The sequence below is a fragment of the Schistocerca americana genome, chromosome 10 (genome assembly GCF_021461395.2).
Source record: "Schistocerca americana isolate TAMUIC-IGC-003095 chromosome 10, iqSchAmer2.1, whole genome shotgun sequence".
NCBI classification, from domain to species: domain Eukaryota; kingdom Metazoa; phylum Arthropoda; class Insecta; order Orthoptera; family Acrididae; genus Schistocerca; species Schistocerca americana.
The window spans coordinates 202186509-202330687 of record NC_060128.1 but is presented as its reverse complement, the minus strand read 5'-3'; the positions used below and the strand labels follow the sequence as shown (position 1 = coordinate 202330687).

Sequence of the window (144179 nt, the reverse complement as noted above, 5' to 3'; positions counted from 1 at the left end):
TGCAGCGGCCTGCGGGGTATTTACGCAGATGTGGATGCTGATCTATCCCGGGGTAGTCGATGCTGGTAGGTGTAGCGCGTGCCCCCGCGGCCAGCCTGGGCTCCCGTGCTGCGCTGCGCTGCCGACCTACTCCGTGCCTGGCACACACCGGCCGTCAGCCTGCGCTGCTAAAAGCGCGACCACGTGCTGGCAGCCGACGCCCTGGCTCCTGCCTCGAATCTGGTGCAACAGACAGCTCACACACCGTAGAAAAGCCGCGGCACCTCCACACGAGCTGGATACTGGGACAAGTCCGCCAGCAACTTTACCGACTGAGGGGACATCGGACTCGTATTCTGCAGGAAGCCACTCCGAATCTCGGCCCGGCCATCGAGACTTCAGTTTTCCATTATTTCATTACACTTCTTAAGCTGACTGGTGGGACGATTGCTTTGTAAGGGCACGGAGACGCCTCCCCCGTCACTTCCTAATGTGGTGTTGCCGAGTCTCTAACGACCTAGTCGTCGACGGGACGTTAAACCCTGAACCTGCTTTTCTGCAGCAAATGGTAAACATCCCAGCCTTGATTCTTTAAAGCGCGTGACGCGCATGTATAAAACTGTGTGTCGTACGATCACACAGTTTTGTAGGTCCATTCGGTGGTATACGTGGACACTGTCCGCAAAATTTGTTGTGTGCAGAGTGTCAGCAGTGAGGAAATAACATATCAAAACGTCGTCCCTGAAGCTACAGTCTTACACGGTACAAACAGCCAAAATGTGGTAAGCGGTAAACTTCTTTCCTTTGCTCGCTTTCTGGGAAGTTGTAAGCGAGAAAAAGTTTGAAATTATGTGTAAACTTTGCGGAAAGTCGTCCTCACTCCCAAATACTGCACACTATGTACAGTCCGCGTAAGTTGTGCGCCGTGACGCGGGCCGTTCCAGGAGTCACGCACGTGACATTGTAACTGTAGTACGTGACTTACCGTGTTAAACCTGGAACAAAAGATCCTCACTCTTCGTGAGTAAATTACGACAGCATTTCACATTTTTGTGTTCGGCCAATAGCTGTGACAAATACTGAAAATCAGTTCTCGGTGCCCCCTGGACGCTGTTGGATAAGCAACTTGCGACTGCGACCGTACCCCGGGTTAGCCACTTAAGTAATACGGACTCCTGGTGGCACACATCGTACCGAGTCCTAACGAGAACGAAGAACGCTGCTACAGCGCAGCACGAGTCCCGCAGTTGACACCATCTGCAAAACCCAAACGCGAGTCATAAAACTCGAAGGTAAAAATGTGACGTTAATGCCACATCCCCGCGAACGTTTATTACGATCTTTTGTCGCTATGTTGTAACGCGCAGTGTAGGAAGATTTCGGTATGGGAGACTAGCGAGCAGGTAGGATCACAAGGCAAACTCATCGAACGGCGCCCCAAATGCTCACATGGCATGGAGAACGGCTCGGCGAGTTAAGAGCCATATCGTATCGGGGAGTCACCTACAACAGTGGGTGCCAACAAGCAAATATTTCATTACTTATATTTACTGTTTAAATATTAATGTATAGCTCCAACAGTGCCCCAACGTTACTTGCACTGAGAACTTATTAATAATAATTTCAAAATTACTCAATTCACCAGGAAGTGCTAATTATGCATTTAAGTGCTTTTTGATGGAAAGGATCGACCAACCACAAGTGTGCCCTGAGAGGAAAGGGCCAAACTGGTTACACAGCTCACTGCTAGCCTACCATCGATTTCCGAAGAAGTAATACATGAATCTGTGTACAAAATTCATATCTCATGTAAAGCCCGAAGAGATTACTGAAAAAATAGCTTCGAATGACGTACTTGTGCGATGTTGTATTAATGCACGGCACTCAGTGATCGGTTTTCGCGGTCGCAACACGCATACTACTCTGTGAAACGTACCTCCAGGTTAAGATGAAATTAATTATTAAAGTTGCTTCGGAAAGCATATTTGTGCAATATATGGATTCTAAGAAAGTGTGAATCATTTTTGTGAGTTTTGCGGTGCTCGGGAACTAATGATTAATTAGCAGGTATCGTAAGATGAAGATGGACAATAGAATGAGTAGTAGGGAGGTTGCGACCTCGGTGCAATTTTGGCATCAAATTGATATGCATGTTAATTAATTTGATCAATTACTCACCACCATCCCCACCCGCCCGCTACCATGTCCACAACCACCCCTGGATGACGTCATGTGTTTTTCTCAGCCTGCTCGTGGGTGCCAGCCCTGTCCCCCAACCTGCGCTATTCGCGGCAGTTTCGAATTTTGGTGAGAATTTCACTGTCCCACTCCACCCCCCACCCAGGAACTGGTACAAAATTAAAATTGACAGTGCCCTTTCTGGTACTTTAACCCTGGTCCTCCTGAGCAGAAAACCCAAGTGCACCCCTCTAACACAATTAAACCAACAGAGGCACTTGGCAATAGTGGGAAATTAAAAATGGCGGTGCCCTTTCAGGGACTCGAACCTTGATTCTACTGAATGGAAAACCCAAGTCCACCCACTCCCCCATCACATGGATATTGTCCAGATCAGCGAGAGGAAGTTTACGTTAGTGTACTTTATGTATATTGGTCAGGGAAATAAAATAAAGATCGGTCCAAATTACGTAATAAATCATAAAAATCAGGCCCAATTACACAACTATAAAGATAGCGCTACACAAGGACGGATAAAGGCGCAAACATCACAAAAATTGACGATCCCATAGAACTGGTGTTATGCTGCTGGGAAAAAATTTCGCAATATCACTCGAAACTAGCGACAGACACACTCAAACTCTGCCCTACACCTACAAGCTGGTGGGAAAAAGCGGGGGTGGGTGTAAGGTGCTATCTTTATTCTTTTTGGTGGGAAATGCACTAATCTGACGAGATGCCGGTGTTGGACAGAGAGAAATTTAAAAAGTGTATTACCTGTAAGCATACAGTATCTATCGCTGTTTGACGTCAGACGCCTGCTCCAAAACCATCCTGCAGCCCAGGTAATCGAGGCCAGTACATGCTGTAACAACTGATGGAGAAAAATGCGTGGCAGTTCTAATTACACTTCGAAATTGTCATGCAAAAAAAACAGCACTCATAATGAACGTATCATAATGCAGCACATGTACTGGGGAAAATCGTCCTCCTAAAAGACTGCAAAGGAGAAGGTAGTTGAACGTGCATTCTCCTTGAAAGATGTCCACAAACTGCCGAAAATCGAGGCCCTCTTCCTCCCTCCCTCCCTCCCTCCCACCCACCAAGCACCTACAGGGGGCGCAGGCATTTTCAAATAGCCAGCTACTCCACCTCGTGACACGTGTTGCCCACTGTCCACCTTGAGGTGATGGCCCTTCGCTGATAGAAAAGCAGGTACAGTTAGCTAAGCAATTAGGATATAAAAGGATGGCTGTCCCGCGTGCAACCTGTTCGTCTGTGGTTAGGGGGAGGGGACGCACCTGCGGCGGCTACCTGACACAGACTAGACAGGCCCGCAACGCCTCCAATAGGCCTCTTTTTCTGCGTTGGAAAACACTTTCATTTAATGTCAACAACTCTTTCCTGCAATCTGTTAAGAGTATTTCTCTAATTCCAAAGAACAGTCCAGTTGGTCCGAAGCACTCGGCTTTCCACCATCTGGACGCCACCTTAAGGCGACGCTCGTACGCCAACACAATAGCGAGTATAGTCAACTAAACAATAGGAGATAAAAGGAATTCCACCTCAAGTGCAACTTGTTCTTCCAAAATACAGCGACAGAGCCCCCACGCTCCGCCCCCTCGGCAGAGAGCGGCTGTGTCCGGCGACCGCCCACAGCAGATGCGGACCCGCTGCCGCCTGCTTTGCGGCCGCTGGGCGCACTCGGCCCTACACGGTATGCCTTGGGGCATGCCTAGACAACATAAAAGGGAAATTTAGTACCGTAACCCAGCCTATCCGGAGAACGCTCCAGATGGCTACTTCAAAAGTTGACTGCACGCGAAACAGAAAGTCCCTTCTGCCTAAAGCGAGTGCAGCCTCACGCCGCCATCCCTCAGAACCGTGATAAATGACTGCAGTCCCGACCGAGGGAGAGCCTCAGTCTGTTAGGGAACTCGCCCGCCGTCCTGTGCTGCACTATTTAACATGACTCCTATAATAAATCAGCTATTTAAAAAAAAAAAAAACACAATAGCGCCAATAATAAGGGAAAAAAAAAGGTTCGACTATTTTGCACCGAAAATTACAGATCACCGCAGAATGCCCTCGTTATCTCGAAACAGTCATCAGGGTAAAGAAAAGCGATAATTTAAACTCCAAAGAAAAAAACTTCTATATTATTCAAATTCTTTCAGCATGTTCAACAAACTACACAACCTGAGAACATCTCTCACATTCAGTGTCTGTAAATAAACCATCATGTATGCGTGTATTACAAACATTTCAATCTTCCACACCATTGGCTCACATGTCACAACAAAACACATTCATTTTACGTTTGACTACAACAAGCTATAGTTCAAGAGAACATAGCTGTTTTGTACACTGTGGAAGGCCCTCTTTTACCAATGGGATGCTATATCATACTAGCGTTTACGAAAAAAATCGTGAGAGCCTGTCTTGTCCTGTGAGGGCGGGACATTGAAATTTCGTTAAAAGATATCGCAACAACGAAAAGAAAAGAAACGCCTGTCAAGAATCATTCTGTGGTGCGCTAGCCATCTCCTCCACCCACCAGATGGCATGTCATTGATATCAATTTGATAGGATAAGTAATTAAATTGATCATGAGAGTCAGTTTGCAAGACGAGTAATTTTTTTTCACTAGTCGGATTACACTGACCACGTAGGTCAAATGGGAATCTATGGAGGCAAGACAACGTTCTTTTCGAGGAACACTACTGAGAACCGACATTTGAAGCTGACTGCAGAAGGATTCTACAGCCCACACTATACATTTCGCGTAAGAACTGCACTACTAAAACACAGTTGTAGCCACTACGTTACGGTCACTCTGCATGAAAAAGCGGTCTTGAGTCTACCAGGCACACACACACGAGTAGCTGATAGTGGTACGATTTTGGGTAGAAACGCTGTCTGCGATTTGGAATCAAGTCTATCCATTGTACCACGTACTTGGGTTGGATCCTCTAGAGACGTCTTTTAATGATTACAGCCACTGGTGAATCATATTCGTGGCACTCTCATATCTCGAAACGAGTCACCTTTTTTTGAACCTCTGCTAAAGATCCTATACAGCAAAACGTCCAGCGCTATCTTTTAGACAGTCCCTCTGCATCTTGGTCGTGACCGAAGTCACTTCCGCAGACCGGTGTAAAGTTTCATCACCTGTACTGTAGTATGACCATATCTAACAGACTATCAATCACACGAGAGATTTCCTGGATTGTTCCTCCATAAGCAGTTTAATACATTGTTTTTTCGGTTGTAACACACCCAATCAGTGTACACCACCATACACTTTGTTTTTCTGCCGTGACTTAGAGATTAATGTCAGCTGCTGCTAAACTGACATTAACACATTTCGAGCCTCTGGCTCTCACAGAAACCTAAACACCGCTACCGCTATCACAACACAGGCTCGTAGAAATAAAACACAGAGGCGATGTTTCTCATTGACAAAAATGTGGGAGACACCGCAACATATGGAAACTGGAAGAGTCTGCGGTATTGTAGAGCGCTTCCAACCGCTATTCGAAGGTGGTGACCTGTACAGTTAATCTCACCTTCCCATCGACAGGGTAGCGGATCTCCCGGTGTTCCACTTCGAAAAGCATCGTTCCTTCACTTTGCAGTCATGTACATCATTACTGTTGCGATGTTGACCATCGCCGGAAGGTGCCGTTCACAACACACGGCGTGAAGTTTCATTGCCTATACTGTACGGGAAGCTTATCCCACAGTCGCAGGAGAGGGCCCCTGTTTCGTTGCTTGATACACCACTTTTTCTGCTGTAACGCGCTTTGCACACTGCCATACTTTTTTTTTCAACCACGATTTCCACATCTGTGTCAGATTCTAAGCTGACATTAACAGGTTTTGGTCCACTGGAGCCACCAGAAAACTAGACATCGCACGGTGCAAATCATGTTGGTGCTGCTAATCCCACAACACACCCACACGCTGGGTGATTTAAATACAAGACAGTCACTACATAAGGAAACTGGAAGAGTTCTGAGGTATTGTGGAGCATTTCCAAACTGCTGTCCAAAGGTGACTGACGACTACATTTCAATACCTGATGTCGTTGTGTTCCGTTTGATTGATTCCTCACATTGCAGCGATGCTCGCAATCGCTGTCCCCAGAAGGTGTTGCCTCCTGCACCAAGACTCTTTCTCCATCTCAAACAAGCGATGTCAGTCAATCATTGTGTGGTAATCAACAGCGTACCAGTGGACTGTTGGGAGAAAGCTCACCATCGATGTACTGTAATAATAAGGATCATAGTTGATAGTGCCATCAATTTTAGCAACTTTATCGTAATTTCAACACCGACCAATGACGCGGCAGCATGCGTCCCAGTTTCTGTATCGTCGTTAAACAGCCCCTCCACTACCTTGTGAGTACTATCGCGAATGTAAATAGACGACTGTCCGGTACATTCATTCATTGTTAATTCTCGAACATATACACCAAAGTATACCAGACAGTGACCAAAATGTCTCTAGCACTTCGGTCACAGTGCATAATTTATGATCTTTCTCTGTGTGGTTGCGAGTCACGGGGTATTCTCGCGTACTCAGGGTAAAGTTAGAGACCGAAAGATCTCCTCGCATTGTCTCTGACCAACGCTCCCTGCACCACTGGCACCGATTTAACCTGCAGCTGACCAGAAGCATACCGCCACTACATTCCACGTTTCGTGTAGCAACAGTGCGAACTCAGACTGTAACTGCTGTCCCACACCCACCCAAGAGCACAAAAGCACTCCAGGTGCGCGAATGTCGACGAGATTAGCACCCGTTATCAGTGTATACTAGGTATGAATCTGTTGTGACGATGGAACAGACGGTTGAGAACAAGAAACGGGTGGTTTTCATGCATGATGGAGCTCCAGATGGATGGAGTTTGCTGCATTTTACATAAATCAACTGCGGTATCAATTCTAAAGTATTGTTCTGTGCCTGGAATCATTGCCAAGAAGGTATTGGTAAGAGAGAACATAAATACATGCAGTCCTTAGGTTACAAGGTTCTGCGCTTAAAACACGCTATAATGTTAGATCGTTGCGGTTTCGACCTATTAGTCGTATGGAATACAACGCTGTTACTATCCCAACGTAAGAAATATATTTTCAGTGCATGACATACATTCTCTTTGCAGGTTTCTCCACGATAAACTATGGTGATAAACTGTAAGATGAAAAACTACTTCCTTAAAACATCGATTCTTTGTGATACATGTGCAATATAGCTTTCCAAGAGGTGTATAGCTCCCACTATTCACATCCGACCACGGTTCAGAAATTATACAATGGTTGCATCAGTCCTATATAAAATGATCTTTAATAACGGAGAATGCCTCTTACAAAGAAAGAGGCAAATGCATAGCGGATCGACAATATGCCTCGTCTGGAATATGATTTGAAGACGGATCCGCCGAGCGTTATATCCGGAGCGATTTGGGATCTGGGCCCACAATATACCACGCCCCGAACAGGCTTTTAAGGTGGATATGCCGAGCGTTATATCCGGAGCGATTTGGGATCTGAACCCACAATATACCACGCCCCGAATAGGATTTGAAGGTGGATCCGCCGAGCGTTATATCCGGGGCGATGTTGGGATCCGGGTCCACAATATACCACCTCTGGAATAGGATTTGAAGGTGAATCCGCTGCGCGTTATATCCGGAGCGATGTTGGGATGAGGATCCACAACGCATCACACAGGAGGACCAATGACGCGTTACATACGGAAGTAGGATCCACCAGCGGGAAGAGCACGTCATGGGAGCCATCTGCGACACATGCACAGACACAGACATACATAAAACAGAGCAAACGTGCTGCAACTGTAGAATATGCGGTTGGAGTCGACGGGTTGCATTCGAGTACAGTGCTCTACTTTGCCGTCCGACCAGATAAATAGTGCATTTGCGCTAGGTGTTGGCAGCTGTACTACATTTACAAGCAATTTTGGAACACGGAACGATAAGTGATGTCGTGATCGCATGGATAGAAGTGATATAAAATCGGTAAAACGACGGAAAATAAATAAATTGAGGGAAATATATAATTTGAGACAAAATACGCGGAAATACGGGGAAATTGAGGGAAGTAGATGTCCTCGGTGTAGCAAAGCAGCTTAAATCACTTAATAAAGGCACGACCTCCGGTTCAGATTGTATACCAGTCAGGTTCCTTTCAGATTATGCTGCAAGGTGGCGTTATTTTACAATTTACATACCGCGTTTACATCCAGTACGACATAAGTAAGCCCCTTCATTGATAGAAAAGACAGGTTTGTGGTCGTTCATTAAAAACATGTATGTGACTGACATCGTCTAGTACACGTAATTTCTTGTATAATGTCTGCATGTTGGGTAACTGGGGAATAAGCAGCGCTGTGAAATTAGTGGTAAAACGGAAGGACACAGGAAGCTGACACATTCCTTCGGACAATAGGGCGGCACTGCCGCTTCCGTCGCTAATCGTGGGACCCGCCTGTGAGCTAGGCCACCTGCAAAACCGGAGCGCGTGTCCGGCGGGCCAGCGCGAGAAGGCGGCGTGGTCGGCCAAGAACACGTGGCAGCGGGTTTTCGCGTACTTCCCTGCAGACGCAGAAAGAACTTCCAGAAACTTCGATCTGGACTCTAAACTGCGATTGGTCGGCCTTGAGAAACGAGCGCCTTTCGGAAAGATGATTCGCCACCCAAATTTAAGGGGGAGAAAAGATTTTGAGCAGGGAAAGAGGAGAGAAAAACAAGCGGAGTCGTTGCGACGTTGTGGAGCAGAAGAGTCGTCTTGGAGGTCCACGGAAGTCGACGGACGTCTTCGGCTGTAATTTTGGTGAAGTACAATTTTGCTATTATCTCGCTGAGGCGAGAAATCCTACGGTTATAGCTTCTGATCTTTACGGTGATGTTGCTTATGCACCGGCGTATGGGGAAGTGAATTTACATTGGTGACTCACGTGTTCCACTCCGTTCTGCACTGAGGTTTCACACTGCTCATTGAGATAGTGGTTCCTTCCTGCTATTTAGTACACGGGGGATGTCCGTTACTCCGCACCTAATCACAGATCGCGAGTACATCAGAGGGCAGAGCCAGACAGTTTAAGGGCCAGTATTAATACATGGAGAGCCTGAGATTTGTACTATTTACTTGGTTTCTTTAAATTGTTTTTATGGTGAATAATTATTGTGGCCAAGATAGACACGAAGCCCACGCCTACCACAGTAGTACAAGTTTATATGAAAACTAGCTCTGCAGATGACGAAGAAATTGAAGAAATGTATGATGAAATAAAAGAAATTATTCAGATAGTGAAGGGAGACGAAAATTTAATAGTCATGGGTGACTGGAATTCGGTAGTAGGAAAAGGAAGAGAAGGAAACATAGTAGGTGAATATGGATTGGGGGGAAGAAATGAAAGAGGAAGCCGCCTGGTAGAATTTTGCACAGAGCACAACTTAATCATAGCTAACACTTGGTTCAAGAATCATAAAAGAAGGTTGTATACATGGAGGAACCCTGGAGATACTAAAAGGCATCAGATAGATTATATAATGGTAAGACAGAGATTTAGGAACCAGGTTTTAAATTGTAAGACATTTCCAGGGGCAGATGTAGATTCTGACCACAATCTATTGGTTATGACCTGTAGATTAAAACTGAAGGAACTGCAAAAAACTGGGAATTTAAGGAGATGGGACCTGGATAAACTGAAAGAACCAGAGGTTGTACAGAGTTTCAAGGAGAGCATAAGGGAACAATTGACAGGAATGTGGGAAAGAAATACAGTAGAAGAAGAATGGGTAGCTTTGAGGGATGAAGTAGTGAAAGCAGCAGAGGATCAAGTAGGTAAAAAGACAAGGGCTAGTAGAAATCCTTGGGTAACAGAAGAAATATTGAACTTAATTGATCAAAGGAGAAAATATAAAAACGCAGTAAATGAAGCAGGCAAAAAAGAATACAAACGTCTCAAAAATGAGATCGACAGGAAGTGCAAAATGGCTAAGCAGGGATGGCTAGAGGACAAATGTAAGGATGTAGAGGCTTGTCTCACCAGGGGTAAGATACATACTGCCTACAGGAAAATTAAAGAGACCTTTGGAGAAAAGAGAACGACTTGTATGAATAACAAGAGCTCAGATGGAAACCCAGTTCTAAGCAAAGAAGGGAAAGTAGAGAGGTGGAAGGAGTATATAGAGGGTCTATACAAGGGCGATGTACTTGAGGACAATATTATGGAAATGGAAGAGGATGTAGATGAAGATGAAATGGGAGATATGATACTGCGTGAAGAGTTTGATAGAGCACTGAGAGACTTGAGTCGAAACAAGGCCCCAGGAGTAGACAACATTCCATTAGAACTACTGACGGCCTTGGGAGAGCCAGTCCTGACAAAACTCTACCATCTGGTGAGCAAGATATATGAGACAGGCGAAATACCCTCAGACTTCAAGAAGAATATAATAATTCCAATCCCAAAGAAAGCAGGTGTTGACAGATGTGAAAATTACCGAACTATCAGTTTAATAAGTCACGGCTGCAAAATACTAATACGAATTCTTTACAGACGAATGGAAAAACTAGTAGAAGCCTACCTCGGGTAAGATCAGTTTGGATTCCATAGAAATATAGGAACACGTGAGGCAATATTGACCCTACGACTTATCTTAGAAGCTAGATTAAGGAAAGGCAAACCTACGTTTCTAGCATTTGTAGACTTAGAGAAAGCTTTTGACAATGTTGACTGGAATACTCTGTTTCAGATTCTGAAGGTGGCAGGGGTAAAATACAGGGAGCGAAAGGCTATTTACAACTTGTACAGAAACCAGATGACAGTTATAAGAGTCGAAGGACATGAAAGGGAAGCAGTCGTTGGGAAGGGAGTGGGACAGGGTTGTAGCCTCTCCCCGATGTTATTCAATCTGTATATTGAGCAAGCAGTGAAGGAAACAAAAGAAAAATTCGGAGTAGGTATTAAAATCCATGGAGAAGAAATACAAACATTGAGGTTCGCCGATGACATTGTAATTCTGTCAGAGACAGCAAAGGACCTGGAAGATCAGTTGAACGGAATGGACAGTGTCTTGAAAGGTGGATATAAGATGAACATCAACAAAAGCAAAACGAGGATAATGGAATGTAGTCGGATTAAATCGGGTGATGCTGAGGGAATTAGATTAGGAAATGAGACACTTAAAGTAGTAAAGGAGTTTTGCTATTTGGGGAGCAAAATAACTGATGATGGTCGAAGTAGAGAGGATATAAAATGTAGACTGGCAATGGCAAGGAAAGCGTTTCTGAAGAGGAGAAATTTGTTAACGTCGAGTATAGATTTAAATGTCAGGAAGTCGTTTCTGAAAGTATTTGTATGGAGTGTAGCCATGTATGGAAGTGAAACATGGACGATAAATAGTATGGACAAGAAGAGAATGGAAGCTTTTGAAATGTGGTGCTACAGAAGAATGCTGAAGATTAGATGGGTAGATCACGTAACTAATGAGGAGGTATTGAATAGGATTGGGGAGAAGAGAAATTTGTGACACAACTTGACTAGTAGAAGGGATCGGTTGGTAGGACATGTTCTGAGGCATCAAGCGATTACCAATTTAGTATTGGAGGGCAGAGTGGAGGGTAAAAATCGTAGAGGGAGACCAAGAGATGAATACACTAAGCAGATTCAGAAGGATGTAGGTTGCAGTAGTTACTGGGAGATGAAGCAGCTTGCACAGGATAGAGTAGCATGGAGAGCTGCATCAAACCAGTCTCAGGACTGAAGACCACAACAACAACAACAAATGTATTAAAATCGCGGCATTTATCCTTTAGTAGTATTTTCCTGTACCACTTAATCTTGTCTCTTGTGTACATTTTATAACTTATTCATTAAGATCGGGACTGGATTTTGTCGGCTTATCTGACATTCTATCGTATCCACAGGATAAGATTAGGAAACGGGTAGGTTATCACATGCTAATTTACATAATTAATTAGAATAACGTACTCCTACTGGGGGACGTATCAGCGTCTGAGCGACTAGCGTTAAAATATCCATTGCGCAAATTATCACTTGTACGTGGCAAATCTCCGCCATCAATAACCAGTAGAAGTTGTAATATACAGCCGCTTGCTCACAGAAAGTTCCACACCTGAAGACTGGAAAATTGCTCAAGTCACGCCAATACCCAAAAAGGGAAATAGGAGCACTGCTCTGAATTACAGGCCCATATCCCTAACGTCGATTTGCAGTAGGGTTTTGGAACGTATACTTTGTTCGAACATTATGAATTACCTCGATGAAAACAATTTGTTGACACGTAGTCAGCACGGCGTCAGGAAACATCGTTCTTGTGAAACACAGCTAACTCTTTATACTCATGAAGTAATGAGTGTAATCGACAGGGGATGTCAAATTGATTCCATATTTTTAGATTTCCAGAAGGCTTTCGACACCATTCCCCAAAGCGTCTTCTAACCAAACCGCGCGCCTATGGAATATCGCCTCAGTTGTGCGACTGCATTCGTGATTTCCGATAAGAAAGGTCACAGTTCGTAGTAATAGACGGAAAGTCATCGAGTAAAACAGAAGTAATATCAGGCGTTCCCCAAGAAAGTGTTATAGGCCCTCTATTGTTCCTGATCTACATTAGCGACATAGGAGACAATCTGAGTAACCCTCTTACATTATTTGCACATGATGCTGTCATTTACCGTCTTGTTATGTCATCAGATGACCGAAAGGAATTGCAAAATGATTTAGATAAGATATCTGTGTGGTACAAAAGGTGGGAATTGACCCTGAATAAAGAAAAGTGTGAAGTTATTCACATGAGTACTTAAAGAAATCCGCTAAATTTCGATTACGCGATAAGTCACACAAATCTGAAGGCTGTAAATTCAACTAAATACTTAGGGATTACAGCTGCTGAGAATTCTTCCGGGTTGTATGGCCGCGGTCCGTGCAACTCTTCTGTCCCTGACCGCTCTTTTCAGACACTGTCTTACCTCTAGTCAGTTCCAGTGGGAAGATGAGTTTTATGAGCAGGTCGATGGTGTGGCCATGGGTAACCCATTGATTCCTACGATCGCTAATTTTTACATGGCAAAATTCGAACAATTAGCTCTGGAAAAAGCGAATAAGAAACCATGTCGATGGTATCGATACGTGGATGATACATTTGTGGTTTGGTCACATGGCAAAAAAGCTTCAAAGGAATTCTTTTGTTATTTAAATAGTATAAATCCTAAAATCCAGTTCATCATGGAAATGGAGAAAGACAATGCAATATCCTTCTTGGATGTCTTCGTTATGAGACAGACTGATGGCAGCTTGAAACATAAAGTCTTTCGGAAAATTAGACATATGGACAGATATTTGCATAAGGATTCCAATCATCATCCACAACAGAAAAGAGGTGTAATTTCTAGTGGATAGAGCTAAAAGGATTTGTACGCCGAAATGCCTGGACGCCAAGCTAAAACATCTAAAGCAGGCTTTTGAGAAGAATGGGTACGCTAGTAAGGAAATAAATAGAGTTTTGCGACCGAATAAGAGGAGGCCTAAGGACAACGTTAGGACACAGCAATTGAAAAGCGCGGCTTCTCTGCCCTTCATCAAAAAAGTAAACGATGAAATCGACAAGATTTTAAGGAATCATAACGTTCGACCGATTTTCAGACCAACTGAGAAAGTAGGCCAAGCACTTCGTTCCGTTAAGAATAAACGTCCCCCTCAGTCTGCAAGTGGTGTATACAAGATTCCGTGTACGTGTGGTAAGGTCTACATTGGAACTACAAAGAGAAGATGAATACACGGTTGAAGGAACATAAAAGTCTTTGCCGAGTAGGGAAAACAGACAAGTCAGCCGTGGCGAAACATGCTCTCGAGTCAGGTGATCACGTGGTGAAATTTTCGGAAACTGAAATTTTATGTACTATAACGAACTATAATGCACGGCTATATAGAGAAGCCATCCAAATATATAAACATGGGGATAATTTTAACACAAAAGAAGAAGCCATGCCGGCCGGAGTGGCCGAGCGGTTAAAGGCGCTACAGTCTGGAACCCAACGACCGCTACGGTCGCAGGTTCGAATCCTGCCTCGGGCATGGATGTGTGTGATGTCCTTAGGTTAGTTAGGTTTAAGTAGTTCTAAGTTCTAGGGGACTTATGACCACAGCAGTTGAGTCCCATAGTGCTCAGAGCCATTTGAACCATTTGAAGAAGCCATGAAACTCAGCGATACATGGACCGTGGCGCTACAGAATCGATGAGAAGTTTTTATCTTTGACCTACTATGATCGATAGTTATATTTAATCTTTGACAAGGTTTATCTCTGCTATGACGTGAAATCCAGACCACGCCCACTTTCCATGGTATTTAGGCCGTTCTTCGACGACCAACTCGTCAGTCGGCAAGACTCAGCGCAACCAGGAGCACCTCCGAAGATGTCCAACGTAGCCTTGGACGAAATTTCAGGGATAGAAATGTTCCATGGACCCCGGCCATACAACCTGGAAGAATTCTCAGCAAATGAAACATCCGGTCGTGAAAGCCTTCACTGTATGATTAGGGATTACAATTACAAATAACCTAATTTCGAAAGATCACATAGACAATGTTGTGGGTAGAGCAAATCAAAGATTGCGATTCATTGGCAGAACACTTAGAAGCTGCAACAATTTAAGTCCTCGTTCTTCCCGCGCGCCATTCGAGAGTGGAAGGGTAGAGAGACAGCTTGAAGGTGGTTCACTGAACCTTCTGCCGGGCACTTTATTGCGAATATCAGATTAATCACGTAGATATAGATGTAGATGTCTTCTGATTGGTGCAGAACAGTTGTTGTACATGGGAATGGGTATTCGACACCAAAAGGAACACGGGAAAATGGCGAGATGGAAGCACCGTGAACCTGGGAGGCAACATTCTACTGTAAGGTCTACTGACGTAATAGTGACATGCGCGAATTGACTGCTGTCTTCGATGCTTTCCTGCAAAAGGATGACCGAGAGTGGATGGAGTGATCAGCTGAGATGGCGTTGTAAGGAGGTAGGGTTTAATAGTGGACTGATGATGCATTCTAGAGAGAGAGAGAGAGAGACATGTCGGTGTATGTCACTTGACCATTTCTTCCGTTGTTCTGTCAGGATGCACCAGTTGTGTGACACAACCTGCGTTCGACTCGACAGCTGAGTGTTCTATGTGTGGCTTAGACCACCGTCTACTTGCGATCGTTAACAGCAAACCTCTCCGACATCAGAGGACTTCCCTCCTGTTTCGACACATTCCTCTAGACGAACGAAAGTTTATGCGACGCACTCCATCTCCCTGAAGCATCTTGGGTATAAAAATGAGTCTTCAGTTTCATAACTGCGGTGGATCTAAGTTAGCGACAGCTGTTTGTAAGGTACTATAATCCCCGTGTATACATCTGCTCGACAGATGTCCTGTTTACGGACTTAGTGACGGTATGACGTGTAATTTCACATGTCAAATACCGCTGCTATGCATTTGCCTCTTTCTTTGTAAGAGGCATTCTCCGTTATTAAAGATCATTTTATATAGGACTGATGCAACCATTGTATAATTTCTGAACCGTGGTCGGATGTGAATAGTGGGAGCTATACACCTCTTGGAAAGCTATATTGCACATGTATCACAAAGAATCGATGTTTTAAGGAAGTAGTTTTTCATCTTACAGTTTATCACCATAGTTTATCGTGGAGAAACCTGCAAAGAGAATGTATGTCATGCACTGAAAATATATTTCTTACGTTGGGATAGTAACAGCGTTGTATTCCATACGACTAATAGGTCGAAACCGCAACGATCTAACATTATAGCGTGTTTTAAGCGCAGAACCTTGTAACCTAAGGACTGCATGTATTTATGTTCTCTCTTACCAATACCTTCTTGGCAATGATTCCAGGCACAGAACAATACTTTAGAATTGATACCGCAGTTGATTTATGTAAAATGCAGCAAACTCCATCCATCTGGAGCTCCATCATGCATGAAAACCACCCGTTTCTTGTTCTCAACCGTCTGTTCCATCGTCACAACAGATTCATACCTAGTATACACTGATAACGGGTGCTAATCTCGTCGACATTCGCGCACCTGGAGTGCTTTTGTGCTCTTGGGTGGGTGTGGGACAGCAGTTACAGTCTGAGTTCGCACTGTTGCTACACGAAACGTGGAATGTAGTGGCGGTATGCTTCTGGTCAGCTGCAGGTTAAATCGGTGCCAGTGGTGCAGGGAGCGTTGGTCAGAGACAATGCGAGGAGATCTTTCGGTCTCTAACTTTACCCTGAGTACGCGAGAATACCCCGTGACTCGCAACCACACAGAGAAAGATCATAAATTATGCACTGTGACCGAAGTGCTAGAGACATTTTGGTCACTGTCTGGTATACTTTGGTGTATATGTTCGAGAATTAACAATGAATGAATGTACCGGACAGTCGTCTATTTACATTCGCGATAGTACTCACAAGGTAGTGGAGGGGCTGTTTAACGACGATACAGAAACTGGGACGCATGCTGCCGCGTCATTGGTCGGTGTTGAAATTACGATAAAGTTGCTAAAATTGATGGCACTATCAACTATGATCCTTATTATTACAGTACATCGATGGTGAGCTTTCTCCCAACAGTCCACTGGTACGCTGTTGATTACCACACAATGATTGACTGACATCGCTTGTTTGAGATGGAGAAAGAGTCTTGGTGCAGGAGGCAACACCTTCTGGGGACAGCGATTGCGAGCATCGCTGCAATGTGAGGAATCAATCAAACGGAACACAACGACATCAGGTATTGAAATGTAGTCGTCAGTCACCTTTGGACAGCAGTTTGGAAATGCTCCACAATACCTCAGAACTCTTCCAGTTTCCTTATGTAGTGACTGTCTTGTATTTAAATCACCCAGCGTGTGGGTGTGTTGTGGGATTAGCAGCACCAACATGATTTGCACCGTGCGATGTCTAGTTTTCTGGTGGCTCCAGTGGACCAAAACCTGTTAATGTCAGCTTAGAATCTGACACAGATGTGGAAATCGTGGTTGAAAAAAAAAGTATGGCAGTGTGCAAAGCGCGTTACAGCAGAAAAAGTGGTGTATCAAGCAACGAAACAGGGGCCCTCTCCTGCGACTGTGGGATAAGCTTCCCGTACAGTATAGGCAATGAAACTTCACGCCGTGTGTTGTGAACGGCACCTTCCGGCGATGGTCAACATCGCAACAGTAATGATGTACATGACTGCAAAGTGAAGGAACGATGCTTTTCGAAGTGGAACACCGGGAGATCCGCTACCCTGTCGATGGGAAGGTGAGATTAACTGTACAGGTCACCACCTTCGAATAGCGGTTGGAAGCGCTCTACAATACCGCAGACTCTTCCAGTTTCCATATGTTGCGGTGTCTCCCACATTTTTGTCAATGAGAAACATCGCCTCTGTGTTTTATTTCTACGAGCCTGTGTTGTGATAGCGGTAGCGGTGTTTAGGTTTCTGTGAGAGCCAGAGGCTCGAAATGTGTTAATGTCAGTTTAGCAGCAGCTGACATTAATCTCTAAGTCACGGCAGAAAAACAAAGTGTATGGTGGTGTACACTGATTGGGTGTGTTACAACCGAAAAAACAATGTATTAAACTGCTTATGGAGGAACAATCCAGGAAATCTCTCGTGTGATTGATAGTCTGTTAGATATGGTCATACTACAGTACAGGTGATGAAACTTTACACCGGTCTGCGGAAGTGACTTCGGTCACGACCAAGATGCAGAGGGACTGTCTAAAAGATAGCGCTGGACGTTTTGCTGTATAGGATCTTTAGCAGAGGTTCAAAAAAAGGTGACTCGTTTCGAGATATGAGAGTGCCACGAATATGATTCACCAGTGGCTGTAATCATTAAAAGACGTCTCTAGAGGATCCAACCCAAGTACGTGGTACAATGGATAGACTTGATTCCAAATCGCAGACAGCGTTTCTACCCAAAATCGTACCACTATCAGCTACTCGTGTGTGTGTGCCTGGTAGACTCAAGACCGCTTTTTCATGCAGAGTGACCGTAACGTAGTGGCTACAACTGTGTTTTAGTAGTGCAGTTCTTACGCGAAATGTATAGTGTGGGCTGTAGAATCCTTCTGCAGTCAGCTTCAAATGTCGGTTCTCAGTAGTGTTCCTCGAAAAGAACGTTGTCTTGCCTCCATAGATTCCCATTTGACCTACGTGGTCAGTGTAATCCGACTAGTGAAAAAAAATTACTCGTCTTGCAAACTGACTCTCATGATCAATTTAATTACTTATCCTATCAAATTGATATCAATGACATGCCATCTGGTGGGTGGAGGAGATGGCTAGCGCACCACAGAATGATTCTTGACAGGCGTTTCTTTTCTTTTCGTTGTTGCGATATCTTTTAACGAAATTTCAATGTCCCGCCCTCACAGGACAAGACAGGCTCTCACGATTTTTTTCGTAAACGCTAGTATGATATAGCATCCCATTGGTAAAAGAGGGCCTTCCACAGTGTACAAAACAGCTATGTTCTCTTGAACTATAGCTTGTTGTAGTCAAACGTAAAATGAATGTGTTTTGTTGTGACATGTGAGCCAATGGTGTGGAAGATTGAAATGTTTGTAATACACGCATACATGATGGTTTATTTACAGACACTGAATGTGAGAGATGTTCTCAGGTTGTGTAGTTTGTTGAACATGCTGAAAGAATTTGAATAATATAGAAGTTTTTTTCTTTGGAGTTTAAATTATCGCTTTTCTTTACCCTGATGACTGTTTCGAGATAACGAGGGCATTCTGCGGTGATCTGTAATTTTCGGTGCAAAATAGTCGAACCTTTTTTTTTCCCTTATTATTGGCGCTATTGTGTTTTTTTTTTTTTAAATAGCTGATTTATTATAGGAGTCATGTTAAATAGTGCAGCACAGGACGGCGGGCGAGTTCCCTAACAGACTGAGGCTCTCCCTCGGTCGGGACTGCAGTCATTTATCACGGTTCTGAGGGATGGCGGCGTGAGGCTGCACTCGCTTTAGGCAGAAGGGACTTTCTGTTTCGCGTGCAGTCAACTTTTGAAGTAGCCATCTGGAGCGTTCTCCGGATAGGCTGGGTTACGGTACTAAATTTCCCTTTTATGTTGTCTAGGCATGCCCCAAGGCATACCGTGTAGGGCCGAGTGCGCCCAGCGGCCGCAAAGCAGGCGGCAGCGGGTCCGCATCTGCTGTGGGCGGTCGCCGGACACAGCCGCTCTCTGCCGAGGGGGCGGAGCGTGGGGGCTCTGTCGCTGTATTTTGGAAGAACAAGTTGCACTTGAGGCGGCCGTCCTTTGATTTCCTGTTGTTTACTTGACTATACTCGCTATTGTGTTGGTGTACGAGCGTCGCCTTAAGGTGGTGTCCAGATGGTGGAAAGCCGAGTGCTCCGGACCTACTGGACTGTTCTCTGGAATTAGAAAAATACTTTTAAGAGATTGTAGGAAAGAGTTGTTGACCTTAAATAAAGTGTTTTCCATCGCGAAGCGAGTGGCCTATTGGAGGCGTTGCGGGCCTGTCTAGTCTACCGAGCGAGGTGGCGCAGTGGTTAGACACTGGACTCGCATTCGGGAGGCCGACGGTTCAATCCCGCGTCCGGCCATCCTGATTTAGGTTTTCCGTGATTTCCCTAAATCGCTCCAGGCAAATGCCGGGATGGTTCGTTTCAAAGTGCACGGCCGACTTCCTTCCCCGTCCTTCCCTAATCCGATGAGACCGATGACCTCGCTGTCTGGTCTCCTTCCCCGAAACCAACCAACCAACCAACCTGCCTAGTCTGTCAGGTACGTCCCCCTAACCACAGACGAACAGGTTGCACGCGGGACAGCCATCCGTTTATATCCTAATTGCTTAGCTAACTGTACCTGGTTTTGTATCAGCGAAGGGCCATCACCTCAAGGTGGACAGTGGGCAACACGTGTCACGAGGTGGAGTAGCTGGCTATTTGAAAATGCCTGGGCCCCCTGTAGGTGCATGGAGGGAGGGAGGAAGAGGGCCTCCATTTTCGGCAGTTTGTGGACATCTTTCAAGGAGAATGCACGTTCAACTACATCCCCCTTTGCAGTCTTTTGAGAGGACGATTTTCCCCAATACATGTGCTGTATTGTGACCCATTAATTACGAGTGCTGGTTTTTTCATGACAATTTCGAAGTGTAATTAGAACTGCCACACATTTTTCTCTATCAGTTGTGATAGCATGTACTGGCTTCGATTACCTGGGCTGCAGGGTGGTTTTGGAGCAGGCGTCTGACGTCAAACAGCAATAGATACTGTATGTTTACAGGTAATATACTTTTTAAACTCCTCTCTGTCCAACATCTCGTCAGATGAGTGTATTTCCCGCAAAAAAGAATAAAGTACTTTACACCCCCGCCTTTTCCCACCAGCTTGTAGGTGTAGGGCAGAGTTTGAGTGGGTCTGTCACTACTTTCTAGTGGTAATGCGAAATTTTTTCCCAGCAGGATAACACCCCTTGTATGGGATTGTCAATTTTTGTGATGTATTGCGCCTTTAAACCGTCCTTGTGTACCGCTATCTTTATAGTTTTGTAATTGGATCCCATCCTCTTCGCCATTTCTATTGTGTTATGTCCGCACTATAATACAACAATTATTCCGTGATAACCAAATTTATTTGACCTTCTGTCACTCAAAACAAAACTTAAGTTCGACTACACAACACTTCGCTGGCTGTAGCGCCAAGGAGAAATCAGAGTCACTAGTAGAGAATGCAAGTCCAAACCACTGCCAACCAGTCGGTACCGACGCGTCGCAAGTTTCCGGCCGGGGAGGCCACAGTACGGTTCGGTCGTCGTGAATCCAGCAGCCGGCTAGTAACACAGTCATCGGCGAGGATTGAACTGGTTAGACGGGCTTTTTTTTTTTTCCTTTATTGTGATTTTAACACCTTATACAAAGGCGGGCTGGCAGCAGCACAATACGCCGCTCTTCAGCCTTGAGTGTTACAACAAGGAGTACAGAAAGGTGGCACAGAGTAGACAGTAAAAACGGTGGGCAAAAAATGTAGACACTAAAAATCGATAAAATATGTAGCCGTTCACGCTAGACGAGAAACATCACTATCACTGGGCGACACGATGCACAGAACATGGATGATGGCGACGGCACGTGAACGGTGGGGGCGTGACGGCGAACAACACTACACACAAACGAAGGCACACACACGAAACACTGACGGCGATGATCCCCGGCGCGCGAATGTTCACTGAGCGTGTACGAGTCCGGGGACCTGCCAAGAGAGGAGGTGGAGTTAGACGGGCTCAGGGAGCTCGCTTAAATCCGCAGGTCCGGCCAATCAGTGTGTCGGTAGATGGCGCCCTTATACGGTCGCTCACTCTGGTGGCAAGGGCAGCGCCGCCAGCGTAATCCGTATCGATAGTGGTGTGTCCGCTGCCGCTAACCCCGCGACGACGCGTTCACTGGCGCCAGTTGTGGACATCGTGTGCGGCGCCAGCGGTACTCGCTGTGTGCCGCGCGTGTTGTAGCACGCCGCGCCGAGTTGACGGCTGCTGTGCGGCGGCCGATACGACACTAACCTTCCTCTCCCGCATCTGGCCAGTTTCCATGTGTTGGGGGGGCTTTCCATCCAGTCGAATCTGGGTTCGAGTCCCGGAAAGGCACCTCCATTTTTAATTTTCCGTCAGTTCCAAGCGTCTCTGGTGGTACAATTGTGCTGGAGGGTGCATTTGGGCATTCCGTCCTGGAGAACCAGGGTTCGAGTCCCAAAAAGGAAACCGCCAATTTTAATTTCCCGCCAATTCTTGGGTGGGGTGGGACGTCAGCACACCCCTGGGAAATTCAAACGAAAATTCGAAATCCCCACCAAAATTCGAAATTTTCACCAATAGAGTAGGTTGGGGGAGGAGGAAGGTGGAGGAGGGGCCTGGGGCCCACATGTAGGCTGATAAAAGCACGTGATGTCAGCAGGGAGTGGGGCTGGGCTGGGGCAGGGGTGATTAATTGATCAATGTAATTCATTTGCATATCAATTTGATATCAAAACTGCAATGACAGCGCCATCTCCCTACTACAAGAATGACCCTAGAAATCGCCTTTTACTTGATTTTGCGATTGAAAAATGAAACTAAATTACTTGACACCCGGATATTTTACGATTCTCATTGTGCTCATCATTTGAACCTACGCACTTGCCACATTATTTTGCACTTTTTACTGCAGAAGCGTTAGAGCTGGCGACCGATGCAGAAGAAACCAGTTGCAGCAACGTCTATGAGGTGCGAGGTAAGCAAGTTGTCTACAATTCAAAACCTAGAACTGGAGGCGGACGTACTGGACCTTCATACGTAAATCACACGTAGTATCCCCATGTACATAATGTGACAGACGATGTTTTGAACATTCATTCCTCTGTCTGCTGCGAGAGTGTTACACTTGGGTGTGGTAGTGTTACATGTGGCATCTGTGTGCGTGGAAGTGGCAGATACATTGTTAACAATTTCTTTGTAGCCCTCGTGTGACACTGGTGCACTTTGTGTGGGGAAAAATACCTTTAAACAGCCGTTAATTTAAATATGATGCATTAAACCCTCATTATAATATCAAAAAGAGTGAAGCGTTTGTGTGTGGGACACCGTGTTAAGAAGTCTATCGAATGAAGGATGGCGCAAAAACCTAACAAACCAGGACTAAGCCTCCAATTAAAGTGAGGCCTGTTATCCAAAACTAAACCTGCCAAGATGTCGCCGTCACGCTGGCTGTGCGGGTCATGTCACGACCATCGCTTTAGAGGAGCGAACAACAGTGAACGCTGAATGGTATACAACAATCCGTTTGCCAAGTCATTTGTTGCTATCAGGGAAAAAAACCTGAAACGTAGCATTATTCTTCTTAGTAACATTAGCAATTGTTACACAGCATATTGAAGAACCAATTACTCGACGAAAAAAAAACACTGAAAAACGTCCAACAGTTTTGTGAAATGATAAGTCCAAAAGTAAGAAATAAAATAGATTAGCGAAAAATTTGACGCGCTTTTCAATATTGCTCGAAATCATGCACGACAAATAAGGTGCCAACTGAGAATATAAAGTTCGATATTTAACTTCTCATTTCAAAGAGTGCTAGAGGATACTTGTATTGAGATATTAACACCATGTGAGATCAGCAGCGGCGCAACCGCAGTGTCACGCCACACTACAGGTTGCATACATTCAGTGACAAGCATACAAACAGGGGTAAACTTGATTAATTTATGACCTTAACCTATTGTTCAGCTAAGAGGTTTATGACCCCCTGAAGATTGATTTATGACCCTCTAGGAATAATCCCCCCTTCCGAGAAACACCCCACCTCTCCACCTCCCCCAACCCTTTCAGAACTACCCTCCCAATACAAGCACTTTTGATAACAAATTAATTGAGTAATAAATAAAATCGATAAATTAATTACCCCCTCACTCTCCTGAGAAATCCCCCCAGCCCACCTACCCCGCTGCCCCATCCCCCTCTCCTCCCCGTATGGTAATTGGTGGGAAAAAGACCCACTCTGTGCTGGAAACGAAGGATCTCACAAGAGAAATTCAATTACACAGCATATATTTATACAATTAAGTTTTCAAGATTTGAATCTCTTTATTTGGTGGTAAAAGCTCACATCCAGCAACTGCATGTTGTAATTACATCCTTACACTGCTGTAGACTGGAGGCATTGTCTTGTTGGGAAATTTTATGTGTGCAGTCACCTTGACATGGAGGGATTGACTGAGGTAGTTCACAGAGGACATTCCTCCTCCCACCCATCGCCCCCTCACTACACCTCCCAGAAAAATTGTCTGGAAAAAGACTCACGCTGTGCTGGAGAGGGAGGATCTAATGCCACGAAATTCAAATTAATGTCGGTAAAGCACTGATGCGTATCCTTTACTTAATCAGTCTGTGGAAGACAGGGATCTCCAACTGGGATAAAGCTCACACCCGAAGCCCCCATCCCCACTTCCCATGACACAGTAACTGTAAGCACCGCGAATTAAATGAAGTGCGGTGTAGTAGCCACCATTGGGGATCTCTTGCATGTGTGTGTATCGTCCTGGCGCTGCCAAAAACATCAAAATCTGCCTATTCCCTAATTACAGACAATTCCACTGAATACCACCGATCATGGAGCTGATATCACCCTCCTTCGATCTCACGACCCCTAAACAGAGCATCAAGTGGCGCCATTCTGTTAATTGAGAAACTCCAGACTCACTTTCTGTCTCTCTCAAGAGGCCACTTCCTGTTTGTCTTTGTGAACCAACGTCTCCAAACACACAGACAGAGGTTTTCATCTTTCCAAAGAGTGCTGTGTCACTATCATCAAACAACACGTGGGTATGTCAACAATATGACCATATACTGTACGTATAGAAAACTATCGAAAGAAGTGAAAAACGGCATCAAATCGGTAAAATTCGAGGAAAACCTGTTGTAATCACGAGAAATTGATGTGAAGTACATAAAATTTAGGGAAATAGGATGAAATATATAAAATCGCGAAAACCTAGCAAAATTACTGAAGTTGACTGAGAATACATAAAATTAGAGACAAAATACCATGAAATGAATACTGACCAAAATCAATAAAATTGTGTGTTCTGGAAGGATGCAACATGTACACATCTTAATAGTGACAATAGAAGGCATTCTAGAGACGTAGTGTCAAGGCAAAATGGCCACATTATCCCGCACATGAGCAATACAACCGAACATCAGGCCATGAGCTCTGTGTGTAAGAGGAAGATGACCGGAGGCTGTGGTAAACTGCAATAAGACTGTTACATCTCCTCTGGCTACTGATTGTGGTGTTTATTTCTACGTATCCGTTTTCTGGTGCCGACGATCCTTTTACAGGACGGTTGTGAACATATCAGAATTTCTGAACCATAATTGGGCCTGAACTTCGTAAACAGCAGGCGCCATACACCTCCAGAAACCTATCTACTGCTTCTGTGGTGTGCAAGGTGGGTGTTTTATCACCTTACAGTTTGTCACCATAGTTTATTGGAGAGAAAGTTGCAGTGAAAATCATGTCATGCGCTGGAAATATAGAGTTCCGTCCACCTTCTAAGATTAGGGCTCTGCTCGGCTCTGTGAAGGATGATTTGGGACTTAAGAAACCCGGGGTGTACAAACTCCCGTGTCAATGTGGGAAAGCTTACGTTGGCCGTTCTATTCGCACAGTGGAACATGGCCGTCACACGTGGCTACAACAGCCGGAAAAAACCGGCCGTAGCAGAACACTACCTAAATGAGGGACACAAAATGAAATTTGAGGAAACTGTTGTGATTGCCAACATTTCCGGTTTTTGGAATAGTGTCTATAAAGAGGCGATTGAAATTAGGTTGGCTGATAATTTAATCAACAGAGACAATGGGTTTCCTCTTAGCAAAACGTGGAATCCTGTATTATCTCGCATCAAAACTGAACGTTCTTCGGTGCGGCCCTGAGTGCGATATATCGTTGCCAGCAGTGTTTCACTAAGGGCGGCGCCACCTCCCTGTTTTGGAAGGTAGAAACCGTGATGGGCGGCGCATGCGCCGTGTACTGAACGGTGGCCTATATAGGACGTCGAATTGCAATCTTGCGTCAGTTATCAGCGGCACTCATCAGCAGAAGCAGCATTTCCTGAAGATGGCGAACAGTTGGATCGCCGAAATATCAAATTGATTTTAGGATCCGGCAGCAAACCCGAAGAGACTTTCAAAAAATATATTCCTTATGTTGGAATATTAACAGCATGGATTCCACACGACTAATAGTTTATAAATCACACAGCTCTAGCATTATAGCATGTTTAAGTGCAGAACCATCTAGTCCTTGGAATATGTGTATATTCTACAATCATTTTTCTCTTTCCGATACCTTCCTGATATGGACACAAGTCACTGGAACAATACTTCAGAATTATTAGCTTCAAATTCTGTCCATCTGGAGTTTCATCATGCGTAAATCTCACCTTTCTTTTCAACCATCTGCTACATCACAACATTCTCATATCTACTATACACTGATAAGGTTTGCTAATCTCCTTAACATTGAAAGGATACAGTACCGCCCGACATTGAAAATAGGTACAACATTCTTCGTTATTCTTGTCAGAACAACATAGTTTTTGTAATAATAACTCAATTTCACTTAATACACCGAAGCCGGATACCAGTGTAGGAAAGAATGACAATTTATTTAATTGATCACATGTGCACTCCCACAAAATAAATCCCTACATCCAATTTGGTGAGATCTGCGAAATGAATGAATGTATGGTCGTCTGCTAACGGCAGATAGTGAATGTTCAATATATGATCATCTTTGAGACGGTCCTTTGGTCACCTTTGGTCTTTAGTGGAACCAAAGAGATGAAATTTACCCGAGCTTGGAGCGCCTGAAATGTGGCTGACCAATGGGTAGCATGGTCTTCCCCCACCTCGACAGACGTGCGAGATGACCTGAAGAACGGTCATGTTTCAGCATTCTGGCGCTGGATCTTGTGTTGGTAAGACCTGTCTTAGGTGTGCTCCGTCAAGACAAAAGAGTGGATAGAATGGTATCCATGTGGAATACTTAAGAGTAGTTTGGAATAATAATTTCACTATTTCAGGAACTTTTGTGGGGAGAATTAAATGTCAGGCAGGTAATATTAAGGGGATTGTAATAATCTTCGGAAGTGACCAATGGTCACAGTGGAACCACGTGTAGCAATAAGTTGAAATACTTCCGAGTGCTTAAGTTAAGCTGAATTACTGGCGTGTGTACTATAAGTTGGAAATATTTAAGAAATGGCGTGTGCAGGACTTGAAATTAGAGACGAGTACTTCCACGTGGTGAGTACTGTGTGAGTCTCAATCTGTGTGTGAGACAAAAGATAAAGAGAAGTACTCGTCCATGGTATCAGTTGGGGACTCGCGTGTGTGACGAATATGTTCTTAATATTACTTTGCGTGTTATGATTCCGTGTGACGCTTGATTCAAACTATAATACTCTGAGAGTGAAGCGAGGTGAGTCAGCCGTCTATCCAGAAACGCCACTCGGCTTGCATTGCACAGGAAGACTTGCATATATCCTCCATAGTTCATGGTAGGAAAGAAAAGTTACGAAGTGGGGCAGTGTCGTGTGAAACTGGGATGAATACTAATTGAAGTGGGAAAGCCGAAAGTGATGTGATTATAACGTTGTGACTATTCCTTGTGTTGTATTCCATGTTGCCACAGATAGGTTCAGAGGTAGTGGGTTATGCGTGTTCCTTTTGTACCGCTCGGTCTGGAGGAAATTTTCGTGATGATGGGTGTAAGAGTCGAAGTGTGAGATATAGCAAAAGATCCACCATCCTATCCAGAAAGTGCACTGTAGTGTTAGATAATTACGAGACCATAAGATAGAGAATCACCAATGTAAAGCCATGCCCACTGGGCGGAGTTCCTCGTGTGTAATTGTTGTAGAAAATGTAATGGTGTGTTTAGGTTATAGAATTTAACGGAATAAAAAAGACACTGAAAAGAAACAGATTGGTGGCCTTTTCCTTCGAATAGTATGTTGTCATGATACCCAGAATTTACAATGTGTGCGCCATTCATATTCAGTGCGATGGCCACGTGTTGATCAACGCCGTTGGGTAAGAAAGAAAATGTGGTATTGTCAGTGCGTAGTGAACAGTCAGAGTTGTGTAAATTACTAATAGACAGATGTGCGTTAGCCGTTTCCGTTGCGTAATATTCAAACAGGAGAATAATTTGTAACTTAATTGTGAGTACTAGAGCTCATGTTACGCGATAAATAAGAATGAGTCCACTCGCATGGCAGACCACTCATCTTGCAGGCCTGACTGCTTGATGCCACAGTATGAGCAAAGCATGTGGGTGCCTCTCAACATGCATGCATCTGGAGAGATCTCGCGCACTTAGATGAGCGCTGTGAGTAAGACTGGTGCAGAGCAGTGTTAGTTGAACAACAGTTTCAGACTCAACTCACTGTGTTGCTTCACGAGATGTGGAATGTGGTAGGTATAGCACCCTCATACATAGGGGCAGTTCCAAATAATATCGGCTACACTGTCGCAGGGAGGGATGGTCAAAGACAATGCTGGTTGAATTTTCAATCTCCAACTTTAAGCTAAGAATGTAAGAATGCTCTGTGACTCCCATCCACATAGCGACAGATGGCCAACCATAATCGTAACTTCTGTATTATGATCGAAGCGTTAGAGATAGGTAGGTAACCTAACTCCATCAGTACAGGACGCTGTCTGCTATACTACGGTGTACATGTCCAAGAATTAACCATGAATGGACATACTGCGTAGTCATCTATCAACATTTGCAATCTAGTACATGGTTGAACGAAGAACGAGAAAATGGGAAGCGTGTTGCTGTGTCACTGACGGAAAAACTGGTAAATTGCTAAAACTGATCCCACAATCAACTGTGGTGCATGTTACAGCACGTGGTACCATAATGAAGGTGTCATTCATCCACAGGTGCACTGCTGATTACCACATAATGATCGACCAACACCAGTTGTTTGAGATGGAGAGAGTCTTGGAGCAACACCATACATGTGATCGCATACATGACCGCAATAAGAAGAATCAATGCTCAAGGTCACTTCAAAAACGAAACACTGAGGCATCTTCTACCGGATCAATGTGGAACATGAGTTTCGTCAACCACCTTCGGATAACTGTTTTGAAATGCTCCACAATGCCACAAACTCTTCCAGTTTCCATTGTCACACTGTCCTCCACATTTTTTCTACATCTGCATCTACATCCATACTCCGCAAGCCACCTGACGGTGTGTGGCGGAGGGTACCTTGAGTACCTCTATCGGTTCTCCCTTCTATTCCAGTCTCGTATTGTTGGTGGAAAGAAGGATTGTCGGTATGCTTCTGTGTGGGCTCTAATCTCTCTGATTTTATCCTCATGGTCTCTTCGCGTGATATACGTAGGAGGGAGCAATATACTGCTTGACTCTTCGGTGACCGAGCGAGGTGGCGCAGTGGTTAAACACTGGACTCGCATTCGAGAGGACGACGGTTCAATCCCGCGTCCGGCCACCCTGATTTAGGTTTTCCGTGATTTCCCTAAATCGCTCCAGGCAAATGCCGGGATGTTTCCTTTCAAAGGGCACGGCCGACTTCCTTCCCCGTCCTTCCCTAATCCGATGAGACCGATGACCTCGCTGTCTGGTCTCCTTCCCCAAAGCAAGCCAACCCAACTCTTCGGCGAAGGTATGTTCTCGAAACTTCAACAACAGCCCGTACCGAGCTACCGAGCGTCTCTCCTGCAGAGTCTTCCACTGGAGTTTATCTATCATCTCCATAAGAAACACCGCCTCTATCTTTTATTTCAGCCATTCTGTGTGTTGTGAGATCAGGATAGTTTACACTATGCAATGTCCATAGTTAACACCATGCAATGTCCAGCTTTCTGTGAGAAACGTGTTAATTTCGGTTTGGCGCCTGTCACAGACCTCGAAGTCCTGGTGGAAAAACAAAATGGATGGCAGCGTACAAAGTTTTAGTCATACACAGCTTGGATGTGTTACAGCAGAAAAAACAATGTATCAAACTGTTTATGAAAGAACAACACAGGAAACGTCTCTTGCGATCGGTGGTCTGTGGGATGTGGTTCTCCTCCAGTAGAGGTGACGTCGATCACTGGCCACCTGCTCCAGTGGACCAGTACCTGTATGTTTAGTACGGTCGACATCAGCATGCAGGCAGTATTTGTTTTCGACATATCAGAAGAGAGGGGTTCATAATACCTTATCGAGTTCTCTACTGGCTGCCATTAGCAACGTTTCTATAATTCGTAGTTCTCCTCTGTAGGATGGTACAGAATAACAAGGAGGGAGGGAATATTTGGGTGACAAACATGAATGCTTACTGAGAGACATAAATCTTCTTTGGGCTGCACTACCTGTACGTAGTTGGGAAGCGCATAGCAATGCAGTAGCAAAATCGTCTGCCATCTTCCAGTTCCCATATGACGTGAAGTATTCCTAATTTTCTCGATAAGAAACACCACCATAACTGCTCATACTGTCTTTTCTGCTACGTCATGTTGTAGGAGAGAGCTTTGCTTGACGCTGGCCTTACACATTGTACATGGTTGGTGGAGCTACAACAACGTATTCCCTTTTCCACTGGGCTGTCAAAACACGGTCCTGTCGCATCAACTCAGCTCACCCTGTTTCTCTACAGGACGCAGAGGGCGACAGATATAGCACTCTCTGACTTCCGCTCAGTTCCGACCTAACTGGAACGATCACATGGAGAAAGCTGCAGGGAGGGTGGGTTACAGACTGAGGAACTGTTATAAGATGCAGAGAGACTGTCTGGAGTTATGGCTGGAGTTATGCTGTCTGGGGTCCTTAGCAGATAGAATCGACAAAGGTGACTCGTTTCGAGATATGAGCGTGCCACGAATATAATTCACCAGTGGCTGTAATCATTAAAAGACATCTCCACAGGATCCAAACAAGCGTGTGGTTGAATACAAATCGCTGACAGAATTTCTACCAGAGAGCATAACACTATAGATCTGAAGAGCCAGAATTTAGGATTTTGTACATTTCTTACAACTTCAATCCAGCATTGCATTTTTAAGCGATTCCTCACATAGTACTCCATCTTCTGCATGTGACCATTCCCAATAAACCACCATTCTCCCTCGCCTATAACCCTGTGGATGTATTGCAGTACCTCTGTTACACTGTCTACATGGCATCAGGAGAGAATGCACTACAAATATAGTTTTTTATCATGAAAAATATCTAGCAGCAGAGTGAGGGAGTTGCAAATATCGGCTTAATACCACGTTCCTTAGCCGAATCACTTCCTAAATTCGGTAATAAGGATGATTTTATTACGAGCTTACACAGCTGGTGACATGCGCCTGCCCTTTCCGTCTGTAAATACACACCCCTGTCTGTATCAATGTCGCACTATTTGTGTGGAAGACTTCCTCATTCTAAAGCAATATCACACCTTGATTTAAAAAGAATGTATAGTTTTTAAGATGCATATCATCAGCGACTATTGTGTGTGCCTGCACAAGCAAGACGGCTTTTTGTGCAGAGTGAAAGTAATATAATCGTTGTGATTGTGTTTTTAATAGCGTGGTCCTTACGCATGTATGTTGTTGGTGTAGAATTTTTATGCAGTCATCTTCAAATGTCGGTTCTCAATGGCGTTCCTCAAAACGAAAATCGTCTTCCCTCCAAGGATTCCAATTTGAGCTACCTGGAGAGTGTAATCCGACAGCTGAAAAAAAAATTACTCGCCTTACAAAGTAACTCTCATGATCAGCTTAAATTATTAGCTTACCAATTTGATGTTAATGATGTGCCACCTGGTGGGTGGAATCGATGGCTACGATACGACGGATATGATTCTTGGGTTGGAGCGCTAACCAAGGCAGTTTTTTCGTTGCAGCGAGATCTTTTTATGGAAATTTCAGTCTCCCATACACACAGGGAGAGATGACCATCGTAATGAAATCGGATGCAATTACTGAATGTATAAAGTGATACATAGAATAAATCTGATATTCAGAACTTCTCCGTGCTGTTCCCTTAAGGGACTTCGTATGTGCCGAAGCATTTGGTTACTTTAAGAGAGAGTTCGAAAGTGAGTGGGCATCCTGTGACAGAGGTAGATCTTAGCACTGTGTCTTGAGCCAAATGTGAGTTTAATATTTTAGTCCTGTGATGTAGGGCATAACAGACATTAAGCTTATTAGAAAATGTGTTTTTACCTGACGAGAGAATACTTCGAAGAAACATGGTCTATGTCATACTGTTACAGAATTTTCACAACAAGATACGATACTTATGCGATGTGAAAATGGGTGTATGCTCCGATTTGATCTGTCTTCGAAAATAACTGGTATAAAAGGGGGAAATCTATATTTTGCGTGAGAAATTCTAGGTGTATGATCAACAACATCGAGGTCTCAGATTGGGTAAAGTGGATTTTTAAAATTACGGGAGGGCCGCTGGTCTATAGATCTTATAATTTACTTCTCCTCAATGGAAATTAAACTATAAGATCTATAGATCACCGACACCTGAGGTACACGATTTTCCCGTTACGTCCAATGCTGGGGTGCTATTCCAATGCCGGGGAGCCTCAGCAACAGTGACGATTTAAGAAGGGAAAATAAGCTGAAGATATGGTGTTGCGGGAGGGCTTTGGACTTGGGTAGATCGTGCAGCAATGTTAGTCATAGTGCTGTCGTGGTGTAATGGCTAGCATTCCTGAAGGACACCTGGGTTCAAATCCCAGCTGTGCACAAATTTTAATCCATTTCTTCGACTTCCGCCAGTATGGCGGGTCTGTGCTGGGGTAAAATTGTTTAGAACTACTGTAAACATCCAAGCCGCTGTTGTTTGACTCGCAGTGTGCTGCGGCTGCCATGAGAAGTCAGTGGCCGGAAGTCACGGATTAGCTCGCCTGTGATGGACGGTTAGGTACAAAGAATGAGGAGACCGGTCTGCAGAGTACCAGGTGAGCGCCGACAGAGGTGGATGTGTGTGTTGCTCGAGGAGATTCAAGATGATGGTTGTTTGCACCTGTGTGAATTGATCGGTTGACTGCTTGGTGAGAGTCTCTCTGACCTCAGAGCATTCGGCACAGCAGGCGTGTGGATGCCGGAGGACGGCCTGTGTGTGGGTCTCTCGTAACAGGCACCCACGACATGATGCGATGTCCCTGCACGACCGTGGTTTCCGGCAGTTGGTGGATGGTGCAGTTTTTGCAATCGTGCGTGCGATGAGTTGGAATTCTTCACCTGATTTATTTTAGTGGAAACGCTGCGATGGAGGAGGGTACTTGTGTTCTCAAACTTTGACGCATATAAGACCGCAGCTATATTTAGCACTACGATCTATTTAAGTCGGGTGATGGCTCCGGGAATTAGATTAGGAAATGAGACACTTAAAGTAGTAAAGGAGTTTTGCTATTTGGGGAACAAAAAAACTGATGATGGTCGAAGTAGAAAGGATATAAAATGTAGACTGGCAATGGCAAGGAAAGCGTTTCTGAAGAAGAAAAATTTGTTAACATCGAGTATAGATTTAAATGTCAGGACGTTTCTGGAAGTATTTGTTTGGAGTGTTGCCATGTATAGAAGTGAAACGTGGACGATAAATAGTTTAGACAAGAAGAGAATAGAAGCTTTCGAAATGTGGTGCTACAGAAGAATGCTGAAGATTATATGGGTAGATCACGTAAGTAATGAGGAGGTATTGAATAGAATTGGGGAGAAGAGGAGTTTGTGGCACAACTTGACTAGAAGAAGGGATCGGTTGATAGGACATGTTCTGAGACATCAACGGATCACCAATTTAGTATTGGAGGGCTGCGTGGAGGGTAAAAATCGTAGAGGGAGACAAAGAGATGAATACACTAAGCAGATTCAGAAGGATGTAGGTTGCAGTAGGTACTGGGAGATGAAGAAGGTTGCACAGGATAGAGTAGCATGGAGAGCTGCATCAAACCAGTCTCAGGACTGAAGACCACAACAATAACATCAACGATCTATTTTTGAGGTAAATTTATTTATTCGATTTGCACAATGTTTGCATATGATACTCAAATGCTCAAAATGTTTTTATTACGAAGAAGGATCATCTTAAGGTGGTGGTAAGTATTTTAAGCGATCTGTTTGACCCCTGTAAATTGTTAAACAATTAGTTTGATAGGGTAGTGCAAGCGGACTCTTTCCCTCTGTTTTTGATATCGAAAATGCGTCGGCTCCTCGTTTGCCCCCATCATTAGCCAATGGTAACACAGTATTCTGAGGAGAGATGAAAACCTATGTCTGTGTGTTTGGAAATGTTGGTTCACACAGACAAACAGGAACTGGCCTCTTGAGAGAGACACAAACAGGAAAGGAAGCCTGGAATTTCCCTGTCAACAGAATATCGCCACTTTGTCCTTCGTTCGTTTGGGAGTTGTGAGATCAAAGGAGGCCACTATCCAGTCCGTGGTTGGTGATATTTAGTATTGTGAGCTGTAATTAGGACGTAGGGCAGTTTTAAAACTTGATGGCGGCGCACAGACGATAGACACACATGCGAGAGACCCCAAACGGTGGCTGCTGTAATGCACTTGCAGTAATTTCATCACGGGAATCGGGGGTGGGTGGGTGGGTGCAGACGTGGCTCTACCCAAGTGGGGGCGCCCTGTCCTCCACAGACTGATTAGATAAAGAATATGCACCATCATAATATTGACACTGATTTGAATTTCGTGTCGTGGGATCCTTCCTCTCCAGCACACTTTTTCCTGCCAGCATTTTTGGAAGGGGGGTGACATGGGGGGAGGGGGAGGGGGAGTGGGATGTCTTCTGGTGATGGCACTGAGCACACACATGAAAATTTCCCAACAAGACAAGACAACACCTCCAATCTACAGCAGTGTAATTATATAATTAGGACATGCAGTTGCTGGATGTGGACTTTTCCCACCACATAAAGAGAGCCAACCCTTGAAAATTGAAATTTATAAGCAAACAGTACATCCTTTGGTGTGTAATTGAATTTCCTGTCATGACCAGCGCAGACTGGGTCCTTTTCCAGCCAATTTCCAGATGGGGGAGCGGAGGGGGAATGGGAGAGGGTCGGGATGGGAGGTGTGGGAGGATTTCAAAGGAGGGAGAGGGGATACTTAATGTATCGATTTAATTAATTATTCAATTAATTTGATATCAAAAGTGTGATTGTATCGCTGAGGGAAGTTCTCAGAGGAGTGGGGGAGGTGGAGGGGGAGGGATTTCTCAGAAGGAAGGATTATAGCCAGTCCTCAGGTGGTCATAAATCAACCCTCATGGGGTCATAAACCACTTAGTCGAACAACAGGTTAAAATCAAAAAAGAGTCAAGTTTGCCCCTGAAAGTAATGCTTGGCCCCGAATGTATGAAACATGGTGTGACATTGTCATTGCCTCACTACTGAAATCAAGCGGCAAAATATTTTACTTGTTGAGATAATATTGCTAAATAAAGCACAGTGGTTAAGATCTTAGCAATAGAATTACTAGTAGGAAAGATTCTACTATTAGAAAAGGTATCTGTATGGTGCAAAAATTGGCAATTGACCCTAAATAACGAAAAGTGTGACGTCTTCCACATAAGTACTAAAAGGAATCTGTTAAACGTCGGTTACACGATAAATCAGTCAAATCTAAAGGCCATAAATTCAACTAAAGACCTAGAATTACAATAACAAACAACTTAAATTGGAAGGAACACACAGAAAATGTTATGGGGAAGGCTAACCACAGATTGCGTTTTATTGGTAGGACACTCAGAAAATGTAACAGATCTACTAAAAAGACTGCCTACACTACGCTTGTCCGTCCTCTTTTACAATACTGCTGCGTGGTGTGGGATCTTTACCAGACGGTGTACATCAAAAAAGGTAAAAGAAGGGCAGCAAGTTTTGTATTATCGCGAAATAGGGGAGAGAGAGTCACAGAAATGATACAGGATTTGAGATGGACAGCACTGAAACGAAGGCGTTTTTCTCACAAAAGGCGTTTTCTCACAAAATTCCAATCACCAACTTTCTCCTCCAAATGTGAAAATAATTTGTTGACGCCGACCTACATAGGGAGAAACGATCATCACGGTAAAATAAGGGAAGTCACAGGTCGTACGGAAAGATATAGGTATTCGTCCTTTCCGCGCGTTATACGAGATTGGAATAAAAGAGAATTACGAAGGTGGTTCGATGAACCCTCTGCCAGACACTTAAATGTGATTTGCAGAGTATCCATGTAGATGTACTGCTCTGCAAATCGTTGACCGTAGCATCTGAGATGGTCTGTGGTAGAGGCGTCAGGAGACAACTGCAGACAAATATTCTCTAGCATTCTTTAAATTCCAAGGTTCTAAGTTAAACTCTGAACTGTAAATTCTCAGTCGGACCTCATTTATTGTGCATGATTTCGAGCATCATTAAAAGGTGTTCAAAAGTTTCTCTAACCTATTTTATTCCTCACTTTTAGATAAATCATTTCATACAATATTTGACCGTTTTTCTTTTTCAGATACTTTTATTTTCAAGTTTTGTCGAGAAAGCAGCTTTTCGTGAAATATTTCAGTTTTCCCTCAAATTACTAATTAAATTTTTCTTATTTCTCCAATTACATCCATGTAATTAAACTGTTTTGGCAAAAGAAGACTTCACGCTGATCAATTTGATAGCACCCCATTTGTTCATTTCCCACTCTTCATTTGGCTATGAATATTCAGACAAAACTTCTCAGTCAAACTACTAATTAAATTTTCTTTATTACCCTGATTACTTTTAAGTAATTAAACCTTTTTCTGCAAAAGCATACCTTACGCTGGTCAGTTTGATGTCTCGTTTCTTGTTCTTCTTGCACTCTCCGTTTGGCCACGAACGTCTGATAAAAATCCATTGTATGATTCTCAGCGATCGTAGGCCATGAAAACCATGTAGCTCCATCTGAAAAGATCGTAATTCCAGTAACCAGTCACTCCATTATCAAAGAGATATTTGTAAGTGCACAGATTTCTCTAATTTTTCAGTAACGAGGCTTCCACTATATAGCTACAGATTTAATAACTTTATCTGTCTCACTTTTTTAAAAGAAACCTTTCTGCTTCTCCTGTAAAATTTAACAAAATGGAGTTACGAGGCTTTCATTGCCTGCCATCGCTCGGGAGTCTTGTTTCCATTGAGCAGAAACACCCAATGGATGTGCCACCACCTGTATCCGCCTGATTTATCGCCTACTGACCTTTTTTTTTTTTTTTTTTTGCCTTATGTCAAACAAAAGATTCGTGCAAGAGCGTAAGCAAGCAAGGAAGCTGAAACGCGAATTTAAGATATTGTGTCCTACTATTAGTACTATTGTCCACACTCCCTTCCTTAATATGGGAGAACTGTTTTTGTTGTCAATTACCGTCCCGTATGTTACGACCCGTTGCGAGCTACTGCACTGGTTACGCAGAACATTACGACTGGCTGCCTGGCAGTGTGTGGTCCACCTTAGGAACGCAGCAGGTCAGCGACTGTGTGTGGCGTGGATTCTGCGAGTCCTCGGCAGGTTTCCCGAGGTACTGTACGTCTACGCACACGTCACACGATTCCTGCAAAGTACGAGCCGTCGGTCTGTGTGAGTGGAGCTGGGGCCCGACAGCATCGCAGGTGTATCGCGTCGCCTTCAGGTCAGATAGACTTCACTATTGTCCTGTGTCACGATTCTGGCCTCGTGCCACACACAGCTATCCCGGTGGGTGAAGGGATGCTCACGTACTTGCCTTCAGTTAGTACTACAGTACCACCGTCCCACAGAAGCCCAGGGGAATGATGTCCCCCTCAGCGTAACCCTGTCGCACACCGGTGCGTGTCCCTGACGCGGTGCACGTTTCCGGCAGCCTGGACGCGACCGTACATCTCGCGTGACGAGAAACCTACTTCACCCAACTGGGCGACACGTTTCCAATCTCGGTGATCCCTCGCCCGCAGCAAACGTAATTGGTGATGTCGTCGGGTCAACGTCGGACTCGTCCACTACGGAGCCTCACGGGCACGTGTGCGCTCGACAGTTTGCTTGCCCGCCCCGGCGTTGCAGACCTGCCACACACTGTCGCCTATCTTGCTCGAGCTCCACATTCTGTGACGTCCGGCACCTCGCCCATCTCTCGTGGTTTCATCGTCCTTCAGTCACTTTCCGCAGACTCTCACGACAGTAGCACGTGAACAGCTTCGGAAACGATTCGAAAACGAAACTAGTATCGTGAGCTCTTATCGCATCCCTCGTATATCGTCGGTGTATGTGACCAAAGCTGAGACGAGCCATAGAGCCTCGCGTTTTTATTCTTTTTATGAATGTCGACTTGCAGCACCTGTAACCACTTGAAAATAACCTACGGTCGAAATTTCAGAAGTGGATATGCAATAACAGGACAGTGACGAATGTGAAGTCATATAAAAAAAATTGTTTATTCACACACAATATCTAACACACAGTAGATGCAATGAATACATAGACTCAGGCTTCCTAGATTTCCGAAATGCATATGACACTGTGTCACACTGTAAACCCATAGCCGCGATTCATTCAAACAGAGTATCTTCGAGGGTATGCGAGTGATTTGATGCAGTTCACTGGAAGTGCCACCTAGATCAGGTGGTATCGATCTGCAGATTTTAGAGTACAGTGTCAACAAAGTTGTGAAACTAGTAACGCGGTTATTCGGCATCATATTACATGAAGACTTAACTCTGCGGAAATATTGCTAGGTTATGTTGCTACCGTGTTTTAAGAAATTTGCTCCAACTGTTAAGGAATTTGTGTTAAGGTCTCTTTAATGAGAACAGTAAGGAAAGTAATAAGAAAAGTGGAAACTAATTTTTGTACCCGAGACAAATAATGTCACTTTGCAACTCGTACATCATGTACACACCATATTTTTACGTTAAGACAGATTTTCAAAAAATATGGAGAAAAATCAAAAAGCACTGGGTTAGTTTTCATGGATTTAGAACATGCATATAATAGCATTCGAAGGAAACCGCTAAGAAAGCATTACATACAGCAGATATAGAGGACTGCCTATAAAGATAATATGTGCCAAATAAAAACTACTAATTCATTTTCACTGAAATTTAGAACGAGCAAAGCGCTGTTACAATGTTGCCCCAATGGTATTCAAAACATATATACATATTAGTCTCGGGAAATGGTTCGTAAATGTAAGAGAATGCGGTTAGGATTGCAGAGGGAACAATCTGCACCATTTGCTGACGACCAAGTCATCATAGCACAAGACGAGAAGGACGTAAGTTATATATTAATGAACATAAAAACTGCTGCTTACAGATTAATTATCATAAAATACACTCCTGGAAATTGAAATAAGAACACCGTGAATTCATTGTCCCAGGAAGGGGAAACTTTATTGACACATTCCTGGGGTCAGATACATCACATGATCACACTGACAGAACCACAGGCACATAGACACAGGCAACAGAGCATGCACAATGTCGGCACTAGTACAGTGTATATCCACCTTTAGCAGCAATGCAGGCTGCTATTCTCCCATGGAGACGATCGTAGAGGTGCTGGATGTTGTCCTGTGGAACGGCTTGCCATGCCATTTCCACCTGGCGCCTCAGTTGGACCAGCGTTCGTGCTGGACGTGCAGACCGCGTGAGACGACGCTTCATCCAGTCCCAAACATGCTCAATGGGGGACAGATCCGGAGATCTTGCTGGCCAGGGTAGTTGACTTACACCTTCTAGAGCACGTTGGGTGGCACGGGATACATGCGGACGTGCATTGTCCTGTTGGAACAGCAAGTTCCCTTGCCGGTCTAGGAATGGTAGAACGATGGGTTCGATGACGGTTTGGATGTACCGTGCACTATTCAGTGTCCCCTCGACGATCACCAGTGGTGTACGGCCAGTGTAGGAGATCGCTCCCCACACCATAATGCCGGGTGTTGGCCCTGTGTGCCTCGGTCGTATGCAGTCCTGATTGTGGCGCTCACCTGCACGGCGCCAAACACGCATACGACCATCATTGGCACCAAGGCAGAAGCGACTCTCATCGCTGAAGACGACACGTCTCCATTCGTCCCTCCATTCACGCCTGTCGCGACACCACTGGAGGCGGGCTGCACGATGTTGGGGCGTGAGCGGAAGACGGCCTAACGGTGAGCGGGACCGTAGCCCAGCTTCATGGAGACGGTTGCGAATGGTCCTCGGCGATACCCCAGGAGCAACAGTGTCCCTAATTTGCTGGGAAGTGGCGGTGCGGTCCCCTACGGCACTGCGTAGGATCCTACGGTCTTGGCGTGCATCCGTGCGTCGCTGCGGTCCGGTCCCAGGTCGACGGGCATGTGCACCTTCCGCCGACCACTGGCGACCACATCGATGTACTGTGGAGACCTCACGCCCCACGTGTTGAGCAATTCGCCGGTACGTCCACCCGGCCTCCCGCATGCCCACTATACGCCCTCGCTCAAAGTCCGTCAACTGCACATACGGTTCACGTCCACGCTGTCGCGGCATGCTACCAGTGTTAAAGATTGCGATGGAGCTCCGTATGCCATGGCAAACTGGCTGACACACGGCGGCGGTGCACTAATGCTGCGCAGCTAGCGCCATTCGACGGCCAACACCGCGGTTCCTGGTGTGTCCGCTGTGCCGTGCGTGTGATCATTGCTTGTACCGCCCTCTCGCAGTGTCCGGAGCAAGTATGGTGGGTCTGACACACCGGTGTCAATGTGTTCTTTTTTCCATTTCCAGGAGTGTAGAATATCTTACTAGGGATATGGATGAACTGCCCACAGAGGAGAAAACATAGAAAATATTAACAAATTTTGCTACCTAGAGCCCATTTAATAAAAAGAAACTCACTCAGATTTAGAAATCAGTAAAAGAATTAGTAATGGAATAGGTTACTGGGACACTTAATTCAATCTTATGCAGCAGGAATGTGACGAAAGAACAAGAAGACTCATATTTAAATAGGTATTGGAGAACATAGTCGAGTATGGAGCAGAGATCTGGACTACTAATCACGCACCTATAAACAAGCTGAAAGTAACGGAAATGGATTTTTGTAGAAGATCAGCAAGGAGTTTAAGAAAATACCGTGTACGGAACTCCGAAGTGATGAAGACAGTGGAAATGAGGGATCGAATAAAATCACAGTCTACTGGCTTGTAAAAAGAATGGAGGAAACGACAGTAGCAACACTGAGATGTACTTTGAGGCAAGAAGCAGAACAGGTCAAACAATGACTACGTGGTTTCAAAATATAGATATGCGGCAACGAGGTTTGGTGGAGAAGAGGAGAGTACACAGAATTGAAGTACCTGGAGGAACCTCTCAAGTGACATTCATTCCAATAAGTCCAAGTGTATTGTTATGTACCAACAGAAATATGTACATAGAGAAAAGTCTCAATAAACAAATAAATAAAAAAATTGTTCAAATGGCTCTGAGCACTATGGGACTTAACTACTGTGGTCATCAGTCCCCTAGAACTTAGAACTACTTAAACCTGGCTAACCTAAGGACATCACACACATCCATGCCCGAGGCAGGATTCGAACCTGCGACCGTAGCAGTCGCGCGGTTCCGGACTGCGCGCCTAGAACCGCTAGACCACCGCGGCCGGCAAACAAGTAAATAAAACTCAATACAATATAGTGGACAGTTCAACAGAAATGAAGTAATATCGGGTGTGTTCATAGAAACACAACAGGAAAAAAATGTTTTCTTTATACATAAATGATTTATCATGCAGAATCAGCAGCATTATAACATCGTTAAATGTTGTGTGCACCAAAGTTCCGTCGTTGGACGATTTAGACAGTATTCCCATCCAGTGTAGTGAAGGGTGGGTGTCTTTAAATATGTGTGCCGCAAGATAATGTTCATAATCAAAAAAGAAGAATCCGAAAGTTTGCGATTGCAAAATTACTTGTGAAGATTTAGATCACGTCATATCATTCAGATAAGGTGAAGGTAACGCTACGATCGACACGGAGGTTGGTTTGAACTCAACATACTTGACAAGATTCAGTCCCGCAGGAGATGGTGTCTATGCTGTTACCTTCCTCTAACCTTTGTTATAGAATGGCAACTATAGTTTAACATTCACTCTCAACCGCAGTGCGACGCGGCATTTATGAAACTCACAAATATTGCCAGACGTGAAGGAAGAGATACGTGATGCATAGGAATTCTAGGAATAGCCAAGGATCTAACGCAAGACCTCTGCATTCATAGTGTGGCGCTTTATCTGAATACGTGACTAAGAAAAAGAAGCGATAAGCTCGTAAAACAGGACAGAGACAGAAAATGAGAAGTGGGAAAGGCGAACGAAAATCTGATTTGTTGGAAGGGTTCTTGGAAAATGCAGTGCATCTGTTCTAGAGCACTGATGCAACTTTTTGCCGTACTGAACAGGCAGGTATCCGAGAAGAAACAGAACGAAATCAGAGGCGCTCTGATGGGACCGTAACACATCGATATAGGCCATACGAAAAAGTAGCACAGATTATCGGGAGTATTAAATGGGTATCACTGAGAGAAAAGGAGACATTGTTTTCGCAAAACCCTTTTGGATACATTTACAGTATTAGTACGGGACTTTCTCACCAGTTCCCTGCCATCGTTGTGTATCCTGTGTAGGAAAGATGACGGTAAGGTAAGAAAGACCAGGGCATGCAGATAGTCCGTCACTCACTAAGCAAATGGAGTAACACGGAAAGTCGACGATGTTGGTACTAAGTACCCTCCACCACGGTCTGTACTGACGCCTGTGAAATACACATACACACATCGATGAGTTGAATGCAAAGGAGAGGCTTCACTGATATTACGAGCACGAACCTCGACTGCTGGCCAGTGTAAATAAGTTGTGTAGTGCTCTGTGACTCTTTTTACACTATTTGCCACCGTAGTACATATGAAGCACACCATGGAATCTATTTTATTCATAATTTAGTTTTCAGCAAGTCCTATGGTTAAATTGAACGTAAAAGCACATGGTAAGGTCTATGAAACTGTCAATTCATTATTCCATATTGTCTTCAAAGTCTTTCAAAATTACAATGGCTTCAGGACTCCAGCATACGGTATCTGGTCTTTAGAGTCAATAATGATCCGCCTCCGTGGCTGAGCAGTCAGTGTGTCTGACTATCACGTGGAGGACCTGGGTTCAGTTTCCAGTTTACAGGGATTTTTTCCTCGGCGGAGGAACTGAACGGGTACGTGAGGCCAACTGAGGAGCTGCTGGAGCGAGAAGTAGCTCCGAGGTCTGGAAACTGACAACGGCCCACGGATCGGCGTGCTGAGAACACGCCTGTCCGTACCGCACCTGAATGACGCTACTGCAGAGGACGACACGGCGGCCGGTCGGCACGCAGTGGCCACCAGTGCCGGAATGCGGAACTGACGCTGGTAATTTGATAATATCTTCAGATCTCTGGCATACAGTTTCTGGGGCCAGACGTAGTTATCATTTCTTCACTCCTCCAGCAAACAATCTACAATCTGTCAATGTGATTGCGTCTTCATTCCTCCAGCATACGATTTCTGGTTTTTCAAGGTATAATGTCTTCAGTCACAAGGTTAGGAGAGGTCGAGACACGATAGCTGAAGAATCTGTCTTCCCTAGGCTGTAAAATCGCTGGGTTTGAATATTATCCAGCCTTTGTAGGCAGCATTATGACAACCACCCTCATCCAGAATCAAAATATCGGTAACATTTCTTAAAGAGGAATGTTATAAACTGGACCGCTGTAACATACAAAAGTAAATACTTTTACAGTTACACTATTTACCGGCATCAGTTACTAATACAACTTAAATTGCTGGATTCCTGTATGTGGGAAAAATTAAAATCCACAAGAAAACAAACGAAGTGTAACAAAGTGACACCTGAAGCTCCAGCAGCTCAGCACCTGTCACAGGCTGAAGTCAGTGGACTTAATTATAACGTGAGCAAGTCCACAGTGTTCACGTGACAAAGGCTGCGGTAGGTCAGACACTCAGAGGAAACATTTCCCAGTGTATGGCCCGCATACCGGCCCCTCTGCCAGATCCCAGGAGCATTGTCTGGAGGCGCTGGAGCGGCCGCCCGGGCCGCTGCGCAGACCACCAGGGCCGATGCCCAGACGCCTGCATCGGCCGCAGTGGCCGTGCTCCTGGCTGGGATGACGTCGGGCCGCCGGTGGCGAGACCTGCGACACCACTGGTGCAGCTGGAATACCCCGCCCTGGTGTCCCAGTTGTTGGGTTGCTCCGCCTTCCAATATGCAACCCCTGACCGGTTCATCATCATTTGAGAGTGAGCGGCAGACAATGGTGTGTGTGTGTCACTGGGCAGAAGGCGCAAGACTGAAAGGACCGCACACCGTGCTCCTTACGCCTTAGCGAGGGGTGTGAGGAGCTATCCAGTGTTGACAATATCACTGCACCAGCACTGAATGTCGCTCCTGTTGGCCCAATGGCCGATTTTCCTGCCCAGTCTGGACAAGTTCAGAGAGCAGGTATTTTAGTAACTGGGAATTCCAACGTTAATTGGGTAATGATGCCCCCGAGTGAAGCAGCATGCAGTGCGGGAAAGAACGGCTGTGTGCACTCGATATGTTGCCGGGGTGTGGGGGGGGGGGGGGGGTCTCGCCAGCGACATGGAGGACTCTCTGCCAGCAGTTGCTGAGCACACTGGGTGCAAGCGGCTGTAAATTCACTGAGCTGACAAAACTCGTGGAACAGCAATAAGCTCATATACAGATGGTGGAGGTATTGCGCACACAACATATAAAAGAATAGCGCACTGGTACAGCTGTCGTTTGTACTGAGGTGATTCACATGAAAAGTTGCCGACGTGATTATGGCTGGACGACAGGAAATAACAGATTTAGAACGCGGAGTGGTAGTTGGAGCTAAACGCATTGGACATTCCATTTCGGAAATCGTTAGGGAATTTAATATTCCGAGATCCACTGTGCCGAGAACACCAAACTTTAAGCATTACCTCTCACCACAGACAACGCAGTGGCCTATGGCCTTCACTTAACGCCTAAAAGTAGTGGCATTTGCGTAGGGCTGTCAGTGCTAACAGACAGGCAACATTGCATGAAAGAACCACAGAAATCAATGTGGGATGTACGACGAACGTATCCTTTAAGACAGCGCTATGACCACGGACGAGCGATGCGAGTGCCTTTGCTAGCAGCACATCGCCTGCAGGTTCTCTCGTGGGCTCGTGACGATATCTGTTGGACCCTGGACGACTGAAAAACCGTGGCCTGTTCAGATGAGTCCCAGTTTCAATTGGTAAGAGACGATGGTATGGTACGATGTTCAGCAGATCCCAATTCTAAAAGATGATGGTAGGGTTCGAGAGTGCCGCAGACCCCATGTCCCATGTCCACGTGTTTACATGGAATGGACTGCGTCCTCTGGCTCCGCTGAACCAATCATTGGCTGGAAATTGTTACGTTCGGCTACTCGGAGATCATTTTCAGCCATTCATGGACTTCATGTCCCCAAACAGGTATTTTTATTAACAACAGAGTCACTTAATTTTTCGCGATTGCTTTGAAGAAGATTCTGGACAATTCGAGCAAATGATTTAGCCACCCAGATTGCCAGACATGGATCCCGTCGAACAACTGTGGGACGTAACAGAGAGTCTCGTCCCTCTGGATTGGAGGTCTAAACCAAATTCTCAGACTTCTCTGCGTCGGTATGGTATGCGAATTTCTCGACTTTTGCTATCAGGTGAAGAGCTATAGGATTCCCCTTAATAGGCAGAAAGTTGCTCCTAGGGTAGCGTAGTATGTATCGCATGCTGTAGGGGTTGTTAGGGAACCCCCCATCCCTTGGGATCAGAGACGCACTGCCTGCCAAATTGAAGTTAGATCTTTCACAATGATATAAGAGAATGCTCGTCTTTGCAGATATAGAAAAAGTTAAAATCATATTAGTAAACTGCACGAGTATGAAGGAAAGATCCCAGAATTAATATCCCTTATTGAATGTTATAATGCTCAGATAGTATTAAGAACAGAAAGTTGATTGAAACAAGAAATGAACAGCAATGAAACCCTACGTTCATACTGGAATATTTATGGTAACAACACGTTAGTCACCAATGCTGGATGCGTATTTATTACGGCAGAGATTTCGATAATATCTAGTGAGGTTAGCACAAATATTCAATGTATTAATCTGGATGAAGTTAAGTATCAAAGGTCGGTTAAAAATGTTAATCGGATGCTTTTATAGACCGCCAGGGTCAGGAGCTGTAGTGATAGAGCGCTTCATACACAACTTGCAGACTATCCTTAGTAATCTTCCTCCTCATATCGCTGTAGGCAGGGGACGACTTGAACTTGCCACGTGTAGACTGCGAGTCTCGTGCTATCAATACAGGTGTCGGAGACAAGGATATAAGACATTGTTCTCTATATCTTTTACAAAAATTACTTCGAGCAGATAATTAGAGAACCAACTCGTGAAGGTAACGTCTAAGACCTTGTAGTGACAAACAGACCTGAACTTATACAATCAGTTACCGTAGAGGAATTATCAGTGATAATAAGGCTGTGATAGCAACTATGTGCACGAGATTTACACGGAATGTTAAGAAACATAGTAAATTATTTTTGCTTAGCATGAGTGATAGGATACATATTTCAAAGTATCTGCGTAGGCAGCATCAAATATTCAGTGCTGAGGACGAAGATGTGGAGTACAAATAGGAAACATTCCAAAACATCGTTTAGCGTGCCATAAAACAAGGTCTTAAGGGATGGGAAAGAGCCACCGTCGCTCAATAGCCATCTTAGATAACTGTTAAATAAACAAAGAGAGCTTCATCATAGATTCGAGACAAGTAAAAATCTAGCTGACAAACGAAAGCCGAACGAAGCGAATATGAGCGTAAGGAGAGCAGAGAGACAAGCGTTCAATAATTGAAGTACAGTTTCGTCAACAGTTCTGAGTAAAAACCGTGAGAGATTTTGGCCTCACATAACATCAGTAAGCGGTTCGAAATTCTCTCTTCATTGACTCAACGACCATACGGGCACTGGAACTCAAGATAACGGAGAGAAGACCAAAATACTGAACTCGGTCTTCCGAAATTGTTTCAGCGAAGAAAATCGTAGCACGATTACTACTTTCAATAATTGTACGAACGTCGAAATGGCAGTTATTGAGATCACCGATCGCGGAATAGTAATGCAACTACAATCGCTTAGCAGTGGAAAGGCATTGGGACCAGATGAGATACCCATAAGATGCTACAAAGATAATGTGAAAGAACTTGCTTCCTTTCTAGCACGAGTTTGTCGTAAACCGCTGGAACAACGAAGGCCGCCTGGCGGACGGCTGGGAGAAGGAGCAGAGGTCGCTCCCGTCGCCTGCCGCAGGGCGGGTCCGCACACTTACAGTTACAGGCCTGTACACAGAGATCCAGCGAAACTCGGCTCGCTCTATTCCTCCATGAAATCCACAGCGCTGTAGACAAGGGCTCTCAGGTGTTCCTCGACTTCAGGAAGGCATTGGACACCGTCCCGCAATGCCGATTAGTGAAAAAAAAAAACACGAACTTACCCAGTATCGGACCAGATTTGAGACTGGATACAAGACTTCCTTACAGATAAAACTCAACACGTCGCTCTTAACGGAACAAAATCGACAGATGTAAAGGTAATTTCCGGAGTTCCCCAAGGAAGTGTGTTTGGACGGTTACTGTTGACAATGTACATAAATGTTCTAGCAGTAACCGTCGAAAGCTCCTTTGGTGCGGTTGTCTATAAAAAAGTAGAAACCTCAGAAGACAGCATCGATTTGTAGAGCGACCGGTATAAGATTGGTGAACTTCGCAAGCTTTGGCTGTTGACCCTGAACGTAAATAAATGTAACATACTGCACACATTCATGGGAAAAGGAATCCACTACTGTACAGCTACACTATTGAAGACAAATTGCTGGAGACCCCATCGTAACACACCTAGGAGTAACTAGAAGCAGCCGGCCGGAGTGGTCGTGCGGTGCTAGGTGCTACAGTCTGGAACCGCGCGACGGCTACGGTCGCAGGTTCGAATCCTGCCTCGGGCATGGATGTGTGTGATGTCCTTAGGTTAGTTAGGTTTAAGTAGTTCTAAGTTCTAGGGGACTGATGACCTCAGAAGTTAAGTCCCATGGTGCTCAGAGCTATTTGAACCACTTTTTTTTTAAAAACTAGAAGCACAACGACCTTACGAGGAATGACACATAAAACAGTCGGAAAAGGAGATGCCAGACTAAGATTGATAGGAAGAATCTTCAGGAAATGTAACACCCCGACGAAGGAAGTGGCTTACAGGCCGCTTGTTTGACCAATTCGTAAGTACTGTTCATCAGTCTTGGCTCCATACCAGGTGGAATTGATGGAAAAGATAAAGAAGATCCAACGAAGAACGGAAGAGTGGCGGACTTCGCCATTGGATCGCTTCAGACGGCGCGAGAGCGTTACAGAGACGCTCATTAAATACCAGCGGCAGGCGCTCCAAGAAAGGTGTGTTGTGCTTCTCGGAAAGGTTTATACTGAAATTTCGAGAGAGTACTTCCTGAGAAAATTCGGGCAACTGTTGCTTCCTGCCACAGACATACGGAGAAATGACCACGGCGAGAAAATTGAGAAGCTACAGTTAATAAAGAGTATACAAACATCATCATTTCATCCTCATCGACACGCCATTCGCCGAAGGGCGTCACCTCAAAAACTTGCACCAGGCGGTCAGGTCTACCCGCCGGAAGGCCCTCGCCACACGTTTCATTTCATTTGCAGAATACTTGCAAAATGCAACAGCTCTATTAGAGAGACTGCTTACACTACGCTTGTCCGTTCTCCTCTGGAGTATTGATGTGCGGTGTGGGTGCCACGTCAGATAGGATTGACGGAAGACGTCGAAAAAGTTCAAAGACGGGCAGCTCGTTTTGTATTATCGCGATGTAGAGGAGACACCACGTACCACGGATATGATACGTGAATTGGGGTGGCAGTCGTTGAAACAAGGCGCCTTTTTTTTCCGGCAGGATCTCCTCATTAGATTTCAGTCACCACCTTTCTCCTCATAGTGTGAAAATATTTTGTTGACGCTCACATAGGGAGGAATGATCATCATAATAAAGGAACAGGAATCGGAGGTCGCACAGAAAGATTTAACAGTTCGTTTCCGTGCTGTGTTCGACAGTGTGATAGTACAGAAATAGCTCTGCCACGTACGTAATTGTAAATTGCCACTAAGTCTGTTTGCAATCGTAATTTTAACTGACTTCTTGCTCATTAAACTGAGTCACCAATTAAAACACTAATTACAGACCTACAGAGTCTGAAAGCGGGACAGCAGAGTGGGCACTGATCCCGCCACGCCCGCTGCAGACTGCAGTTCGGAGTTATTATTCGCTTCAGGATTCTCGTACAACATAGATAACCATCAGTTTTCTGGGATATGTCGCCTTTAAAATTTAGTTCTTGTAGCACGACACGTCTCGACACTGATCAACTCATATATACAAAAAAAAAAAAAAAATGTGAATTTTAGAGTCTTGCATCCCGCCCCCTCGATAAATTTCTGCGGATGCCCACGTAAACGCCTTCAGTCTTAAAATCAGAAGTTAACCACTGCCTAAATGTTGTTATTGCTGTGGTCTTCAGTCCAAAGACTGGTTTGATGCTGTGCAAGCACCTTCACCTCCGAGTAACTACTGTGGTGACCTACATCCTTCTGAATCTGCTTACTGTATTCATCTCCTGCTCTCCCTCTACGATTTTCACCCCCTCCCCCCTCCCATGCTTCCCTCCAGTACTAAATTGATGATGCCTTGATTTCTCAGAATGTATCATACCAACCGATCCCTTCTTCTAGTTGCCGGCGCTGTGGCCGAGCGGTCTGGAACCGCCGCCCGCTACGGTCGCTGGTTCGAATCCTGCTTTGGTCATGGATGTGTGTGATGTCCTTAGGTTAGTTAGGTTTAAGTAGTTCTAAGTTCTAGGGGACTGATGACCTCCGATGTTAAGTCTCATAGTGCTCAGAGCCATTTGACAGGGAAATTTTCGGTTTGTACTCGTAATGCATTTGAATAACAGTGAACACGTGTATATCGCTAAATTACGAGAAACGCTATTGGGGCAGTCAGTCATGCAATGGAATTGTCCTTAGTGGACTGCAGACCGTATTGTTTCGCAGTAATTCTTCCTATTTATTTTCTAAGTTCGGGAACAATGAGCATTTGCCGGCCGAAGTGGCCGTGCGGTTAAAGGCGCTGCAGTCTGGAACCGTAAGACCGCTACGGTCGCAGGTTCGAATCCTGCCTCGGGCATGGATGTTTGTGATGTCCTTAAGTTAGTTAGGTTTAAGTAGTTCTAAGTTCTAGGGGAGTGATGACCTCAGAAGTTAAGTCCCATAGTGCTCAGAGCCATTTGAACCAATGAGCTTTTCTAGCATTTCAGTGATTTGCAATACCTTACGTAGAATTGTTTAAACTGAAATTGAGTTGGATAGGAGACTGTCACCTTTCGCAGCTGACGCACATCTTCTCATGACCGTACGTCCCACTAATAGCTTAACGATACCACAGATGCTGCGATTTAACCGATCTCGCTATGGGGATGTTATGCGATGTTTTCGGAATCCGTGCTTGCTGGAACGGAGGAAGGTATTCTGTTGGATGTAACTCATTACGATTGACTTTGGAATGTATTCCAATGCCGGCCGCTGTGGCCGAACGGTTCTAGGCGCTTCAGTCCGGAACCGCGCGACTGCTGCGGTCGCAGGTTCGAATCCTGCCTCGGGCACGGATGTGTGTGATGTCCTTAGGTTGTTAGTTTTACGTAGTTCTAAGTTATAGGGGAGTGATGACCTCAGATGTTGAGTCCCATACAGCTCAGAGCCATTTGAACCATTTGTATTCCAACATTCGACAACGGATGGATGTGAAAGGTATTGGACCATAGCTTCGTGGATGACGTCCGTTATCATTCTTGCACACAGGTTTGATCTGTTCTTTCTTCTAACTTCTGGGCAAATATTTTTACTGGAGGGATCCATAGTGTGGAGGTTACAAGAGTGGCTAAGTCATGTGAAAATGCTGTACACAATCTGACGGGGACTCCATCGGGCATTGTTCAGTTTTAACGATGCAGCTGCTTCTCAACTGTGCTGACACTAAATCCATAACCTCGACAGCTGGCTGGAGCACGAGGGTCGCACGGCCGAGCTCAGACTCGCTGCTCGGCCGTTGCGCTCCGGAGGGCGTCGACAAGACGGGCCCAGCGCGGCGGCGGCGGCTTTTCCAGAGGCGCAGTTCTCGCACCACTTTCACTCGAGGATTCCGACTCGGTCCGATTGGACTGGGAGCAAGGGGAACTTCAAACAGGTGTATCCAGTCGACTGTGGGTACTAAAAGTCTTCAGAAATTACCGTATTTTATATGCGCCACGTTGGCGTCGGAAATGCAGAGACGAAGAAAATGTTTTCGCTATTCGTGCCGTAGAATTAACTATCAGCTTTTAATTTACTACTAATTCTATTTACAACACAGTTTGTAGAAGGTATTCGCACGTTATACCGAATGTTCTTCCAAAACTATATGATTCTACGAGACGTAGTACTGGAAATACGACGTCTGAGACACTGTGCTGCGTGAAAAACTGGCGCATCATGCACGCTATTTTAATTTTTTACTTCTTTACTACAATATGTACTCGCAACACATTTCGCACACAGTATTCACCTACACCACTGATTGTACACGCAAAATTATATCATTCTGCGACACACAGTCCGAGACACATTAGATCATAAACATTCAGCTGCTTGAAAATGAAACAGCAGAGCGAAATTCGCGAAAGATACAGACGAAATATGTCTACAAATATGCGCGAAATGTGTTGAATACATGTGAAATGTGTGTACGCGGACAAGCCGTGGGTAAATAGCTCTTCCTAAATCCCTGGATCGATTTCAGCCAAACTTGGTACACGTATTACTAACTATGTGAAGAAGAAATGCTGTGGGGTTAAGAACAAGTAGCCTACTACTGTGGTGGGGTGATAACGTGGGGAGATAAGGGCGGAGGAGAAGATGGACACACAGATAAACAGAGGTACAGGGGATGGAGAAATGAACAGAAAGCGAAGAGCAGGTGAAGGGTAGAGCGAGGTTAGAGGGGAGACAGACAGGAAAGGAAGAGGAAATGGACAGAGAGAGGGGGAGGAAAAGTTTGACAGAGAGGGGCGGGACACTGAGAGATGGAGGAGGACACAGATGAACAGGCGGAGAGGAGGAGATGCACAGAGGGGGAAGCAGCAGAAGGAGGGGGAGTGGGGGGGGGGGGGGGGAGAAAGTGATAGACAGAGAGAGGACGACTTATAGAAGACTGGAATAAATACATATCCGAGTAACGCCGGGTACTCAGCCACTTGAGAATAAAACTGGTTTTGTTTGCCAGAAAATATGCCGATTTTGTTTTGTAAGAGGACAAAGCAGTAAAACAACATAAAAGCTGTCCTCATCATGGGGGTCGTTCTACACACATATAACTGAACTTTTCGAACAACTTTTTAAACAATACCAACATTAGGATTAATAAATTACGTTTTTACATATTACAGTAACGAAACTATAAGTCGCTTTAGCGACTAGGTATGCGTACGGAGATTTCTAGTTCCAGTTGCCATTGGCAGCATTGCATCTTCGCCGTCAGTCTCGAGTGGTGGCATTCCTGTACCTCCACTGAGTCACAGACCAGCGCTCTCCACGTGATGACAAACGTAACAGAGAACGCTGTCCCCTGTAGGGCGTGTCCGTTGGATCTCATCGGTGATGAGAGCGCGACCGCTTTCGCTGCCATCTGTTGCTATCCCTTCGCTACGCTACTCAAATTTGGGGCCACACGAGCGGAATGTTTCCACGTTCTACGGCGAGACTCTGCTCGCGAGTTCTGTAGCGGCGTGGCTACCTGCAGAATGGAATGCGACAGCCAAATATCGAGTCGTCTACTGTGCCTCTAAAAAAATTGTTTTATGTATACGAAGCAAAACTTTTACTTTTTGTGTAAAAAAAATAAAAAATCAGTGTTTAGGGACTCACGTTCTCCGCGAAGTATTCTTTCTGATTCCATTTTGAGATTAAAAAAAAAAAAAAAAAAAAAAAAAAGAAGGTTCAAATGGCTCTGAGCACTATGGGACTTAACTTCTGAGGTCATCACTCCCCTAGAACTTAGAACTACTTAAACCTAACTAATCTAAGGACATCACACACATCCATGCCCGAGGCAGGATTCGAACCTGCGACCGTAGCGGTCGCGCGGTTCCAGGCTTGAGATAGCAACTCGATAGTAAAATTTGATTCTTTTTCATCTTACAAGCCCACATTTCTGCTTGAGAGGGAACTGGCTTATTCCATTATTGCTTATAGTTATTACGATGCTTCAAAATTAAGTAACTCACGATAAATAATCGACAAGTTCATTCTGAAAAAGGTAGTCGCCGGCCAGTTTATGCTGCGCTTAAGGTCATACATTGCTGCCTACGAAATATAGCTGACACATCGAAATTGCTTTTAAATCTGTAAGAAGATCCATATCTATTTCCATTCTCGAGTAAGTTTTGTTGGTTAACCGTGACGAACTAGGGTGCGCTCAGTTGATCCTATGGCCACACACAGTGCGAACTTGTGGCTCGTGTTTCTCCTTTTTATGTGGCTTACGTCGTCAGTTGCAGTCACTCTATAAGTTAACATTGCATTAAGAACCGCTGTCACTTTAAAACATTTTTAGACAGTCACCAAAGTTAGCTACTTACTGCATGCGCCTTTCTTCCTTATCTGCAGGAACTGTTTCGTTCACGAAACATTCAGTAATTGCTTTTATTAACATATGGTCAAATAAATGACGTTCGTTTAAGCGAGTAATGACAATGAAATTGGATTTTGTTATTGATACAACTAAAGCGTGTTCTGTGTTCTACATGATTATTTAAACGGAAGAAATAGTCACCAACTTGAAGCCACGGCTATTGTGAAAGCATCTGAGTTTCCCACAAACTTGGATGAAAGATGAAGAAATGTGTCAACAATAAGAAACAGAAATGTAATGGCAAAATAGTTAGTAGCTGACGCTGGTAAAGTGCCTTGGCAGAATATCAAAACTGAGATATTACATGAAGCAGAATATGAGTTGTCATATGCAATCTCCTCTGTATATACATTTCGTTAATCTGATTGCTCTATCCTGTTGTTATCGGTAGCTGTACTTGTAAAATCGCCTGATACATAACAAAACAAATAATCTGCTGCTGTTGACTCTTTCTCACACTAACCAAAAATCCGTTTTAGAGCAGTGCTTGCTCAACGTGGTTTGCTTAATGTTCTATTTTTACTGAAGGCTACTCTTTCCAGTAATGTAATTGTGCAAGGTGATCATACGGTTAAATTCATGTGATGCAAAGGGAACGATACCATTACTGCCGATTCTTCACGACACAATTGTGGAACAGTATCCCTACCCCCATGAACCATGGACCTTCCCGTTGGTGGGGAGGCTTGCGTGCCTCAGCGATAGAAATGGCCGTACCATAGGTGCAACCACAACGGAGGGGTATCTGTTGAGAGGCCAGACAAACATGTGGTTCCTGAAGGAGGGCAGCAGTCTTTTCAGTAGTTGCAGGGGCAACAGTTTGGATGATTGCCTCATCTGGCCTTGTAACACTAACCAAAACGGCCTTGCTGTGCTGGTACTGCGAACGGCTGAAAGCGAGGGGAAACTACGGCCGTAATTTTTCCCGAGAGCATGCAGCTTTACTGTATGATTAAATGATGATGGCGTCCTCTTGGATAAAATATTCCGGAGGTAAAATAGTCCCCCATTCGGATCTCCGGGCGGGGACTACTCAAGACGACGTCGTTATCAGGAGAAAGAAATCCGGCGTTCTACGGATCGGAGCGTGGAATGTCAGATCCCTTAATCGGGCAGGTAGGTTAGGAACTTTAAAAATGGAAATGGATAGGTTGAAGTTAGATACAGTGGGAATTAGTGAAGTTCGGTGGCAGGAGGAAAAAGACTTTTGGTCAGGCGAATACAGGGTTATCAATACAAAATCAAATAGAGGTAATGCAGGAGTAGGTTTAATAATGAATAAAAAAATAGGAGTGCGGGTAAGCTACTACAAACAGCATAGTGAACGCATTATTGTGGCCAAGATAGACACGAAGCCCACGTCTACTACAGGAGTACAAGTTTATATGCCTACTAGCTCTGCAGATGACGAAGAAATTGATGAAATGTATGATGAGATAAAAGAAATTATTCAGGTAGTGAAGGGATACGAAAATTTAATAGTCATGGGTGACTGGAATTCGAGAGTAGGAAAAGGGAGAGAAGGAAACATAGTAGGTGAATATGGATTGGGGGACAGAAATGAAAGAGGAAGGCGTCTGCTAGAATTTTGCACAGAGCATAACTTAATCATAGCTAACACTTGGTTCAAGAATCATAAAAGAAGGTTGTATGGATGGAAGAATCCTGGAGATACTAGAAGGTATAAGATAGATTATATAATGGCAAGACAGAGATTTAGGAACCAGGTTTTAAATTGTAAGACATTTCAAGGGGCAGATGTAGACTCTGACCACAATCTATTGGTTATGAACTGTAGATTAAAACTGAAGGAACTGCAAAAAGCTGGGAATTTAAGGAGATGGGACCTGGATAAACTGAAAGAACCAGAGGTTGTACAGAGTTTCAGGGAGAGCATAAGGGAACAATTGACAGGAATGGGGGAAAGAAATACAGTAGAAGAAGAATGGGTAGCTCTGAGGGATGAAGTAGTGAAGGCAGCAGAGGATCAAGTAGGTAAAAAGACGAGGGCTAATAGAAATGCTTGGGTAACAGAGGAAATATTGAATTTAATTGATGAAAGGAGAAAATATAAAAACGCAGTAAATGAAGCAGGCAAAAGGAATACAAACGTCTCAAAAATGAGATCGACAGGAAGTGAAAAATGGCTAAGCAGGGATGGCTAGAGGACAAATGTAAGGATGTAGAGGCTTATCTCACTAGGGGTAAGATAGATACTGCCTACAGGAAAATTAGAGAGACCTTTGGAGGTAAGAGAACGACTTGTATGAATATCAAGAGCTCAGATGGAAACCCAGTTCTAAGCAAAGAAGGGAAAGCAGAAAGGTGGAAGGAGTATATAGAGGGTCTATACAAGGGCGATGGACTTGAGGACAATATTATGGAAATGGAAGAGGATGTAGATGAAGATTAAATGGGAGATACGATAGCCGGCCGAAGTGGCCGTGCGGTTAAAGGCGCTGCAGTCTGGAACCGTAAGACCGCTACGGTCGCAGGTTCGAATCCTGCCTCGGGCATGGATATTTGTGATGTCCTTAGGTTAGTTAGGTTTAACTAGTTCTAAGTTCTAGGGGACTAATGACCTCAGCAGTTGAGTCCCATAGTGCTCAGAGCCATTTGAACCATTTTTGGAGATACTGCGTGAAGAGTTTGACAGAGCTCTGAAAGACCTGAGTCGAAACAAGGCCACGGGAGCAGACAACATTCCATTGGAACTACTGATGGCCTTGGGAGAGCCAGTCCTGACAAAACTCTACCATCTGGTGAGCAAGATGAATGAGACAGGCGAAATACCCTCAGACTTCAAGAAGAATATAATAATTCCAATCCCAAGGAAAGCAGGTGTTGACAGATGTGAAAATTACCGAACTATCAGTTTAATAAGTCACAGCGGCAAAATACTAACGAGAATTCTTTACAGACGAATGGAAAAACTGGTAGAAGCCGACCTCGGCGAAGATCAGTTTGGATTCCGTAGAAATGTTGAAACACGTGAGGCAATACTGACCCTACGACTTATCTTAGAAAATAGATGAAGGAAAGGCAAACCTACATTTGTAGCATTTGTGAACTTAGAGAAAGCTTTTGACAATGTTGACTGGAATACTCTCTTTCAAACTCTAAAGGTGGCTGGGGTAAAACACAGGGAGCGAAAGGCTATTTACAATTTGTACAGAAACCAGATGGCAGTTATAAGAGTCGAGGGGCATGAAAGCGAAGCAGCGGTTGGGAAGGGAGTGAGACAGGGTTGTAGCCTGTCCCCGATGTTATTCAATCTGCATATTGAGCAAGCAGTAAAGGAAACAAAAAAAAATTCCGAGTAGGTATTAAAGTCCATGGAGAAGAAATAAAAACGTTGAGGTTCGCCGATGACATTGTAATTCTGTCAGAGACAGCAAAGGATTTGGAAGAGCAGTTGAACGGAATGGACAGTGTCTTGAAAGGAGGATATAAGATGAACATCAACAAAAGCAAAACGAGGATAATGGAATGTAGTCGAGTTAAGTCGGATGATGCTGAGGGAATTAGATTAGGAAATGAGACCCTTTAAGTAGTAAAGGAGTTTTGCTATTTGAGGAGCAAAATAACTGATAATGGTCGAAGTAGAGAGGATATAAAATGTAGACTGGCAATGGCAAGGAAAGCATTTCTGAAGAAGAGAAATCTGTTAATATCGAGTATAGATTTAAGTGTCAGGAAGTCGTTTCTTAAGGTATTTGTATGGAGTGTAGCCATGTATGGAAGTGAAACATGGACGATAAATAGTTTGGACAAGAAGAGAATAGAAGCTTTCGAAATGTGGTGCTACAGAAGAATGCTGAAGATTAGATGGGTAGATCACATAACTAATGAGGAGGTATTGAATACAATTGGGGAGAAGAGGAGTTTGTGGCACAACTTGACAAGAAGAAGGGACCGGTTGGTAGGACATGTTCTGAGGCATCAAGGGATCACAAATTTAGCATTGGAGGGCAGCGTGGAGGGTAAAAATCGTAGAGGGAGACAAAGAGATGAATACACTAAGCAGTTTCAGAAGGATGTAGCTTGCAGTAAGTACTGGGAGAAGAAGAAACTTGCACAGGATAGAGTAGCATGGAGAGCTGCATCAAACCAGTCTCAGGACTGAAGACAACAACAACAACAACAACAACAACATCCTTTGCAACACCTTGTAAGAAATTATAATGCATGCCGGCACTGATGTTTCATATTTATCAGTCCTTCATTGCATTTGTTGTGCATAATTATATACTTATCTTTATACGAACAAAGAGTACGTTAGACATGTTTAACGCGAAGAATATGAATTCGAAATGACTTAATATCTGTTACGTCATTTCGAATTTTCCTAAATATTTGATCTGTCTAGTCCTTAGACGGACGTAAAAAAAACTCAGCATAACTGCCACTGAATTAGTCTATTAGCCAGACTGTCACCGCTGACGATTCTCTGGTTAAAAATGCGTGACGCGTTTCGAGAATCTAAATCTTAAATTCTATCCAATCGTAACTGATCGTGTAGCCCAAAGTATTACTACAGTCATGAAGACATGAAAAGAAACACAAGCAGATTCACTTTACTAGAACTCTATGCGAAATCTAGAAATGATCCACAACAAATGTCACACCACGATGTATGTTTTTTGATTCTACCCTTGCATTCAACGGTCCTTCTTTCCGAAATACAATGCCTTTTTTTTGCCACCATAAATAAAATTTCTTTGCAACTAGAAGATACATCACGGAAGACGCTATTTCTTATTTCACCAGTCTTCTGACTGATTTGATGCGGCCCGCAATGAATTCCTGTCTAGCATGAACCTTTTCATCTCAGACTACGTCCTCAATTATATGCTGGATGTATTCCAATCTCTGCCTTCCCCTACAATTTTTACTCTTCCATTTCGCTCCAGTATCATGGATATCGTTCCCTGATGCCTTAACACGTCTTGCCATCTTGTCAGTGTTTCCGATATAATCCATACCTCGCCGATTCTGCAGAGAACCTCGCCATTCCTTGTCCTATCAATCCATCTAATTTCCAACATTCTTCTGTAGCACGACATCTTAAGTAATTTGAATCTCTTCTATTCCATTTTTTCCACAGTTCATATTTCACTATCATACAGCGCTGTGCTCCAAACATAGATTCTCAGATATTTCGTCTTCAAATTAAAGCCTTTGTTTGATACTAGCAGATTTCTGTCGGCTAGGTATGTCCTTTTTGCCAGTGTTAATCTGCTTTTTATGTCCTCCTTGTTCCGTCCGTCATGGGTTATTTTGCCAGTTAGATAGCACAACTACTTCATATAATTCGTGATCACCAGTTCTAATGTTAAGTTCTCGCTGTTCTCTTTTCTGCGGTTCCCCGTTACTTTCGTCTTTCTTCGATTTACTCTCAATCCATACTGTGTACTCATTAGCCTGTTCATTCTGTTCAACAGACCTGGTAATTCTTCTTTTTCAATGAGGATAGCAACGTCATCAGCAAATCTTATCACTGATATCCTTTCACCTCGAGTTTTAATCCCACTCTTGAACCTTTCTTTTATTTTCATCGTTGGTTCTTCGCTTTATAGATTGGACAGTCGAGGTGAAAGACTGCATCCCTGCCTTACATCCTTTTTAATGCGGACACTTCACTCTTTGTTTTCCGCTCTTATTGTTCCCTCTTGGTTCTTTTACACACTGTATACCAGCAAACCCACAGTTCTCCGCCGTTGCTAAGCGTGTCTGGGAACTGTATAAGCGTCCTACTCTCCTCTCTCTGTCCATCTCCTCATGTCCCTCTTCATGTCCATCTCCCACATCTCACCGTCCATCTCCTCCTCTCCCCCAATCTCTCCCCCTCGTCTCTGTTCATCTCCCCCTCCCCTTCTCTGCCCATCTCCTTTTCCCCATTCTCTCTCTCTCTCTCTCTCTCTCTCTCTCTTTCTCTCTCTCTCTCTCTCTCTGACCTTGAGCCTTGCCTACTGCAAATGAAATTTGCACTGGTAAATGTGGGCACTTAAAATGAATATGTAAATCTGGTGGGATCATTAACAGGAGGGGTACAGGGGAGACTGCACCAGCTGCTGGATATGAGAGGACAGTAGCTTCAGCGACAACATTTATCGTAGTTTTAATGTGTGAATTCGTAGGATTACAAAGTTTCGGATGATTCTGATTGCATACTAATATTATAATCACAAGTAGATAAGCCATAAACACAGGGTCCCTGTTAAAATTTACTGCGACGAAGAAAGCATGTCAGCAAAATGTTGTGTATACATTTTTTGTATAAAATTATATATAAGGAAAAAGAATATATGCGGAAGAAACAATTTGTCAAATTGTTTAAGTGCCCTGATGTCTATTAAGTTAAAACTGACTGCCAAAAAGAAAACAAAACCGCACATTTTCAGAGCACAGCGTTTTTTCTCTCGCAGTCAGATGCAGCCTATGTCCGTCAGGCTATGTCAGTAGAGTATCGTGTAACAGTCTGAAGTAAAACGGTGAAAACGTTTCGAATTTTTTGTCACAACATTTCCCTTTATGCATTGAATATATAATTATATAGTACATGGAAATGAAATTAAGTCCCACGCTTCTTGACAGAGCGTAGGGGATGGAAGCGGGAGCACCGCCGTACTAGGCGAGGTCCTGGTGCAGGTGGTTTGCCGTTGCCTTCCGAATGATGATGATGAAGACGACACGACGACACCCAGTCATCTCGGGGCAGGTTAAAATCCCTGACGCCGCCAGGACCCCGTGCTCGGGAAGTGAGAACGCTACCTCGCGACCACGAGCGGCGGACACATAGCAAATAAATTTAAAAATATACAGCCAATGTCTGTCCAAATGTTTATTAGAGAATCGTGTAAAAATGTTAAAATAAATTGGTCAAGAACCTTTCGAGATTTTTGCTAACAATGTTTCCCCTTTAAAGAGCACATATATATTTATTTACCAAATAAATTTAAAAATATGTAGCCTATGTCCATCTGAAAGTTTATTAGAGTATCGTCTAAAAATAGGGAATAAATCGGTCGAGAATTTTTCGAGATTTATACTAACAACGCTTCCCCTTCATGTATTGCATACATATTTGTGTACCACATACATTTAAAGAGCATATAGCCTATGTCCGCCAGAAAGTTTCTTAGAACATGGTGTGAAAATGTGAAGTAAATCGATCATGAAAGTTTGGAGAATTTTTGTAACAATGTTTCCGCCTTATATTTATGTGTGTCCGTCTGAATGTCTATTAGGGCATCGTGCAAAAATCTGAGGAAAATCGACGAAGAATATTTCGAGATTTTTGGTGACAATTTTAAATAACGACTTATCTCCCTATCTCTCTCGACACTGTTAGTAGAAAATTCGTGGAAAAGTTCTTGACCAATTTACTTTAGATTTTTACACAATAATAAAAGTGCGGACGGACATAGACTACAAAATACATATAAATCGGTCACGAACTTTTCGAGAATTTTTGGTAACAACTACAACTTGTCGTATATACGAGAGCAGTTAAGCAGATTGTGCGATAGTTCTCACACTTGGTGGCTCTTGCAATCTCCAGAACTGAGTGGATGATTTTTTCCGAAAGTTTGACGGTATATAGCCAATCGCACACATTCAACACATCAAAGTCAACGTGAATAATCGTTTTGTTGCCACTTCTCCCGAAGATTTCAGAAATTCCGATGGAATGATATCTTCCCCCCCCCCCTTTTTTCAGATCTCCAGTAGTATTTCTTCTCTCTCATTCCTACTATCAAGCCGATATTGTCCTGTAGCCCTTTCTTCAATTCCCCCCCCCCCCCTTCGACCATTTTCCAATCCCCGCATGACTATTAGATGTTCGTCACTCTTTACATACCGAATCACCCGTTCAATATGCTCGTATACTTGCTCTATTTCTTCATCTTCTGCTTGTGATTTCGACATGTATACCTGAACCATTGCTGCCGTTATCGGTTTGCTGTCGATTCTGATGAGAAGAATCCAATCGCGGAACCGTTGACAGTCACTCACTCTCTGCCCTGCCTGTCCTACTCCCGTTATACCATTTGTGCTGCTGCTGTCGAGTTTACACTATGCTCGTCTGACCAGAAACTCTCGTCTTCTTTCCATTTGACTTCAGCGGCCGCCACGTCCAGCCGGCTTGTCCAGCTCCAGCGTACCGGCCGAGCCCGGGCGTCAACAAGGAAACAGGCAGCGCTGGGGAGGCGGGACCGACTCGCGGAACTAGTTTCTGAATCGTCTGCACTGCTATAGGGATGGTTAAGGTTTGATATGCTATGGGCAGGGCGTTCTCAATCCTTTACAAAGAAAAATAACGCGTAATGTAAAATGATGGATGTAATATAAAAAAAGGACGTACTGTAACAAGGAAATAGTTAAATTCAAAGTAGATGGTTTGGTTGGTTCAAAAGGCTCTGAGCACTATGCTGAGGTCATCAGTCGCCTAGAACTTAGAACTAATTAAACCTAACTAACCTAAGGGCATCACACACATCCATGCCCGAGGCAGGATTCTAACCTGCGACCGTAGCGGTCGCTCGGTTCCAGACTGTAGCGCCTAGAACCGCACGGCCACTCCGGCCGGAGTAGATGGTTTAACTAAGCTTATTCGTTGCGGATGTTACAGAACCCGTGGCTGTTTATCCAACGTAAGTACACAAAACTGCAACCAGTCCGTTTTTTGAAATAGTTATTTATTCATTCCACGAACCGGTTTTTCGAACCTTTTCTGGCTGATCTTCAGATGGTGTACAGGACGTTACATAGGTATTTCAAGTATAATGCTGGCTGGTGGCACTGCGACAGGAAGATGGAACAAGCTTTAATGCATCGATATGAGTATTGTTTATCTGTCAATTTGGTTCCAAAATTTAGCTTTTTACTTACTGCGACAGTATGGGCATCTTTTGTTGGTACTAACCGGCCATCACAATGGAAGCACACAGATGGATATTAACGACAAAAGCCGCCCATACCGTCGCAATAAGTACAAAACTAAATGTTGGAACAAAATTGGCAGATAAACAACACTCATGGCGATGCATTAAAGCATACGTATGTCTTTGGATAGGGTCCGCCTTTAGTAAAAAACAATTTTGTTTTTTAACCCAAACACGTTTCACTGCAGTTGCAGCATCTTCAGTGGGCTTTTATTTTTCATCTGTTAAAGATAAAGATTGTTCTTTGCTGTTTGTATATATGTAGCTATTAGATTTTAAATCGTAATTACAAATATTTGAAAAAACACATAAATAACGAATTCATTGCTTTTTACCATATGGTGTGGTTTTTCTAATGAGTTGTGTTTCTACAGTGACCGTTTTGTCATTAAAGCATGTTTCATCTTCTTGTCGCAGATCCAGCACCCAGCATTTTGCTTGAAATCGCTATGTAACGTCCGATACGCCATCTGAAGATGAGTCTGAAACGGTTCGAAAATCGGTTCAGCGAATGAGTAAATTTTTGTAAACCCAGTTTTGTAAATGCCTCGTCGCTACTGCTGTGGTGGCCGAGTTGCCCTTGCCGAGTCTGTGAGTTCGTGAAACGGCTTCTGGTGCAGATTTCTCCCTGCCACTATCACACAGCTATGCCCCGGGGTCAGGTAACAGGATAGGAGAACGAGGATTCTACGACATTCCAACAAATTAGTAACAAAGTCACACCAATGAGTTTAAAAAGTTTATTTATCTTTGTGACTTGTCGAATAATGAAGTGTGCAACACACAAAGAAGGCCCTCGATGGCTAGGTGCAAATAATCGTAGGTAAACTTCACAGCACATAGCAAGTGCAATTTACAGCAACTGTCTGCTCACTTCTAAGAGTTCACTAGACGACGTTCCCTGTTTATGTTAGCCCTGGACGATGACCTATAGCCGAGTGGGCGAGACCTGATCTTCTACCTTCGAAGCGGGCTTCTGTCCGCTGTCGGCCGGTCATTGGCGGATTGTGCCAGCGCCGACCGAAAACTGATTAACAGTACAAACTGTATTTCTAAGCTTTTACATAAACAAATAAAACTTTGCCTGTTAGTTCATGTACTAAATACTGTTCATCGTAACATTAAATGTTAAGCAGGCTACTTATATTTACGGCTACCAGATGGCACTGTTGGCGTAATGTTCGCCTGCCCGCACTTGCTAACGCGGGCGCCTCAGTCTGTTGCTACCTGCGGTTTTATAGGTATGAGCAGTCCATAGTCGCTCGCCTTCCATGCATTCTTTTTAAATTTTTGGTGACTAAAGACTTTCTCGCTTGATATTTATCTTACACGTGACATGTAAGTACTGTTTCTTTCCTCTACTGTTAGTCAGTACTTACATATAAAAAAAATTTCCCCATAAATTTGTACTTGTGTTATAGGCCAATTTGAATATTTAATTTCTGATGAAGGCCGTCATAGAAGTGTTGAAACCTGGTCAAAAGACTTAAATTTTGTGACCGTGGGCTGTAGTTGCTTTAACTTTAATTTGTAAACGGTCACTGAACTAAGCATCCGTGTTTAAAACTTTAATAAGTAACTATTTCGTAAAAGTGAATGGTTTCAGTTTTACGAATTTACCAATGGTTTAATACCTCTAATGCTTTTGTTATGCTTTACTTTTCACATGTACCATATCAAATGGGCTCAAGGAGCTTTTGCACAATAGGTAAGTGTAGTATGCAATATTAAAGTATTTTATACTTTTTTTGTTAATCTAAAAGTTTTCGTTATGGAACTGACTGGCTCAACCCTTCCTCGAAATTCGTTGAGGAGGAGCCACCTGCTTTGCATGTGACATAACTTTGAAATCAGGAACACCAGAACGTAAAGAGCGTCTCAGATTGCTTTCGCTGTGAAATTTGCTCCCGGATTTATTTTTTATATACGTGTAAGAAGGAGAAGCCTTTTCACACAGATATGTGAACGAGACAGATAATAAACTTGTTACCGCTTTATGTGACAGCGCTGGAAACTCTGTCTTTAAGCTTAACCAGAAACTTATCGGTGACGAAGATTTATTTTCTGTAACTTAGCCACTAGAAGTTTCTAGTAGCTGCTCGTTCCAATTTACAATTCGTGTGGATTCCAGAATTATTGTCTTTTGCAAGCGATTGCGAATCCAGATAGAGCACAGAAATCGTGTCTGAAATTTTTCCAAATCCCTTCAAATGTTCCTTAATTTTATTCTTGACATTTTCGTCCCAAGTAAAATGAATTGCTGCTAGGAAATCGATGGATATCGAAGCTCTCAATTTGATACGAATTTAGACCGATTTCCTAAACCGCAAGGCTTTTAATGAAGGATTCGTACGGTCTTGCACATTACACAAGTTTGTGTTCGATTCGTGTAGTAATCAGTTTCAATTGTCGATTTTTTAACAAAGTTTCTGTCAAATAAGTTTTGTCTAGAGAAAGGCGCATCTGATGAGAAAAAGATAAACGTCGTACAATGTGAGAACAGTTCTGCTGTGATTTAACCATCTTACATCAGCGTCAGTCAATAAAAACTTTTAAAAACTTTGGTTATTGCTGCAAAAATTCGATAATTTGTAGGACGGCAGTTAATAAAATTAACTATTTTTACTGCACGGTAAGGTAATGACGTTTCTCACTCGTACCTAATCAATAAGTTGTTGTAAGAATACAGGCAAGGGTGGGGACTTGAGTAAGCACCTTGTTGCTGATGCCACAGTCATCAGACGGGAGATGAAGTGAAACGCTGCTTGCCAACGAGCCACGGAGACGTTTGCTGCCCGCTACGCCACCTGGCGAACAGCCGAGCCGCACTGGCTGTGGCGGGGCGGGGTGCCGCCGAGGTCGCTATCACATTTGTTTGTCCAAGTTGATACCTCGCTTCTCTTCAAATAAATTTAGAGCCTCGCCGTAAATTTGATCATAAAATTCGATCGTCCTCTGTTCGATGCAATGTCAACTCTGGATGCCACAAGTTAAAAAGCGCTTCATCTGTTCTGTACTATTTATTAATTTTGTAGTTGTTGGACCACTAATTCCATTAATTAAATTATTCAAAAATGAAAATATTTCTTATTGCCCATATAGTGTACGAAACATTTATTTACCTCGATATATTCCCTCTTCAGAACTTTATAAATCGCTTCACACGTTTCTGGAATTATTTTGATCAAAGTGCAATGTGATATTCGAAATCTGCGTTGTAAACTAGGGTAGCTCTCTCCTATATCGAGAAATCAGAGTGTCACAGTTCGCCCGTCTTCTGCACATATAGGATTTCTCGAGAGAACATTCTGTTTTGCATTATGAGAAGGCACAATACTGAGCAAATACTGAAATACACTCTGATGCATTAGTAAGTAATTTATATATAAGACTTGACGTCCTGCACTCGCAGCTCTCGAAACAAATGTTGCTGAATGCTTTTATTATGTCCACGTAATACCTATGACTTCATCCAAGTATATTTCCTTTTTTTTTCGCCGCTTTTCTTCCAAATACACACACAATGCAATTGTGGTACTATCAACTGCAACGCATAATAACAAGTTGTCCGCCATCTTAAAATTTGACGAAAAATATGACAACAATGTAATACCCTTTTGAAGCGCCACGTCAAAGATCTTTGCCAAACAAATATGACGAATATTTGATCGGAAATATGACAGTGTAATAGCGGTGGCTAGGTTGAGCCCTAGCGTTTCCCTTTTCATATTTTCTAGATTCCCTACGTCATTCCACGGCTCTATTTCTCCGACTGCGCGCCGCCGTCGCGTGTGAAGTGCTAAGTCGACCGCCGCCCACGGCCCACGGCACTGCGGCGGAATACCGCGACTGCAGGGCACAGCTGACGTTCTGCAGACGTTTCTAGGAGAACCAGTATCGGTGGCGACTCGAGTGTGTCGGAACCTGCGAGGCTGCAGACGCTGGTATACTGAGGAGAGCGCGAGAGTTACAGGGAGGGACTGCCGTACAAAATCTGCGTCCACGTGCGTCGGTGCGTCGGTGCGTCGAGCTCGAAATGCACTTTAACGAGTTGGGCGCTTCGGGAGAGTGCACAGAAAGGGGACCTGGATCCACAGACGGTAGCAATCCACTGAGGCACTGCACACTGTCAGGGCCAGGGAGGATACTGGGCGCAAGTTAAACATCGACATACGACTGGCTGATGAGCATTTTTTTAATCTAGGATAGTAGAAGACAACTACTGGATGGAGCACAAAATAAACAAAAGAAGATTGCGCATCACTCGGTAGAAAGCCCCTTTAGCCGTGCTAGGCAGGAAGTTACACATCGCTCGGTATCTGGGGCAACCACATCTGAAGTAATCCATTCCAACTAATAAAACCGCAACAACTGCCACAAACTGACAGGATTTAAGTACTACTATCTATTTTTTTTAATGAGCGTCTTTCAGTCTATATTTTATAAAGTCCTTGTCGGTTTTTAAGACGCGGTTCTATCTCGCACAAGTAAGCGCCTTTTTGAAGCGGTAGATTTTCACACATATTTTGTAATCAGTTCGCCCTCGTATTTTACTTTTTACTTCCTCGCACCTTGTGGTGTACTAGTTGGCACTTATACACAATAGTATATGATACTGTAAGTGTGTCAAGGCATTCCAAAATGTTTGTCAATTATACGGTTTTCCGTGCCGGTGGTTCCGGGTTTCGGTTCTGTACAGATGTTCCCCTATCTTCTTCCAGTGTCACGTAGTTAATTTCTCGGTTGCTTACCCGTGTTTGGGCTACCGGAGTCGTACGTCGGTCCTCCGGTGTCCCGTGGACACGAGCCGCGCCCCCAGAACCGGCATGTGCTGTGCCAGTCTCCTGTAGTTTGCTCACTCCACCTGCCGTTAAGATGCATCTAAGTCGAGCATTCGTGTCAATTTCGTTCGATTCGATACTTGCCAATATTTTGCTTTTAGGGTGTCGTCTCGTCTCGTGTCCTCTGTCACTTTACAGGTGGCGGGTGCGTGTCTATCAGCCAGTTTCAAGCGAGAAGATAGGGGACGAGAAATTTGGGCCAGATGAACGGATCAGGGCATAGACGGGACGGGGGTGTACGGGTGCTTGCAGCACTGTTACAGAGTTGTCCGGCTCAGGCAGCGCGTCCAGTGGATGGCAGGCGGCCGAGGGAGGTCTGTGCTGGGTTCCCAGGGACGAGAGGCGGCGTCACGTCGGGGTCGTGGGCAGGCCTCGGTGGCGTCTAGCCAGAGGCCGCGGCGCATGCGCCACTCCAGAACCAACACTCACAAAGCTCAAACTAAAAATCGCGTCCTCACCATGCCGACAGTGACAGGATAGCAAAGTTCTGCGACGATAAGAAGACTAATGCTCGCTGGAGGTTCTACGTACTCTTTAAATGTTCACACGAAATAATAACAATGGTGATAATAATTTCACTGGAACGCCTACGTTCGCAGGCTAAATAATAAACAACCTAAAATCACTAAATAAGTAACAGAAAATCTCAACAGATTCACTGGCGTTAATGCGGCAGTCCTCCCTCGGTAGATCAGTTGTGTGATTCACTTATTCTAAATCCGAAACTCAGTAGGACCGCGCTGAATCCGTTTTTTTCTTTCTTTTTTTTAAAAAAAAATCCAGCTGTAAGCGATACTGAATGTTGATGTATAGTCGTTATCAGTTTCATTCGCCTCATTTTTTGATAAAAATGTTTTATCGCTCCTCATTATTAGACTACGCCCATTTCTTCGAGACGTTCTGCAGCGATAATTTAAGATAGGTCACATCAGATAGGCGCATTCTGCACTCTGAACGTTTTCACAAACTGTCACAACAGTAGCACTCAGTTTAATTTTAATCCGTGAGTCCCGTCCAACACTGTGAGGCGAAGCTGTTACGAGACGCTACACGCAGACCGCAGGTAAGGAAGTCTGGAAAAAGTGAAAACGGCTATAAGACTTAAAGCACAAAAAAGGTTTACAATCTTACGTACAACACGTATACCTTATGTGGTGGACGCACCAGCGTGTAGCTGCCAGTTACCATCAGCCAAGCACAGAAACGTTGTTCTGAGGATTAGCTGCATCGGGCGGAAAACCGTTTCATACGCTGAAAACCTGTCGAAAGAATCCTGCCACTTGCGGAAACTGTTCAAAAGAAACGGCCACAACAAGCGACAAGTTTCTCAAGTCACTTCACCGAAAACTCGTAAGCAGAAGGCCCTCGAGCAAGACTCCAATTAGTATGTGTTTTTGCCGTTCTGTGGTCAGTAACAGGAAAATACAGCCGTCTACGAGAGGAGCATAAAATCAACTCAGTCTTAAGAGCATATGGAAATTGGTAGTGAATAACAGCGTGATTTACATGCTGGGAATTTCCATAAGAAATGTTGTTGTTCTTTTAAATATCTACGTGTCATTTTACCTGCGAATGGAAAGAATGTAGAAGATATCAAAAATAAGATTGAAGAAGGGAAAATTGTTATTCGACAATTAGACCCAATCCTTTGGAGTAATAAGAATCACAAATAAAAGTAAAAAGATTGTGTAGAAAACAGAAGCCTTGGTTCACATAGTAGAGAGGAAGAGATCAGCTGCTATCCTAGGAAATGGACTTACTGGAGATAAGGCCACATTAGAGAAGAAGGAAACTGAAAAATTATGGAAGTGGAATGGAATATCGTGAGAACTAATGGGAAGGGCAGAAATTACTACAAAACGCCCATTTAGAGCGAATGGATGATAACAGATGACCAGGGATAAATCCGAGAGGAAACAAGGAGACGAGGTTGACCGCCTACAATATATGTGGCATATATCGAGGAAGCTATGGACTGCAGCAATGTGCAAGGGAGATATAGGGAAACCCGTAAAATATGGACAGACGGCGCTGACTCTACACAACTCCGATGTTACAGTGTGATACTCTAAAGTATTGTGAGGAAGAACTATACAGAATAAAAGGAGCGAACCGCAAGGAAGCCTATCAACTATTAAAATTGGAAATTTGGGATTTATCACTCAAATTTTTCAGTCCTTGCGGAAGTCTGTTAGAAATGAAACCTGCATAATAGTGTACAGTTTTTTTGAGTTACGCTGTAAGGTCCTTTTGAGCGATGCCCGTTATTAAACATAATCGCCACGTACAAGGATAGCAGAGGTACCTACATTCCAGAGACTTGCACCAAAGCCGCGAACTGAGACCGAATGTCTTTCTGAATTCCCTTTTATGGGAACGCAAATAACTGCCCGAAAATATACGGTTTTCAGTGTCTGAGGCAGTGGAGATTACTGCTGTAGTAAAAATAGCGATATTTAATTTCTGCACGAAATCCTTTCATCTATATTCAGTCCTACGAATTTTAAATCTCGATTTCGCTGATTATCTGTTCACCACATCACTAATACAGAATTCTGTGTCACAGACTGCATGCGCGTTGTGTTTTATTGCAGTTAAGCGTCTTTCAGCTCTTTGTAAGGCAATCGCTAAAATCATCGAGTGCCCTATTTACATTACATTCTATATCTTTCACAATAACACTTGTGTCTTCAACAAATTGCATTTTTGTTAATTACCTGATCTGTTTAAAGTGCCACCTCACTGACCAAGATATTTTTGCTCAACGACCCTCTGTTTTTCAGAAAAACGCTCCTCATGGTCATGACGGACAGCTGACTCAAAATCGTCGATATCGGTGTATAGTTGAAAATCGAGGATTTTTCATCATCGTGACATGTGTGACCCGCAACGCACATTTTCCTAGAAATCGGGGAAAGAAACTTTTATACTGCTGGTTAAATAATCCATAAGGCCGTTGATCGAAGCGCCAAGACAATGGCTGGGGAGCAGAGAACTTACTTCGCAATCCACCTTACGGCGCCTGGCGGAGGATACCTCGTACCTCTACTAGTCATTTCCTTTCCCAGTCGCAAATAGAACGAGAGAAAAACGACTGTCTGTATACCTTCGTATGAACCCTGGTTTCTTCTATTTTATATTCGTGCTCCTTATGCGAAATGTATGTATGTGTGTTGGAAGCAACTGAATCGTTCTGTAGTCAGCTTCTAATGCAGGTTCTCTAAATTTTCTCAGTTGTGTTCCTCGAAAAGAACGTCGCCTTCCCTGTAGGGATTCCCATCTGAGTTCTCGAAGCATCTCCGCAACACTTCCACCCGACCTTGTACGGATCCCAAACACTCGAGCAGCACTCAAAAATAGGTCGCACTGTTTCCTTTACAGATGAACCACACTTTCCTAGCATTCTCCCAATAAACCGAAGTCAACCATTCGCCTTTCCTACTATAATGCTCACATGCCCGTTGCAGCGTTACGCCCAGATATGTTCCGTTCCCAATTGCATTCCGCATTTTTTTCCATTTATATTTTTTCCGTAATGAGACTGGAGTAAACAGGAGGGTTATGAAGGTAAGTAAGTCAAAAATAATATGACAAGTACCATCGATAGAGTTATAGAGATGACGGTTATCGCTGAAACAACTAGGTTTCGATTCTATCCGCTTCTTCCACCTCAGTTTAATGTGATTGTTAACATCGCTCACAATAAACAGTTTGTGAAATAATCGATTTTTGTTTTTTTGTTCCTATTATTTCCTGTTACAAACGTAAAAATCGAACAAAGAAAAGTGTCAGGTGGTTGAATACTAGAAAAAATTCATCAGCCTTCACGCATTGCTTGCTATTTTTTGAAACTTTACTCGGAAATCATATTGTAATCAGCGATCATATAATATTTGGGCATTACAAATAGCTATTGCTAAAAGGTGAAAACTGAGGGTGAATGAGTCTGTTTTTCGTGTTAATTTGACCGTTTTCAAGGGCTACAATCAGATGAAGGCATATTTTGTAGACACAGGCAGCAGAAAGTTACTTTTCGTTTTTATTGTATACTACGAATGAACTGTAATTAAGTTTTTAATTTATTACTGTTGCTATAATTTCCTCCCTCTTTTATTATCTGATAGACATGGCAGAAAATCTTTAATATTTTAAAGGAAATGAAGAACTGTACTTCATTGCTGCGTCACTTTGGTGTCGTTCTGCAGTACAACCAGCGTCCGGCGACGACAGCGGGAAAGTACCGCACAGGCCGGGTGGAGGACCAAGTCTCCTACACGACACACAGCAAATGGGGCGTTTGTGTCTCAGCAACGCTGCACCGGTTTTTATTCCGCCTGTCTGTTGCTCGTCTCTGTCGGCATTGTTATTGAAATACCAGTGACTGCTTTTCCCATTTCCTGTAATAAAACAATATTTCAAAATAACGCAAATTTCACGAACAAAAGCAACTTCTCTTTTAGAAACATTTAGCACTGTTGTTATGGCTAATTGATATTTCGCTTTTTTTACTCGATTATTACAAGAAAAAGTCCTTATGACCGAAAAATACCGGTTATTCGGAACTAAATGACCGGTAAGCGATCGCTCTTTCCCACCCCTACCTAGTTAGTTGAAGGCAAGTCTCAGTACACGTAGTAGAGTTAAAGAAGCATTTTACAGCGATCAGGATTAAAATATTAATTCCTTACTAATACGATTCGTTTGAGAAATTTGTTTCCTGCTTCGTTATCATTCCTTATTGACTGCGTTATTAACCCTCCTATTCCTACCAGTTTCGATGTGGGAAGAAACACAAATGAAAAAACTAACTGTAGGACGTAAGTGGGAACGGCACAGAGGTTATGTTCCCCGCAGGCGGGCGGCTCGCAGTTACGCCACTGGTGCTTCGGTGACATATTTAAGCGGTAGCCATAGGAGTCTCTCTCCTCGATTTCTAGGAAAATGAGCGTTTTTGGACCCCATATATGATGACGAAAAGTGCTCAATTTTCAATGATCTATCGATCACGTCAGTTCTGAGTCGGTTGCGCGTCACGAATTTAAGGGATGATGTTCGCACAAACAGATACTGAGCCAAAGTCTGGCAGTGTTTCATTTTAGGTTGCACACAGGCGTGACGTGGGCTGCCTGCCCACTGACTGCGCTGCTGTGGTCAAACAGTCTGCCTCCTCGGCCAGCCAGTCCGTGTTCCGGCGTCCTAACGAGCTTACAGTCGGACGTCTACCGTGCACTCACTGCTCTGAAAGATGTTACCGTCTCACTGCTGGAACCATACTAGCGCCCTTACCGGCGGTAACATTAAACCTCGTTTTTAATTATTTTTCTAGTTAACTAACGAAACAGCTATTACATTTTTTTCCGTTTCAAGCATTACTAAATTATCGAGAGACACGAATGATGATGAAATAGACGTAAAAATAGCCGACTCTCAGTGATCCAGTGGTGTGAGCTGCGAGTACAAAGTATCTCGAACAGAACGACCTCCTCCACGCCAACCAGCACAAAAATTTTGAAAACACGGATCGTGTGATATCCATCTCCCAGTTATCTCACATGACATCTTGAATACCGTGGACCGTGGCAGTCAGGTAAATGCAGTTTTCACAAAAGAACCATCAACTTGACTGAAATTACTTTCACTGGTCAGGAGCAAAAACTACTGGATAAAGGATTAAAGTATACTATCGAACCTAGATTCCACAATACTGAACAAAAACAACTAATACCGTCTGCAAAAGTACCACTTACCCATAAAATAACAAAATGAAATTACTATCAAAATAGCAAACACGACAGAAAGAGAGCTCAAAATCAGTAAAACCTACAATACCTATTGAGATAATAAAACACTATGCCAAATTAATGAGAAGTTAACGAATAGCAAGGCACTAGCTTCTAAATCAGACAAACAAAAACGATTTGTTTGGTAGTAATGGTATCACACAAACCAACAGAAATCCCACACACAAATTTGTAGAACATTCCAATCCAGGAAACAATAAATATCGCAGGACAAAACCTACTCAAGTACAGAAAAATCTCAATACAAGGCACTACAGAAATTTCACAACTAATAAATCTTGTCTTACACTAAAATTACTTTGAGTTTCATAATAAAATATATATACAAAAAAAAGATGGAGTAGCTATGGAATATAGCATTGCTGGAACCGTAGATGAGATATTTCTTAACAACTTGGAAGAAAAATTCTTCAAAACAGAAAACGCAGCTAGTCAAAGAATCATAGGACTATGCTACTACAGACACGTAGACGACACTTCAATGCTTATAGTAGATAACCTTACTGACATAGACGAAAGACATTAAGCATGCAAGCAGTTGCACCCCAAAATGAAATTTACCTTAGAACATGAAACCAACAAAACAATAACTTTCTCGGCTTAGCTTTTAAGAATACTAACAACAAACATTGCTTCGAAATTTACAGAAAGCCTACAACAACAGACCATATTATCAGTGCACACTCATGTCATCCCAAAGCCCCCAAACTCGCATTCCTCCAAACAATGCTTAACAAATTAATGAATTTGTCACTAGAGGACAAAGCATTTCAGAAGGAAATAATCTTAGAATACGTATCCCAGCAGAAACATTATGACCCCAAAACTATAAAAGAATTGTACTACAGTAAAACACAACCAACAACAGGCCCAATATACATAAAGAAATAACATTAAACACACACAACGAAAAAGAAGAAAATAACATACATAACAACACCTTATCTTGGAAACATCTTAAACAAAATTAACAAATTTTTCAACAAAACCGACATCGCCTTTGCATATGAATACACACACAATCTCAAACACAAAATCCACAAAGGCAGCTCGAAAACTCCCACGCACAACCACCTCAGCGTTTACAAAATTTCATGCCACAAATTCTGCATAGGACAAACCGGTAGAAACTTCAACGTTTGCTATAAAGAATACACCAGAGATAGAGAAAACAACCCATCCATATTTTTTCAACATCAACAAACAGAAAGACTCGACGTAAAACCCATAAACGAAGTACTAGAAATCCTCCATGTAACGGAAAAGGGAGTACTCATGTATTCACATGCATACAGCAGCCTCGCAAATTCAGTGAATGAACAAACCGACCTAAAGCGCAAAAAGTACATAGAAAACTTTTATCACGTTATAATGCAGCAAAACGGGTAGAGGTTTAAATCGAAGACACTATATAGTACATGTCCACAGTAACAGCGATAACAACATGAAGAGTGTACAACAAAGACATAACCAAGAAAACAACACAAAGTATAGACAATAACAAAATTCTCTAAAACAATATAACATAAAAATCTCAATTAAAACTAAAACATTATCTCAGGCGAAAACATACAACGAAATCTATAAAAATAACAAAAAATGCGAATTGCCACACATCACGTACTTATAATGGTAACTATGCTATGTAAACATGTAATATCGCTGATCCACGGTCATCCAACTGTATGCTCCAACGCACATCTAAGGAGAAGCTAATAATTGTAAAACAAAAGAAAAGAAAAAGGGGCGGGACAAGACAGCAACGATGTTACATGTAAGGTAAAAACACCAAATGAATGTATTATAACGTTTCTGATTATAGTTACAGACTATTTTATTAAGACCATCGCTTACTTAGGTATTTACGAAGCACCTGATACTGGCAATACGCAGAAATGGGGTCGTTGTGAGTGATTTATGAAATAAAAACTATTTAATAAGCAGTGTAGCTGGTACTACGACAAGTACGATCGTGTGCGATTTCAGACGAAATACACTGACGAAAAAGTCCACAGCTCGTGGTCTAGGTTAGCATTGCAGCCTCTGGATCACAGAGTCCCGGGTTCGATTCCCGGCCAGGTCAGGGATTGTCTCCGCCCAGGGACTGGGTGTGCGTGTCGTCCTCATCATTCGGGTAGTAGCGAAACTGGAGATGGAAAGACTGGAACTTGTAGGGGCGCCGATGACCACGCTGCTGAGCGCTCCACACACCAAAATATCTCAACACCAAAAAATAATTAACATAGAGTAATCAAATTTCGGGAATACATGTGTCTAGGTAACACATTTAAGTGATTAACATTGCAAGATCACATATTAATGTAAGCCTGATACAAGCCATTGCAAAAGTGAAATGCTGGTACGTTAATAACCCTTGTAACCGCAAGAACGTTGAATGCGAGCATGCAAACGCAATGCAGCGTGTTGTACAGGTACGGGATGCAAGTTTATGGGATGGAGTTCCATGCCTGTTGCACTTGGTCGGTCAGTACAAGGGCAGGTAATGCCATTTGTGGATGACACTAGCGTGGTCGTCCAGTGGTGACCCATATTCAGTCGACTGTACACAGAGCTGGTAATCGAGCAGACCAAGGCAACATGTCAGCACTCTGTAGAACATGTTGGGTTACAACTGCAATATGTGGGCGCGCGTTATCCTGTTGAAAAACAGCCCCTTCAATACCATTTATGAATGGCAGCACAACACATCAAATCACCAGACATACAGATTTACAGTCAGGGTGCGTGAGATAAACCCAAAAGTGCTCCTGCTGTCATACGAAATTGCGCCTCAGACCGTAATAACTCCACGTGTAGGTCCTGTGTGTCTAGCACACAGACAGTAGTAGTAGGATAAAGGGGGTTCTGGGACAATTTTGATGTCAAATTGATATGCAAATTAATTAAATTGATTGATTTATGACCTTAACCTACTGTTCTGCTAAGTGTTTTTGACCGCCTGAAGAGTGATTTACGACCCCCTGGAGATAATCCATCCTTCTGGGAAACCCCCACCTCTCCACCTTCTCCTCACCCACCCCCTCCTCCTCCCCCCCCCCCCCCCCAGCTTCACCTCCCACATCCCACTGAACCACTTTTCCCCCTTCTGGGAAATTCCCTAGCCCTCCCCTTCTCCACTACCCCCTTCGACACCACCGCCTGGAAATTGGCAAGAGAGGAAGGATCTCATAAGAAATTCAAACCAATGTCAATAACATATATTGCTGCATGTTCTTTTTGTAATCCATTTGCGGGAGACGAGGCACCTCCCTGGTGGAAAATAACTCAGTTGTGGTATCAGCACCCTTATGACATCAAATCGCACCTACTGGTGAATACCAGTGCAGTAGGTCAAAATCCTTAGTGCATCAATTCTTCAATGCATCAGTTCCCCAGAAATATTGAGGTACTTCTGATTGATTGATTGCATATTTTATGGAATGTATGTTATGAAATTGGTTGACTGTGTGGAATATTGGAATTTACAGGAAAAGCACTCGGCATGTATCCAAGGTCTGGTATGCACTGACACCTGATTACACAAGCTCCCTCCTCGACGACCACAACCCACATCAGGGGAAACAAGTCTTCCGATCACTCCTTCACACCAACTGCAGGGCAGCCGTGCAGGCCGCCTCACCTGTTCAGAAAGAGCACCTCGCATAGGGCCAGCTTGTACTGCTCGCAGACCGAAAGTCGTGCTAATCCCCCAAACAAAGCGTCCAGTAATTGCAACCCTTCGGGCGGTTGTGCCGATAGGTCAGCGTCGTCCCGAGATGACGTGTCACTTGCAGATTAATGTCACAAAATGAGCAGAACGCAATGCTCACTCCAGATACACTCCCGGAAATTGAAATAAGAACACCGCGAATTCATTGTCCCAGGAAGGGGAAACTTTATTGACACATTCCTGGGGTCAGATACATCACATGATCACACTGACAGAACCACAGGCACATAGACATAGGCAACAGAGCATGCACAATGTCGGCACTAGTACAGTGTATATCCACCTTTCGCAGCAATGCAGGCTGCTATTCTCCCATGGAGACTATCGTAGAGATGCTGGATGTAGTCCTGTGGAACGGCTTGCCATGCCATTTCCACCTGGCGCCTCAGTTGGACCAGCGTTCGTGCTGGACGTGCAGACCGCGTGAGACGACGCTTCATCCAGTCCCAAACATGCTCAATGGGGGACAGATCCGGAGATCTTGCTGGCCAGGGTAGTTGACTTACACCTTCTAGAGCACGTTGGGTGGCACGGGATACATGCGGACGTGCATTGTCCTGTTGGAACAGCAAGTTCCCTTGCCGGTCTAGGAATGGTAGAACGATGGGTTCGATGACGGTTTGGATGTACCGTGCACTATTCAGTGTCCCCTCGACGATCACCAGTGGTGTACGGCCAGTGTAGGAGATCGCTCCCCACACCATGATGCCGGGTGTTGGCCCTGTGTGCCTCGGTCGTATGCAGTCCTGATTGTGGCGCTCACCTGCACGGCGCCAAACACGCATACGACCATCATTGGCACCAAGGCAGAAGCGACTCTCATCGCTGAAGACGACACGTCTCCATTCGTCCCCCCATTCACGCCTGTCGCGACACCACTGGAGGCGGGCTGCACGATGTTGGGGCGTGAGCGGAAGACGGCCTAACGGTGTGCGGGCCCGTAGCCCAGCTTCATGGAGACGGTTGCGAATGGTCCTCGCCGATACCCCAGGAGCAACAGTGTCCCTAATTTGCTGGGAAGTGGCGGTGCGGTCCCCTACGGCACTGCGTAGGATCCTACGGTCTTGGCGTGCATCCGTGCGTCGCTGCGGTCCGGTCCCAGGTCGACGGGCACGTGCACCTTCCGCCGACCACTGGCGACAACATCGATGTATTGTGGAGACCTCACGCCCCACGTGTTGAGCAATTCGGCCGTACGTCCACCCGGCCTCCCGCATGCCCACTATACGCCCTCGCTCAAAGTCCGTCAACTGCACATACGGTTCACGTCCACGCTGTCGCGGCATGCTACCAGTGTTAAAGACTGCGATGGAGCTCCGTATGCCACGGCAAACTGGCTGACACTGACGGCGGCGGTGCACAAATGCTGCGCAGCTAGCGCCATTCGACGGCCAACACCGCGGTTCCTGGTGTGTCCGCTGTGCCGTGCGTGTGATCATTGCTTGTACAGCCCTCTCGCAGTGTCCGGAGCAAGTATGGTGGGTCTGACACACCGGTGTCAATGTGTTCTTTTTTCCATTTCCAGGAGTGTATTTCACGCCGGATACGGAGAGCGACCGCTGCGGCCGATGGAAGGTGTATATCGCCACACAGGTGTCCCAGCGAGTGCTGAGGGCACCGGCTATGCTCTTGCGTGGTCCATTCTCCACCATCAGTTACTTTACCAGTGTCACTTGCAGCATGCGCAAAGTTCTCAGTCCACAAAACCACCACGCCGGAAAACAGTTCTTTCAAGGATTGTAAGCCGGAACACTAAAGATCTGCTTTTCACAGCTTGCATTTTATTTGCGGATGAGGCGGCGTTCACACAGGGTGGGACAATACATTGCCATAATAACCACCTGCGGGCAGGTGCAAATCCTCGAGCGATCACGCAGGTTCTTTCTAATATCGACCAGTAAACCTACGGTTCTTTCAAGACTAGAACTCCCGTATCCGAAACAGCTTCAAAAGTCTGATTACTTTACAAATGAGTTAATGACATGAATATTTGCCTTTAAGTGTGTGAGCGAGAAAAAGTTTGAGAAAGGTTTGAAATTTTGTTTAAAGTTTGTTGGAAGTCGCTAAACGTGCTCGTTATGAAACACTGGACGAATATGAGTATAAACTGGCTAATCTGCACCCCGTTTTAAGCAAAAGCTAGTTTTTACGCTTCTCAGTGGTTTACGATTTAGTATCTCCTGAACTTTGCGACAAAAAGCTTCCTAACAAAAGCTGGTCGGTACTCGCCAGGTGCTACGGAATGAACGAAGTGCAGCAGGTACTTGCGCTGCCGTGAGACACACACACACACACACACACACACACACACACACTGACTGACCGTACTGGTTTTCTTATCACGACAAACTTTTAACAAAAGATTGTATCTCTTAATGAGTATAGTGTGCCAGCATTTTAATTTTTGCAACTTCGATCGACAGATCTGTGAAATACTGGAAATCAATTTTTTTTTGTCCGTACACTGCAACTGGTTCTGGGGTAGTGTTCTAGTAATAAACATGTGCAGGAGGGAATTGGGTGACAGAGTCACAGCGCCGAAACCTTCACCGGATCACTAGTTTCTGCCCGAGAAATTCCTGCACTATTGCAACTAGTTACATTTGAAGAAAAACAGTGCATGTGGTTTGTGTATGGCGCTGCATCCATGCAGTTTCTACACTTCTTAAGGCAGAACCCAACTCGGACGTTTAGAAAGCGAAGGACTGGCCAAGGAAGTCCATTAGCACACTTTAGAAAATTCCCTATGAGGAGATTTAAAGTTCATTGGTGCCTTCGTCACCCATCGACAAATCACACACGTGACAGGAGCGTGTCTTCCAGGCACGCGCGTAGTTCTATTCTGAGGGCAGCCGGTGTGTGTCTTTTTGAGAAGGTAGGCTGAAGGGTGTTTGAGAATGAGTGGCAGCACCCCACATAGTATCGACACGCCGAGGATAGACTAACCCAACTCTCAACCAGTATTTATTTCCGGACGTACGTTTATAGGATTTTTAGCCAGCACTAGCTCCTGTAGAAACATGCGACATTTTTTTTTTAAGTTGCTTACCTGCAACGAGAGCCTGTGGCGCTCACCCCTGCCCCTTCCCTACACCACAGTCGGAAACAACCCTCTGCGCTGTCGGGTGACTCTTCTGTTTCATACAGGGTGTCGCAAAAGGAAGTTTGAGTTTGATGTGTCTTCTTTTGAGGTTGAATTCTATCGACAAAATCTTTATTTATTATTGAATTATACAGTTTAGGAATTTACCTGTTAAAATAATTTCATTTAAATGCAATCCACTACGTTTACGGTACTCATTTAAACAATGAACAAAATTTTGCATGACACCTCGGCATGTAGACACTGCGATGGCTGCCACCTTGTTACGGATATTTTCTGTCAATGCTCCAGAGAAGTCGGATTATTGACATACACTTTAAATTTGACATATCCCCATACGAAAAAACTCATCTGGGCTGCGAGGGGGCCCGTTTATGTCACCCTTCCTTTCTGTAGTTATGAAGAGGAAGGTGTAAAGTTTTGTAATTTAGGCAAGAGAAAGTCGTTTAACATCATCACATAACGTTCCAAATTCCCTGTAACTGCACGATGGCTCACGTCCTCGAAAAAGTACGGGCCAATTGTTCCTCGAGAGTGTAGTGTCACCGCCAGACACCACACTTGCTAGGTGGTAGCTTTTAAATCGGCCGCGGTCCATTAGTATACGCAGGACCCGCGTGTCGCCACTGTCAGTGATTGCAGACCGAGCGCCGCCACACGGCAGGTCTAGAGAGACGTCCTGGCACTCGCCCCAGTTGTACAGCCGACGTTGCTAGCCATGGTTCACTGAGAATTACGCTCTCATTTGCCGAGACGATAGTTAGCATAGCCTTCAGCTAAGTCAATTGCTACGACCTAGCAAGGCGCCATTTGTCCTTTGCTATGTATCTAATGAAGCATGTACAGTAACAAGACCAATGTTCACCAATTGTGGATTAAAGTTAAGTATTCCAGCAGCTACGTACTTTTCTTTATAGCATTCATTACGTATCCTGTTTCAGACCTCACGCCATCCTGCGTGAGCTTATAGCGTGCATTTCGGCTTCCTCAAACAACACGGTGTTGGCACTTCTGCCGACACTTCAGAGAGGATATCGCAGCCCATACACAAACTTTTTGGCGAGCTGAGGAGTTTCCATGCTTCTGTTTAGCATTCGTTGCACTCCAGTACGGCAATTTTGCTTATTGACGTGACTGTTCAGGAGCAAATAAGCCTCGTCAGAAAAGAAGGCGTTCTTAAATGAAGGGCACTCAGTCACATCATTAACGAACTGCAGCCTATATCTGGTATCCTGAGGCAATAATTGTTGCACAAATTTGATTATATAAGGGTGCAGTTTAAGGCATTTTTGCAAAATTCGGTGCAATGATGATCTACGCGCATTTAAGGAATTTGCACGCTTACGAATGGAGAGGTTAGGATAATCGAGAACAGAATGATTTACACGGATTCGCCCGTTCTTGATAAGCTCGGTCGACCGGATTTCGGTATGGCCATTTCCGGATAAAGAGAACACTTGGAGTATCATTTACTCTACCCAGTCCACGATCACTGCGAAATTTCCTCCGTGCTTCGGTCGCCGATTGACGGTTTTTGTTTCTCGCACGCAGAACATGCAGTCCTCTCCCGAGAAGCGCTCCATGTCGTCTGAATTCCTAAAGGCCTACTCTCCTCCGGTTTGTTGCACGTGCGCAAAGAGCTCTTCAAATATAAACTTTCTTCTGAGAAACCCTGTAGTTTCTACACGTTAAATGAACCATTGTTGACCTTCATCTTTAATTCCGTTATGTTCCAAGTTACTAAAAGTGTAGTAAGGTCCACATGAAATCTCTCCACTTAATAAAATTTTCCGCTTATGTGTTTTCAGTCGTAGTACACAAGATGAATCATAATTAAAGCCACACTGATGTAGTCATACGATATTGAAAGAGAAAACGTAGTAGTAAACATGGATTCGCAAGCGAGCCGTTCGTGAGAAAACTGCAAATCTGCTGTTGCGAGCTGTCACTGAATTCGGTATGAAATATTCTTCTAGACGGAGAAATATGGCACAACTTCGACGTAAACATATACGTTATCACGAGTCGCCACATCGGCAACGTGAATGTGTAGTTAGGGGTGTTAGGTGACGGCATCCTTTCGACAGACATTCTTCCAACAAAACACGAGGTACGTTCGGGCCTTCCAGGAGTGCTCCCCTTTTGTTACGTGTGGGAGAGTGCCGGAAGCGTGTTGCTGCTGGTGTGAGACTCACCGATGTGGGCTGAGCAGGACCTCAGTCTTCGGGGGACGTTTCAAAAGTGCACGGCTGAAGAGCTGGCCCATCGAACTGCACAGATTTGTCAGGGCTTGGGATAATTCGTAAGTGACTGCAGAGACGGTTACAGTGCTGCCTCGAAATGCGAGGACACCTCTAACAGGCGCGAGTGTTCAGTAGACTGTGACACGTAGTGTGCTTTTGTATTTCTTGTTGAGGTAGGTAATGGGTGAGATTTGATGCCAACTGGATGGAGAAGTGATTCGAAAGTTACCAAGTAGGGAATATTTGGTACTGCAGTCAGCGGTCTCTCGTGGCAGCACGTTGCCAATTACAGGGTATGTGGCAGACAAGAAAAAAAAAAAATCCCAGATTTTTCCCGGTTAAAAATACACCTTTTCCCGGATGAAAATCACTATATCCCGCGTGGAAGTAAATTTTTTGCGTGTTAAGTGACAATATACTTTCCCATGGAGCTGTAAAACTTATCAGTCCGTTGAACTGTAAAGGCTTTCTTTTCCACAGAAAAGCCAATTACGTGTGAAACTGCTCAAGAACTCACCTCGCACTTTTGTAAAGGATAATTATACTTTTTTCCACCGTTAATGTAAAATTTGCAATCTACGAAAGAATTAAAATAAATATGAAGAACAAACCTCGAAGCTTGGTCTTTTTTGACGTGTGTAATCCTCTAAGATACATCAAACACAAATGTGGGATTAAAATTTTAAATAATGGCACAATGGCTGGTGTTCTGGATCCGAAATTTTTCTAAGTTGCTGGTCCTCAAAGTGTTAATTTTTCAATGAGAGTCAAACACTCCGTTATTCGATAAATCCATCGCACATTCTCACACGTGACATAACACATCTTGCGCAAAAGGAAATTTACTTTAAAAGTAACGCTTCTGAAACCATCACTCACAATACTATCCCGCGCCCTGTTAGAAATGTAAAGAGTAGTGACGTCACGCTCAACACAAACAGTTTGTTGTTACGAAGCATTGCTTAGTCTTCCTCCTAAAGTCAATGACGTATTTTGCTGTCGACAGACGCTTGTGTGCGTACTGTGTTTTGTTGTTGTAAATGGCGCATTTTCTTTGCAGCTAAAGTTGATTTTGGTGTTTGCTGCAATATTATTCTGCAGTAGCGGGCTAAAGCAACATTCTTTGTAAGGGTACCCGTTCTTACCAGTCAAAAATACAAGAACTTAACTGAAAACTAAAACAATGAAAAATCACCGTAAATCTAAAAAAAATCTCGGGTTTTTGCCGAATTTCCGGGGCTTATACACCCTGAATTCCATTGCAAAGGCTTCGTCTGTTGCCCCACGTTTTCTGAAAGGTTTTGCTTGTGTAATCGGTGCCTTCGCCCGCCCCATTTGTCGCTGTTGTACAATAGAAAACTAACGCTGTGATAATTACCGAGGACCGTACGAAAGCGTCGCTACTGTCTCGGACGTTGCGTCGGGAGGTGTGGTGACGTTTCGATCGATCGTGGACTCCTCATCTCGGCGCGATGACGTTGAAGGTCGGCGGAATAGCGCAACGTGGCGGGCGGTATTTATGTCGCGCCCCAACACGGAATGCGCACGCGCCGGCCGAAATAAGGTGCGAAGCGGCGGCGCGGCCGACTCTGGCGTCACTGCAGACCGCGGGGGCGAAACTGTTTGGGCCTCGTGGGCGGCCGCAGCCTAGGAAGCCTCGCAAGCGTTCTTCACCGAGGAAAATTAAAAGTTTGCGCTGTAGACAAACGCCGGCTTCTAAAATTTGAAAGTTGTCGGTTTTTTGTTTGTTTTTTAACGGTAACTAGTTCCTGTGGAAACTGTTCCGTCGCACATACGCGTTGCTGGATATCGATATAACCGAGTGTAACTTCTGTATTACAACTTTCGGTGGGCATCGGTGAAGATAAGGGAATCGAAATTAAAAGAAGAAAAGCCCTGTCTGGCGTTGCGTGGGAAGGCAGGCGGCGATCGGTGCATGCGCTCCGGCCCGTTTATTGGAGTTTGCCGGGTGGCGTACTGATTTTAGCTGAATTGAACGAGTTAGGAGTGGCCTCGAAAAGATTTCCGAGAAAGTCGTTGCGCCGTTCTGCACTCGAGCAGCTGAGCGCAAACACAAAATAAACCTCACGGCGGTTTCGCAACGAGTGTCGAACTCACGCACTGTTGCTCCAGCTGAGTACTGCACCTGGATATCGCCGTTGTGCACGGTGGAGAGGCTGTTCCTTTCTGATGGAGCACGGCTGCTTTTATAGGAGTACGCGATTTTGCAGGACAGTCGAGGATGGAGTTGGGTGGAAATCCTCACCAGTTACATCGAGACCCGCTGCTCGATGTAAAAACTAAAGATCAGGGTCTGCCGTTCCTGCTAAGCGAATTACTGGACTGGTCATTTCCCTCCAAAGCACACCTTGTGACGGATACGTGAACAGAGAACTAACAGCTGACGAAATGAACTACGGTTACTCCGTGCAGGACAATGCAGAACGTCACACTGCATTTAGGAGGATCGATTTTATCACCAAGAATGCACGTCGTTCAGCTCTGTGAGCAGACGCTACTCGACTGCTAAACGATGCACTTCTTTCCGAGGCCACTCCCAGCTCGTCCAGTTCGACTAAGTCGATGCGCCACCTGCCAGAGTCCGAGGTACGTGCTGGAGAGTATGCAGCGATCGAATCCTGCCCTTCCGCACGACGCGGACACAGCAGTCGCGTCGCACGAGACACACGCTGTACTTATAATACCGAAATGCTGATTATTTCCTCACTTAGTGAAAAAAAAGTTTTCTTTAAATTGTGCGGCTAGCTAGAACCAGAGTCTGAATTACGACGCCTTCACTGTATTCTTACAGGGCGATTCGCCAACTGTTTATAGCCGTTGATATGCAAGCGACAGAAAAATTGCGTGTCATTTGGTTAACGACGCCCAAGTTTCGACGTAAAAGCCGAAATAAGTATTTAGTACACTTTAAATGCCGAACATGTGTGCGAAATTTCGTCGTAAGCTGTGATGGATAATTGCCGGCTTCTCCTTGCGAGCCAGCGTGATGTTGACGAGCTTTAGTACCAGCGTGGGAAATTGCATACTAGGGCGAATTTCACGATTTGAGTGTACGAGTTTCCAAGCTGTTATACCGTCTAATTTCCTTAAGACAAGAGGCAGTCACAGCAAACAGGACTACACTCGTGGTTAGCGCCAAACTCTGGGAAGGACTCTCTCATGGCCACACAGAAGATTAAACTGCTTGCATACCTCGCGACCTTCCTGGTGCTACTGGGAGCAGGACTGACCTTCAGAGATCTCCCGACAAGGTATCCGTATTTAGGTTTTTCGTTATCTACGCGGTGGTACCCCTGAAGAGAACACGACCAATTTCGTCCCCCACCCCCCCAGTACGAGCTTCCGCTGTGTCTCTGGTGACTCGGTCGTCCTTCTCCAGAGATGGGATCTAGTAGACCTCAGTCCACTTCCTGCAGTATCGGCTCTGCCCGGTCTGGAACAGCATAGAGGACTTCTCACTTAGCAAAAGCTGCTTCTCAGTGCTGCTGACATCGTCAAATTCTGCTCCACAATTGTCTAATATGTGTGCTCTTTGTTTTCTGTCCTTAGTTAAAATGTTTATATTTGTGTTGAACGTTATTCGATTCCGACACAATGAATAAATAAAGTGGGTTTCCTTTTATTTTGCTGTAGAAGATAATATTAGAAAACATACATACACAAGTAGGATTATTATACCTAATATTATGGTCGATTCGTACAAAATAGTGACGTTTAGAAACCGTGTACACGCATTTCTTGTGTAAATTACGTATCTGTTTCATAAGTCATGTTTATTTAATAAATCCGTTAAAAAAACGTGTAATCATAATTTTTCGTTGCGCAATTACAGCTAAATAATCGTTCTAAGCAGCGCCTTGAAAAGAGGTTACAATAAGAGCGTCAACAAAAGTAGAACACTAATTGTTGTATTGTACAACGTCTGCTCTTGATGATCCACAGCTGCTCTTTAAATATTATGCAATTTTACTCACAAAGTGCAAATCTAAATTTACTTCAACTATACTATTTATTAGTGATGCACAAAAAAGTGTGCCGGATCTGGTCTCTAACCTAGATTTCCCTCTCATCACGGGCAGTCGTCTTAAGCACATCGGCTACCTGTGTCATACGTGTACACATTTACTAATCGTCACACTCACATTATGTGATTCCCGCAATAGGGAGGGACATCTGTTGTGATCGTCGTATGTTTTTGAGGCACGTAATACCTTTTACTTTTTTGTGCTTCAAAAATACGTGCGCTTCTGAAGGAACAGAAACTGCTTAATGATCCACAGCTGCATCGTCACCAATATGTAGACCAGCTGAAGTCAATTTAGATTCCTATTTGGAAATAAAATTTTGTAATTAATATTTAAAGAGCAGCTTTGAATCGTTAAGGAGTGTCTGGAAGAACAATGTATGTTGTGAATTGCAAACACAGAGATTGTACAATATAATAATAAGTATTAAGTGCCGGGTTCGGATCCCAGTCTGGCTCAAATTTTCACAGTGTCACCGATAAATAGTCCAGATAACGTCAATTTAGATTCGCAATTTGTGAATAAAACTTTGCAATGTCTCAAGTAAAGCACAGAAAACGGATTTAGATTGGGAAATGAGACAATAAAAGTAGTAGACGAGATTTGCTATTTATGCAACAACATAACTGGTGACCACCAAAGTAGAGAGGATATAAACTGTAGACTGGCTATAACATGAATAGCATTTCTGAAAAAGAGATTTTTTTAATGTCTTCTACATAGCTATACACAGAAAAATTAGGCAGTGATTACTTTGCAGTGGTGAAGATAATGCACAAAGTTATATTTAATGATGATGATGTTTGGTTTTTTTGGGACAGTCAACTACACGGTCATCAGTGCCCGTACAGAGTCCCAATTTTTTCACAGTCCATAATAGCCACTGTCACAAACGTTGAGAATGATGATGAAAACGGCGAGGACAACACAAACACCCAGTCCCCAGGCAGAGAAAATCCCCAATCTGGCCAGGAATCGAACCTGGGATCCCGTGATCCGGAGGTAGCAACGCTAGCCCCTAGACCACGAGCTGCGGCCAAGTTATATTTAATGTTGACGTGCCTCAACAGATGCTGTTCCCATTTCTTCAGTAATCGTATACAGGACTGATCATCCTCGAAAACACGAACTGGCATATGGAGAGGAGTTTGAAGCCGTCCAGTAAGTATTTCAACCAGAGCAGCTGTTGCCAGAGCTGCGTATTCTGCCTCTGTAGAAGACAAAGCAACACTAGTCTGTCTCTTCATTGCCCAACACACAGCATTTCCAAACAACTGTAGCAGATAACCAGAGATAGAGCTTGCGTCTGCCTTTTCCTCCAGTTTGCATCAACATAGGCCAGAAAAGCTTCTTAATTCCCTTTCCAATAATGTAGTTTCATATAGATGGCTCCTTTGACATATCTCAAAATTCTTTTCAAGCATCCCTAGAGTTCTTTCGATAGATTGTTTCGGTATCTGCTTAAGAAGTTGTCCGCAGCACACAGATCAGGTCTTGTTGCTGTCACTGCATACGTCAAGCATCCAATCAACTCTCTGTATGGCTTATCAATCCTTTATCCTTCCTTGATTTCCATTTTAACTTCCATAGCCGTTTTGACAGCATTACAATCTTGCTTGTTGAATCGCTGTAGCAAACTCTTCAAATATGACGTTTGGGTCAGGCACATTTCTTCTTTGTTCCTTGAAATCTCGATTCCCAAGTATGATTGTGACTCTCCTAGTTTCTTTATTTTAAACTTCTTCTTTACATTAAATTTCACTCTGTCCATTTCATCTCTATTATTTCCTGCCATCAGAACATCAACATGGAGCAAAATGTAAATGACAACTTCCTTTAAAATCAAATAGAAACGTATGAATAGAATGATTTCATGCTAGTGGTGCTTGCTTTAAGCTGTATAAAGACTTCTGTAATGGACAAACAAAAGCAGTTGTGGCTTTCAGCTCTACAAGAATAGCCAGTCCTTCAGGAATATTTTCTTCTTGCGTAATCCGTGAAGAAAAGCATTGACAACATAAAATTGTTTCAGAACCAGTTCCTGTTGGATTGCAGTAACAAGCATCATTCTAACAGATGCAAGTCGAGCCACCGGTGCATATGTTTCCTCGTAGTCAAATCCTTTTATCTGTGTACATCCTTTAGTCTTATGATATTTCCATCCTTGTCCTTCAACTTGAATACCCACTCACTGCCAATGGCCTTCCTTCCAGGGGGTAATTTAACAAAGATCCAACTCTAGCTTGCCTTTATAGAGTCAGTTTCATGCAGTATAGCTTTATACCAATATTCCTTATCTTCACGAGTTGCAATTTCCTTGTAGCTTTTCAGTACACGATCAACAAACGATTCGGCATTCAGTGCAAGAGCAGCATAGTCATCTAGGTATTTATAAAGGGGGTTCCTCTTCCTGGTAGAAAATTGAACAGCTTCATTTTTAGTTTCCTCTTCATCACTGGTCAGTTCTGGTATGGGAAGTCTTTCATGACCTCCATCATTTGAATTGACATCGTTTTCAGTGAGTTTACCTCCATTATCGTCTTCGTGTTCCTTCTTTGATGATTCCTGTACAGATTCCGGAGTCCAGTACTCACCTGGGATACATTCAATGTCAAATCTTCCTTTGTTGAAAACAATGTTCTTCCTGTGACTATTTTTCCTTTCTCTGGACACCAAAGTCAGTACTCATTAGGACAGTAGCCAGTGAAGTAGCACTTCAAAGATTTGCTGTCAGTCCTCCCAGCTCTTAATTCCTTTGGTCCCAGGAGACAAGCAATACATCCAAATACTCTCAGCTTACTCAAGTTTAGGTTTCTCATTGAACCACAAAGCTGCAGGAACCTGTCAGCTACAGGAATCTTTCAGCTGCAGGAACCTTTCCTTCCAAAGTGACAGTAGGACTTCTATGCAGTAGATACACAGCAGTACAAACAGCTTTAGGCCACAATGTTAGACTTAACTTACACTGAAATATCAAACAGCAAGCTTTCTCAATAAGAGTTCTGTACATTTGCACCAAGATACTATTTTTCTCAGGAGTATATCTGATTGTAAACTCAAACTGTATTCCTTGTTCTTCAAAAAATTGCTTCAGCTCGTTCGATATTTATTCGCGGCCATTGTCATAACACAATCTGCTGATCTACGAGTTGAAATGAGCTGCAGCCACAGAGTGAAATATCTTCAGATAGCGAGCTACCTTTGGCTTTGATTCCAATGCGTAGGTCACTGTGAAACTTGTAAAGTTATCAACAAACGTGAGCACATACTTTTTACTGTTGAATGACTCGTCACTGTGGCTCAACTCGAGAGGCCTAGTGGCAATGTTTCCTAGTACGATTGTATCGCAGCCGTGACTGCTTTCCTTTGACAGTCTGAGTGTCGTTCTGTGGGGATTGCTGAAGTGTCCAGTTCCATACCATCAACTTGTGACAAACTGTTTAATGCTATCACAACTCAAATGGCCTAATCTGTAGTGCCAGTTTCACATTAGTTTCAGTTGGAGCAGCTGACAATGCTTTATGTTCAAAAGATTTAAAATATAGCTGAGATTCATTCCTATTAGCAATGGCAATGATTTCTTTTCCCCTTTTAATTAAATATTGAGCGTTTTCAAATATGGTACTAAAACCGTTCATCCAATTTTCTAACTGACATAAAATTATAATTGAGATCAGACACTGATAAAACATCTTTGATTGTTATTTGAATTTCCTTTCCTTTTGTGACACTAGTGACTTTAATTTCTCCTTTTACTTTAGCCTCAAGAAAAATGCCTGACTTAGCTGCTTCAACTTTAACTGGTTGTTCCAGTTTCTTTAATTTAGTGAGACGTGTTTTACTGTTAATCAAATGTTCCATTGCTCCAGAGTCCAAGAACCTATTTATGTTGTTCACTGACTGATCTTCACTTGATGCTGCAAAACAAAAACCATCTTCCTCTTTGACATTAGATATGACCACTGGATTGGTGGTTCCCGAGTTCGAGTTGGTAATTTAACTCTGCAGTTAGCCCTTTTGTACCAGTCTTTCCACAACAATGACAAGTAAAGACGAATGAGTTTCCTGAAGTTCCTTGCCGAATTCTCGTTTTACTGGCGTCTGACGAATCTTTTTTCTGATACCGTTGAGTCTGAAAAGCTGTAGGAGACGGTGCATCTTCACTTTTGTTTTTTCCGACAGCTCCCTTCTGCTTCAACTCTTCATCCAGTAGTCTGTTTTTATGAAGCTCAGCATCAAGTCTTTCATTGAGAGTGTTTCAATTTCAGTGACCACTACGTTGTATTCTGCAGGCATCATCAAAAGTAGATGGCATATAATACCGGTTTCTTCAACATTAGCTCCAGTCGAATGTAATTCTTGAATCAATTTACCAAACATAAGAAAGTGATCAAATAGCATATCACTTGTTGCAATAAATTTCATAGTTAACAACTGTTTTATCAACAGAAGTTGACTAGCAATTCCTTTTCTCTCAAACGTATACACAGAGATGTCCACAAATTAAAGAGGTTACCTTATCAAATTGAAAGAGGTTACCTTATCTTTCACATATTCCAAGTGACTGCCGGAGATGTGTCGAATAAGATGAGACTTACATTTGCAATTCAGCCAGCCGTGTTTCCATTGTGACACACTGTGCATCTGCCACTCCTTCCACAAATTCCACCCTTGTGAGATAATTCACTTGCATAAATCGTAAAAGTTCCAGTTACTCGAGTAGAGTTTCCATCCTTAATTTCTAATTGTTGAAATTTGTTTTGATTTGTTATTTGCCTCCTTAAATGACTTTTTTGTTTTCTTCATTATACTTAGTGTTTGCGAGGGATGTGCCATAAGAAAAGGCTGTCATTCTGTATTCCGAGTATGAGACCATGTCTGACTTTGCTAAATTACGTAAGTCAGAATAATTTCCTACTTAACTTGAACTATTTTACGTAACTAGTTTTACTAAAGCTCACTTTGATTAACTAACAGTATTTATTTGCTATTCCAGCCATATTGTTGACATGAAAACAGATGTAATTACCATGTTACCGATAAAGTCAGGAAAATAACCAATAGCAATTTTTAAAGTGTTCATGTAGTCAATTTCCAAATATTGGTAGGAACATCAGTACTTAATTAGTTTCCAGATAATTTCACTTTTATGTACGGTATTGTTTATTTGCAGTTTCGTCATCAAGAAGGCTTAAAGCCGGGTTCACACAGGCAACAAAAGTATCGCCACTGCTTATGGCGAACTGCAGTTGCTTGTAGTTGCATGTGTGAACTCCTAGTTTTCGGTGGTGCCATTTAAGAAGCGCAACTTTTGTCACGCCACAAAAAGTTGAGCTTGGTTCTACTTTGTTGCGCCATTTTGCCTTCTCCACAACCGAATAACGTCATTCGATTGCTACCTCACGGCTGGATTCAAACCTTCCTAGTGCGTATTCATTCTCAGATAGTGCTTTTGCTATTAATATGTCGAAAAGTGGTCAACAGCGACAGTTATGAGATTCTTGGAGATGTATCAAGAACGAGAATGCCTTTGGAACCACAAAAGAGAATCATACAAAGACAGAAATTTGAGAGATGCTGCATTAACTGAAATAGTAAACAGTATGCGTGAATATGTATCTGGAATTGATGAAGCTACAACAAAATTAAAAATTCGAAATGCTTACATGAATGAACATAAAAAAGTACTGAAATCACTTAAGAGTGGTGCGTCTACAGACGGTATTTATAAACCCAGCCTTGCTTGGTTTGAAGCTGCAGACCGGTTCTTAAAACATGTAGTCGAGACAAGAGAGACGAGAAACAGTTTGGTAAGTAATATTTTACATTTATTATGTTTCCAAAACATCTTATTTAGTAATATGTACAGCCCTTTAATCAGCTGAGACAGGTGACGCCATTTTGCAAACTGCGCAATGACAATTTGTGGCGTCCTGTGTGAACGGTAGCTCACAGCGCCGCTCCACAATGACTTGACTTGTGGCGATACTTTCGTTGTGTGTGTGAACCCGGCTTTAGTTCAGTCGAAACTCTTACTGTAACTTGACGTTAAGAACGAAAGCAATTTTTCTGCACTATTCAATTAATTGGAAGTGTCAAATTCCAATTGTAAATTACCAATATTACATATTTAACAATGTGTAACTTTAGTAGCTGTTTCTGAAAAACTATACAAGCACTGGGCCTGAAGCCATTTTTAAATCAATCTGTTCCGAGATTTCGAGTGTGTAATCCGTGTCAGTAAACACGGCAATAGTGTCGTGGTGCAATTGTGTGTTGACATGAATAAGAAGATGTACAGTGAAGTAGGGCTGTTAACAATGATTGCTGATGAACTTTAAAATAAAAGTGCCACACACATTATTCATTTGAGTGTGGCTTGTCAATTGATTAGGTTATACTGCACAGTGAAATTATTGTCATATAATTAGGTGGTGCAGTATGTGATACCTGGTAAATGAGACTTAACTACACAATTAAGACACAGACTGGCCACATCTAATTCAGAGGAGGGCGGAGGGGGGAATCTGACATTTACGGAAGTAAAACCTGTGGAACCAAATGTGTACGTATCGACCACTTAGATGGTGCTGTACACACTAATATTTACAGCCAATTTTTCATCACGACTGCTGCCACCAAGGAACTACGAGGTGATATACAACCACGTATGTCACAGTGTGTGTGAGAGAGTTATGCGAGTACGAATGTGTGTTTCTTTTCTTTTGTCTTCATCTGCTAAAAGACTTATGTCTTCATCTGTTAAAAGACTTATTCCAACACATAAAATATTCAGGAGTCCTTTTTAAATGTGCTTGTCTATCACTCAACATCTCCTCTGTGTGGTTTCATTCATTTCTTGTGTCAGAAGCATTTGTACATCAAAGAACTGAAAAGTAACTCAGTTACATGTTGCATAATAATTAAAACAGGAATATTAAATAAGTTATGTATACGTGTAATGATAAATAAACAGAAGTAGCTATTACATAGACATTAAATTTTCCCAGACCCATATTTGGCCACAGCGAGTACATTCGCTGAAGCTTCAGTGAGATCTTCGGCAGTACACGTAGCCGGGCACAGACTGCACTTCGACACCTGTTCGACGGTGCACTCGCACGGTGTCAACTCCACCGTGTAGCCCTGTCTGTGAAGGTCGGATCTGCACCTCGTGATTCTACTTTGAAGTCAGTCGACCTCTGTGTGGCCGTGGAGCATTTTCTTGCCCGGCACCGGACAGTCTCTGTCGTGGCGGTTCCCGGTGGGTAACTCCTGAAGTCTCACTCACTCGAGTGGTTCTGTGAGCACCTAAGTTGTTCTCGAGGAGCTCTCTCTCGACTTAAAGTCTCGGTTGTGATGACTGGTGTCTGAACAGGGGGTGGGCTGCAGATGTTGCGGCTTTGGTTCTCTCTCTTCTGCCTTCTGAGAGCCTCCATATGTCTGTGGGTGCTATTCCAGTGAGGTAGTGCAGCTTCTTCAGAGCTGAGGGGTGGATACAGCCTATGGCAGGCTTCTTTAAGAGGTACATCCGCAGTTCGAGACTGGCAAAACTGATACCACACAGGGTGGGCATATTCTGACAACAGAGTATAACAAGGCTAATGCAGATGTTTCTACTCTCTCTGACTGCAACTCCCAAGCTGTTCCTCTGATCTTCTGCACCACACTGTTTCTCGCAACCACTTTCTATTCGGTATTTGTGCAGAGTTTCTTATAGATCTACACTCGGTCAAAATAGACCCCTGAAATACTTAGGACTGTGCAGTTTTTGAGCAGAGCTCCTTGCCAGGTAGTCTGTAGGCTTCTAGTGGCCTCTTCATTCTTCAGGCAGAATGCACACATCTGTATTTCAGAAGGATTTGACATTAGCTGGCTCATGTTGTAGCAGGTGGACAGTAGGACTAGGGCTTTTGACAGATTTTGCTAGAAGCTTCAAAGTCTTCTCTCGGATCTGTGACAGCGTGATCATCTGCATAAATGCTGGTAGGGGCAGTACATTTCCCTATCTCACCACCTTCTTCTTTGTCTTTGGAACTCAATGAAGAAGCTTAAATTCTTGAAAAGTTTCCTGGTAGTCTGGGTGAAAACAGTTTTGTTAATTTTTTTTCCAAGCAGAAGACGACAGTTAATGGAGTTGTAGGTTGCTGACAGGTCTGTAAATACTTTCCCTGTGATTTCCTGTCTTTCAAAGCCTTCTTCTACAGGCTGAATTAGGTTGTTATTGAGAGGTGCAGTTCTTTCCTTCTCTGAATCTAGCATGTGGGATAATGAGCAGGGGGAACATTCATCATCCTGTGTAGAAGTAATCTCTATGTTGTGAGTAGCAAATGAACCTGCTCATATTGTTATAACCGAGTTAAATATTTTGTTATGTACCACAAGTTTATAGCTGGTTAATTCATTTTACAGACATTACTGATGTTTTTCTTATTATGAGCCTGAAATAACTAAGTTAAATGTTTTCTTAAATACCATAAGTTTTTAACCAATTTGTTTCATTCTGCAGATGTAACAGTTGTTTTTTCTTAGTGTGAATTAATTGTATCATTTATACAAATCATAACTGTGACTTGCCCCATTGTTCTACTGATTTTTTCTTATTATGTGTTAATTATAACTTTTATACAAACAGTAAATGTGACTTGTCCCACAACCATCGGTAACAACATACAACAGGATTTCTGGGATCATTAAAAATCAAATCAGATCAAAACAAAACTCTTTGAACATATTCTGTATAACAGGTTAATAAACTTTTTGAAATCAGCCAATATCCTGTCCAGAATTGAACATGGATTTCAAAAAATAAATCTGATACTTCAGCAACACAAGAACTTGTTGACTATGTAGTACAAAAACTTGACAATGAAGAATTCTTGTCAAACTCTTTTGAGTTGGTTCCTCATCAGACTCTTCTAGAAAAGCTAATGTTCTATAAGGTGAAAGGCAGTGCCTTCAATCTGATCAAATCATACTTAAAGAATAGTTATCAAAAAGTAGAAACATTATGAGAGTAATAAATGTTACTCAGACATGGAGTAGATCTTAAGTTGTGTTCCTGAAGGAAGTGTTCTAGAGCCACTGCTTTTCTTAGCATACATTAATGACCTTCCTGATGATATTCAAAAGAAATTCATTCTATTTGCTGGTGAAACCAATATGTCAATTGAGAAGACAGATTTGGATGAAGCTGCTCATGGAGCTGAAAGAGTTGAACTCAGGCTGTATATGTGTGGATGGATATGTGTGTGTGTGTGTGTGTGCGCGAGTGTATACCCGTCCTTTTTTCCCCCTAAGGTAAGTCTTTCCGCTCCCAGTATTGGAATGACTCCTTACCCTCTCCCTAAAACCCACATCCTTTCGTCTTTCCCTCTCCTTCCATCTTTCCTGATGAGGCAACAGTTTGTTGCGAAAGCTTGAATTTTGTGTGTATGTATGTGTCTGTTTGTGTTTCTATCGACCTGCCAGCGCTTTTGTATGGTAAGTCACATCATCTTTGTTTTTAAATATATTTTTCCCGTGTGGAATGTTTCCCTCTATTATATAAATATTTTAACAGCAACAGATATGTGATACATGCCAATAAAACATCAGCCAGTTTAAGAAAAATGATGAGGTACATCAGCATGAAACAAGAAACTTGTCAGCAGCTAAGAATAATTCAACATAGGACAAATTGTGATAAAAAATGTGTACGCAGGGATGTATCTATTCAACTGTCTTCCAGACAATATCAATAACATTAATGCTCTAAGTCAAAGAAATATTGCAGAAAAATTTGTTTTAGTCCACAAATTTATTTTCTGACTTTTGGAAGGTAAATATTAGAGTATGGTGCATACTCAAAAGAAAGAAATTAGATAATCTACAATGCTACTCAGTGCAAAGATGACACACTGAGTCCCATATGAGACTGCTGATATTCCAACCTGTACTTTCCATCGTTTTACACTGCAATCTGTTGCATATACACACTTAATTTCAAAAATTAAACTGTGGTAGTACTTCTGTGTTTTCCCCAGTGAAGGAACATTCAATAATAGACTTCTGTATTTCTATTTTTGATTTTCTACCCTCAATTTCAGTTCCTGTGTTATCCTTTAGGGTCTGGGCACTAACTTTGGGGTCACAGACAGCCTTTTCATACAGCCAGAATTTCTTTGAGCTCTGTGACAGATCTTTTCATAATAAAATCCTGCATAACTCTAATTTTTACATCAAACATGTTTTGAATTTCCCAGTACACAGACAGGTGATAATGGTATGTGTAAAGTCACATAAATGCTTTGTTTTGAAGTAGTAGACAAAAACAGCTGCTATATTGTACAGTAGAAGGAACATTAACTGTTTTCAAATTAGCATACATCAAGCAATCTAGAAGTAATTCCCATAAATACTAGAGTGAGTATATCAACACTAATAATCGATTGATTCATTCAGTCATCATGTTCCGCACATCCTGTCCACGAGGAGAATCTTCGGCAATGAGGCGATGAGGAACGTGTCGAGATAAATATTAATGCGAGATTAGTAAACTGTAGAAACTTAATCCGTATTCTGTACTGACAATAAACTGTAACTAGATGCATTAATGATATGCCATCAAAATTGGATTTTTTTTTAAATAAGAAAGCTGCTCCCTCCAAACTTTTACTGTATAGCTTAACATCTGCTGCATTACAATGGCATTTTTAAAAGAAAATATTTTTACATCTATAAATACTGTGACCTATTTGTAGTGTATGATTACTTGCTGCACAGCCTTCAACTAATGCTACTATTTGTCATACACCTAACATAACTTTTCAACCCCCATATCTAGATATTCACATAATTCACAGAAAGAGTGATTAATGACAATTTTTTAATTTTCCTTTTACGAAAGTTAGATGAGGGCTTAGCAAACATCTTATCACCAGAGTACATAACTCCATTCTGAATGCTAAATGAGGAGGCACAGATTACACAAAAATTATTTTTGTGTCTTGCATTTTGATTGTATCAAATCACAGTTTAGTTAAAACTGATTTTTATTATCAGCAAAAATGAACCAATACAGATTCAATGTGCCAACGGCCTTGCCGCAGTGTTACCACCGGTTCCCGTCAGACCACTGAAGTGGAGCGCTGTCGGGCTGGGCTAGCACTCGGATGGGTGACCACCGGTCTGCCAAGTGTTGTTGGCAAGACGGGTGCACTCAGCCCTTGTGAGGCAAACTGAAGAGCTACTCGATTGAGACGTAGTGGCCTCGGTCTCGTAAACTGACACACGGCCGGGAGAGCGGTGTGCTGACCACATGCCCCTCCAAACCCACATCCAGTGATGCCTGTGGGCTGAGGATAACACGGAAGCCGGTTGGTACCATTGAGCCTTCGTGGCCTGTTCGGGCAGAGTTAAGTTTCTTATTGTTTTATTTTTTTAAAAGGATTCAATCAATTGGAAAGTGAGTGTAGGAGTTCCAGGATCCCTAACGTGTGCAGTTACTGACTTAACGCCATATTCTTACTGCTGACAAACATTTTATTTACTTCAGATGTACTGCCATAAAAGAAGACAGCAGGGAGTGAAAATATACAAAACAAGCCAACAGTCTTGCCTTTAGGCCCACATAATGAGAGACACTTGTAAGGGCATTACACACCAAACTGAGCTTCTCAATTAATCTCTCTGTGTGTTGACTGCATTGTATCTTGTTATTCCAGATGGACCCCAAGGAACTTTACACATTGGGCTTCATTCAGTGTGTGACCATTAATGCCTATTTCTGGTGCTAAAAGGTCACTACCGCTAGTCTGAAACTGCGTAATATGATATTAAGACTTAAACTGTTGACTGTGAACTACTCGTAGGTGTGTCCTGCTAAAATCTGAGTTAAGGTCGAATTCGAACTCTCAATTAACACACTCGTGTTGTTGGCAAGTATTACACATTTCGGAGTGCCCTTTAAAGTCAGCGGAAGATCATTTATGTAAATTAAAAATGAGAGTGTCCCAGTACCACTCCTTATCTCATTTCACACGTTATGCCCTATTCTGAGGCTATTTTCACGCCCAAGAGATGGACTGTTAATGAGACCCTCTGCTTTCCATTAACAGAGTTAAGATTCCATCTGAGCAAGAGAAATTCCATTAATGCCACATTGGCAAGGTCACAGAATATACAAACAGGATACCCTTCCTGGTTTAACTTTACTAGAACTTCATTTGTGAGGTCCTGCATTGTTTTCTCTGTGGTGAATCCTTTATGGAAGCCAAGTTGAGAGCCACTTAGTTTGGCTCAGTTAAATGAGTCAATGTTCAATCATAAACCAATTTCCAAACACTTTTGAAAAGAGTAGAAGGAGTTATATATGTCTGTAACTAAATGAAGTTTGCTTATATCCAGTTTTGTACATGAGTGTTAGTACACCATATTTAAGTAAGTTGGAAAATATGCCCCAAGTCATTAACTGGTTACAAAGATAGCTCAAGAGTAATCCTAAAGATTCAGCACAAGATATTAATGTTCTGCAAGAAACACCATCATAGTGAGCAGAATTACTACTCTGTAGTGACCTGATGAAGTTTGTAATCTCCTTAGATGCTGTATTTTTTAAACTAATTTCTGTTGGTGGTGCACACAGTGTCCATACAAGTAAACCTAATGCATCTGAATTAAGTTGTTTATTACTGAGCTCAGTCTTTGCACTGACTGTGATGAATTAATCATCGATTTGGTTGCTTATGGCTTGAAAGTATAACCATTTCCGCCAGTCCTATTTTCTGGGATTTAAACTACATTAGGAGCACTAGTTTTGTTTGTTTCTTTTTTAATAATATTGAAAATGGTTTTTGGCTTGTCCTTGGAGTTTGTGGGTACAGAACACAAGTTTTGCTTTTTAATGACAAAGTCAAGGATTTGACAGTACTGGTGGCAACAGACTCAAATCTCAGCTCTTTCTCTAAATTATACAGAACTTTCTCTTCCTAGAATCAGATCCTTTCATCCCAGCAGTTATCAACCCCTTGTCCTCATTTCTGTTCAATTTTACCTCATTTGTTTTCAGGGAAAATAAGACTCAAAGTACTGTATGAATACATTTAAGAAATAGTTATATATTCTATCAACACCGTATGCCTTACAAATTTCTCTACAGTATTCTTCCTGTCATTTTTCTCTGAACGCCGTAATGGGGTCACTGTTTACAATTCTGCAATACAATACTTTCCTTGCTATGATCTGTGTCTGTCTGGCCAGTAAATTTTATTGTTCACATTTGACCATCATTGTCAGATAACCTAGTGGCAATTGGTTTTACAGCTAAATCACTGCATGCTGTTGGGCCTAAATAGCTGTTGCACTATGTCTTTCAGTCCTCGTAACAAATATAATTTATTGTCTGTATACTTTACAGAAGTAGCTTGCTGTGGCTATTCCTGGCTGTTAACGTGTAACTAGACTTCTTCCCACCCCTTAATGTTCTTTTCCGTAGCAAGAAATATAGGACATTGTGTGTGTGTGTGTGTGTGTGTGTGTGTTTTGAATTTGGACAATGTCTTTCATCAGAGCCAAGTAATGAAGACACACGCATATGCACACATTTATAGATAGCTGCATTGTCCTGGCCAAGAAACATTATTGTGGCACACATGCTCATAGACACAGCATTAGAAGCAAATTAAATATCTGCACAACTCAAACTAGAACAGCATCTGTATTACTATGCAACTAATCAAGAACCTGGAACCTGGTACCAGTTGCAGGTTGCCTAGCATCTTAAAGAGGCAACAAAAATTTTATTTTCAATATTTTGCATAAGTATTGACCGAATTTAAAAATTTAGAACACTGTCACAATCTACTCATCAAGAGATATAATCTTATGTTAAAAGTTTAACTCAGTAAGGCTTGTACAACAATCAAAAACTGTGTGCTAGTCTCGAGGCAGTGTAACAAGTGGCACACAGATGTCCAACTTTACTCATCCAGTATTTGAGGATGAGAGCACTAGGCAATTTCCGACAAACTTTACACGTAATTTCAAACCTTTCAAAACCTTTTTTCACTGATACTCCACAAAATGATGAAAGGAAAAATGTTTATTGCGTACTTCATTTTTGCTCTTCGTGCAGTAAAAATTCAGCATCACATATGACGTTTTAATTTATTACTTCATTACTACTAACTGTGTTCGCAACACACTTTGTAAAGAGTGTCGACATATATCACTGAATACACCTGTAAAGTAAAATTACATCACTGATTGCCACATTAGTTTACAAGATATGATAATTTAAACATTGAGATGTGTGAAAAACTTGCTTTCACTTAAAACAGAGTGCAAATTACCCAGACTATACTCATCCAATATTTTATAATGAGAGAACTTAGTGACTTCTGACAAATTTTAAGCATAATTTCAAACCTTTTCTGCATTTTTTTCCTTTTCCTCTCTTACATGCTTAATATCAAATATTTAACACATTAACTCATTTGTAAAGTAATCAGATATTTGAAACTGTTTTATACTCAGGAGTTTGTGTCCTTAAAGAATCAGGGGGGTTGCTTGGTTATATTAGAAAAGTGTTTTACACACAACAATTAAAACCATTGTCTGGCCAACTTAGCATTTAAAATAGCAGCAAAACAAAAATTCTTTATAAAGAAACAAATATAATTTCTGATGATATATTGCTTTTACTTAGTAAAATAATTTTTGAATTATAAAAGATAGCATTTGTAAACTGAAATTCAGACTGTCAAAAATTTCTACACATCATTATAATAAGTAAATTATGATTGCAATTTCTAAACTGACATTTGTACTGCTTGTATTTTCTCTCTCTGTCTCTGTTTGTATTGTCCAAGCTACAAAATGGATCAAAATGAACCATTCAATTATGATGATGGGTGCACTTTTAATAGGAAATTATTTTTACTTCTAGTGGCCCTCTTGTGGTTGTGAACTGCAGATTTCAGTAACTTTTCAATTTCGTTTATGTGCTTGTTTACTGTTAAACATTTCGGTTATATGGTGACAGACTACCTTTCCTCCTCCCATTATTCCACAGTTTCTTAGCCCTGTTTAAAAAATACTCATTTACAAACAGTACAGACAATAACTCAAGACTGCTCTACATCATTTTAGTCTCTTTGAGCCGCAAATAGCCCTGGCATCCATTTCCTGCCTGTGATTAAGTAAACAAGACTGTATTGTCCTTAAATGAAAATCTTTTGTATTTCTCAATGCAGTTTAGTGACATAAGATATAATAACACAGCCAAGCAGATCTAGAGTACTCATATACACTATTTCTTTTATACCAGTCACTACAAGATAGCTGCCAATTCATTAGGAAGCTCACAACAACCACAGAGCATAGAACGAAGTTGTGTTATATGAAATACAAAGATAAGTTAGTACAATAAGGGAAAAAAAATCAATGCCAAATAATGCATACGGTTATAATGTTTCTTTCCAGTGTCTGCATAACATATTTGTCTCTGCCATAGAAAAAGTTATTACATAAAGGCAAAAATTTGTTAAAATAAATATTTGCTTGGTGAGATTTAGACCATGATGAAGTAAATAATGGTGAGTGTATCTAGGCATAACATTGAAAAGTGATACAAAAGGGAACAAGCACATTAGGACATTAATGATGAAGGCAAATGGTCGACTTCAGTTTGGGAGAACTTTAGGGAAGTTTAGCTCGTCTACAAAGGAGACTGGGTATAGAACACTAGTATGATCCATTCACAAGTACTCTTCAAGTATTTGGATTTGACACCAGATAGAATTAAAAGAAGGCATCGAAGCAATTGGTCAACACATGAGTATTATGGAGATTCTTTGCTGAGTCAAATGGGAATCCCCGGAGAGAAGACGATATTCTTATCACAAAACAGTATTGAGAAAACTTAGAGAACCAAGATTTGCAGCTTACAGCAAAAGATTCCACTGCTCTCAGGGAAATGACTATACTCTGTTCATCATAAGCCTAAACTTCATGTAGACATTACACTACATATTCTTCCACATTTGCTGGAATCCGAACAGATTTCGTTTCACGTGGAGCTGGCCCGAGTACAGTCAAGTACGATAACGAGGATACGTTTTATCCTGTGCCTTCCGCATACGTCAACTCGGCAACGATACGGGGCAACAGCTTTTCTGGCGCATTTAACTTGGACACCAATGACCAGGCAAGTGATCCAACGACACTGCAGTGATGTGAACATTAGCAGTACAGACAAAAAAAAGACAAGCAGAGAACAACATAGCACTGAATGTCATTTAGTTTTTAGACAGAAGGAAATACTATATGGCAAAACTCAGGAGATACGCTTCTTAGGTGACTGAATAGAAAACATAACATGCTCTCGATCTTAGCTAACCCAGTACTGTAATTAAAAACAAGAGTGCTGAAAATTTCAGACTTTAACAAGGGTGCTTTTCCTGCACGAGCTATATGCGGCGTAATTAAATACTGAAGTCACTGAAGGTATTACTGTCACTCGTCTGGTAATCTCTGATCCCATATTGGACTCCAAGGAGCACATTATAGTACTGCTACACTGATAACGAGGCAATCGACAACAGAATCCTAAGCCACCAAAAAATCCACATTTCCTCCTCCTCTTTTATGATGGGCTGTTCTGCAATTCCCCACTGTTCAACAGTGACATCTCACAAAGCTTCGCGCATTAGTTATAGTACATTTGGCAGCTTAAATGTTGTTTTGTTTCTCATGACAAATTCCTTGATTTGGCTCCAGATCAATTCCGTTGGGTTCAGACTGCAGTGGTACAGTGACAACTGTAAAAATGTAGCATTTTTACAGTGCGTTTGACACCATGAAAATTATTGTTTCCCATGTTTCTATGACACGTTTCACTGTGGGGGCTCATTTGAGACGAAATCTGTCCTATAAAACAATGGGCACATTCAAGTAAAGAGTATTTGATTTTTAATTTTTCTTCAAAAAATTTAATTGTGTAATGTTTTCTTAAACCAAGCCTGGGAAGAAGATAACCTTCCAGCTGGACCAAAGCCTAGATAAAGTGGGAGGGTTAATCATTGGACTAACATTCAACACAGTAAAAAACCGGAGGGTTCCTATATCATAGTCCTGCATGAGATAAGATGGCCTGGGCAAGGCATGCGCAGAGAGAAAAACTATACAATCATACACAGAGGAAAAAATATGGTCGCCATATATTTGGGACATGATTTGCTGTACGTAATAAAATATTGGTCAATGTGATGACACTGGAACATGTCAGTGAAAGGATATGCTACAACAGAATCAAAGGTAAATACAGAAACATCTCATTAGCAAGTGCCCATGCCCCAATTGAGGACAAGGAGGAAGACATAAAAGACAAATTCTATGACACCTTAGACCAGATGCGCTCCCGATTATCACAGTATGACATCAGATTGTGCTGGAAGACATGTCAAAATAGGGCAAGAAGACCAATGGCAACCATATATATATATGCATGTTCATCTTGCACACTGAATCAAATGATAATAGTATGAGGCTCATCAACTACGCCACAGCTAGAAACGTGAAAATAGTCAGTACATCATTTCCCCACAGAGACATACATAAAGCAACAGGGACCTCATCAGATGGGATAACTAGGAACCGAATAGACCATGTGTTGATAGACAAAAAACATAAAACGACAGTAATAGGTGTTAGGACAATGAGAGGGGCTGAGACAGGATCGGATCATTCTCTTGTGCTAATAAAGATGAAACAATCATTACCAACACAACCAAGTAAGAGCAACAGTGGCAAAAGAACCCACAGAGTAAATTTGAGTAGGCTAAAAGAAGAGGTGGTGAATAAATAGTTTAAAATTAAGCTTATAAATAGACTCACAGAACTTGAGAATAAAGCAATAGGAAAGAAGATGAAGACATCAATACAAAATGGAACAAGATAACAACAGTTATAAAGGAGACAGCACAGGAACTATTAGAAGATAACAATAATAGCAATATCAAGTGCAAACCACAGTCAGTGAAACATTTAGAAAAGTAGTTCAGGCCAGGAAGACTTTCCGACAGGGAACGATAAGCAACAAAATATGAAAACCAAATAACACCCGTGACAGCCACGACAGAAATGGAGAGAACAATCAGGCGAGAGAAAAGATCATTCATAAATAAATAGAAAGAGAAGGCAGAGGGACTATGGCCACAATAATAGTAAACAGTTTTACAGAACAATGAGAAGCTATTGAAAGAAGTACAAAGCTAAACCTGTGATAATGAAGGATGAGAATGGAAAACTGATCATTACAAATGAAAGGAATCTAGAGAGCTGGCAGAGATACTTCAAAGAACTGCTGAAAAACTCCCAGTAGACACCTACATAAAAAAAAAAAGGGACAGAAAACAATCAGAACGTACAACCATTAGTCGAAGAACCAACTCTGAGAAAGGCGAAGGAGGCAATAAAAAGACTGAAAAATGGGAAAGCCCCAGGTATAGACATGACATCAGCAGAGCTCATCAAAGAAGATGGAGACAAGATACATGAATGGTTAGTCGAATTGATAGAATAGGTGTGGAGGAAACAAGTAATGCTGGAGGAATGGAAAACTGCTACTGTACGTCCCCTATACAAGAAGGGAGTCAAAATGTTGACACTGAACTACAGAGTGATGTCTCTACTACATATGTGCTATAAAACAACATCAAGAACAGGCTCAACCCATATACTGAAGAAATATTAGACACAGCATAAGAAGGGTTCAGAAAGGGGAAGTCAACAACTGGCCAAATATTCACACTAAAGCAAATACTAGATAAGAACTGGGAACACAATCAGGATATCTTCTGTATGTTTATACACTTCAACAAAGCATATGACAGCATAGTGAGAGAGGAGATGTGGAGGATAATGGCAGAGTATGGGATATTGGCCAAGCTGATAAAGCTAACTAAAATTTTTGTGATGGAATCAAAGTCTAGAGTGAAAGTACAGGGGGAGTTCTCAGAAGCATTTGAGGTAAAAGCAGGAGTGTGACAAGCAGATATTATATAACTAAAACTGTCAAATTTGGCACTCAACAACACACTAAGGAGAGTAATACAAGAATCTGCGGGAGTCACTGTAGGGGAAAAACAGTAAATGTTCTGGCTTTCAGGAATGATATTGCGTGATAGGAAAGAGAATAGAAGGCTTGGAGAAACTGGGAACTGTACTCAGGGGGGGAATCTCGGCACTTTTGAAAATAATAAAGTACTCAGAAAAATATAAAGCAGTTATGGCTGGATGGAGAAGCCGAAAGAATGAGACCACTAGGACAGCCGAGAATGAGATGGACGGATAATACCATGGGAGACTTGAAGATACTGCATCTGGGAAATGAAGTTACAACCGACAGGAAGCTGTGGAAGGCTGGAATAAGTGAGGCCACGGACCAGCTGTGGTTTGTGTGGCCAGTATAAGTAACCAATGTTTTCTTCACTTATACAATCTTTTATAAAATATCAATAATTAAGAATTTATATTTGCAATGAAAAACAGAATTATGCCTGCAATATGCAATTAGAAACCAGAAGATGTGCATTTTTAAAAATAATAATTAAGTATGAGTTAATTATCATATATTTGAATGATTAATGGAAAATCTCATATAAGATGTGAAACAAATACTAACAAAGAGGTAGAGGGGCTGGCCAGTACTTACCTCAGCTCAGTACAGCCGATAGATACACATAAAACAGAACTGAAAATTTACATTCCTAGCTTTCGGAACTTTGTTCCTTCATCAGGGAGGAGAGAGGGGAAAAAAGGGAAGAAGGGAAAGTGCATTCAGTTACTCACAACCAGGTTATGAAGCAACAGGGAAAGGTAAACAGGGAGGGTAGCAAGGATGGAGGCATGGTTGTCAGAGGGAAGCCAAAGATATTCTACTGTAAGTACTGTGCCAGCTTCAAACCAAAGAGGATGCATACAGAAGTAAAGAGGTATATAGTATAAAGATAAACACAACTATGTAGGATGAAAAGATGCGTGAATGGCTAAAGAGGAAATGGAAAGAGGAGAAGACTGAAGAGTGAATGGGAGTGAGGTGGTTTAACGTAGGTTCAGACCAGGGGGATGGCGGGATGAAAGGATGTGTTGGAGTGCAAGTTCCCATCTCCGCAGTTCAGAGGGACTGGTGTTGGGTGGGAGAAGCCAAATGGCACATACGGTGTAGCAGGTTCCTAGGTCCCTAGAATTATGCTGGAGGGCATGCTCCGCTACTGGGTATTGGGCATCTCCTAGGCGGACAGTTTGTCTGTGTCCGTTCATGCGCTCAGCCAGTTTAGTTGTTGTCATGCCGATGTAAAAGGCTGTGCAGTGCAGGCATGTCAGTTGATAAATGATATGTGTAGTTTCACACGTAGCCCTGCCTTGAATTGTGTATGTTTTACCAGTAGCGGGGCTGGAGTAGGTGGTTGTGGGGGGATGCATGAGGCAGGTTTTGCAGCGGGGTCGGTTACAGGGGTAGGAACCGCTGGGTAGAGAAGGTAGTCTGGGAATATTGTAGGGTTTAACAAGGATGTTCCGGAGGTTAGGGGGGCGACGAAAGGCAACTCTGGGTGGTGTGGGGAGAATTTTGTCAAGGGATGATCTCATTTCAGGGGTTGACTTGAGAAAGTCATATCCCTGGCGGAGTAATTTGTTGATGTTTTCGAGGCCAGGATAATATTGGGTGACAAGGGGGAAGAACATCCCGACAACCCCCGACATCACCCCAGTTGAATCCCGTGCCATTAAGGAACTGAAAATAGACCGCTCTATTGTCATCCTCCCGGCGGATAAAGGCTCCACAACTGTCGTACTTGACCGTGTGGAGTATGTGGCAGAAGGACTGCGTCAACTCTCTGACACCTCAACTTACAAAGCTGTTACCCAGGATCCCATTCCCTCCATCCAGACTGAGCTGCAAAAAATCCTAAAAATCCAAGGTCCCTCACAAGGCCTCACAACGGCTTCCATAGACTTACTCACTCCACCTGAGCCACGTACCCCTACCTTCTACCTATTACCCAAAATCCACAAAGAGAACCATCCTGGCCGTCCCATTGTAGCAGGCTTCAAATCCCCAACCGAACGTATCTCAGCTCCGGTAGACCAGCACCTACAACCTATCACCCGCAGACTCCCATCCTACATCAAAGACACAAACCACTTCCTAGAACGCCTCAAATCCATTCCCACTCCTCTCCCACCTGAAACCTTTCTTGTCACCATAGATGCTACATCCCTTTACACAAACATCCCACATACCCATGGTCTCTCTGCCCTCGAGCACTACCTCTCCCAACGCCCACCCGAAGATCTTCCAAAAACCTCATTCCTTATCACACTTACCAACTTCATCCTCACCCATAATTACTTCACTTTTGAAGGCCAGACCTACAAACAAATCAGGGGAGCGGCCATGGGAACCAGGATGGCTCCCTCCTATGCCAACCTCTTCATGGGCCGCATGGAGGAGGCTTTCCTGAAGACCCAACAGCTGCTTCCCCTGGCCTGGTATAGGTTTATAGATGACATCTTTGTGGTCTGGACTCATGGTGAAGAAACACTCGTTAATTTTCTCCATAACCTCAACTCCTTTTCGAATCTGAATTTCACCTGGTCCTTCTCCAAAACCCAAGCCACCTTCCTGGATGTTGACCGTCATCTTGTTGAAGCTCACATCCACACCTCTGTCCATATCAAACCCACAAACAAACAACAGTACCTTCACTTTGATAGCTGCCATCCTTTCCACATCAAACGCTCCCTTCCCTACAGCCTAGGTATTCGTGGCAAACGTATCTGCTCCAGTGACAAATCCCTCAACAATTACACCAATAACCTGAACAGTGCTTTCCTCTCCCGCAACTATCCTGCAGACCTTGTCCACAAACAGATTTCCCAAGCAATACATTCCTCCCCGTCCAACAACAATGTTCCTACCCCCAGACCACACAGAAGCATCCCCCTTGTCACCCAATATTATCCTGGCCTCAAAAACATCAACAAATTACTCCGCCAGGGATATGACTTTCTCAAGTCAACCCCTGAAATGAGATCATCCCTTGACAAAATTCTCCCCACACCACCCAGAGTTGCCTTTCATCGCCCCCCTAACCTCCGTAACATCCTTGTTAAACCCTACAATATTCCCAGACTACCTTCTCTACCCAGCGGTTCTTACCCCTGTAACCGACCCCGCTGCAAAACCTGCCCCATGCATCCCCCCACAACCACCTACTCCAGCCCCGCTACTGGTAAAACATACACAATTCAAGGCAGGGCTCCGTGTGAAACTACACATGTCATTTATCAACTGACATGCCTGCACTGCACAGCCTTTTACATCGGCATGACAACAACTAAACTGGCTGAGCGCACGAACGGACACAGACGAACTGTCCGCCTAGGAGATGCCCAATACCCAGTAGCGGAGCATGCCCTCCAGCATAATTCTAGGGACCTAGGAACCTGCTACACCGTATGTGCCATTTGGCTTCTCCCACCCAACACCAGTCCCTCTGAACTGCGGAGATGGGAACTTGCACTCCAACACATCCTTTCATCCCGCCATCCCCCTGGACTGAACCTACGTTAAACCACCTCACTCCCATTCACTCTTCAGTCTTCTCCTCTTTCCATTTCCTCTTTAGCCATTCACGCATCTTTTCATCCTACATAGTTGTGTTTATCTTTATACTATATACCTCTTTACTTCTGTATGCATCCTCTTTGGTTTGAAGCTGGCACAGTACTTACAGTAGAATATCTTTGGCTTCCCTCTGACAACCATGCCTCCATCCTTGCTACCCTCCCTGTTTACCTTTCCCTGTTGCTTCATAACCTGGTTGTGAGTAACTGAATGCACTTTCCCTTCTTCCCTTTTTTCCCCTCTCTCCTCCCTGATGAAGGAACAAAGTTCCGAAAGCTAGGAATGTAAATTTTCAGTTCTGTTTTATGTGTATCTATCGGCTGTACTGAGGTAAGTACTGGCCAGCCCCTCTATCTCTTTGTTAGTATTTATCATATATTTGATGAATTTCATGTTTAAATGATTTAGGTATGCAAACCAAACAAAAAAAATTATAGATCACAACAAAATTTGAACCGCCACCTCACAGCATACACAATTAACATTCTCCGATACTACCAATTATGTTATGCATGTAATTGGAATACATCCTCGTATTTATTACGTAACATTTCTCAAAAAATGTCAAAGCTGATTTTTCTCCGTAATCTTGTGAAAAATACTGAGAACAATTTGTTTCTCGCCATTAATGGTATTCTGCATGCGTGTTTCACTACAAAACAGGAAGCAGTGTCATCCATTTTCATAGTACTATTAACAGTGAGACAATCAGAGCACAAGTAGCATTTACAGAGACTGTGACTGTGCCCGATTTTTGCATAAAAATTATGTAGCTAAAGTATGAGTAAGAAAAACATTGATGGCTGTTGATACACCAGAATGTCAAGTTTCATTAACAGTGACGTAGTAATAAGATATCTAATACATAAGGTGGACCTACTTCCAAGAGTGGAGCTACGGCTGCTGACCCGTCAGCACATTTTGTGTTTGTTTACATCAGGTTTATTCTTACGATGAACAAAGTACAGTAATAGTAAGAGGGCTTCCAGAGTACGTATGTATGTGCAGACATACAGTGTACTGTACATTTTTTGACAAGAAGCTATTCCTTCCACGTGTAGTGTGTAGCCCTGAAATTTTTTTGCAACCCCAACCTTGATAGTCATTGTTAACACTACATCTTCATTGCTGGCCTGTTACTGACCACTACCTCACTTATGTAGGATGTCACTAAGAGAAGAGAGTGCGCATTCTGGCTTTTCTGCAGAGTCAGCTCTGCTGCAGTGCGCATAACACTGAAATGGCATGGCAACTGCAAACTTACTTCAAAGTTGAAGTATGCAGGACAGTACAATTCTTGTGAGCCTAACATATATAATCCACACAGATTCACTGTAAAATTCCTGCAGTATTTATTTGTTTTTATTTACTTATTTACTTAGTATCCTTGTATCTCATCATTATAAAAATGATATAGGATTTGTCACAAGGTACATTGTGTTACATAGAAAATAGGACATGAAAAGATTTACAATTACATGTCCATAAATAAAATATTATTACATATAACATGAAACCATACGCGTAACAACATTCATAATATGTTAAATTAGAATAATAGATGAATACAATTTAGTTTTCAATGAGCATTTTGGGTCATTACGATGAAAGAAATAAGCTACTGTGTATTGAATGCTGGTGATTTAAGTATTCCTTGACACTATAAAAACTCTTGCCAATTAACATTTTTTTAAGTTCTTTTATGAATATGTGGAATTTTGGTATAATTTTAATTTCATTTGGTAGTGCACTAAACAAGATTATTGGCTGATAAAGAACACTTTTGTGATACAGAGCTTTTGTGTGACTTTCTCTATGAAAGTTGTCTCTATTTCTCATTTTGTAGTTATGAACTTGACTATTTAACAAAGAATGTTCCTGGTGTGCCTTCACAAAACATACACTTTCATAAATATAGATACATGGTATAGTCATGATTTGTAGTTCCTTGAAAACTTTTTTACATGATTCTCTGTGTGTCATACCTCTGATTATCCTTATTGCCCTCTTTTGAAGCACAAACGAGTTTTTGGCCAAACTGGTATTCCCCCAAAATATGATACCATATCTTAGTGTGCTATGTATGAGTGCAAAGTATGAACATAACACTGCATCAACAGTACAGGAATTTTTTAGTATTCTAAGAACATAACAATACTGACTTGATTTTTTGTTTAACATTTCTGTGCGCTTCTCCCACATTAAATATTCATCTAGCCATAATCCTAAAAACATAAGGGGGGGGGGGGGTTTGCTCTATGTTACACTGCCCAAGTTTTACAGTTAGGTCAGATTTTACCTTGTTTGTTATATGTCTGAAGTTCATCTAAACTGTTTTTTTGTCATTAACAATTAATTTGTTGTTTGTAAACAACATGTTCGCTTCTTCTGTGGCTACTGCGTAAGTCAATTTCATTCGTAGCTTTGACAAATAGGCTGGTGTCGTCAGAAAACAATACTGCATCTGCTGCTGATAAATGTCTTGGCAAATCATTTATAAATATTAAGAACAGCAATGGTCCCAGTACAGAGCCCTGCAGCACACCGTACCCCTACTCTCTGGTATGCCAACAAGTAGACTTTACCCGCATGCTGTATCTCTACTTTCTGATACCTATTAGAAAGGATTTGAACCAATCGTGTGCTACTCCACGAACCCCGTAGCAGTATAGTTTCCTTAGCAGTAAATTATGGTCAATGACATCAAAAGCCTTAGACAGGTCCATAAACAGGCCACAGTTTAATTCATTTTTGTCTACAGAATTTATGATCAGTTTTAAAAAGTTGTAAATTGCTGTGTCAGTTGACATATTTTTCCTAAAACCGTTTTGCCCTTTAACTAGAATTTGATTTTTATTAAGAAAATGAGACAGTCTTTCATGCATTAGCCTTTCAATTACTTTTGAAAATCCAGATAACAATGATATAGGCTGGTAATTGATAACATCAGACTGGTCACACTTCTTGATTTTATTTTTTAACTGATTTAAGGCATTTTGACCTCTAATGCAGTAACAGGGTATAGAAACACGGTTTTATCATTCATTGGTAGTTGCGCTCTGGAGTTGAAATCACACCTTCCTTGAATTAGTTTTGTTGTGATATTTGTGTAATGTGTGTTGAATATGTGGAGCAAAATGCAATGTCACGTTCAGCTATAGTGAAATGGTGCCAACAATTTGACAGAAGCCACATCGACGTGGGTGACACTAATTGGAAGGTTATTGCACAGTAAATTGTCATATTTTAGGCAAGCCAGAAGAACATCTGTGGGAAAGAGACTTTCCAGTGATGAGGACATTCAAACAGCTGTTCTCAAATAGCTCTGTAACCGAGGAGTGGATTTCTATTGTCAAGGAACTGCATGGTGGGTAGAACGGGCTGACCTTTGCTTACAAACACGGAGCTGAAAAATAAAGTCATGGTGTGTCACTTTGAAATGTGGTGCAGCATTCAATAAAAGATGTTTAAACTGCCATATAATGTGTACCTGACTTTTCTCTAGGAATTAAGTTCATCTTAGTCTTTACCTTACACATTCACTCAGCAAAACTTTACTCCATATGCAAAATTTGCTTTAACAAATTCAAAACTGGTCAAGTGGATTTCATAAATGCATATCTGGTTGTATTGTTGCATCAAGGTGTATAATACTTAATATATAATAACTGGTGTTTTAGCTATGCCACAGCAACCTTCCTGAGGGCAAAGACTGATTTAGCTAGGGCTGGGTAATTAAAAGTACTGTGCTTACATTGCCGTTGCAGGACCACTGACTTCAATTTTCTAAGTTTTAATTGGCCTCACAATACCAGAGGTCAGGGGCAAACCAGAGCTTCTACAGTTTACTATTGTTGGTAGTGCTTTGTACAAAAATGACTAATGAGGAGGTACTGCTCTTAGCTGTGGAAAAAAAATGATAGCAGCTCATGTAAATGTTGAGTTTAACTACTGTCAAATAATTACATTTAACATGCATATCGGGACTGCTAACGACTGGGATGTCGGAAGCCCGTAACTGTCCTCTTTGCCGATGTTGCTAAGCCACTTCTGTTGCTAAGCTGCTTCAAGATTTCAGTTTTTTTTTCTCTAATTTTGTCTGTGCCTTTGTGTGTCTACAACTATCACACGAGTCAAGCATTTTGGAGTCTTACAGGCTTCCTGCAATTGTGGTGGTGTTCTGCTAGTTCTAATCTGTTGTGCTGCCCCAGCTGAAAGTACTCACATTCTGCTATCCACGTACTAAGAGGCCTTCCAGGTCCCCCACATTAGCACCACTCGACTCACGCCGTATCTCGTGAGGGCGTGCAGTGTCGAGAGATTTTATACGATCACTGCTGACACGATGTCGGGTAACGGAGACGACAGCTGCGTACGCTGCAGCAACTCCAGAACCTCCGTACGATGCCTCCGCAGTGTAGCACCTCACCTACGTGTTTGCCGATGCCTTCCCCACGTAACGTAAGTGCGACACTGGGAGCTGGTCATCTATTTCATTCCTCTGATTCACTTACTGTCGGAAATTGTAGATCTTATTATTTTGCAAGAGTGGCCACAGTATTCGGAACTTGGTGGGATGCAGTGAGGATGTAGCATCAGCTCTCGACACTACAGTCATATACGATATAGGATACGAGTGCGGTGCTGGCTAAACAGAATACACGAGTTACCTGCTCGCCCCTGGAGACCGGAACACGACATCCGCCAGGATCGGCACGACAGATCGGTAATAGCCCGACACGGTTTCAATTGTCGGCAGCCTGTAAACTTCCACAAAACGTGATCACTTGCGAGACAGCTGACGACAGTCACGTGATGAGAGACATCAATAGAAATGCAATATACTGAAGTACCACCCCACTTAGATTAGTCTATACTTTAAAGAAGGTTGCTGCAACACACCCCAGGGTGTCAGTTATTTTAGTATTTCAAGCATTTTATACAATGGTGCAGAAGAATTTTGATGGAATTGACACAGACTGCAGAAGTATACCTATTTATGTTTGAACAAAATTTATGACATTTCATGAGAAATCTCCAAATTTAATTCGACTCCTAGTATAACTAATTCAAAGCTTATAAAGAACAGAAAGAATGACAAGGCAACCCTACGTAAAGAGCCGAGGAATAAACGTGAAATCGGTATATATTCTGACAGTCGTGGCAGAGGAATCGCAAACATTTTACGAAATGATCACAGTGTAAACGCCACCAGTTTCATCAAACCGGGAGCTCCTATGTGTGAAGTTGTTAAGAATTTCGCCAATAAAGATTGGTGTACGGTAGTAATAGCAGGGGTTAACAATGTGTACAAAAATGAACTCAAAGAAGCCACTAGATGCTTAATGAAAACACCGAAATCACTGGACGAGCAAACAATGATTGTTGTGGGAATTCCACACAGGCATTACCTTCCCGATTTCTCCTGTGTGAACAAAGAGATCCAGAAAGCCAACAGATTGTATTACAATCATTACATGCCTTTCACAATGCATTATTTCTCCCTACAGGGGACATGGGGCGTGAATTCTTTACCAGACATGGCATGCACTTCAATAGGAGGGGAAAATCATTTCTCAGTAAAAAAAAAAAAACTGTGGAAATTTTGAGAAGTTCTCATTGCACACCTGATTTAACAACCTTCCCTCTACCCCAGACAGGAGTAACAGTTTCACAGAACGCTAATCGTAGTCGATCAAAGTGCAGTGAAGCATCCCAAACCACAGGAACAGCATCAGAAGATTGCTCCCACACTGACAGTAGGCCTACACAATCAGTGTCAACACTAGATACCTCTCAAGGAAGATACCCAAGTAAAAGTTATGCTAGCACCGTGAATACAGGCGCAGAAGTCCCAGCTTCTGCTATAAATACAAAAGAAACAACACCAGCAGCAGTGTCCATCGAGCAGGGCAGAAGGAAAAGAGTACCGCCTTCCCACCTGAATGATTTTTTAGTAGAAAACAGAGCAAAGAAGAAGAACACAAGACAAACAGGGTCAGGACTTCATTTTAGGTGACTGGTTCATCAGAAATGACTAAAAGCAGTAGCTGCAGTAAGCAAATTAAATCCATCCTTCTGCCATTTCATATAATGTATCATAATGTTCAGTCTCTGACTAACAAATTGCAAGAACTAGAAATAATATTTGTTCTGACCTAAATGCTGATGTTATCTGCATAACAGAACATTGGCTAGAATAACCGCAAATAGAAACACTAAAGATCCCTGGTTTTTCCGTAGTCAGTTCATTTTTCAGGTGTTATTATAAACATGGAGGGATAGCTATCTTTGCAAAGCAGAATTTAAGGTATAGAGCAATCCAAACAGATCCTGAACTGAATAAAGAAGAAGTCTTTGACGGCTATTGAGCTTACTGACATTTAGCTAGCCTAGTTATTATAACTATATACAGATCCCCTGATGCTGACATAGAGGAATTCCTGTGTAAATTTGAAATGATGTTAAATATTGTAGAACCAAAGAAAAAGAAAATCATCTGTGGAGACTTCAACGTAGACTTTTTGAAACCCTCAAACTACAAAGATGAATTACTATATATGATAAAGAGTTTCAACAAGAATCACTAGGCATGGTAAAATTTGGTCTGGTGCAGACCAAATTTTTACTCAAGAAACCTTTTCTCCACACAGTAGTGAGGCAGTTAAGATGGGATACAGTGATCATGAGACTGTGTTGTTATCACTGGAATTATGTTCAGAGAAAATATCTCCCATTAAAATAACTGAGTGCAGAGATTTCAGTGATGGCAATATAGCAAACTTTTGCAACATATTAAACCGAGAAACATGGGATGAAATGTTCAATAAAACAGATGTAAATAGAATGTTTGATAACTTTCATGGATCATATACTATTTTGTACTATTTTGACATAGTCTTCCCACTAAAACAACATAAATTAAAACCAACCAGAAACAAAAGCTGGATTACTAAGGGCATAAAAATCTCAGTGCAAGGAAAAGATTTCTACATTCGTATATAACCAAATAATATATCTATCTAAAAACAAAGATGATGTGACTTACCAAATGAAAGTGCTGGCAGGTCGACAGACACACAAACAAACACAAACATACACACAAAATTCAAGCTTTCACAACAAACTGTTGCCTCATCAGGAAAGAGGGAAGGAGAGGGAAAGACGAAAGGATGTGGGTTTTAGGGAGAGGGTAAGGAGTCATTCCAATCCCGGGAGCGGAAAGACTTACCTTAGGGGGAAAAGAGGACGGGTATACACTCGCACACACACACATATCCATCCACACATATACAGACACAAGCAGACATATTTCGTCTTTCGTCTTTCCCTCTCCTTCCCTCTTTCCTGATGAGGCAACAGCTTGTTGCGAAAGCTTGAATTTTGTGTGTATGTTTGTGTTTGTTTGTGTGTCTGTCGACCTGCCAGCACTTTCATTTGGTAAGTCACATCATCTTTGTTTTTAGATATATATTTCCTACATGGAATGTTTCCCTCTATTATAACCAAAATAATATATCATTAGAAATGCAAAATTATATCAAAGAATACAGTAAGATCTACCACAAAGTTATTAAAGAGGCAAAGAGAAGGGGAAACGATGAATATATCCACAAATCAAAAATCAAAAGACGGGCCGCACGGAACATCATCAGATCTGAAACACACACAAAAGCAGTGGCAAAAAATATTAACTTAAAGCTGGAAAACAAACAAGTATCTGATGCTACCTCTGTAGCTAATATCTTCAATGAGTACTTTGGCAAATCTGTAAATGATCTTGTCCAAAGCAACTTTCAGAATACTACATTGAGAACTGTAAACCTCCCATGGCGTCTATGTTCCTCAAGCAGGTCACACAGAGTGAGCTCATACTGGCAATGAGCTCATTAAAGAAACTTTCATGTAGTTTTGATGAGATTCCAGATTGTATTATAAACCACAGAAGACATCATATTGTAGCACCTCTGAAGCATATTGTTAATCACTCCTTTTCCACAGGTACCTTTCCAAATCTTCTAAAGATTGCAAAAGTAACCCCCTTGCACAAAAAGGGAGCCACAGACAATATTAACAATTACAGACCTGTAGCAAAGCATAGTGGCTCCTCAAAGATCTTTGAGAAGCTCTTTTATAATAGGTTGCTAGAATTTGTTAACAAAAACTCATTGCTGTCAAATCATCAGCATGGCTTCAGGCACTCTAGATCCACAACCACAGTAGTCTATGAATATTTGCACTCCATTCTAAAAGCTGTAGATGAAAAGGAATGGCAACTGGAATATTCTTGGACCTATAAAAAACATTTGACATTTTAGATCATGGTATCCTACTACATAAGTTGTAAAGAAAGGGAATTAGAGGTATTCCAAATGAATGGATTAGATCATATCTTACTAGCCGGCAACAAAAAGTTGTTCTCAAACAAGACACAATAACTGAAAACATTTCAAGAAGAACAACAAACACATCAGGAAAAACTACCATCAAATATGGTTCTATCCTCTTTCATTTGAATGACACTGTCCATGCCAAACAGAAAACTTTATTTGCAGATGATACCAGTATTTTGATTACAGGGTCAGACCAAAAAGAGCTTCAATTAACTACAGATGCATCATTGCTGGAACTAACACACTGGTTTGAAAAAAATAAACTTATAATTAACACTGGGATTACGGTGGCCATATATCCCACTATAAACAACAAAATGAACACGCATTGAAAATAAACAACAAAATTGTAAAACTAGTTGATGATGTTAAGTTCCTAGGAATATATCTGCAGAGTGATCTCAAGTGGAATACACACATTAAAGCTCTTACAACCAAGCTACCATAAATCTGTTACATGCTACGGATACTAAGCACAAGTTGTAATAGAGAAATAGTAATACAGGCATATCATGCACATTTCCAGTCAGCAATCCGACATGGAATATTCTGGGGGAATGCACCCTGTAGTCAATCTGTTTTCAAAAGCCAGAAACAAGCTATCAGAATCATCTCCAACATAAAGAGACAAGGTTCATGTTGCTCTCTTTTTCTATGCCTATATATATTTGAAAAAATAGTCTTTGTAAGAGAATATTTAAGAACCTCCAATGCCTATCAGCTGAACAGCTCTGTGCACAATTACACAACAAGAAATGGCAAAACCATTCATGTCTCATATGCCAGAACATCAGCCTACCAGAAGAGTGTCCTTCATAGAGGCACACAATTGTATAACCACCTTCCTAACAACATAAGGTTGGTAAAGCAAGACAGATTGTTCAAAAAAAAAGCTGAAGTCACAGTTTCTACTCTGTAAATGAATACCTCTCAGAATGAAACAGAATTTTATAAAGTTAAATTAATAAACAGTTTATGGCAATTATTCGATTATTAAAGTGAACTAGATGTACCTGTGATTATTAATGAAGATATTTGCACTCCACAGCATTGTAGATATATGCCTGTGTCTGTATATGGTGTGTGTGTGTGTGTGTGTGTGTGTGTGTGTGTGTGTGTGTGTGTGTGTGTGTGTGTGTGTGGACATGCACGCGCGCAAGAGTGTATACTTGTCCTTTTTTCCCCCTAAGGTAAGTCTTTCGCTCCTGGGATTGGAATGACTTCTTACCCACATCCTTTCGTCTTTCCCTCTCCTTCCCTCTTTCCTGATGAAGCAACCTCGGGTTACGAAAGCTTGAAATTTGTGTGTGTGTTTGTGTGTTTTTTATTGTGTCTATCTACCAGCTCTTTCTTGTTTGGTAAGTCACAGCATCTTTGTTTGATATATATATTTTCCCCACGTGGAATGTTTCTTTCTATTATATATATGAGATGTCACAGGACCAAAACTAAATAAATAAATATAACATGAAGATTCACTCATAGTGCAATTAGGACATAATTTATAAGCTGTTCTATCTAATAAAATTTGCAGCACTGCACAGTTAACTTCAAGATACAAAATTCAAAATATAGTAAGCACTTGTTCTTCCAAAGTTTTGAAAAACCAGAAGAAATTTTCTACACATATAAATCTCAGAATATACACTTCACCTGCTTTGAGAAGTAGCTATATTTACTCCGACAGTGAACAGGAAATGCACCAAAGTAATCATTACACACTTCCCAGCCAGAATGGCTATTAGGGGTCAACAGCCACACTGTAAAAAAAAAAAAGAAAAAACACTGTTACTTCACAATATGTACATTTAAAAACCAGTATCAATAAACAAGTTAGAAGTATGTTTCACCTGTCTGATACAATTACTTCAACAATTTCAGTAAACTAGTCTTGCTCAGGTTATCAGCTGTTTAGTTGACATGATATGTAAAAAATGGAATTTTCATACGCGTGTCAGAAAAGAATAATTGATAAAACCGACGAGTTTCTGGCCCGTACTCACCTCCAAGAGGTGAAATACGTAGAATGCTGGTTGGCATGTATAACACTAAAGGCAATACACTTCGTAGTTTTTGGTACTAGTAGTTACTTCCTCAGTGAGAAGAGACGGACAGGTTGCGAAAGTTTAACAAGGAAGAGCACGTCAGTCAGACGACGGGGTGAGAGGGACTCACATATGGTGAGAACAGGGGTAAACAAAGATACAATAAAGTTGTATCATCACACCACAATCTGGATTAGTGCAGTTATTCTCTTCCAGCACTGTCTTGTACGAGGTGTTTGGAGGAAGATTAAATCACTTTGCCTGTAGGTGATTACCAGGGGTAGATGTGCAGAATGGTTCAAAATTGGGCCACCTTCTGACACGACATGCACCGACAGTCCCTCTTGTGGTGTTACGTATCACTCCAGAAGAATGACACGTATCCCTACGAATGATTTACCGACACGTGATTTTCGCAAACATTTGTATCTGCACAGGTGCGAAACTGCTGCAAAGCCGTCCTGGTGGCACAATTATCACTACTCCAGCAAACTTGATGCATGCCTCAATCTACTGGAGAGAAGAGAATCAGGACACTGTGAAAAGCACAAAATGCGACTGGTGCGAACGATCGAATGAGTAGCACGTGGGTCCCACAGCACAGCACGGTGTGAAAGCCACGTCTGTGTTACTCCATCTCAGTGTACGAACTGACTGGCCCGGTCTATCACTGTTACCACTCGGGTCAGTGGGTCTGCCGATACGACACTCTGCACGAGGCGTCCGTGGTACCTTTCTGCACCACTCTGCTGTGGGAACCGTGCCATCTCACCTGTGTCCATATGTATGTCTGCTGCTGGGGATACCAGAAAAAGACATGTATCACCAAAAATTCAACTAAATACAACAGTTTCTAATAACTTTGTATTGCTGTGAGGTGTGGGATCCACATCAGATAGGACTGACGGAGGACATCGAAAAACTTCAAAGAAGGGCAGCTCGTTTTGTACTATCACAAACTAAGGGAGAGGGTGCCGCAGGTATGACACGTGGACTGGGGTCAGAATCATTAAAGCAAAGGCATTTTTCATTCTGGCAAGATCTTCTTAAAATTCATTCACCAACTTTCTCATCTAAGTACAAAAATATTATGTTGGCGCCCACCTACGTAGGGAGAAATGATCATCACAATAAAATAAGAGAAATCAGAGCTCGTACAGACAAGACTTAAGTGCCCATTTCCCTGTGCACCATTCGATAGTGGAACGGTAGAAAAACAGCTAGAAGGTGATTCGATGAACCCTCTCGTCAGGCACTTAACTGTGAATTGCAGAGTACTGATGTAGATGAAGATGGAGATGCCCCGGTTTCTGCCACGGCCTCCATCGCAACGGTGGAGAGGACGCGAGATTCCACAGTAGCGGGTCTACCACTGGTTGGTTGGTTTAAGGATTAAAGGGACCAAACTGCAGAGGTCATAGGTCCCTTTTTCCAAAATACTAAAAATACCCACAGAGAATAAAAAATGTTCAACAGAATAGGAGACAGACGACACAGAACAAAAGAAACATAGACAAGGACCAGACAAAACGAAATAAAATCACACGGAGTGTGACGGTGGTTGGCCGACCATAGGAACAAAAAAAAGGAAAAGCCAACCACCGAAAACACATTAAAAAACTTAGTTTAAAACCGTAGGCCAAAGGCCAGAATCAACACAAAACAATAAAATAAAACAGAAACACTCAGATTAAAGAATAAAATCCCCCTGCCCTAATAAAACGTAAAACTAAGGCAGCCATAACAGGGTCATCATATAAAAGGGCAGGGAGCATATCAGGCAGTGCAAATGTCTGCCTGACCACAGCTAAAAGGGGGCAGGCCAACAAAATGTGGGCCACTGTCAAAGCCGCCCCGCAGCGACATACAGAAGGGTCCTCCCGGCACAGTAAATAACTGTGTGTCAGCCGGGAGTGGCCAATGCGGAGCCGACAAAGGACGACTGAGTCCCTGCGGTTGGCTCGCACGGATGACCGCCACACAGTCGTTGTCTCCTTAATGGCACGGAGTTTATTGGGCGTGATCCGATCGCGCCATTCAGCGTCCCAAAGCGCAAAAACTTTTCGGCGGAGGACTGCCCGCAAATCAGTCTCTGGGAGGCCAACATCCAGAGACGGTTGTCTCGTGGCCTCTTTCGCCAGGCGGTCAACATTTTCATTGCCCGGGATACCGACATGACCGGGGGTCCACACAAAGACCACAGAGCGGCCGCAATGCGCGAGAGTATGCAGGGACTCATGGATAGCCATCACCAGACGAGAACGAGGAAAACACTGGTCGAGAGCTCGTAAACCGCTCAGGGAATCGCTACAGATAACGAAGGACTCACCTGAGCAGGAGCGGATATACTCAAGGGCACGAAAGGTGGCGACCAGCTCAGCAGTGTAAACGCTGCAGCCAGCCGCCAAGGACCGTTGTTCGGAATGGTCCCCTAGAGTTAGCGCATACCCGACACGACCACCAACCATCGAACTGTCGGTGTAAACAATTCCAGAGCCCTGATACGTGGCCAGGATGGAATAAAAGCGGCGGCGGAAGGCCTCTGGAGGGACCGAGTCCTTCGAGCCCTGTGCCAAGTCGAGCCGAAGGCAAGGGCGAGGAACACACCACAGGGGTGTACGCAGAGGTGCCCGGAAAGGAGGTGGAACAGGGAAAAATCCAAGCGTACGGCGATCGGACAACCCGACCGGGGCCGACGGTCTGGCAGACGGACGACTGACTGCGGGAACAGGACACAGTAATTTGGATGCCCGGGCAAGCTAAAAACATGGGCAGCATAAGCAGCCAGTAATTGTTGGCGTCGTAACCGCAGTGGAGGGACACCTGCCTCAACAAGGATGCTGTCCACAGGGCTGGTGCGGAAGGCACCAGTGGCAAGTCGGATCCCGCTGTGTAGTATTGGGTCCAGCATCCGCAACGCAGAGGGGGATGCTGAGCCATAAGCCAGGCTCCCATAATCCAGACGGGACTGGATTAACGCCTGGTAGAGCCGCAACAGGGTAGATCGGTCGGCGCCCCAGCGGGTGTGGCTCAAGCATCTCAGAGTGTTTAGATGCCGCCAACACGCCTGTTTAAGCTGGCGGATATGAGGCAGCCAAGTCAACCGGGCATCGAAAACCACCCCCAAAAACTTGTGTGATTCCACCACTGAAAGAAGTTCGCCGGCAAGATAAAGCCGCGGTTCTGGGTGGACAGTGCGTCGCCGGCAGAAATGCATAACGCGGGTCTTGGCTGCCGAAAACTGGAACCCGTGAGCTACAACCCAAGACTGCGCCTTGCGGATAGCACCCTGTAGCTGACGTTCAACAGCTGCAATGCCAGGAGAGCTGTAATAAAGGCAGAAGTCGTCAGCATACAGGGAAGCAGAGACAGAATTTCCCACGGCCGCAGCGAGCCCGTTAATGGCTATTAAAAACAGGCAGACACTTAAAACGGAACCCTGTGGCACACCGTTCTCCTGAACGTGGGTGGAACTATATGAGGCTGCGACTTGCACACGGAAGGTACGAAACGACAGAAAGTTTCTGATAAAGATCGGCAGAGGGCCCCGAAGACCCCATCCATGAAGCGTAGAAAGGATGTGATGACGCCATGTCGTATCGTACCCCTTCCGCATGTCGAAAAAGACAGCGACCAGGTGCTGACGGCGGGGAAAGGCAGTACGGATGGCCGACTCCAGGCTCACCAGATTGTCGGCGGCGGAGCGGCCTTTACGGAACCCACCCTGAGACGGAGCCAGAAGGCCCCGAGACTCCAGTACCCAAGTCAAGCGCCGGCTCACCATCCGTTCGAGAAGCTTGCAAAGAACGTTGGTGAGGCTAATGGGGCGATAGCTGTCCACCTCCAAAAGGTTCTTGCCTGGTTTCAGAATGGGGATAACGATACTTGCCCGCCACTGCGACGGAAACTCACCCTCGACCCAAATACGGTTGTAAAGGTCTAGGAGTCGTCGCTGGCAGTCCACTGAGAGGTGTTTCAGCATCTGGCAGTGGATGCTATCTGGTCCGGGAGCGGTATCAGGACAAGCGGCAAGGGCACTCCGGAATTCCCACTCACTGAATGGAACATTGTACGATTCTGGATGGTGGTTGCGAAACAAAAGGCTCCGACGTTCCATCCGCTCTTTAATGGAGCGGAAGGCCAGGGGGTAATTCGCAGAAGCAGAACTCCTAGCAAAATGCTCTGCCAAGCGGCTTGCAATGACATCGGAGTCTGTACAAACTGCTCCATTCAGTGAGAGCGCAGAGATGCTGGCAGGGGTCCGATAGCCGTAGACGCGTCAAATCTTCGCCGAGACCGGCGATGGAGGGACACGGTGGCCAATGGTGGACACATACCGCTCCCAGCTCTCCTTCTCGCCTTGGCGGATAAGGAGGCGGGCCCGCGCACGCAGCCGTTTGAAGGCGATAAGGTGGTCTATGGAGGGACGTTGCTTGTGACGCTGGAGTGCCCGCCGGCGATCTTTAATCGCTTCAGCGATCTCAGGCGACCACCGAGGCACAGCCCTCCGCCGAGGGGACCCAGAAGAACGGGGAATGGCATATTCGGCGGCAGTAACGATGCCGGTGGTGACCGATTGAACCACCGCATCAATGTCATCACGAGACAGTGGCTCAATAGCGGCAGTGGAGGAAAACAAGTCCCAGTCAGCCTTATTCATAGCCCATCTGCTGGGGCGCCCAGAAGAGTGGCGCCGTGGCAGTGACAGAAAGATTGGAAAATGGTCACTACCACACAGGTCGTCATGCACACCCCATTGGATAGACGGTAAGAGGCTAGGGCTACAGAGCGATAAGTCAATGGCGGAGTATGTGCCATGCGCCACACTGAAGTGTGTGGAGGCACCGTCATTTAAGATCGAGAGATCGAGCTGCGCCAATAAATGCTCAATAGTGGCGCCTCGACCTGTTGCCACTGACCCACCCCACAGAGGGTTACGGGCTTTAAAGTCGCCCAGTAACAAGAAAGGTGGCGGCAATTGGGCTATCAGCGCAGCCAGGACACGCTGCGCGACATCACCCTCCGGTGGAAGGTAAAGACTGCAGACAGTAACAGCCTGTGGCGTCCACACCCGAACAGCGACAGCCTCTAAAGCTGTATGTAGAGGGACAGACTCGCTGTGGAGAGAGTTAAGGACATAGGTGCAGACGCCACCAGACACCCTTTCATAAGCTACCCGGTTTTTATAATAACCCCGATAGCCACGGAGGGCGGGGGTTCGCATTGCTGGAAACCATGTTTCCTGAAGTGCAATGCAGAAGAAAGGGTGAAGGCTGATAAGTTGGCGCAGCTCAGCTAGATGTTGGAAGAAACCGCTGCAGTTCGACTGGAGGATGGTATTGTCCATGTCTGAGAAAGGCGTGACGGGACTGGGTAGGCAGATTACGCCACTAGGTCACCTGCTGCCTCCGATTGAGCACCTGTGCCAGTGCTTGCCACGGCGTCTGAAGGATCAGCGAGATCGACGTCCTCAGCGGACGCCAGAATCTCCACCACGTCCTCAGACGCAGAGCTTGTAGGAAGCGGTGGGACGGGTGCCACCGCAATGTCGGTATTCTTGGGGACTTTCTTCTCGTTCTGTTTCTGTTTCTCTCGTTGTGCCTTCGGTGGTTCAGGCTTGGAGGGCTGCACAGGGTCAGTCTCAGGGACGGAGGACGACCGTGAGGCCCTAGGACCAGGGACTGGTGGTTGTTTGAGCCACCTGCGGGTGTCTGCTGTGCCGCTGGTCGGAACTTGCGAAGGGAGGTCCCCGAGGGACCCCTTCCTTGCGAGAGTAGCCGAAGAAGTCTTACTCTTCTCCAGCTGGGAAGGGGGAACTGATGTCCCCGATGGTTTGGGGGGTGTTGCTCCTGAAGTAGATGGAGCAGGAGCAACAATTTGTGAAGTGCCCCCCCACAAGCAAGGGGGCTGGTGGATGCTGACCGATCTTAGAGCCGATTCGTGATGATGGGAGAACCGTCGTTGCAGCAGCGGCGTAGGTTGACGTCATTGCCACAGGATGGAGCCTCTCGTATTTCCGTCTAGCATCTGGGTAGGTCAGGCGGTCCAGGGTCTTATATTCCATTATCTTCCTTTCTTTCTGCAATATCCTACAGTCCGGCGAGCAGGGGGAATGGTGTTCTCCGCAATTAACACAGATAGGAGGCGGGGCACATGGAGTATCGGGATGCGAAGGATGTCCACAATCCCGACACGTGATGCTGGAAGTACAGCGAGATGACATGTACCCGAACTTCCAGCATTTAAAACACCGCATCGGAGGAGGGATATATGGCTTCACATCACAACGGTAAACCATCACCTTGACCTTTTCGGGTAAAACATCACCTTCGAAGGCCTAGATGAAGGCACCGGTGGCTACCTGATTATCCCTCGGACCCCGATGGACGCGCCGGACGAAGTGAACACCTCGTCGTTCTAGGTTGGTTCGTAGTTCATCATCGGACTGTAGAAGAAGATCCCTGTGGAATATAATACCCTGGACCATGTTGAGACCCTTATGTGGCGTGATGCTAACGGAAACATCCCCCAACTTGTCACAATTGAGCAACCTCCGTGACTGGGCAGGGGATGCTGTTTTGATGAGTACTGAACCAGAGCGCATTTTGGACAAACCCTCCACCTCCCCATACTTGTCCTCTAAATGCTCCACAAAAAACTGGGGCTTGGTTGACATAAACGATTCCCCATCAACTCGCGTACACACAAGGAACCGGGGTGAATATTCTCCACTGCCTTCTTTTGCCATACGTTCCTCCCATGGAGTGGCCAGGGAGGGAAATGATCTCTGATCAAATTTCTTTCAATTGAGGTTAGACCTCGATCGCTTAGAGACTGCTGGTGGAGGCCCACCAGCGAGAGATGATGTACCACGCTTCATTGCGGGTCATCGCCCTGATGCCACCTACTCCGACCAAGGGCCCTCCCCACGGGTGCCACCCATCCACAGCAATAGCCACCTGGCAGGATGGCCATTGCCGGGAGTCCTGATGCCCCAGGGAGATGGGCATCTACTCCTTGGCATACGTGGGGAGTTAACGGCGCAGGCATCAGTAGAGCGATCCCTGTGTTGTCAGGGGGCTACAACCAACAGGGTACATGGCGGCCCCACCACAACGGACTGGCTACCGTGCTGGATCTTAGGTGCAAGAAAGTCCAAGGTCGTCGTCGCAGTTAAAAGCAACACTGCAGAGTGCAGCGTGGTAATCGTACCCAGGGACGTATCCTCGCCCAAGAGATGGAAAACGAGCGGGACACCATTGCAACGACGAAAAGGCCGGCTAAAGGTCTCAATGCACGACGGATACAGTGCACCATGTAAGGCGCCCTTCCCCAATTGGCTCGCTCTTCGGAACAATTTAGAAAGATGGAGGTCAAACCCGAGAGGGGACCTTCACATAAGGCCGAAACATTTGAGACTCCTTTTAGTCGCCTCTTACGACAGGCAGGAACACCGCGGGCCTATTCTAACCCCCGAACCCACAGGGGGAAGGTCTACCACTGAAATGGGCAACAACTACTCCACTGACTCCCCCAGAATGGTGGAATATTGCAGGTGTTGGCTTTAGGGCTGGTCTGCCTGTGTTGCAGGCTATAAGGACTCATCGCTGGGTGAGTGGGGAAAGCAGGTCACAAGTTCTAATTCTGTGGTCTGAGCATCAGAAATCACGAGGTTGAAATGATCAAGTTTGGTTGAGTTGGTGAAGCCAATGAATGTGACTGGAGGAAAACTGGCTGTGGTGATGGAGTGATCTGTAGTGTAGCCCAAACACAAGCTAGGCTGAAATGCTACAGTTTGGTTGTGAACAGAGGATGCCAATGAATGTGATGGCTGTGGTCACAGGTTGATCTGTAGCTTAGCTCAAAGCCTGGGTCAGTTTGAAATGTTAGTTTGGTTGAGTGTTGATGAACTCAATGAATGTGACACGAAGAAAACTTGCTGTGGTGATGAACTGATCTGTAGCATGACCCAAAAGCTAAGTTAGTTTAAATGTGATATTTTGGTTGTGAGCTGGGGAAGTCAATGAATGTAATGGTTGTAGCCACAGACTGATCTGCAGTGTAGCCCAAAGCCTAGGTCAGGTTGAAATGTTAGTTTGGTTGAATGTTGATGAACCCAATGAATGTGACTTAAGGAAAACTGGCTGTAGTGATGGACTGATCTGCAGTGTAGCCCAAACCCCAAGCTAGGCTGAAATGTTACAGTTTGGTTGTGAACAGAGGAAGCCAACGAATGTGAATTGCTATGGTCACAGACTGATCTGTAGTGTAGCCCAAATCCTAGGTTAGGTTGAAATGTTAAAGTTTGGTTGAGAGTTGGTACAGCCAACAAATGTGACTGAGGGAAACTTGCTGTGATGCCGGACTGATCTAGGGCTGCCCAAAGGCTCAGTTAAGTGGAAATGTTACAGTTTCAGTTGTGAGCTGTCTAAGCCAACAAGTGTGACTGTACGAAAACTGGCTGTGGTAACGGATTCGTCTGTAGCGTAGCCTAAAGCCTAGGTTAGGTTGAAATATTGCAGTTTGGTTGCGGGTTGGGGAAGCCAACGAATGTGATGGCTGTAGTCACAGATGGATCTGTAGCATAGCACAAAGCTCGGTTCAGGTTGAAATGTTAGTTTGGTTGTGAGATGGTGAAGCCAATGAATGTGACTGGAGAAAAACTGGTTGCGGTATCGGATCGATCTGTAGCGTAGCCCAGAGCCTAGGGTAGGTCGTAATGTTACACTCTTGTGAGTTGAAGAAGTCAACGAGTGTGACTGGAGAAAAATTGGCTGTGATAGTGGACTGATCTGTAGCATATCCCACAGTCTAGGTTAGTTTGAAATGTGATACTTTGGTTATGAATTGGGGAAGCCAAGGAATGTGATGGCCGTGCTCGCAAACTGATCTGTTGTGTGGCCCAAAGCCTGGGTTAGGTTGAAATGTTACAGTTTTGGTTACGAGTTGGCTAAGCCAACAAATGTGACTGGAGGAAAACTGGCTGTGGTAACGGACTGATCTGTAGCATATCCCGTAGGCTAAGTTAGTATGAAATGTGATAGTTTGGTTGTGAATTAAGGAAGCCAATGAATGTGATGGCAGTGGCCTGTAGTGTATCCCAAAGCCTAGGTTAAGTTGAATTTGTTAGTTTGGTTGCGATTTAGCGAAACCAATGAATACAAAGTCTGTGGTAACGGACTGATCTGTAGTATAGCACAAAGCTCAGGTTAGTCTGTTTGCTCACGAGTTAGTGAAGCAGATGAATGCGACTGGAGAAAACCTGGTTGTGGTAACGAATTAGCCTGTAGCATAGCCTAAAGCCAAGATTGAAGTTTGGTAGCGAGTAGGGGAAGCCAATGAATGTACGGCTGTGGTCACAGAATGGTCTGTAGCATAGCCCAAAGCCAGGGCCAGGTTGAAATGTTAGTTTGATTGTGAGTTGGTGAAGCCAATGAATGAGACTCGAGGAAAACTGGCTGTGACAATGGACCGATCTGTGGCTTACTCCAAAGCTTAGGGTAGGTTGAACTGTCCATTTTAGCTGTGAGTTGGTGAAGCCAATGAATGTAACTGAAATAACACTGGCTGTAGCAGCAGACTGATCTGTCGTGTAGCCCAAAGCCTACGTTAGATTGAAATGTTAACAGTTTAGTTGTGAGATAGTAAGGCCAATGAATGTGATGGCTGTACCGATGGACTGATCTACAGCTTAGCCCAAAGCTCGGGTTAGGTTGAAATGTTACAGTTTGGTCACGAGTTGGTGATCCGATAAAAGTGACGGGAAGAAAACTGGTTGTGGTGACGGACTGATCTGAAGTGTAGCCCAAAGCTTAGGTTAGTTTGAAATGGTACAGTTTGGTTGTGAGTTGGTGAAGCCAATAAATGTGACTGGAGGAAAACTGGCTGTGGTGATGGACTGATATGTAGCATACCCCAACAATTGTTTGTATAAGTGTACTAAAGTTTCAGAGGAAAACAGCTTTCAGAAAGTGATAAGCCGTGTGAACAGTTTAAACTTAGTGCACGAAAATTCATACGAAGTACTATCAGATGAGGACTGTAATGATGAAGTTAACAGTGAACCGTGTGGAGATAAACAGGACTGTGCAAAAGAGATAAGCCTAAAACAACAAAGTATTACACAGTGGAAAGAAAATGAACAAAAGTGACTGTGAGCAGTAAAAATCTGCCAGACTCAAGCAAACAAATTGAGACATCGACATCTCCCACAGGAAAAATGATCGAGGGCACTAGTTCAAAAGAAAGCATAGCGGTCCACAATAGTATTTTTGGAACGTGTGAACTTCCCTTAACAAGCGCTGCTAAAATTGATTTGTTTACAGAGAGTCAAGGACGAGGAATAGCCACCGAATTATGTAATAGATGTACTTACAAAATCAATGCTGTTGTGAAACCGGCCACCAATTTCAAAGCTGTGACTGCAGAGAGGCAAGAAAAACTATTGGAATTGAGCACAAATGACTTCTCTGTTTTCCTCGCTAAAACATACGACGTAGCAACGAACAAAACAAAGGAACTCACAATTTCTCTTAAGCGAAGATTACTCGAGCTCAGAAACACAAATGCGATCATTTTTTCAGTTGCACATCATCGTGACCTACCAAACTGGTCCTGTGTAAATGAAGAGGTACGAAAAGCAAACAGATGTTCAAACTATCTGCAGACAGTTTAAAACTGTAACATTCGTGGATATAAGTGAACTCAGAAGAAGATTCCACACACATCGTGGCCTCCATCTTAACAGAGTGGAAAATAAATTCATTATTTGCAAGATTTTAGAAATAGTAGGTCAAAAACTACACCTGAAGCAGGATATCTCAGTAGCCAGACCTCTCGATGACAAATGTGTTGTGTCTAATTCTATAAATAAGAAGAGTTTGGTAACAGAAGTGACATCTCTCAAGGCTGAAAGTGGACATTTATCTCCATTCCACACAAGACCGAAAACCGTCAAATGGAAGCAGCCGACGAGGTCGAGCAAGCTGAGAAAATCTGCGCAAATGGTGGGGTGCAAGAAACCAAAAGCAGCACCACTAAAGAGGCAGCCACACGGATGAACATCCCAGGAGCAGAAAGCGTTCGGAAGTGAAAGAGACAAAAGGAGACTTCAAGCACCTGCAGGTAAGTGATGCAATAATAATGCCCTCAGGAAAGTCGGATGTTAATTTAAAATCCAGTAGACAAATAAATTGCAGTGACATACCACCACAACGTCCAGTCAGTCACAAACAACGTTTCAGACATTGAGATTTTTCTAAACACTAAAATGCATTTTGTCAGTGTTCTACATTTCTCGGAACACTGGTTAAAGGCAGATCAGATTGTTCCATTTACAATACCAGGCTACACACTTGCAAGCTACTTCTGTAGAAGAAAATTCAAAAATGGAGTTACTGCTATTTTAATTAAAATGGGTTGAAATTCAAAACTATTTACAGTTTTCAGTTCCTCAATACAGAAAGAAACTTTGAAGCAACAGTTGTAGGAATCAGTGGTGCAAAGACAGTTGTGTGCATCTATTGCTCTCAAAATGGGAACTTGGAGGCATTTATCAATAAACTTGAAACATTACTAAATAGGATACTGTTGTGAGTCGCCGATCTTTCAAAGTGCCGCCGCGCAGTCACGCACGTCCTCTACGTGCGGCGCTGTCTGCCAGCCGTGCAGCAGCAGCCCCACCTGGGCGGCCGCTAGACTCGGACTCAGTTATGATTTGACTGTTAAAGTGTACACGAGTCTTACTCTGTTTACTTGATCTGTGACTTTCATCCTTGAAATATATTCGTTCAACTTGAAGTTATAACAATTGACGACGAGGATGGGATTTTTTCTTTTTCATCGTTGACCCACATGTTTCCATGGCTACTTTAGAGCAACTATTGCAAGGTCTCATAGAACAGCAAACGCTTCTCACAAATGCGATTCCTGATTTCGTCGCGGCATCAAATGCGGGGCATCCCTCGTCATCGTCTCTACTTTCTTTTCCTCCTTACGACGAGACGGCGGAAGACTGGTCAGATTACGAAAAACATCTTCAACAGCACTTCTTGGCATTTCGTGTCGCGCACGGACAAACGTGTCCGTTCCTTTCGTGGATTTCACCTCAAATGTATCTGTTGTTGTCGCAATTGGCTCCTTTGAAAGATCCTGCGTCTTTGTCCTTTGCTGAAATGTGCTCACTTCTGTCCGTCTATTTTCAAAAGCATACACATGTGGTAGCCACTCGTGTTGCCTCTTATCGTTGTCAAAAACAACCGAATCGATCCTATCGCACGTGGGCTGCTGAACTTCACGGCCTCAGTCGAAAGTGTCAATTTGTTACTGGAGTTCACAAAGAATCCTACGCCGATTCCACGGTATGGGATGCTATTACCCGGTCGGCGCCCGACAAAGAAGTTAGGCAACGTGCCCTTCAGTTGGCAAATCCGACTGTAGATGAAGTCCTATCCATCGCTCAGTCTTTTGAAATTTCTCACGCCGCTGAAGCGCAAATAGAGGCGTGGGGTGACGTCGGGGAAATACAACCTCTGTGCGTTGTTGACGAAGCGTGTGGCGTGTCCCCGCCGGCCTACGTGGCCGCAGTACACTCCCGAGCGCAGCCTCGGCCTGACTGTAAACAAACTTCTAAGAAACTGCAGCAAACCCCACGGCAACTTCCTTCATATCCGCAGTGTTTTACGAAATATTCACGAGAGGACTGTCCACAACGTTGGGCCGTGTGTCACAATTGCAAAAAAAAAAAAAAAGGGTCATGTGTCATCCATTTGCAAATCCGACCGCATACATGATGTTCATGAACATGGTACTGATTCTGATTCTGTGTTGTCTGTCAATTGTACTTCTTCCCTTTCAGGGAAATATTCCTCACTGTCCAAATACTTGGTCGAGATGTTCGCATGCAGGTGGATACTGGTTCTGCTGCCACTATCATCAATTCTCAGACGTATCTTCAGTTTGCTTCTCCAATCCTGTCACCTGTCACTAGGCAATTACAGACTTACAATAAACACAAGATTTCTCTCTTGGGACAATTTGATGCTGAAGTATCTTACAAATCTGTCGTTCGCACTGTTCCCATATTTGTGGTCGACCACAGTAACACGGAGAATCTTTTTGGTTTCGATGCCTTTGACGTTTTTGGGTTCTCCATAGAGGACTCTGTGAATATCGTCTCTGATGCTATTCCTTATGCTCAATTGGATTCCTTGTCGACGACATTTTCGTCCCTTTTTTCTCTTGGGTTAGGCCGTGCAAATGACTTTGAAGCTCATATCACGCTCAAACCCACCGCTCGGCCTAAGTTTTTTCGGGCTCTGCCCATTCCCTTCGTGATCAGTTCAAACGGGAGCTGGATCGTCTCACTGCTTCAGGGGTCTTGCTTCCTGTCACTTCCAGTGAGTGGTCCTCTCCTGTCGTCGTTGCTAAGCCAAATGGTGATATTCATCTCTGTGGCGATTTCAAAGCCACTGTAAATGCTCAATGCCTTATCGACACTTACTCTATGCCTCAACCTGAAGAATTGTTCACTAAGCTTGCTAGAGGCCAGTATTTTTCTAAACTTGACCTGTCAGAAGCTTATCATCAACTTCCTCTCGACACTGTTTCCCACCAGTTTCTGGTTTTTAACATGCCTTTCGGCCTCTATCAATACCAACGATTGCCATTCGGGGTTGCCAGCGCCCCTGCTCTCTTTCAGCGATTCTTGGAACAATTATTGCTCACTGTCCCTGGGTGTATAAATTACCAGGACGACATTGTTGTCACTGGCTCCACCACTGACGAACATCTTCAAAAACTCAGCACACTTTTTCATGTCTTACAGACTGCCGATCTTAAGTGTAATCTTCAGAAATCAAAATATTTTCAGGCATCTATCACGTACTTGGGGTTTCAACTCTCTGGATGGTATTCGTACGCTTCAGCAAACTGTCACTGCGATCGCTGCCCTTCCTCGCCCTACATCTGTTAAGGAACTGCAGGCCTTCTTGGGGAAAATAGCTTACTATCACAAGTTTTTAACGTCTGCTGCTTTGGTGGCTCAGCCGTTGCATCGCCTGTTGCATAAAAACGTGCCTTTTCAGTGGTCTGCGTCATGCAATGCGGCTTTCCAGAAATTGAAGACTATGCTGAAACAGGCCCCGTGCCTGGCTACTTATCGACCTGGCCAACATCTTGTCCTTGTCACGGACGCCTCTCCATACGGGGTCGGTGCAGTCCGTGCGCACCGTTTTTTCTGACGGTTCTGAACAACCCATTGCTTATGCCTCCAAAGCTCACGGATGCCCAACAAAAGTATTCTCAAATTGAAAAAGAAGCTTTGGCCATTATTTATGCTCTTCATAAGTTTGGTGTTTTTCTCTATGGATCCAAATTGCATCTTGTTACGGATCACAAACCACTTGTTTCCTTGTTTCATCCATCAACGTCACTTCCCGACAAGGCTGCTGACTGCCTCCAGCGTTGGGCTCTTTACTTGTCCCGTTTCGATTATGAGATTCATTTCTGCCCGACGGCTCAACATGCAAATGCTGATGCACTGTCTCGCCTTCCCATGGGTCCTGATCCGGCATTCGATAGGGATGAACTTTTGTGTTTCCACCTGGATGTTGCCGAGCAGCGGGTTGTGGACGGGTTCTCCATCACTGAGGATTGGCTGGCGGCTGCTACGGGTTCTGACCCTACCCTCTCCCGGGTTTTACACTGTATTCAGAAGGGTCGGCCAGATTGTCCGTCCGCTAAGACTTCTGATCCGTTGCGGAATTACTACGCTTTGCGTTACCGCCTCACGGTTAGGGATGGTGTTATCCTCCTTTCCACCGAAAATGCTTCGCCGCGTGTTGTGGTACCTGCGTCTTTGCGTGCTTCGGTCTTGCGCCTCCTTCACCAATGGCACTGGGGTGTGTCTCGCACGAAATCTCTGGTGCACCGTCATGTGTACTGGCCCGGCATGGACTCTGAAATCACATACACGGTCGCTGCCTGCGGCCCTTGGGCGTCACAGGCCGCCGCCCCGAAGTCATCTTTGTCACCGTGGCCTTCGACTGAGAAGTCCTGGGAGCGTATTCATGCCGACTTGTAGGACCTTTTTTAGGTACTTATTGGCTTCTCGTTATTGACGCCTACTCTAACTTTCCTTTCACCGTCCGTTGCACGTCGCCTACCAGCACGGCAACCACCAATGCTCTAGCTCGCATTTTCTCTTTGGAAGGCGTTCCCTCTACACTTGTTACTGATAATGGTCTGCAATTTGCCTCTTCCGATTTTGCGGATTTTTGTGCCCATCACGGCATCATGCATGTCACGGCCCCTCCGTTCCATCCACAGTCCAACGGTGAGGCTGAACGATTGGTCCGCACATTTAAGGCTCAGATGAGGAAACTCCTGACTTCTTATGCTGCTGATGATGCGCTTCTCCAATTTCTGGCTTCTTACCGTTTCACCCCCATGGGCGACCACAGCCCGGCTGAGCTCTTACATGGCCGACAGCCCCGCACGCTACTTCATCTTCTGCGGCCTTCCACCTCACAGCCGCGGGTGCCTTCGCTTGGCCGGTTCACCGCCGGCAACCTTGTATGGGTACGGAGATATGGCAGGCGGCCAAAATGGAGTCCTGGCCGCATCTTACGACACCGTGGCCGACGCCTGTATGAAATCCAGACGGACACGGGTGTTGCAGTGCGTCATTCGAACCAGCATCAGCCTCGAGTGCCGGCAACGCCTGTTCCGGATGCCGCTACCCCACCTTCGGCACTACCTGACACTCGGGATCCTGGAATCTCTCATTACTCGCAATGCAGTCCTCTCACCATCATATCGGTGCCAGCACAAGAACTGACACCACCAGGAGACGTGCCCATGCAGGAACTAGACGAGCATCATCTGTTGGAGCAACTCTACTCGCCTCCTCCTCCTACGGACGCAGACACATCGCCCATGTCTCTTGTTATAGCAACCGGACTTGCCGCAACGGGCAGATTGGTGCACGGGGCCCAGCAGATTCGACCCCCACGTCTCCTGTCATCTCGACCCTTTACCATCGGGGACACTTCCGTCCGTACAGGAAGCCTCCTCCTCGAGACTTTATGGCCAGCCAAACAACACCTATGGACATTAGCAATCTACAGTCCATCAAGATCTTTGCGAAAAATTCAAAGGGGGGAAAAGTGTTGTGACTCGCCGATCTTTCAAAGTACCGCCGCGCAGTTACGCGCGTCCTCTACTTGCGGCGCTGTCTGCCAGCCGTGCAGCAGCAGCGCCACCTGAGCGGTCAGCCAGCCAGCGGCCGCTAGACTCGGACTCAGTTATGATTTGGCTGTTAAAGTGTACACACGTCTTACTCTGTTTACTTGATCTGTGATTTTCATGTATTGCCTCGTCCTTGAAATATATTTGTTCAACTTAAAGTTATAACAGATACATGTAGGAAATCAATAGTACTGTGTGGGGATTTCAACACTGACTTTCTTGCAACAAGCAGGAGAAAAGAACTGTTGTTCAACCTAACAGATACTTTCAATTTAAAACAAACAATTACAGCCCCAACAAGAATTACAAAAACTTCTGCCACTACCGTGGACCAAATATTTGTTAACACACCCTATACTGCAAAATGTGTACTTACAATTATAGTGTTCATGAAGCTCAAGTGGTAGCCCTCTCAGACTGTTTACTACCCAGACAAAACCATAAAAGGACTGTGACTGGAAAAAGTTTCAGCACACAAAGCATAGAAATATTCAATAACTTGTAATCAAGAGAAATGAGGGAAGAAGTTTCTCAGTTGCATGACACAAACAAAAAGTTTGAAAGGTTTTCTGACACCTTCAACAATTATTTTGAAACAGTATATTCCCTCAAAACATGGGTGGTAAGGAACACAAATATAAAAGCAAAGTCATGGATAACATGAGGCATAAAAGTCTCAAGCTACACAAAAAGAAAATTGCTCAGTTACAGAAAAAACCACAACATATCCCCTCTCCTCAACAGTTATATCACAAAATATATTCAGGTGTATAGAAAAGCCATACGTCAGGCAAAAATAATGGCTAATGATAAGTTTATATCAGAGTCAGAAAATAAAAGCAAAGCAATCTGGAAAGTAGTAAAGCAGGAAGGAAATAGTAAAAAGGAAAATATCACACTGAACTGTGACAACAAGAGAATTACTGGCCCGCAGCAGATTGCAAATCTCTTCATGCAGTATTATGAACACAATACAAAAAACCTTATAATTAATAATAAGAAGAATTGCCCAATTAACCAAAAGAATAAAGTAAATTCTTGCCTCCACTCAACCTGTCTCTATGACACATCTTCGAGTGAAATCATTCACACAGCAAAAACCTTCAGAGAAACATCCTCAGGAATTGATAGTATTCCAGATTTCATCTTAAAGGAATGTATTATAAACATAGCAACACAAGGTAATCAACTTGTCTTTCTCTACTGGAATGTCTTAAAATTGCCAAAGTGATCCCTATTCATAAAAAGGATGACAAAGGCAAATCTTGAAAACTATAGACCAGTCTCATTATTGTCAATTTTTGCCAAACTCAATGAAAGAATCAAGTATAACAGATTAATGGAATTTCTGGAGAAGAACAAAATCCTCGGCGATTCCCAACACGGTTTTCGGAAAAATAAATCTACAACCACTATATATGAAGGAACAGATACTACCTTCATATACAGTTAAAATATGGCTACCCAGCCGTCGACCAGCTTGTGCGAATGCACACGCTATGCCCCAACTCGTACGGGACTTGGTAGCTTCATCTCCCACGAGTAATGAGTGTAATGGGCAAATATCTATTAGGCGCACTACTACTGTAGTGGTGTGGACATGTCAGGAATGTGGGTCTCACGGAGATCCCGGGTTCGGTTCCCAGTTGGGGCACACATTTTCAACATGTCCCAAATGATGTATGTCAATGCCTGTTTGCAGCTAGGGTATTGATTTAATTATCATTTCATTCTTGAGAAGCTGCATGGTCATCACTGGTATCTGTTCTTTTGGGAACAGATACTACCTTCATATATACATATAACAAAAAAACAAAAACAAATAAGACACTGAAAAAAGTATGCTACAGCCTACACTTACTTGCACACAAAGCAAGTTTCCAAACTGTTAGAATTGCATACTTTGCCCAGTTCTAAAGTATTCTACAGTATGAAATTATATTATGGGGTAGCATAGCTGCTAGCCTGGAAACTTCCTTGATCCAAAAAAGAGCTGTAAGAGCAATGCACCATGCAAAACAGACTGACTCATATAGGTCCCTCTTTCAAAAGTCTTCCATCCTGCCTCTTCCCTGTCCTTTTATTCTAGAAAATTGTAAATATGTGAGAAAAAACATCAAAGAGATAAATAAAAACTGTAATGTACATGAACATAATACCAGGCAAAAAGACAAACTCCACGTTCAGTCAGTATGGACAACAGCATATAAAACCTCCAGTACAAATAGTGCAATACAAATGTACAATAGTTGGCCACATAAAATTAGTTATTTCTTCATTTTCTTTGTTTCACAAGTCCCTAAGGGCATTCTTATTAGATCACTGCTTCTATTCAGTGGTAGAATTCTTAAACCGTGTGAAGTACAACAGACATGAAGCAAGAATATGCAAAAATTGCTACTGCTGCTAATGCATGATCAAATATAATTAATTTATTGTACTATTAAAATAAATGTTGAAGTTCAGTAACTTGTTATCAAGAGAAATGAGGGAAGAAGCTTCTCAGTTGCATGACATGAACAAAAAGTTTGAAAGGTTTCCTGACATCTTCAACAATTATTTTGAAACAGTATATTCCCTCAAAACACGGGTGGTAAGGAACACAAATATAAAAGCAAAGTCATGGATAACAAGAGGCATAAAAGTCTCAAGCTACACAAAAAGAAAATTGCTCAGTGCGTGTGTGTGTGTGTGTCTCATGCAAATGACATCCAACAATCTGTAGAGATTTACTGGATGAATAAATAAAATGAAATACAATAAATAAATAAAAGATTTGTGAGATATTTTCGAAATTTCGTGATTTGTTTAGTAGTGTTTAAACAGGATCCTTAGAGTACGATTTCAGTTTTACAGAATATTCTGCTTTATATGACATCCTGCACAATATATTCCACTAGGCTACCACACAATTTCATACACTGGCCATCATGACAATATTCATCGATCTCCGTTTTATCATTGGTTTCACCATCTTGTGTAATCATGTGAATCACTATTCGTCATGTTCATTTCCCATCATGCATAGTCTCTGACACCATAAATGCACTTTTACCAATGCTTTTGCTGTTTGTTGTGTGCTACAGATTATACTGCCAAGGATAAATAGTTAAACTTTTTTGGGTTCATTTGAATAATGTACTTTAATTTGTAGTTAATTAATTGAAATGTCTTTATCTTTATATTTCTCATATTGCATCACCATTTCTGTTTCCACAATATCTGTGGAGCTTACACCAGCAGCTGCTGCTGTTGCTATAGCCTCAATGATGGAATCTCGTGCTTTCTTAACTTTCTGCTTACATAACTCATTGAATCCCTATTGCCAGTTCATTGTAGATTTAACACTTTCACATCTGTAAGTTCACCAGCAGACACAGCAAACATTTGCAGTACCAATGAGGTATTCAATGTGTAGGACACATCAACTGCAGGCATATAATCAGTAGACATTGGTTCCTGCTCACCCAGAGACTGTAGTTGTTTAACAGAGAATTCTTCTCTACATGTAGGACAAAGCTTCTGGTGAGGCTTGAAAACTTTACCAGTCAACAGTTAACTTGTCAACATGAGAAACGTCAGTAGGCTGTATACCCTTCTTAACTTTATGTTTGTTTAAAAAAATCATATATTCTGCACTTCTTGGTTAGCAAAACACAAATTAGCTCATATTTTGCCAACGTGAGGTCTGGACAGGACTACAACTTGGACAACACAAATTCTTTATTGTAATTTAATCACAGTTGTGTTTAATTTTGATGGTGGCTACTTTCAAACTACGAAGTTCATTTTCATGCCAGGCCTGTTAAAGTTACAATACAATAAATTATATGAAAACATAAAAATCAGAAAAACATTAAAATAAAAGTTCTTAAAATTGTGGGCAATGATTTATAACATACATGCATTAACTATGCTTGGTTAGGCAACAGTCAATTTACACATAGGTAACATACACATAATAGATACTGTTAGTAACATATAATGTCAGACTGATTTCACAATGTTGATGTGTTCACAAATTGCAGCTAAATTAGCACATGTCAACCGACAGCATTCTGCAAGCGAGCTAGTGACAAGATGAACCATAGAGAGGAATGAGGTTTTCACTCTGCAGCAGAGTGTGCACTGATATGAAATTTCCTGGCAGACTAAAACTGTGTGCCCGACCGAGATTCGATCTCGGGACTTTTGCCTTTCGCGGGCGAGGAGAGCTTCTGTAAAGTTTGGAAGGTAGGAGACGAGATACTGGCAGAAGTAAAGCTGTGAGGACCGGGTGTGAGTCGTCCTTCGGTAGCTCAGATGGTAGAGCACTTGCCCGCGAAAGGCATAGGTCCCGAGTTCGAGTCTCGGTCGGGCACACAGTTTTAATCTGCCAGGAAGTTTCATAGAGAGGGATTGAAAATTCATATAAAATCTACATTCCTTCAACAATAGAGTAAAACTGTTTTGGAAATGTAACAAAATTTGCAGTAATGTCTTACATAATGTTGCATAAAATTTCTTCAGGGATCAATTTCAGAAAACTTTGGGAGGAGTCATCCATACGTAAACATGGATTTTCTGACATTTTAGAAGTACACATCTAATCAGTAGTATATTCTTATTCTGCACAAAAAATTGTTTAAATATACAAACGCAGGGGCTTGTAAGTTATAAGCGTACCTTTCATAAAAATTACACAAAGTTGACACTTCAGCATGCTTATAGTTTGTACTAAATTTGGACACCATATCTATTAGTGGCTATAGATATGGAACCAAAGAAGACAGCATGCTTAAACTTAGTACATATCCATCCAAGGCATTGTGGAATCTTTCCTAAATACTCCATACTGTTACGCCTTATGCACTTCACGTGAAATGTCCCCATATTTAATTTAAAAGGGGAATTGCTTTCTGAAATAACCAAGCAGTGTGACATAGTGAGGAAAGAAGTAAATACACAATTTAGAGAACTGAGTATAGATACAAAACACCTTAAGGAATTTCATGAGAAAGGATTTATTGAAGTGCGTAATAAAATGTAATAGAATACAGCACAATTCTATGTTCTGAAGCAAAGTAAGGATACCGACGAAGCAGCAATCTCAGGCTCCAATTTCGCAACATTGGAGGAATGTGTTGGCTATTTAACTAAACCAAAGGTTTATTACCAGGCATACACTACGTTTACATGCGGCACAGCCTGCGGAAAAAGAAGATGAATTCCTGAAACAGTTTTTCGCAGAGAAAACAAAGGCATCAAATGCATCCGGAACAGCCAGAAAAATCTAAATACGAGTATAAGAAAAAGAAACGCAATGAAAACTGTAGGTGCCCGCTAGAGTTGCGGAAAGAACTTCATCTGGAACAAGGGGAAAATTTCAATAAACATTTTCATGAACAGAAATGCACCGGAAATTTGGGTCTAGTGCAGCAGGGGATACAACCCGTCGGCTTTGGACAAGGACGTCACAAGCCGCCAGAGAGCAGTTTACCATTTTCGCTTTTGCTGTTATGTTTCAGTTTCGTTTTTTTACTGATTGCTCAATAAAGTGGATCTGTTTATTCTATCTCGTGAGATTTTTTTTAAAAAAAGCCAAAAACCACTTATCAGCAACTGAAGGGAGCTACAACACTAAGAAGAATCGCTTCGCGATTGGCCACTTGTGACGTCATTGTCCAAAGCCGACGGGTTGTATCCCCTGGTGCACTAGTCCCGGAAATTTCATCCTACGATTCTTAAGAGTTGGTACCGGTATTTGTCAGTTCACTATCCAAACGTTGGGACGACTACTTACCACGTAAATTATTTCAAATGTTCTTGCTATGAATCTATTATGGTAACTTTTATCAATGGGCACAATAAGTTACAATATGAATAATCTTTACCTTTCGTTTTACCATTATGTTCTCTTTAAATTCCGCGGTATATTACGTATCACTGGTTTGTTTGTCTAGTCAACCAGAGATCTTCATATACATTTTTCAATTAAAATGGCTTAAAAACATATACACTGAAATATCGCTAGAGGAGAAATTTGCGCATTCATTTAGGCTCACTTTAGTTCATCTCTATGGACAAATAAGCTACAGCTATTTTTTTAAATATTGCACGAGCAATAGCTGTTCAGGTGATTAAAGCGTTAAGGTAAACTCTGATAATAAATTAAATTTTATACGTACACATTACTGTCTCGTATATGATCAAAAGGGGCTTTATATATTTTGATGTCCCTATGAAGCAGTACAATAGGCCCATTTATATATGGAGGTATCTACTGTTTGACACTCTTCAGGAGGCAACGTTTTTTCAATGCTTCGAAAATATTATAGGAAAATAATAAGTTGTTCAGGCCTCTTATTTCTTCTGATAGTCACAGAGAAGATTATCGTTTCTCGCTATATAGTTTAAGTGGGAAGGAGTTAAACCGTAGTTGAGATAAATTCTTATCCTGCTAAGCAACACTTCCCTGCGAGACAGAAATTTTCGAAACAAGGGAGAATTTCAAACTTCGGGTTGAATCAAAGAATATTGTTGCTCTTCACAACAGATTGAAATGTGCTGATCCTCACCCCCTTCCTCATTGACCAGTTTTCGTAACAGCAATTTGAAATCGAAGAGTGGTTGGATGAGGTTCATTACTTACAGGCCCAGATCTGTTTGTCTGGATAATTGGTCTACACAGTTTCATTGGAAAGCAGACCTACATGAGTTAGGGTCTACAGAAAAAAGATTCTTCCACTTCTTCTTATGTGCTGTAGTGTTTCTCATAAGTCTTCCAGACTTTGTATGTTCACTTTACTGTCATAATTCGTTTTTCCGATAAACTGTTAACTACTTTTTGAATATGATATTATGAATAGCTCTGGAATCAAGATTAATAACGTTCAAAATATGACATATCACTATCACTTCTAAAATATAAATAGAACCATAATTGCTTGCAATACTTCTGCTTCAGGGACAAAAACCGTACACCCTACTCTTGAAATGTTTTGTTACTGAGAGTTATTAGCAAACATTTGAACAAAGTGGCTCCATAAAGATCAATATAAGTATGAATTAACTAACAAAACTATTTTTCTTAAAATTGTAATAGTGTGTGTTCAAGTTCTGCAACTGACATCTGATGGAATCATAAGTAAGGCTCTGCGACTATCCAATTGAATACAGTGATTGATGGTACATATGGAGTTCAGTTGCTGCCACTAGGAGCAGGCAATGATCTTGCATTTGTAATGTGGACCTTATGAAGACAATGTTGTCTTTCATATTTCTCATAGGAGGCTGATTAATTTACTATAGGACTGGTGAATTTTGTGACCATTAAATTTTCTTTCCGGGTATGGATGTTGAGACGTCAACTGAAGTGCAAAAGCTTCCATTAGTAACATAGTCGTTAGTACTGATCACATTGCATGAAGACTTACCTACATGTATCAGAGTTGTGCTGAGTCCAGATCCTGAAGTGCATTTTACAGATGTCTTGCATGGGGCCTCACTGCAGGGTGGACGAAGATGGGGATCAGAAGGAGGTGCTGAAATAAACTAGTTTTATAAACTAAACTTCGAATATATGCTAGGTACATGGGATACACAAGGGCTCCTCCAGCCCAGACCAGAAGTATGCCCTCCAGTCTAGTGTGACATAGGGCGTACAGATACAGGAATTGAGATTAGGTGGATCACATGCAAATGAAACGGTGGCCGATCGAGAGGGTCAGAACCAGAGATGGATGGTCTCATCCATCTGCTCTGTACGAAGGCTGGCCCACAGTAGAGACATAAGCAGGCATCATAAAGCCAACTCCTCTGCTAGGCGACCAGATCACAAGAGCGAGACCAGGCTCTGCTCTGCACTCCAAACTGTGGCCAGTGATCACTAAGTGATATCTTTCTCACACCTCCTATTGGCTAGCCTGCTGATGTGTAGGGCTGGTTTTGTCCGCAAAGTGCCAGAAATGGTGGTGTGATCCTGATTCCACAGTTTTACAAGGCACATAGGCACTGTTGGAACTCACGCTGGTAGTGGGCAACAACAACAAATTTCGATTGCCAATAAAGTAGTAATGAATTACCCCCAATAACCTAAACTAACTGGCGTCATGTGCAACATGTTTGGCAGTGTTGTGATATAGGAAGCATCTATGTTCTATAATTGAGTGGGCATAGTCCTTATATATGCATAAAAAGGATTTGCACCTACATCTACAGCTACATTCTGCAAACCACTGTGTGGTGCATGGGAGAGGGTAAGTCAATGTGTACTAGTTACTAGGGTTTCTTGCCATTCCATTCGCATATGGAGTGTGGGAAGAATGGCTGTCGGACTGCCTCCATATAAGCAGTAATAATTCCAATCTTATTCCCATGATCCTTGCGTGAGCAATACTTAGGGTATTGTGGTATATCCCTAGAGACTCCATTTAAAGCTGGTTTTGAAACTTTGTCAATAGACTTTCTTGGGATAGAT

General features: G+C 43.2%; 1 long non-coding RNA gene across 1 annotated transcript; it reads right to left on the bottom strand.

The window, feature by feature from the left end:
- Positions 1-36595: 36595 nt before the first annotated feature.
- On the bottom strand, positions 36596-141703 carry LOC124552724. The gene is made up of 3 exons (XR_006967967.1): positions 141595-141703; positions 119082-119188; positions 36596-36714 (listed from the first exon to the last, which is right to left on the bottom strand). It is a non-coding gene; the product is annotated as an uncharacterized LOC124552724 (long non-coding RNA).
- Between the last annotated feature and the right edge of the window lie 2476 nt (positions 141704-144179).